This window comes from Argiope bruennichi, chromosome 1 (genome assembly GCF_947563725.1).
Source record: "Argiope bruennichi chromosome 1, qqArgBrue1.1, whole genome shotgun sequence".
Taxonomy (NCBI): Eukaryota; Metazoa; Arthropoda; class Arachnida; order Araneae; family Araneidae; genus Argiope; species Argiope bruennichi.
In genome coordinates, this window is record NC_079151.1 from 17,912,525 (window position 1) to 18,056,703 (window position 144,179).

Below are 144,179 nucleotides of genomic sequence, written 5' to 3' on the forward strand. Positions count from 1 at the left end.
AATCACAAGACATTTTGGATGTTTATCTTAAGATCAGCCTTCTCATGATATCAGAGGAAATAAATACGATATGTATTACGGTATCTTTGCAATATGAATAATAGCAGGTTTTATTTGGAAAATGTTATCTTTAGAACATGTTGATTCTTAAACTGATAATCATGCCTACATGTGGGATCCAGTAGTTAAATGATGGGATCATGAATACTTTTAAAGAACTTTTTTTTCCTCCTTATATTAGTCAACTTTTGTAAACAAAACTGCATAAGAAAGTTATCTGGCCTTTATAAAATCCCAGTAAAATCACTAACTATTATTTATACACTTAAACTTGTTTATGTATGGTATATTTTTTTGTTTATTTTCCGCGCTATTTTTTTCTTTAATTTTGAAAAAATTATATATTATAGCTATTTGTGAATATGTGGAACATATATATATGAGAATTTTTTGTCCTTCATTTTTTTTTCTTTTATTCCTATCTACAGCAGGCAAACAGGTTTCAGTGTAATTTTGATTATTTACTGCTGCATTTTTATACTTACTTTTCAACAATTTGAGCTAACATTTTTTTGTTTTTTATTTGAACGAAATCATAAATTCATTTTTCTATTATCAATTGTTGTGAATGACGAAATTTAAGAGTTACGGTATAAAAGCGTTAGATTGAATATGAAGTGTTCGTGCAGGCAGTGCTGCCATCTATTGTCAAATTTTTTAACTAAAATCGTAAAATAAATATGAAAGCTTATAAAGTTAACTGTTATTTAAAAATCTTGATATTTGAATGATAAAATATTATTTTTGTATAGTATTTTCTGAAGTTTTATTAATTTATTTTGAATATTATTACAAGAAATGATTTAAAATGCAAATGTATTTGAGGTATGGGATGGATATTATAATCTTATTAAATCTCTTATTTTTATCTCTTAAATTTCTTAAATCTCTTCTCTTTGCTATCTCTTATTTTTGCTGTTCTGAAATTTAGGAAAACTTTATCTTATAAATATTATTATTTGTATTGCTCTTTTTTCGTGGACTCCACTTTCGCAAGTACGGAAGAGGGAAGAGAGAGGAGTGTTCATGCAAAGTCAACAATATCTTGCATCATTATTTCAGTTTTTTTACGAAATTACATTTGCACCATTTTCCCATATGCTAATTCAGTCAAAAGAGTATTTACCAAATTATACTTCGATCTTTTATCATTTATTCTCATCAATAGTAAAAATTAAAATTACATTCACAAAATGTTCTACTGCTTGCAAATAATTGGAATTTCCGCTTAGTTCCGATTTTTTGGAGTAAAAATGTACATAATAAAAAAACATAAATGCAAAATACATAGCAAAGCATAAATGAAGTCCTATAGATATGAAAGCTGGTGAATATGGCTGTATGTATAACATGCACAGATATAGATTTTCCATTATGAAACAATCATTTTTTAAAAAAATTATTAACAATAATTTTATGACTGAAATATTAACTTTGCAAAACTAATTAAATTATTTTTCATATAATTTATATGAAATATTTGAAAAATGTTTTATATCATATATTGAGTCTTTATTATACCAATTTACGCAATATAATAAATAGCGAGATACAATAAAATATTAATTTGTTACATAAAATTTGTTTCATGGCTTCACAAATAAACTTTGCTCCACACCTCGCTTTTAATAGTTCAGTGTTACGCATAAAAAAAATATTTTTCTCTCATAGACATAAAACTTTATATTATAACCAGCTATCTTTGGCAAACAGTTTGAACTCCCGAGGTTATTGACCTTTAAGGCTGCTAAAGATTTAATAGCCTGTACTTATATCTATACTTATAATATTATCTGTACTTATAATAAAGCTCAATGTGTATATCCGTTTGACTCAAAGATTTTGTACAAGTATACCTTGGAGGTCGAAAATCTGCACCTCGGAGCGATTTTTTTTTAAATTTTTAATTAGAATTTTAATAAATTAAAAATTAAGCGAAATTTTGGGTGTTTTTCCACTATAACTCCCAAAAATATCATAGCACAAAATTTATTTTTACATAATAATGGAAAAATAAAAAATAATCCTTCAATAATACAAAAAATAATCTTTTCAATAATACTACTGTTTTAGACTAAATTAATTTTCTATTTATAATGAATTTTTTAAAAGAATAATTTTAACATATTTTTTTATAATTTATTTCGCACTAAATGAAAATAAAATTTAATTTGCAAGAGTACGTTGCGCGTGCATGGTAAAAAAAAAAAAAAAAAAAAAAAAAAAAAAAAAAAAAAAAACATTAGCTTTTATCTACTTGTTGCCACCCCATTGGGGAAAGCTCAAATTAGAAAATAAGTTCAGTATTAAAGCAAACCTAAAAAAATGTAATTTTCAGCGCGTGTTTTTATGAAATAAAATAAATAAGAAATATAGTATTTTCAGAAAAATAAATGCAAGGCAAAAAATTTTAGGATCTTTTACAATATCTACATTATTAATTCAATATGCCACCTTTATTAAGGCAAACATGATTTAATATATATCCTTTTAATTCTGAGCCCAACGGCTAATTTGTAAATTTTTAATAATAAAAATACAAGTGTTAAAATGGTTTAAAGGAAGTGAATAATTAACTTGAGTCCACAAATGTTCTAATAAACGAAGAATGTTTAGCTTCTATCTAGATCATTTGCTCTGTGAATAATAATTAGCAAAATATTTTTGAGATACTAATATTTAAAAAAAAGAATTGTACTACAGTCAACTTAGTCAGTCACTAAAATCGCATTGGCTATTTTGAATATCACTTATTATAAAAACAAAAACGGGCAATTTTATATCACTTTCATGGACCGTCTCAAAGATGATAATCCAATCAGCGCCCAGGATTTCTCAAGACTGATTGGCCTATGATAAAGAAAATGGTGATTATTTTAAACAATTCTATCCAGAACTTCATATATCCATCATATTTGATAACAGAAGGTATAAACGTTCATTTATTTATTAAAAAGTTGAAGTATCAAGAATATTTCGCCGAATATGATTCTTTAGGACCAAAGGATTGTGTAAAATTTATTCATGATTTTTTAAAGTATATTTATAGATTAAAAAAATATAAAATATTGTTATTTACGTCATTTAAATACTTTTGAAAGTAAAACTAAAAATTATTTATGATGAATCTGAGAAATTTTTGTTGAATAATTCTTGAGATATTACATAAATTTTGAAAGATATTCTGTAGTGCACATAAGATTTAAATGTTGATCGACTCTGTTTTCAGTATTCATATATTTAAAAAAAATGCTTGGTTTCGATAAAAGTTGTTTTTTATGTTAATTTCAGCTTAATCATTTCTACTTTAACGTAATGTAGAAAATTTACGGGAGCTGACAGAAAATTAGAGAGATATGTAGTAAATTATAACTGAAGGTCTTTATAACAGTATGAATAAATAATATGAGTATCAAAATTTGAAGCTTAAAAATATTTTAATGAAAAAGCTATTAAACGACAAGCTACATAAAATATTTATTTGAACATTTTAACGACCATTAAGATTGACGAACCGGCTGGTCGCCAAAGGCGGCTAGTTACAAAATAAAAGCGAAAGCGAAAATATTACTCAGAGTTAATGATTGAGAAAAACATTGACTAATGAATTTGAATTCCATCATAGCATTTAAAAACATTGTTAGAGACAGTCTATCAAATTGAATTTAAAATATTATTAAAACTAAGGGGAAAATTGTAGAAAAAATTAAATTGATATCATCAAAAAGGTAATTGATTGTGCCTTAAGATAATACAAATACTATTTTTGCATGATAATTGTTTTGGAATAAATGAACTATTTCATCTGAACATGTCGTAATGATTATTTATCTGACGTCGGTGAAGTCTATTTTTGCACTGGATTAAACTTTCTGTTTGATGACTAGTTTTTGATTTCTTTTATATATTCATTCTTGTCGATGAATATACTTTTTGATGACACGGTCTTTGGAACATTTCTAATAATATTTTGTATTAATTAGTTAAGAGAGGCGTTGGCTTCAGTGCAACTGCGAAATTCGTATGGTAATGCGTTTACATTTAACTGCTGTCATTCGACAATAAGTAACAAGCGCGATATCTGTGCTACGTATATTAACGTTTTATATATAGAGATATTTCCAAGCATTATGCATCCATCAATACTATCTTGATTTAATTCTGAACAGTACCATAACTTTAAGAGACTATCAGTAATGAAATATATATATCTCAGATTTTCAACTTAAATGTTACTTAATATTTTTTCTATTAAAGTATATTAATATGAAAATAAATTCACTTTATCCACTAAACCTTTAAACACTTACTGTGCTAATTTAGGAATAAGTTATTCCGAATTATTCTTTTCTGATATCGATGTGTTTATGAACTTTGTGATTATTATATTGCAAAACATTTTCGATTTGCTATTAAAAAAACGAATATTTCAAAACAAATGTTTTTATACTATTTATAATGAAAACATCACTTTTTTTCTACTTATACTATATTACTACTTATGTTACTGTATTGCTACTTATGCTGTATACTTAAGGTATAATTTTTTCCTTGGAAAAATTCCTTTTACAACAAAATTTCGCCAAGTTTTGCACCGAAAAGAAGCTTTTATTTTTAAAAAACTTATGTATAACAAGTATATAAATTATTTCTGCTTTATTTATTTTGAAATGCACAGTCTAATATCGGTATTTATGAAATATTAGAAATGTACATTACTTGATTATCGTTTTAATAAAAAAATGTATTTGATAATAAAGTTTTCGGAACAATTGGCAAGTATTTTTCCCAATTTTTATTTCAGAAAAAGCATAAAATTTATAGAGAAATGCATATTTCTTCTTTCGAAGTCATCACTTACAATAAGACTGTTATTTTTTAGTTTTTTTTATAAGAATGTAATTGTTTTTCTTTTTTATTTCATTTTTGGGTATGAATCATTTATCTTTGGTTGTAGAAGTAAAAAAAAATATGTTAATATTATTCAAAAAGATCAAGATCTTCTAAAAATTCATCCGAATTCCATAAAAAGACATATAGTTTAAAAATCAAATTTTAAGAAATATTTTTTATAATATTTTTATTTAGAAAAAAATATTTCTGAAATGTAAAGAAGATATTCAAATCAAAGTCTACTGTAATTCACATTTTTACATTAATTCGAATTGTCGAAATTGGCTATAACAATTTAGCTTTAAATTCTACATCAAAATTTCTTTTTAAAATATTCTAAGTAAAAAAAAAAAAAATGCAGATATTTTTATGTACCGAAAAAATCTTCTCAGATCGACGGATATTAAATTAAATACTTCGAAGATAATTAAAAGTATATTAAATACAGTTATTTTGCTAGAAGCATAGATCGCTGGAATTTATGTTTTTCTCAAAACTCTATATGATACTTCAATACCATAATTAATGGAAAACTGACAAGCGAATTGTAATCTCTGCGTCGAATTCATTTACCGTCATTTAATTACGGTTATTTTAATTCATTCTACGGTCTCACTACATATGCAAGTTCATGTCTTGTCTTTACATCACTTATAAAGCCACGACAGGGACAATAGCGCTATTTTAAATGCAGACAGGCATAACACTTAAAAGCAGTAAAAATGTAATGCAATAAATAGAATGAGGTTTAAAAAAATGCTTCACACTTCTTGTATCTATAATAATTTTCTCTCAGATCGACCATTCCCTATTTATCTAGATTCCCCATCTCAATGAAAATAAATATTTTTCTTGGATTTTTTTAAAAATTTTGATACTTTTCGTGCAACCTAGGGACAGATTTAGACATTTTGCTGCTCTGTGCATTCACATTATGATGCGGTCCTTCTAATAACTTTTCATTGTATCATGGGACATTCAGGTGGAAAAAAAGAGTATTATTACTCTAGTCACAGAAAAAATGACTAGAGTAATAAGAGTAATAATATTCTTGAAAATTAATCATAGCTTTTAGTTATTGAATTCATTACTTAGAAATGAAAGAATATAGCTATCCTGATAGATTGTAGTGAATTAAGCCTGAAACAAATATAGCATAAAAATTATTTTATAAAAGTTAAATGGAATTCAATGTAGACAGTTAAATGAATAATTAATAATGCTATATACCAAAGATATGTAAAAGATGATGATTTAATTATTTAGTAATGATTTTTATTAATTTAAAGAGCCCCACTCCGCACTGTAGTCCAAGTATTTTCTAATTTATAGTATTTGCATCTATTTTACAAATTTATTTATTTGGCATCAAAGCTAATAATTTTTATTTAATCAAACTATCAGCCGCTGCTCAAAACCCATTGGCTTTAGATATCTATTTTGTTTGCTTAGTAGGAAATCGAAATCGCCATTGAAAAGGTGTAGAAGTGCGTATGTTTTATCTTCACACAAATCCAAATCATTTCATTTTCCATCAAAATAACTTTCTTGACATTTTTTATTTGCTTTTTTTGTAATTTATTTATTAACTTTATGTTCGAAATTATTTGTTGTCTTATCGTGAGGCAAGGTTTTCTACAATCTCTAATCTAAAAATTTCAAAGCCCACCGTCTTTGAAAAAATGTGGCTTCAGGTTAAATGTTTATTCGAACATCTGAATAAAATTATAAAATAATGATAACAGCATCATATTGGATTATAAATTTAAGCTATAAAATTTTATCCTCTCACTTCGGACAATGTTATCAATTGATAGTTTAAAATTAATTATTTCAGAATCTTACCTTTTTCAAATTAGTATCTTCATATACTTCAGGTTCAAGATCAGCATTATTAACTTTGTATTATCTAATAACAAAATTCTTCTAGCAATAGATGCATATTGATGAAAATCCTACTCTTCAATATATATAATTCGTAGAATAAATGCAAATTATACTACGAATGTTGCAAATTAATACAAAAAATGCAAAATCTCGATTTTTCGGATTAGGCAACACACACTTTTCACCATACATTTCGTAAGTATTCTACAGTAATAAATATGCATTAGGATTATTTCTGACAGACGATTTGTTTTCCAGATATGTTGCCAGTCGTCCAATAGATTTAAGTTAGTCTTTTGCATCTGCTTTTGGAAATAAATCAGTGGAAAAAAGCAGTGAATTTATAAACAAAAACATGATTGGAATAATCTATCGTGAAAACTATCTCTTTAATCAAACAGATGTCTGCATGATGTGTTCTTTTTTTCTCCCCTTACTTTTTGAATGGGGGGGGGGGATGTACGTTGTGATCATATATATTTCAAAGATGCAGCTTTTTTTTTTTTTTTTTTTTGTACCAAATAATGTTGGACTATGAGCAATGCTCAGTGAGCATATATTTTAAAAAGGAAACTTAAGGAAGCAAAGGTCTATCTGAACAATGTTCCGTGCATTTTTGTTATCAGAAGGTTAAGTCTTCCTGTATGTTACTGCAGCTGAAAAAATTCCTACCAAATGCTCTTTTGTTCAACTCATTTAGATCCAAAAAATATTTAAAAAAACACTTTATGTAAATAATGCCACATAAATTGTAACGTTCTAATGATCAGACGATTAGTTGTCGAATATTATTTGTTCAACTAAAAGTTGCGTAACTGGCCCAGATTTTTTTTTCTTGTTTAGTAATTCATCGTAAAAAGAAAATTAGAAAATTTAATTCTAATAAATTTTATTTCTGAATTTTTATTAAACACAAAATATAATTAGATTTTCCTGAATGAAAATTTAATTTCAAGTGAGAATTCCTTTTTAATATTAGATAAGAAAGATGGGTGAGCTTAGGCTATTATTGTTACAAATGAATTAACCATAGAAACATTTGATTTTCGTCTGCTTCTCTAGTTTTAAATTCTTTCTCAATTTCCTTGTCTCCCTGGTTTAAATCGAAAGACAATGGGAAAAATTAGTCTCCCCAAAACTTTCTCGCATATTCTCTAACTAGTTTCCACGATAAATAATTGTAGACCTCTATAAAGGTCATGAATGCCTTTCAAAACATTGTCGAAGAATAGTACAAAATAGAGATCTTTGATGTGAACCTTTGTTTTTGTACCTAATCTATCCTGCACTCAGCCTTTTCTTTCTTTCTTTATAATTATTTTTTTGGCGTTTAATTCTTCTTTATACACCAGTACCCGAGTATAGATTATGTATTTTGGACGTCTTTTTCTCTGTCAATTGAAAATCACAAAATCTGAAACCAAACAAATTTTAAGAGATACTACTACAGATGAGCAGACAACATTTAAATTTATATAAACTTGCTTTCAAATTATGGTTGATAAAATCTGAAAGAAATTTCATGAAACGGATTATTTTCTCTCTTTTTCAAATTGTTTGGAAATGAATTCAGCTGAATGTGGCTTCAACCATCATCAGGATTTGCCCTTTCTCACTAGTAATAAGTCTATTTATCGCACATGTAATGGTACAGTGAAAGGAGCTCATGAAGTGTCTGTAAGGTGATTAGACATTACAAAGAATAATTACATAAGAGAATGACTTTATGATACTATAAATATGCCATCCTATAAACAGAAGGAGAGTACTCAATTGGTATAGTATTTGTATTACTTCGATGGAAATGGCTAAAAATCGTAATTTACAAAGTGCCTTTTTTTATGCCAAATGCCAAAGTGGCATTTTTTATTAAATTTATATTCCAAATGTTGCATAAATACTTTAATTATGGAATCCTCTCATGATATTTCATGATACGCGTCATTTCATCTTCATTACTGCAAATTAAATACTGCAATAATTATTAAGGTAATTCCGAAATACGATTATAATAAATATTAAATAATTATGATTGAAATGAATAATTACGAACCTCTCGCTGGCATTAATTTAATTATAAAAGAGAAATTCTCATTTTTCGCTCTCTTTGTATTTCGCTAATTTGTAGTTGTCATCATTTTTAGAAGAATAAAAAAGAGAGAGAGAGAGAGAAGAGTATTAGAAATTTCGTGACTACAATGAAAATGAAGAAGGGAAATTTAGATCCTTGGAAATAAATGGCTTTCAACGGCATGCGCTTTAATTTCATTTACTCGATTGACCCACAAAGAACTAACACACATTCCTTTTTGTTTTTACCTGCATGTATTTAAAACTTATGAATATGATCAATGAAAATATTTAAGATTTATAAACATTTTCTTTAAATTGATAATTTCTATACTGAATTTTGATTAGTATTCATATAACGAAATATCTCTTGCATGCGATGTTGACTAAGTGAACATAAAATGTTTAAAAAATAAATAGATTAAAATTCAAACATAGACAAATATTATTAGTTTAAAAAATTTGAACTATACTATTAAATTTTAAAAACTTATTTATTCATTTAACTAGTTTAAAATATTAAAATTTGTAAATATTTCTGAACATGTATTGGATATTTTCAACCAGTGTCATATAAAATGAACGAAAATATTAACCTTTATACATTCTTACCTCGATAAACAAAAATAAATCAAAGTCACGATTCTTTAAATAATATTATCAGAATAAATAGGAATATAATTAAAATTCTTTAAATTTGAAATTTCAATAAAAAAATTTTTTTATTTAAATAGAGCAAAAAAAACCTTATCAACTAAATAAAAAAAAAAAACAAGAATTGTAAAAACATATGTAGACGTAATATTATGGTTAAGAAAGAAAGCAGAACTTATGCGTATTCTTCTTAATGAATCGATGCCGTATGAGGTTTTTTTGCCCGGTAACGTTTGTTTACACTTTTCGTTACCATAAACGAACATTAGTTTTCTTTTCACCATTTATTTGTTTAATACCGTCTATATAACAGTTAATATTCAATATCTTTTTGTTGATTTGGATCCTTTACAGACATGACTTAATTCCATAATCTAGGTAAATAAGGAATTTTTCAAAATATATATGATATAACAATAAAGCATATTCAAAAATTAACCATGAAATTATATGTCTTATTTTACTGTTAAACTATCAATGTTCTGTTATCTTAGCATTTTAGAAATTAGAACTTATTAGATTTTTTTCAAAAATTAATTTTTATTAAAAATTTATCAGTTTTAATGACATTGGTTTCCTCATGCTTCCTACTAAAATCAATAACCTATTTAGGGATTAATTAGAATGTAATAATGAATTTTTTTCGAAATTTTATTCTTACGTATTTATTTGTAATGATATTTATACTTACACTACCGGTCAAAAATATTGCAAGTTTGAGAATTTTCACATTTTTTTCAACAATAAGCCCCCCAAAAGTAATATATATATATATATATATATATATTTATTTAAAGTGATATTTTCTAGTATAAATGTGGTGGAGAAGTTTGAAGCTATTGCGTCATCCATTGAGAAGCAATCTTCTGCAACAATTGCGTCGTTCCAGTAATTTATTATAAAATCGATCCGACTGTGAAAGATTTCATTTCGTTTATTACGGCATGGAAGTGCGTTCGCTGTGCATTGCTTTTCAATTTAAACTGTTCATTTCTTTTTAAAATGTGTGAATTAACTCTGAGATGTGCCAGACTGTTATTTAATTGCATCAAGAAAACATTTCAAATGTTTGGATTGCTCATCGGTGCGACAGCAGTGAGTTGACTGTTACACACCTCATTAAGAGATTCAAAACCGGAGGAACCGTAGATAAAAAAAAAAACCCTAGAAGTGGTCGTCTGAGGTTATCTTCTAAACGTGCTGATGCTACATTGACACGATTACGCTTTAAAAATAGATTTGCAAGTTCTGCTACACTTGCAAGAGAATAAAATGAGTCCACATCTGTCATTGCTCTTCCCAGAGTAGTTCGCAGGAGGCTTTGTGAAGCTGGTTACAAGGCACTAGTATCTGAGAAAAAAAACAGTACTGACGAAGGAAATGTGGAAAAAACGATTGAAGTGGGCCAAGGTGCATAAAAATTGGAGTATTTAGGAATGGAGACAAGTTATATTCAGCGACGAAAGTCGCTTTTCTTTAATGTCAAACAAGCCTGGCCACGTTTAGCGTAAAGCAAAGGACGGCATGAGGCCAGAATGCCTGATTAGTACATCAAAACACACAGATAGCTTAATGGTTTGGGGGTGCGTGTCATATCAGTCAAATGGACGACTTCATTTTGTACAGGGAACTGTGAATGATTGGTGTGCTGAAGGATCAATTGCTTCGTAGTGTTCGTGACATGTTCCTAAGACAGAGATGAATAATTTCAGTAAGATCTGGCACCCTACCACACATCGAAAAAGACAAGACAAACTTTCCAATTGATTTTAGATTTCATTTCAGTTCAGTTCTTACTTTACTTCTATATTGAAACATTCGTTATTTTAGGTTAAGGCTGCATTTGCAAAATATGGTATTAATGTTCTTGCATTGCCAGGAAACTCGGCAGATTTAAACCCCATTGAGAATTTATGGAGTATAATGGGAAATAAAATAACCGAGAATCATCCCAGAACAAAATTAGAACTTCAGGAAACAATAACTAAAGTTTATCACCATGAAATATCGAAAGAAGTGTTGCAAAACCTTATGGATTCCATGTCTAACAGAGTGCCTACTGTGATCCAAGCCAGAGGCGGCCCAACCAAATATTAAATGCTTTTCAGTTAGCTTGAACTCTTTTTTTTTATTATTATTATTATCTTTTCTGATCAAAAGAACTTGAAATTTTTTCGTTACTTCATTTTATTCCGGAGAACCAAAATGGATTCCGATATTGATAAACTGTACATTTTGTTTGTATTTTATTTATTTATATTTTGAAATTAAATATTTTTTTTTTTTTGCTCAGTAACTTACTTATATCTAACCTTTAGACTAATTTAACATACTGATATAAAAAATATCACTTTGAATGAAAATAATATTACTTTAGGAGGGGCTTATTCTTGAAAAAACGAAAAATTTCTCAAACTTGCAACATTTTTGACCAGTAGTGTATCTGTAAACATTACATCTAAACTGTAATTAAAGACATATTAACTACAGAAGATGAAAAACTACACTCGAATTAACCTTTTACATCTCAATTCTAGATTCTAGGAAAGTACCTAAATGATAGAAAGATATTGGAGAATATTTCTGATAGATCGCTGATCCCAAGAACTGCTCATATCTGGAGAGTCTAAATTTAAAATTTCGAACTTAAGTAAGTAATGGACACCATATGGAATCACCTAGAGAACGAAGATGAGATATCAACGTATAATTCAATCCTTATCATTAAGCAGGATGTTAATGTGAGACTGTTAACTGGTCTTTGTCGTCAATTATGAGTTTTAACTCTTTAGCAATGAAAAATAGTCTGAGTTTTAATCAACGTATAATTTTAAAGAGGAAAACTTTTGAGCCTTTGATAACAGCATGATAATATTTTTATGTTTATTTATTGAAGAGGTCATGGAAAGGGAACTTAATAGATGAAGTTTCCAAAGTGAGAGTTTTCAGGAATAATACAATAGCACAACCTAGTTGCTAAATTATCAAATGCATGCTCAAATGTTTCTTTTTTTTTTTTTGCATGAAACAAAGTTAATTATTGCATTTTGTTAGACTAATAAAGACTTCCCATTTCTTCATGTAACTTTTATTTTTATAATGATTCTAAAAATGAAAGTCTTATGGATAAATATAGAGGAGATAAGGTACGCAATGTTTCGTTACTGGTATGCCATAACTTACTTTCGAAACTCAAAAGTAAGGGCCTGAGTAGTTTTTTAAATGCTGAAAACTACTACCGAAGAAATTGTATAGTAATTTCATCTTATAAATAAATAATGCAAATACAGTTTCCTGTGGATTATAATGGTTTGAAAGAATTTTGCAAAGAATCTGAAGTAACATTGGAACATTTTCTTTCATGTCTTCTCTCATTGCACATATTCTGGGAAATATCTAGTGAGGCACTGAAAAGTTCACTTCAAAATTGTTGATTAGTTAAAACTCCTCTTAACAGAGCTCATTCTGTATGGATAGCGAACTCGAAGTTTCCTTCTTCTTAAGTGCTTATATTTCCAAAATTAGATATTTATTATTTTGGAAATCACTGAATAACTATGTTCAGATTGTAAGTTTCAGAATTTAAAAAGAAAGCTAAATGATGGAGATCGGATTAAACTATATTCCGTTTAGTGCGTCAAAATTTAACATTTTGCCAGATGATGGATAAAGAGCAATTGTCACCAGGAATCGATGAAGCTTATATTTTATTTAACAGAGCTTCCGTCACACGAGAAAAAAAAAAGGCTCGGTAATAATTCATACATTGATGAATTCAGAAAGAAAGGAAAAAATGTACGTGGATATAGAATAAAACGTGTCAATGTCCCGTTCCCGGGCGAATCATGAAAATTCTGGAATGTGATATGATTGCGGGCGTTGTCATGAGAGAGATTTTTCCAGAAATTAACAATCGATTCTGTGCGATAAACCCTGAAAATGTGTTGAAATTTTTAAAAGAAATTCTCGTGCTGAATTGCTTTTATGTAAAAGTGTGCCTAAATGATTCACGACTCTTTTGACTTTTTTTCAGTTTTTGAATAATGTATTCTAAAATTAAGAGATTTGTAATAAAACCTTAAACACTTGCGTGTCATTATTGTTCTTATTGATAATGCACGAGTCGAGTTTTCTCTAAAAATAAATTCAAGCTCGGTCACCTTCTAAAAGAAAACTTTTTTTTTTCTATTTTTAAATGTTTAATTACAAGTTTCCAAAATCCGTAATTTTTTAATTATTTTGTTTCTGATTTTCAAACAGCGAATATCAGATAAGAATTGCAAAGACAGTATTCCTCTTTGATATGTAAATAGTTTAAATACCTTTGATAGTAGACCAAGCTATTTGAAATAGCTTTCAAATAGACCAATCTTTATAGATCACGATGTGTTCTGAATTTGGAAATAGAAATATTACATTATAATCATTTGCGTGTCCTAAGCACTTTTAGGATTAGCGATTGACCCGAGCATGATGCAAATGGAGGCTCGAGTCCGGGTTTTTTAATTCATAGTCGATTGTCAACTTTTTTTTTCTATTTCTATTATTGTTTTGAATTGTTTATTGATCACCAACAGTTATCAGAATAGAAATGCGAAGTTTATTCATCATGGAGATATAATCAGTTAAACTCCCACTGAAATTATCCAATGCTTTTACATGGGCAAGGATTTGTCGAGTAGTATATGCATCGAATGCATCAAAAGTAACGTTACATCGGAGCCACTTGCCTATCATGATTGAAAAAATTGATTATTGAAAGAGTCAAACATACTTTGATAATAGATTTTGTTATCGACTTTTGAATTAAGAAACAAATTAGTATTTTTTTTTTTTTTTTTTAGAGGGGGAAGGGGTATTTTCAATTTTTAACAGTAGAACTTCTAGATTCACAATAATTGTATATTTTTCTTTCGAATTATATATAAAAAATCGTAAAAAGATTAAAATTTGATTACTATTTGAGCGCCTTTAATAAATAAATAGTTGAAATTCAATTGAAATTATTTAATTCCTTCCCATAAGAAAGTTTTTGTTTACAATAATTTCCATTGAATTTGTAATTACAAAATTCATTATGTCGTATTACAATTTATATTACAACTTATTATAATTATTATGTTACATTGCAACAACTTGGGTGCAAAAATTGGTCTCATGGTTGCTATATGAGCAAGTCTTTACAAATTAGGATAAGCATTGAATTATAAAATAGTAAGTGTTTGGTGCAGTCTGAGATGTGTTAAAAGATGATTTATGGTCAGGGCAAGAGCAAAGAATGCTATATTGAATATATTGGAAACCTTATTATTATTATTCGAAGTCAGCTTTGAGAATGTGTCGCAAACAACTTCAAATAGCCGTAATTACTATTTTCAAATTCTGTGCATATCTTAGATTGCTTATGCACTTGTTATAGGCAAGTGCGCAGACAAGTAGTTTTATTTTTCGGTATTTCGGTTCGGTTATTTTTCGGTAGTGCCAATTAGGACCAAAAGTACTTCTTAGCTACTCATGCGACAGAACCTTTTTCACGGGACGGATTTCATTTATACATTTCATTCGCTTATCCACAGCTCGAAATTTACACCTGAATCAGAGAACGATCATCTCAAATCCAGTACCCCCAGTGGTATTGTCTCCATTCGGAGGACTTCGTGGCTACGATAAATTTATACATGCAATAGTCACCATATACAAGGAGAGTCTTAGGCTGACTGGTTTCAACCTCACAAACAAGCTATACTTTGGATTTATAAAACAAAGCTAAATATCCTTTCTTTTTGCATTTTTTAAATTGGCAATGAAAAGGAAGATAAATCTGTAAACTTACGTTTACAATATGGCTTTCTTACAAGCTTGGATTTCGAAGAGACAATTTCTTGTTTAATATACACAGCAGAGTCGCCCTTTCATCTTATTGGCTATATTGATGTTTTCCGTCAAATGGTATGATGATAATGAAAAGAGTAAATTCGATCATAACATAATGAGAAGTATTCAGAAATTCAAATTTTGTTTTCTTAATGTGTATGAGTCCAGCTAGCTTGGAACTTGTGTAATATACATATACCTGTCTCCCTTTGATAACTTCCAGTTGTTTCGTAGTTTTCTTTAAATATGTATAATATTCCTGATATATGCAATCAATGACTTCATGGAGAGTTGTAAAAAAACTTGTATGTATGTATATATATATATATATATATATATATATATATATATATATATATATATATATATATCCTGAAAATTCGTGATTATAAACTTAAAAAATTCACAATCGCAAAAACAAGGTATTTTTAAAAAATTATTTCAATAACTCCTTTCTGCTTTCTAGTCCTGCGTGAAATTTTATGATCGATTTTAAACTAACTTCCCGATTAGCCAACAACTTGGTATGGTACCATCTATCAATAATGAAAGTTTTTAAGCGCTTACAAAGTTTGTACCGAACAGACAAAAAAAAAAAAAAAAAAGACAAGGAAGAGCGTTATATTGCATTGTTATTCAGTTTTGAATTATGTTTAAAGTTTCAAATCTCTAACTTATCGGGAAGTTAATTTAAAATCGAATGCAAAATTTGCACTAAACAGACAAACAGATAGTACTGAAAATAAAATAGACTTTTTTTTTTTACTCGGAAATTTATATGTCGAAGTAAGCTGAAATTTGTTTAATATACACGCATTTCTTTCCCATTTCATAATTTTGAGATACATTAATGTTTCCTTTAAAATGGAATGATATCTGTAAAAATTGCAGTTTCAATATCATCATTTAATATCGAAAAATGCACATCGAAACAAATCGAAATATATATATATATATATATATATTTCGTTTTCTCGTAATCTATTCGTCCAATAAAGCAGCAACTTGCTTAATGTACGTATATTGATCTCCCATTTCATACCATCAAACCGCTCGTATTTTGATTTTTTTTTTTTTTTTTTTTTTGTTCTAATTGGAATACTATTCGTGAAGATTCTCATTTCGTTCACATCAGAGCAAAATATTCCAAAAAATACATGTTCCAGTTTTTTTTGTTTTTTTTTTCAATCTATTTGTGTAAATAGACTTAATTAATGATAGAACGTAATTTTTCTATTTTTCTATTATAGTTTATTTCAGACCTCTGTATAGGAAACCAAAAAATATTAATATATATATATATATATATATATTAATCTTTCTAATATATCTCTTTCCTATATAGCTGGTAAGGTATTTCGTAAATACCTTAATGAAATTACGCAATACAGTAAGGCAAACAAGCATTTGCTGACAAGTATCTGTACTAATTTAAATAGTAATGTTACATTTTATCCACATTATATTTGGTTTATGATTAGTGCCCGAGCCAAGCATATATTGCTTCTTTTTTTTTCAACTCGAAAACTTTTTTTTTTTTTTTTTTGCATTTTGCATTTTTATTTTTGAAATTCAAGAACTTCTAACATCTCATTATTGTTTTTTCAAATTGTATATTGAAAACTTAAGAAAACTAATATATATCATTCTTTCTAAACCTCCTTTGATATTCAACTAGTTGAAATTCCATTGAAATTACTCAATGTTTTTAGATATTGAAAACTTCTTAAACTATGGTGGAAGATGTGACGTTAAGGGTTAAGGATCTACAGATTTTTCAAAAGTTGACAATTTTATTACATCAATAGGCAAACACTGAAAAAATAATTAAACGTAATCTTTAATTGTATGCATCGGGGATACTTAAAGGAGCATATTCTATTTTCTAATTCAATTTTCAAATACGCTTGCAGACGAATGCTGTTTATTATTATTATTATTACTATTAATTGTCTGTCTCAGAAATCAAACATTTTACTTTTCTTACAGTCATAAAATAATGTTAAAATTTCAACAAGAAGATAAGACGTTTTGCGTTTCTAAGAAGCTATGAGAAGTTTGCTACTAAGAAGATAACACTGTTATTTTTAAAGAGCACTTAGTGTTTTCGCTTTTTTTTTCTCTCTTTGTAGTCAAAGGGAAGGAATTCCATAAGGCTTTCTTGTATGTTTTTTTAATAAATGGGTTATCACCCCTTCCACTTTGAGCAAGGTCACGAAAGCTCAGATTGTTAAATCTTGCAAAGGATGGCAACACAAGTGAAGTGTCCAAACTATTCCTTGTGATAGGTCGGTTGCTGCAAACTGCTAGAAGAAAGAATTTAATTAACACTAATTTCAATAAATCGTATATTCAAATTATAATTGCAAGTAAGATGAAACTGAGGAATGTTTGACAAAGTAGATGGCAGTAGTGCACAAAAGTTAGATGGACGAAAAATTTATTTGATAATGTCACTAAGGATTCAAGGAAACTTTTACTTTAACCAAATTATCACTGGCCATGGTGTTTTGAAGATCATCGGATCAGAAGTCTTGGCAAAGGTGATAAGTGTTTCTGTGGAAAAGCAGTAGGTGCAATTCCACACATTTTCAAGGAGTTTTAGCATCGGAATTGTTTACATGCACAGCGTCTTTCTGGTTAGATGGAAATGGAATTGAAATCCTGATTGTTGAGAAACTATTAATTAAAGAATTGGAACTATGATTAGTCATTAATAATTATAGATATCATTACATTTTTCTCACGTTCTGAGCTATTTTTATGTTTATATTTTACTTTTTACTATTCTATTTTATTTCTATTTTCCAATTTTTTTTTCTATTTAAAAAAAATGCTTTTTTTCTTATTTTTCTACTTTTACTTTTACCATTGGTTTCTATTCTATGGCATTCTAATGGATATTAGTACAAACGACCTGGATGTCGATCATCGAATTCATTTTTTAAATGTTTTCCTACCAGATGAGATACCTCAATTCTGCTCATCTTTCCCCATTTGACGTTGACTTGAATTGAATTTAGATCTTGAGTATATCCTTTGATCCTCCCATGCAATGATAGAGTTCCACTCATCAATATTTTGTGTTCCATAGTGCAATTAAGAAAACCGAATAAGCACTTTTGATATCTTCTCTTCTTCAGGTTAAAACCAAAACTTGATGCAGATCTACAATTTTATTAACAAGATTACATACAAAGTTTCATTTATCAAAGTAATACTGTTTTTAAATGTATAGCTTTTACTTACACTCGAATATACATATTGTTACAAATCTGTGATGCTGCTTCCCAGTATGGTTGGTTCAATTACTAGAAAGACCGTTTTACGATCAGCTCTGTTGGATGCTGATCGAATATCGAATCGGTGATCTCAGGGCTTGGCGACCGTTTGGTAACTAGGCAATGAATTTGGCCACAAAATAGATAACACTGGAATCTTCCAGAATTTTAGCAATTGAGCCAATAGGAACCGAGATACGCCTGATTGGTCCATAATCTTCTCTGCTCGCCACCCGGGAACTATAAAAGCCCACAGTCTCAAGCTGCATTCAGTCGTAATCGTGAAAGATTCAACGGCGAATAGTTGGATCAGTTCAGCGAAGAGCAAGCTCTGAGTGGAATTCAAATGATTGCTGAATTGAGCTGTGTGCCGAGTCCTGGTGTTCATTGTGGAAGCAGCATCGAGTTGTTTGAGGAGTAGCCAGCCGTGTAGTTGTGAGTCGGCAGTAGGATACAGTGTGGAAGCAGCATCGAGTTGGTGTTCATTGTGGAAGCAGCATCGAGTTGTTTGAGGAGTAGCCAGCCGTGTAGTTGTGAGTCGGCAGTAGGATACAGCTAAAGCGAGAAGACAGTAGAGAATTGCAGATGTTTGGAGAAACGGTAGGGTGAAGCTACGTAGATTCCCTCCTTCTGCTGAATTCTGTCTGGCCGCTTTATGTGCTGTGATTGTTATTACTACCGGTTACTACTTGTGTCGACTACTGTTTTTTGTAGTGTGCTGCTGTTTATGGTGTGTGTACGTCTTGGTTGCGCATTTTTTTGTCTTTGTATCAGTGCCTTCGTGTTCAATAATCGTCGTCATTTGTTATTAAAAAACTGTTTATTTCATCGATCAACAAATTGGAAAGAACCCCGGATTATCCATAACAATATCAACAGACAGTCGACTCGTTGACGGATATGGTTCAAAATTTGATGCAGATTTACAAATAATAAAACTACGTATCAAAATTTTATCTACTTAATTCTTTACGTTTTTTTCAGTTGTTGCGTTCATTTCCACTCAGACAAACAATAAATTATTTGTAAAGGGATTTTGTCAAAAATTTGACTGAAATGCTCAAATTTGGTGTAAAGACAAGTGCCAAAGTTTTGAGTAGCTGTGCTCATAGACAAACACACATACAATTCCAAAATGCGTTTTTAAATTGTGAGAGGTCAGAAACATGGAAATTCATCAAAATTTCTAAGTTTAATTTTTTTACCACTACAACATATTTTTTTCTTTATATGTTTGTACGAGAGAAAATGAAAAGGGACAAAACCAGACCAGTTTTTGACTGTTGGCAATTTTTGACTGACTTTTGAAAACAATCAACTTCTGAGATATTCGAGTGAATTTGAACAATATTCAACTATAGTTTTGTTTTTAATGAAGAATGGAATCATTTTAGCTAACATAAGTCTTTCTCATTTTTCTTTCACATGATTTAAATAGAAAAAAAAACTTTCAATAGAAATAATACATTTAAATAGAAAACTTTAACACTGCGGTTTCTTCGTATCTTATCTTATCTTCGTATCTATAATTACATTAAGTTAATGTAAGAATTGTATAATAATGACAAAAAACATGAAAAAATAAATTTTTGATGTTAACCGTCAACTTTTTTTCAGATTCATTAGATATTTTTAAAAACAAGAAAATGTTTACAAACTATTCTATTTTGTTCTTTCGAAAAAAAAATGTTTTTTTTTCTTACCAATTTTGAATAATTTTTCACCCAAAATGATGCTTAAGAAACTAAAACAGATATTAAAAGTTTTCAACAACATATATTTCAAATAATAACAATCTTAGTTTATATTTCGAAAAAATTGTTGCTTTTTAAAAATTGATGACATTTGATAAGCCGTCTTTAAAGATGCTATTTCTATACAACAGAGGAACAAATTTAAGTTAGTGTGTTTTTAAAATTTAGAAATAAACATATATTTTAATTATACAGTTTCTAATATTAATTACAGCCAATTGAATAATGCTTGAAAATGTGCATATTTTAACTTTTTCTTTGTACTTATTAAATTAATGAAAGAAAAGAAGTTGATTTATTCAGATGTTCCCAACTTAAGAAGAAAAATTTTCTTCTGTAAATAATATTTTTTCAGAATAAAATTTGACAGGTAGTAAAATTCAGTGAATTAATTTAATTATTGAAAAATTTTCATTCTTGAAATTTTCAAGCATTAACCTCTAAAGTATAATTGTTGCATTACATTATGTAAATCATAAATTTCTTTAGGAATTTTAAGGACAGTCACAATATTATGATTCTAGCATGAACAAAAATCTATTTTTTGAAAAAAAGAAATCAGAACTTTCTATTTATTTTTCATATGCATTTCATATGCATTAAATATTCAGAAAAATATGTTCGTAAGAAATATTTTTAAACAAGAAAGGTTAAACATTTTTTTAGAGATTGGGTATAGTTTTTAATTTTTCTGCATTATTATTTTACTTTTTCCATGTATTTAATACTTTCAAAATATATGCCTTTCTCAGACTTTTATAAATATTCTATTTTTAAAGTTATGTTACAATTCCTCTTACAAAATAAATATGTTCAGAAACATAAAGGCCAAACCACTGAAGTAATAATATCGAATCATAATACCCGGCACAAGCTAAGAATCCGTTCAGGAGCATACGCCGGAAAACAAACCTCCTTCCTTCCTTCCTATCGAATCATATTTTATAATACCCTGGAAAAATTTACTTGTTAAACATCTTGAAAATTGTGCTTGACAATGCTTCTTCGAATTACAGCATCTGGGAAAGGATTGGAAGTAGACTGATTCTAGGAAATTATAGGCGGGAGAATGAGGTGTGTGTGTATGTGTGTTTTTCATTATAAAAGTCATTGAATTTTTTTTTTTTGGGGGGGGGGGCAAAATTTCAATTGGAAATTGATTTCATAGAAAGATTAAACAAAGGAATAGGAAAAACCAGCATATTATTTTTCTATCCAGAAACTAGCATCAAAGAATACTCCAAGTTATGTAGTGATTAATGGATAAGCGGTGTAATGATGGTAAGTAGCGTCATTATTTTTCGCTCTGTTTTGATATTTCTCTTTTGATAGAGATATAAGTGCACTGTAATTTTCCTCCATGGAATAGATTTCCTCTGAAAGTGGTGCCTGTGATATCCTTCCTGATCGCTACGTCATTTAAGACACTAGCTTCGATAGGGGTGATTTAAAGCATTACTTTTAAACGAATCTTGGTTCGAACATTTTTTTATTCTAATTCGTCGATGATTCAAATTTTGTCTAGTCCTATGAATTTCCTGTTGTTTTCATCAATTAAATATGTCCGCACTTGTCAAGCGATCCCTTTTTTTAAAAAAAACTATTTCACTGCTAAGTTAGAGCATAGTAATTCTGCTTGGAAAACTGTGCATTCTTTGCTAATGAGAAATTATTGCTCGCATATTTCTTGGCCGCCCTCGTAGACAGCAAAAGACCTCGTAGACTCCAACCTACATTGGAGTTCATTTTACTTTCATCTGTGAAATAAGTCTTCAAGAAATGATTCCAGATTTATTATTTTATTCCATCATTTGAAAGGGCTGCAGCAATGAAAGATGGAGAAACTCATATTGGGACAACTCATGTTGGGTAATTACTATTGATTAGATAGGGTAAGGGACATCAAAAAGAAACGCTGATTTGTTCTTGGGCAGGATTTCTAAATCAATAGGAACACAGATTAGAATAAAGGCAACTTCATAATTAAGTATTCTGTCCTCCTTAACTATAAGTAAAAGAATTTCTAGCCTTACCAAAATGCACAGTTTTAGGGGAATAACATCTTTATTAAAGAGTATTCGAGAAAGTGTAAGAAGGCAACTCCCATTGAATATTTTTTTATCGAATTTTCCAAAAAAACAGAAAAACAACATTGCTATTTTAAAAAAAAATTTAACTTAATCAGAAACTTGGTGATGATACAATAAATCGATGTGATTGAAGCAACACTGCATTCAAGCATCTTTACTGTTCGATGCACATAAACAAATTTAAAGTGATCTATATAATTTCGACTCACCTATTCGCTATTGCATGATTTTGACAATAAGCTTCAACATGTGGGAGTGTGTGTGTGCGTGTATGCGTGAGTATATGTGATTAGATTTTAAGAAATGTCATTTAATAGACAATTATGAGACTTATTAACCCATCAGACCAAAATCATGCTCGCTAAATATAAAATTTTTATGTTTATTTTATGGTTTAATAAATTATAAATTACTATAAAAATTTCAATTTCAGTGTCTTTCTAAATTTTAAAATGTGTTAGATTTCATACATTTTATCTTAGAAATATATCTCTTTAGTTAACGATATTAGTTCTTTTGCGTTCTGGTACGGTGTTCGAGATCTAAAAATAAGGTCTCTTCTCACAGGTCAATAGTGATGGGAAATCTCGTTCATTTGAAAGATTCGGCTCAAAATCGTTCGTTCACCAATTTGACCCGTTCGTTTCAGGTCGTTCGCGAACGATTTCGACTCTTCGAACGAATGAGTTAGGCTCTTTCGTTCGCGAACGAATGAATTAGCTCTTTCGTTCGAGAACGAAGGAACTAGGCTCTTTCGTTCGGGAACGAATGAACTAGGCTCTTTCGTTCGAGAACGAACGACTTTGTTGCTTTTCACTCATTACGTCACTGGCCAAACCGGAAATTTCCGGTTGTATTGAGTCTCGTAAAGAAAGGTGACTTCTACTGATGCGCTGTTATTTTGCCATATGCAGTTCGTTCTGAGAAGCAGAGAATGGGGGAATTCATAGAGTCTAATGATTTTTTTCCCCTCTCGCAGGTGGGAATGAAGGAACAGGCTTTGTAATTTTGATCATTTCTCAGTTATTCTACTGCCTGAGATTACAGTGTTAATTAATGGTTTTTTAAAGGCGTTTTTTTTTCCGTTTTTACTTTTTATTTAATTATGAAATATCTTTCATGATTGGTTATTTTGGCAGTACGGAGTTTCCTATTACGTTTAGATAATTCCATAAAAAATTAAGCTCTGTTTACTAAGTATAAAAGAATTTCGTTTTACGAGATATTACATCATTTTAATATTGCTCAATAAATTTTAAAGTAACATTATAAATTTATTTATTCAGCTTTTATTTTTATTTTTAAATTTTATTTATTTATTTTTACTTCCTGGAATATATGCCAATAGTCGTGTCTACCTAATTGAGGGCAGGATTCATTTAGAACTCGAGCTTTTAGAATTTTGATATTCCTGTTGTTTTATACTTGCACAAATTTCATTAGATTTTTATTGTTTAAGAGCTATACTATTACATTTATTCTTATATATGGTTACTTGCATCTTTTATGTTCACTCTTTAGTTGAAAAATATATCTTAAATTATCATTTAATAATTTATAATATGATAAGTAAAAGATTGTTCTTGCCTTACAGGGTGCGTAGTGACAATATGCTGCAAAAGTAAAGTACTTTTAAGCACCTTTGTATAAGTATGCATATGTAAACTGCATATTTTCTAATCATAGAATTTTTTTTTTAATTTTATAACAATATATAGTTTTTACTGAAAAAATCTTATTATTAAATTTTAATATTTATTTTTCTATTTGCACAATATCTTCTATTGTAAAATTATACTTTTTTGGATTTGACAAAAACATAGAAATAATTATACAAATGAAAAAAATATTAATACCAAAAAATTTAAGTAAACTTTTATAAGATTAACAATAAAGATTTATGAGCTTTTTCAACATTTCTTAAAATTAAAATAAAATATACATAAACATTTCTGAAAATGCCGATAGTGATGTAGATGCACAAATGACCACAAATGATGCATTTTCAATATGACCACAAATTTTGTGTGTGATTTTTATAGAAGCAACAACTATTGCGATCAAACATGGCTGGGATAGAAAGAGTATTAAATAATCATTCTTACTCATTCTATTGAGTAAGTAGTGCTCGTTCAATTAAGTAATTTTATTTGCAATCTTATAAAGCTAAAAACTAAAGCTTACTTATGGTTATCATCATACGACTGCCTAAACTGCCATGAAATTGATTATAGAAAAATGCCAAGTTCTAAATAAGTTTTCAAAATCCTTTTTAATAGAAATGATTAAAACAAAATTTTTACTCAAAACTACACTTATAGTCACACAATTACATACCAAATTTGATTATTTTAGTTCAAATTAGTTATTGTTGAGTTATCGCGTTTACATATATCTGAAAGTACAGACCGACATGCGGTGAATCCCTTGTTGGTTTTGGCACAAAATTTGACAGATGTTTATACAATAGATACTAAATCTGTGTACCAAACTATCTAGCTCTCTTCGTTTTGTAGTTACCATGCTAACTTATATTTGAAACAGTCAGATAGACAGATTTCCTATACACAGATGTTGCAGAAAATTTGATCGAAATCTACACGTTTGGTGTGAAGACCGCATACCAAATTTCATCCATCTAGCTCAAAGTGCTTTTGCGTATAACATAAAAGCAATTTTAACCAAATAGCAATAAGAATAAAATCCTTTTTCTTCTTTTATAATTATTTTAACAGCAGCAAAATAATACGATTCAATGATTCGAAGAAGAAATATCATTTTGAATTTCATTATAATAAAAGTATTTGTTATAAACTGTGTCCACTTATTTCTCAGAAATTATTTTTAAAAAATTACATTCAACCAAACAAAATTTTTATTATTCAAATACGACTCTTTTTTAACCTTTAAAACGGTGTTAAAATAATTTGTATGCGATAATATGCTTTGATGTTTTGATAAAAACACATTAAAATTCTATTTTTTAAAGTAAATTTTGAATTAAAAGTTTGAGAAATCCGTTTTTAGTATGCCTCTAACGTGCAAAAAATAACTTCCCAAATTTCATGTTCCTAATTTCAATGGCTTTATGCTAAGCATCGATCAGGACAAGACTTTATATAAGAAGAGAAATTTCATACAAAATTTAATAATACTTTATAGTTTTACCTAAAGATTTTCCAGACGTTCCATTTTTTTTATCGCTCTGTTTGATTATAATTTATTAATTACGGAAAGACGTGTTTGATGTTGAAATATAACATTGAAATAGTATATTTACATATTTATTAAAATCATTGCTGCATCAGAAAATTTAATCATTCGAGAGTTTTTTTTTCTTGTTTTTTTTTTTTTTCGTCTTTTTTTTCCCTGTTTATTTTAAAAGTTATTGATATAAATAACTTACTGTAAGTACTTAATTCTTATAAATTTTAATTTTGTATTACTTAATTCCCAAAGCAATTGCTTGCATTTATTTATTAGAATATAAAGAGAATAATATTCTAATGTTGAAAACTTATTAAGATATATGTAGATTCAAATCTAAGAAATAACTTCATTAACAATGTAAATTTTAAAAAATTACTAAATTTATTCATTTAAAATGATAGAATAGTAACACAGGGCAAATAATATTTTATGGAAAAAAATATTATTTTTTTGGTCGATATATACCAATTAAAATTTGCAGGTATCCTCTCAAAATTATCCAAATCAAAACCTCTTATTTCATTTCCAAACGATTCTGCATACCCACAATAATAGTTAGAAGAGAACGTTTGCTAGCATTTTTTTTAAAATTATGTTCGTTGATTTAAGCAATGCACAAAAGATATAATATCAGCCAATTTTCAAATGATTTACAAAATTCTTTAAGGAAGGAATATTTAATTTGTTATTTTATAATTAAAACTGCTTCAAGAACTGGTAGGGAGAAGATTGGGCCTCGAAAAATAATTAATACTATTTTAAAAACAGTTTTCTAAAAGAATAAGCATTTTAATTTACTTATTTTTTTTAATTTATTATTTTTACATACTTTCCGATATTTGTAAATTATGTGTTGGGCCTAAAAGTTGGTCGAATTTCGGAATGGAAATAATTTTATTTTCTATCAAATTTGATTTCTATTCAATAATCTGTCCCGAGTTATCTATTTTCAGAAACTTCAATATAGTCCTCGCTATCAGAATAATTTTCTAACAAAATTGAAATATTTTCTTCTTGAAAAGAATTTGAAATGTCAAATTCAGCATCTTCCTCATCACTTATATCAAATCAGATTCATCTAAATCTTCACAGAGTATTTTATTAATTTCTTTTTGAATTAAAACTTTCCGATAACCCGGCATTTTAGCAAGAGATTTTAGTAGCTGCAGAAAGCGTACTGTAAATTAAGCATCTACCCTCAAATAATTTTTGGAAACACCAATCAACAGTGACAGGGGGAATGGAAGCAACCACTGTTAAAAAGACAAAATCGCCCCGCACCGTTTTACCACCCTATTGAGAAGAGGGGAAGAAAATAAACAGGTGCCATTTACGCCGTTCCCGCATTTGTTTTCTTATCTGTAGGGGGTTCACGCATGAAATTAGCAAGTTCCACAACGTCGTTCGCGAACGGAAATAGCCAGGTCCACACAGTTAATGAACGGGAATAGCCGGGTCCACACAGTCGTTCGAGAACGGAAATAGCCAGGTCCACACAGTCGTTCAAGAACGGAAATAGCCAGGTCCACACAGCTAATGAACGAAAATAGCCGGGTCCACACAGTCGTTCGAGAACGAACGACTTACTCAGAAGATAGCGACCCGATTCAGGTCGTTCACTTAGAGGACCCGTTCGTTCGCGAACGACCCACCTCTACAGGTCAACAGTGGTTGCCATTGGATACCACCCGTCAGAGTTATTTATTCTGGTCCGAATGATTTACAATATGTGGGTTTTGGTTTTATGAACGTTCAAAAAGACTTCTTTACTTTTCAACTCATCTTACGTTATACTTTAAACAAGTTTTCAATGTTTTATCCTATTTTCTTTATATCTTAGAAATTTATTTTTAAATGTTATATTATGCATTGCTTTCGAGCATCCTTTCCTTTAAGGAAATTAATCATCCATGTTCAGTGCTATGTAATGAAAGGTATATTATTGCAATCATAATTTTACAAAAATATCGCGAAACTCAAAGCACATAGAAAATATAAATTATTTTCTGCATTTTGTAGATTTCATTGTTAAGTTTAATGTTTGACGAATGGAAAGGGAGAAACAATTAAAATTCCCACAGATAAGTTGCTTCCTTATAAAATGAGCTACTTTCCATTTTCTGTTTCATATGGTTGATGCAGCTTTCTCTGTTGAAGAAATAGAGGTTTCAAATGATATTAAAAGCATTAAATTTTGATCTAAAGGGTATAGTTCTATATTATGTACATTTTCATTATGCTTTTTAAATTGAAGGTCAAAGAAGACATTACTATCTATATAATTTAAAATATGCTATTGTGGCAATTCAGTTAGCTATGTACATTTATTTTTATATTTAACATTTTAATTTTTTTATTGTTGTTATTCCGAAAAATATTTTGTATTTGAAAAATGTATTTTTAACCAGTGACAATTGCTAAAACTATAATTTTTAATTATAAAATGCAATTTTAATTAGTTGATGAGTGTAGATTAATATGTAATTAGTGATGTAACTGTTGATTAACTCAAACTGCTTGCTTTAACAATCAAGAAATTTTAATAATATTGGAATATTAGAAGAATGCATGTTTTAATATATATAATTAGTTAAAATGATGTTCATTTTTTTTCAGTAAAACTCAAGTTTAAGTCTTTGAAATTATGATATACTTGTATAAAACCTGGTGGTATTTTTGGATTTGTAGCATGTAACAAAATTTTTTATGCAATTTTATCCTTGTATTTTCTATTTTGATTGCTTTTTTTATCATTTAATATATTTATTATCATTTTGTAAAGTATTTTAAACTTTATTTTTATATCTAGGCCTTACAATGTATGGTTTACATCTGTAACATAGATAAGAAATCCCCTTCATCCTGAAGAAATGATTTGTAGGGGTAATTTTATGGAAGGCCTTGCTTTGTCCTTGAAACATCATATGATAATATAATAATGGTGAGTGAATTTTTTTAATGTAAATAAAATAGTTTCTTAAAACATCAATTTAATTCATTAATTGTATTTGAAATAATTAATCAAAACAATATTTTTCTTAAAAAAATCAAACAATGTAGAATTGTTCTGAGCATTACAGTTTTGAATTTTCATTTTAAACATTATCAATAATTGCCATATTTGCTATAATCATTGAATTTTTTCTGTAGAATTCATAAAATAATGTTCTGGAAATATTAGTATTTGTAACTAATCAGGTAAAAAGTTTACAAAAAAGATGTTGATTCTCTTTATGGAATATTAATCATTATGAAGAGAAATTAATATGATAAATCTTAAGAGGAACTTATTGGTAGTTAATGTAAAATTTCTAAATGAATATCTTTATTGAGTCAGATTTCAGTGCATTTTGTCTTATATATCTCTTTATAATTCACATCAATTGTTTTAAATTTCAAAACTTATCTGTGAACATAATCTTAGAATCGGGGACTAACTAACATCTTAGGAATTTATCTTTCAATATTCCAGAAAATTGTCTAATTGTGAATAGATATCCATCCAAAATTCATTTAATTAAATTTGTTGTGCAACCAACTATCTGTAATACAATCTTATTTTATTTTTTTTTTTTTTATTCAAAAAGTATGGAGTAAGATTTCTTTCCTGCAATTTTTTGCTGAAACAAACATTTCAAGATCTGCATTTTGAGATTAATTCTTTATTCCATAAATGTGTCATAAAATTGCATGCCTTTATGTTGTCTGCAATCTTCAGTGATTTAATGAGATTAAAAAATATACTAAAGAAATTAAAGAATTATATTATTTATGGATGCCATGTACATGCTAAGCAGTTTAACTATTTACAAAGAGAATACCATAAGTTTCTTATTATTTTAATTAGGATTAAGAGTTTATTTCATTTAGCAATATTATTTTCTATATCTGCTTATTTTTTTAAAATACATTGAGTAAAATGTCAATTTTTTTTTAGAAGAATTTATATATTTTTTTATAAATGGAAGTCTATATGAATCGTTAAAAAAAAAATTTCTATAAAATATTCTCTTATTTTGCTGTGTTTTTAATTTCTCGTATATGTTATGTAAAGAAAATATAGTAATCGTCAAAAAATTCCCACTCGAGATTTTGATGAATCTACACATTTAAGAACTCCTTGAGTTCAAAAAATACATTTTTGGAAAATTTCCATCTGTCTGTGACAAGAATATAGGAAAGATAGACAGAAAGAAAGATGAAGATAACTCAAAAATGCTTTCAGCTAGATAGTTGAAATTTAATATATGGTCTTTACATCAGATTTGCAGATTTCTATCAAATGTTGTGTAAAATCTGTTCACAGGAAGCCTCTCTGTCCATCTGTTCAAATATAAGTTAACACAATTATGAATGCCAGATTAAAATGAAGAAAGCTAGATAGATAAAATTCAATACACAGATTTAATATCTATAATTTAGACCCTGCCAAATTTTGAATGAAATCCAATTGCAGATTAACTGTATCAGTTTATACTTTCTGAAGCATGTAAACACCGTAATTCAAAAATGCATTGACTTAAATAAATCAAATTTGGTATGGGAATTTGCGAGTAAAATTGCAGTTATGTCAAATGTTTGTTTCATTCGGCTGAAAAAAACATGTCTAAAACACAAATTCAATTTTTGTATATTTTTAATCTCGTGCAAGGAATTAATTGATAAATAACTTTTCAAGGATCATATGATAGATTCAGTTAAAATGCTGAAATCACACCAAAAGTTAATATTTCATAACTCTTGTATGCCAATGCCAGGTAAGGCATTCTCTGGCATGACAAGTTTATTAGAGAGTATGCAAGAAAGTTTTGAGGTGACCAATCCCTGTTATGAGTGGTTTCTTTAAATTCGTATTTTATTTCTCAACATATGTGAAATAAAATTTTGATTTGTATCAGATTAAATATTTATAGGAAATGCGATTACCCTTAATAATAGTGACAATAAATTTTAATATTTATTTTTTAAATTATTATTTTATTAAATAGAATAATATGAGCATCAAAATTGCTGTTAAAATATTATAAAAAACAAAACAATGGAGGATTTTTTTAAAAAAAAGTATCTGAAAAAATTAATATGCTGCAATAATTAAATTTTTAATGAAGTATGAGTTACAATCATCTTTAGAGATAAACAAGCATTGATGTAATTTGAATAATCTAATAAGCTCTATTTTCATTATATTATTTATTGTTATTATTCATTAATTATGATTAATAAAACATCTTGGTTTTTTTTAATTTAAAAGAATTTTTTTAAAAGAAATTCAATTTTAAAGAAATTAAAAGTACTTTGATATATAGTCACAATCCTTATACCTTTATGTGCATACTTTTATTATATTTTATATGATAAGTTATATTTTTTATACAAAGATTTTTTAATATGCATACAAATTTTATCTAATTTATGTGTCATATTATTATATTTATAAATTAATTTTTGGTGTTTGGTTTAAAAAAAGTGATTTTAAGTACATATGTTGCATGTGAAATGGTTAAAAAAAAATTATTCAAAAACTGTTCTCGTTTACCATTATTATATCTGCATGCAATTTATGAAGCTCAATACTCAATGTTGCATGTTCAGTAAGCTTTTAATATAATATTTGTGTAAAAAGCTTTAATATCTTGTATTTATAGATACAATGGCTGAAAATCGAATGGAGCTATTTATTGAAACCTTAACTGGAACTGCATTTGAGCTTAGTTGTTCACCACTGGAAACAATAGTATCCATCAAAGCTAAGATTCAATACTCAGAAGGTAGTTGTTCTGATAATCTGATTGATATTTATAGCTGTATTTCAAAAATTGTTTTCTAAGTTATTACAGTTTGAAACTGCATTATCCTAATTGCTCAGTTATTTACATCTCAGTTTTGTCCTATCAACGATGATTCAGTGCTGAAAGATAAAAATTTTAGCATATACATTCAAGCTATTTTAGCAAAGATGTTTAACAAAATTAATTGAAGGCTTTATAGATTGATTTTTATTTATTTATAATATTTTTAGCCTGTTTGCAAAGCAGTGATATTATATGATTTGTCTTTTTGTATATAAAGGAGATCAAATCTGTTTATTTTGTTTGCAAGCTGTTATTTATATGGTTATTAAAACATTTGTTTTCTTTTGAACTGTGTATATATATATATATATATATATACCCTTTACAAACATGGTGGTGACATTCAGTTATAGCTTTTTCACACTATGTTTTAAAATAATTCTTTAATAAGTATGTTTATTTACATGACACTCTCTATTCTATGCCAGAAAATAAGTATTGTGTTCAGTTTGTGATTATAATATAGAATAAAATTTTAAAAAATCATAGAAACTGGAAAAACAAAATTATTGTTGATCAAATTTCCTTTATTGTTTTGGCAATTTTTATTTTCTCGCATACAACACATATGTAGATATATCGGAAAGTTTGAGATTTTAATGAACTTCCAATATTTAGGAAAGAAAAAGCAGATTTTTGAAATTGTCTTATTTGTGTATGTGAATTTGGTTATTCAGAAATGCTACTGCTAGGTTGACAAAACATGTACACAAATGATTTCGATACTAAAAGCATCAATCAGTATCAGATTTCGAATGAATGTGTTCAGTGATATACTGTCTATCTGACTATCCTTATTTATGTGAAAACAGTAATTCAAAAACATAATGATGTTGACAAATGTAATTTGATATGTGATCCTTATTCCAAAATATTTGCCTACAAATCTAGATCAAATAAATCAATGAATGAAGAGAACTTCTTTTCCAAAATGGCTACCTGTTACTTTTCATTTTACTCTGAAATTAATTACAAAAGCTAATACTTTTTCAAAAATATTTTTAATACATCTAATTCTACTTTGCATCCTAAGAAAATATTGTTTACATCATAAAATCTTTTATCTGTTTATCTATATATTGCCATTTTTTTAAATAAAGCTTTTAAGTCCATTTATTTATGTGTATGTTATTTGCCTCTTATGAAATGCAAATTTTAAAATAATATATAAATCTGAGGAAAATAAATAATTTGATGATCCAATTAACATTTTAAATTTTAAAATTGCAGTGAATAAAGAATGATAATTTTGTTAAATACAGCAATTTTTTTAAATAATGGAAACACTACAAAACAGTTCCTAATCAACACTAGAAAAGATAATTGAGGATACTTTTTGAATATATTGAGGCTACCTGAAAATGTGTAGTTACATAACACATAAGTGTTATTATTTTTGGCAAATTGTTTTTAATGATTTTTTTTTTAATTGAAGAGTATGAGACTGTGTTTTTATTATTATTATTATTATTTGTATATTTAGTTTTCTTTGATAGTAAAGCAGTTCTTATTTAATTTTTTTAAATTCTAGGATAATATAAAAATTTGTTTTCTCAAGATATTTTAGTTTCTGATGTCTATCTAGAAAATAAAAATATTTAAGAAATCAAAGAGTAAAATTGAAGAATCTATTCTAATATAAATGAAAACATAAGAATTTTTGGATATTGATCCAGAAATTGAAGAATTTCTGGATCAATATCCAGAAATTGATATTTTGTTGTGTAATATACAATTAAAATCATTTTTGACTTGATATTATATGTGACTTTCTTGTTTGGAAGTATAAAAGAAAATCTTAAGGAGAACACTACTAAATTTTTTCATTATATGATTTTGATTTATAAAACTTATTATTCACTATAGGCATGTTTAATGTGTTTATAATTAATTTTTTCATTGTATATAATTTTTTGTTAAGAATTTATTAAAGTATCAGTTACAACATTTATTGCTATATTAAACTTATCCACGTCTATAGCCTAAATGATATGGATAATCGTTTAATACATTCATAGCTAAGGATGAATAAGATAAAAACTCCATGAAAAGACAAATATCAATTCTTCTGGCTGTTGACATTTTTTATACAAAAAAATAAATTTAAAAAGTTAAGGTATTCTTCAGATATGTATTAGAAAGTTCAACCCATCTAAATTGGCACAAGAAAAAAATTTTAGCCCACAGAAACCTGTAATTGGAAGTATCTGAAAGAGGAGATATCTTGTCAGTAGCATTGAAAGTATCAAGTGTATTTCTTCTTGACCCTTCTTCCTTTCCTTTCCTTTCAAATGAAATTTATATGTATGTTATCAATTATTATTCAGTTCCTCATATGTTATGCCTTATTTCAGGTATTCCTGTGTCTCAACAGCATTTGATTTGGAAGTCTCAGGAGCTTAATGATGATCTGTGTCTCCAGGATTACTGTATTAATGATGGGGCTACCTTAAAGCTTGTTCTTGGAATGAGAGGTGGACCCATTAACACCAGACAAGGTTTAACATTATTTTAATCAATTTTTATTTTAGGGAAATAAATTTTCATGAATTGAGATATCTCTATCGTCTTTCTATATATATATGTATATATATATATATATAATGCACACACACATGCACAATACTATTGATTGACTGATTTGTTTGTTCACTTATCAGTATCCTAAACTGTAAAATAAAAAAAGCTAGGATTTTTTTTTTTTTTTTTTTTTTGTAATAGCTTTAGCATATCTTATTGCATTAAAACTTTTTGCTCCTGCACTTTGAATTTGAAATGTTGTTTTTTTTCAGTGACACTGACTTCATTTCCATACAGCAATTTAGTTAAGTTTTCAAAATATTTTCAAATACAATTTTTAACAATGTTTTCTCTTATTAAAATAGAATTCAGATAAATTTGATTATTTTGCTAAGCTTTGTATATTTTTTCCTCTGTTAAAGTTATAATAAAATATTGCTTTTTGTTTGCATTTTCTCATCAAATATGGTCTAAAATTTATACATTATTTTTTCATTGTTATATGTTATAATATTCATAAAATAAAATTTTCTATTTTTGCATGAATGTGTTTCAGTTCAGATGTAATTTTTTTTTTTTTTTTTTTGGGAAAAATTTTAGTTTAGGCCTTGAATTTCTAATTTTTTATGAAATTACAGATAATTAGAATAGGAAAAAATACAGGCACAATGCCACAAAAATAAGTTTAGATTACATGCTTATCACAAAGTTGAGTTGCAAATTCCTTACTCTGGAACCTTTTTAAGGTTCTAAAATTAGGAAATCTTTCACTAAGTGTCATCCAAATGGGAATAAAATTTCTTATTTTAAAATTAATTTTTGTTCTGCAATCCAAACAGTAATGTTAGTGTTCCTATCGGTCACTATGCTAAAGATGACTGATGTATAAAAATATCAAATCATTTACTGGTTCATCACAAAACATCAATTCCAATTGCAATCAAGATTTGGAAATTTGGTAGTTTACTAAATACTTGAAAGTTCATTCTCTAATAATTGAACATTACCCTTTGAAAAGCTATATATACAAATATTTATATTTTATCACTGTGAAGAGGATTATTTATTTTCATTTTTGTTATGGTTATCAAGTTAAATTTTGGATTGTGAAATTAAATTTTTACATATTACAATTATAAGAACATTGTCTTCATTCTGAAAATTCATCTAAATTCCACCAAATTAACCTTTCAAATAGATAAAAGATATGTTTTGGTAGTAAATAAACAGTAGATGTGATAAGATAGAATGCTTTTTCTATGATTTTTTTGTTTGTAGTAGTTTTTTCTGGTTGCTTAATTAGCTAAAAGAAAATTACAAATGCAGTTTAAAAAGAAAAAAAAATCAATTGCTTTCATTGATATTTTTTTCTGCTTTGCAGTCTAGAAATGAAGTGAATTAAAAGATTGATTTTATTCTTCTTTACTGGGTTGCATATTGTGGGTAAACTCTCTTTTAATAACTGATCATGATTGCTACTTAATAATTGATTTCCTTTTTTACAAATAAAGGCATTCAATTATTATAATAAATTCTAAGGAAATAAATTTTCAAACAAATATAGTGCCAACTTTGTATGATCTATACTTTGTATGATCTATATACTTACTTTGTATGATCTATCAAGTGTTGTATAACAGAACCAATTAAATGAACAATTAATATTTTAATACATTATAAATAAGTAGTAAATTACATTTAAATTTATTTGATGATTTAAATTAATTAATGTAAGCACATATTGCAAATTTAATATTTTATAATTCTACGAATTGTTATTTTTTCCCAATGTATTTGATAGCTAGACTTAAGACATTTTTAATTGGCCTGACTCTGGTTCCTCTCAGCCACTACCTAATCAAAAATCTGCCACTATCTAATTTTGGATTGTTAATAATACATATATGTGTTCAACAGTCTTTTTCATTATTAACATTGAATTAAATTCTGGTTTTAACATCTGTAAAAGCAGTGATGATAAATAAAGAAAAATATTAAGTTAGTACATAGATGCTTAGTAAACTTTTAAACAAATACATTCTTTAGCTTTCTTTTTATTTTAAAATTGTTTTCATGTTTTCTTTATTTATTTAAATTATTTGTATTGTGTTCTGTTTTCAATATTAAATTGTTCCATTCCTGAAACTTTCCTTTTACTTGAAATAGTCTCTTAAACTATTTTAAATTTTTGTTTCTCTGCTTTTATTGGCTTTGCTTTTACTAAAATTCAGTCATAGGTTCAGACTACTATGTATCATTTTTAGTTTTATTAATTTATTTTAAAAAACTATATTATTAAATTTACTAGTAAAATAAATAAAATTTTGTTATGCTAAATTAGAAGAGAAATATGATTTTGCTAATTTTAACTTTTAATAAGCTGAAGAAAGAAAAGTGAGTATAAAAATGTTACTTAGTATCTTATTTAATTCTTTTGGAGTGAAATATATCTAACTCCAGAACCCTTTCTGACATGTATTCAGCAGAAATTAAAACGTATCAATAAAAATGAATAATGCCAATTTTTAGTTTAACTTTTTTGTTAATTGCCTTAAAGAATGCATACATGTGTTGCTACTCATTAAAGGATTATTAACTAGGAATGAATTTATTTGAATTATTTACTTTTTTTGTTGATTGCCTTAAAGAATGCATACATGTGTTGCTACTCATTAAAGGATTATTAACTATGAATGAATTTATTTGAATTATTTACTTTTCTGGAGCTTGGAAAGAAATAATCAATACACAATCTAATTTCCTAGCTTTTGAAATGCATAATGATATAAAAGTTTTATTTATTTTGATTAATTTTATTCTAGTTACTAATTTCCAATTTTATTATTAGTGAGCAATTTTCAAAACCGAAAACAACAATATAAAATTTTTGAAAAGTTTTTTATAATATGAAAATATTGTCTTCATCAGTAAATACATCTTTTATCTTTTTCAAGTGATCAGATTAAAAAATTATGTTCTTCATGTTTATTTGAAACGTATTAAAAATATATTTATTTATGCATTTTCTTAAAAATCTTAGGAAAAAATATTCTTTATATTACAAAAATTAAAGTACATACTATTACAAAATTCAAATTACATATGGTACAAAAAAAATCATAACAACCCTTATGGGAGCTCTTTTCTCTTAGTTGAATGTTATTGCAACAAAATAATTATCTGTTAGGATTACTTAAAGATCTTAATAATTAAGATCTTTAAGTAATTTTGATGCTTTTTTGAATAAGTAATTTTTTTGACAATTGGAAATTTGGAATGTGTAAATTCTTGATTCTTTTTAAGATTTAAAAAAAATTATTCAATTATTTTATATAATTCTCATTCAGTGCAGAAAAATAGGTATTTGTATTGTTCAGAAATAGCACTGTTTTTGCTGTTTCCCTTTTATGTATGATTTGGTCTGTTTTGATTTTATTATTAAGGCATTACAAGACAGTTTTTTCCATTTGTTTACCATTTTTAAAAACAGTGCAGTCTGTTGCCATGGTAATTATGATAAACAAATTTAATGATTATATGTAAATTTATGATTCATTTGCTAAAGAATATTTAGAATATGTCAAGAATTATTAAATTTAATATATTGTTTTATTGTGACTGCCCTTTGCTCATTTAAAGCTTTTATTTCTTCAGGAACCAAGTAGAGAGAGAGAGAGAGGCAAACAAATTTTTTCTTCATCTTAAATATAGAGCTAGTGCTTCTATTTCTAATATGATTTTTACTATTTGTGAAACAAATGTTATTAGTTTTATTTTTGTTATATCTTGTTGAAATCCTTGAATAATGTATTGCTGAAATTATTTTCAAGCACATTATTTTAAAACATATTCTTATGAAATAAGTATGCAAATTAAAAAATTATTTATCTGAAACAGCAATTGCAGAACATCATTTTAAATTTAGTTTTTCTTAAAAATAAATTTACTACATATGCAATTACATTTATTAAATTATTAATAGTGCATTTATAGCAAGTATAACTGCATAATTTAATGTGTGTTTACTTAAATGGTTTTCTTTTTTTAAATGAATGTGATCTAAATTTCTAATAGCTATAAGCGGTTTTAATACATTTACTTTTATTAAAATTTGTTAACAAATTTATAACACTTAAATTTAATTTGAAAATGTTATCCATATCAATATAAAAATTTCTTTTTTAAGTTTCAGATACAAAAAAGCTGAAAGACCTTGCAGAATATGTTGAAAGAAGCAGGTATTTTCTATATTCTATATCACATTACATTTAATCTTAACACTTTCAACGCTACTGATGAGATATTTCTTCTTTCTGATATTTCCAATTACAAGTTTCTGTGTGCTAAAATTTGTCTCTTATGCCAGTTTAGAAGGGTTAAGCTTTCTAATGCATATCTGATCTTTACTTTTTCCATTATTATTATTATTATTATTTTGTATAAAAAATGTCAACAGCCAGAAGAATTGATATTTGTCTTTGATAATTGATATCTTGTCGGTAGCGTTGAAAGTGTTAAAAGGGTATTTAAAAAATATACAACATTTTTGGAAGAACATTCATGGAAATATTTGTCTTTTGTTTTCATATTATTTGGAGTCTTAAAATATATGCTGAATTTACTATAAATTTGCTGATGAAATATCTAATATAATCTTCCATTGCAACAGATTTTTTTTTTTTTTTTTTGAAACTATGCATATTCAAAATATGAATGTTTGAAAATATGATTTTATTATAAAAACATTATAACTAGAAGTTTTTTTGTTTTTAAATGACAATTTCTTCTCCAACATCATTTTTTCAGTGAAACCGCCGGTTCTGGTGGCAGGCCATTTACTGTTTTAGTGTTTCATGATGGCGATAAAGTTCATATGTATACATTAATGGAAAGAGGAGAATGTACTGTTTCACCACTATCTGGTACCATAAGGTAGTAACATTCTATAACTTTTCTTTTACTTGGAACTTTTCTTTTACTTTTATAAAACATTTCAATGTTTTTATAAAAAAAATATAGTATATACAAACAAATGATAAGATTGGTTATTATTTTAATTATTTACAAACGCTTAGATGTTGAATATTCTTGGAATTACCACTTAATTATAATTGTTTGGTTTATAAAATATTTCCTGATGTAATTTCTTATTCTTGTTAGAATGTATGCAAGTGAATTTTAATTTATAACACATGTTTCAACTTCTAAATAACCAGTATGGTATACATATATCTGGTTATTTAAAATGTGACATAATTGTTATATATATTATATGTATAACAACATTATACATACATATAGCTACATTATATTAAATTAAAGCTGAATTTATTTTTTATAATTGCTTTATCTTTAACACGATCTACATTCTTATTATTATTCATATAGTGAAACATCATCTATTGCCTCCATTAAAAACATTGAAGAAATCGACAAGGAAATTATAAAAGAGAATGAAGTTACAAAAGAAAAAATAGCCCAGTTGCAAGAACAGTTAAGAGCTTTAAATATCAACAAGGTAATTTGTTTTAAAAAATGTTTAATTCTGTTCAATGTTAATTCTTTTTCTAATGATAAATTTTTCTATATCTGTATCTATAAAAAATATCAATAATTCATTATAAATTATAGATATTTTTATTATTGACACATCTCTGTTACAAGCAATTAATTATGAATTTTTATATTGCAGTCTAAAAAGTTTTCTGCAAGTGTTGCACATTCAAATCCTTTTTCTATTCAAGAAAAATCAATTAATCAAAAGTGCAAAGAAGATTTTTATTTACCCCCTATTGAAAAAAGGGATTCATTGAATTCACCGTCCAAACAGTATTTTACCAAGCATGCTCAAAACAAGATTAAAACTGATCAGAAATCAGATAATTCACATTTTGGATTAATGAAGGAAAGGCCAAATTCTACTTTTGCCTCATCTAGCAATACTGCAGAAAGTGATAGCAAACATCCTGAAAAAATACCTAGTTCTCACCAAAATGTATCAAGAAAAACTTCTGCTGCCTTAGATTGTATTGCCAACAGCATTTCTACTTATCTTCTTACAAGTCCTGATAAAATTTCTGCAGAAAATAATGGTCATTCCTGCTCAAATTTTTTGCCTTATATACCATCAGCACTAGGAGCTTCAAGCATTCAAAAAAAGACATTATCTCGCCAGAATCCTCAGATGGTTGCAGTTAATGTCAGAACACCATGTTTAGACTCGATTATTAAGTATGATCCGTCCCGTTTAAAGAAAGCGCACAAACAATTGCCATTTACCAGCAGTCATGCTTTATCTTCACGAAAACTCATTGACCTTGATGAATGGATACAGAACAGGCCGAAAACAAGTCCAGAAAAAATTACTTATAAAAGTATTGGAGAAAAGGTAAATAAGGAAAAGTTAGGCCGTGATGATCGGAGTAGACGTAAATTGAAACATAGCATTAAAAATCCTCTTTCTCTTAATTTATCACAAGGGAAATCCAGTTTGATGATGCAAATGTTTAATGACAATCGAGAGGTTTCATTTAGTTTAAGTCCAGCAGTTGTAACCAAAAGTAATTCAAATGCCAGTAATAAGAACCTAAAATCTTCAGGTGGATCATTAGTTACTTCCTCAATCAAAAGTGAGTTAATGTTTGTTTATTTCTAATATGTGTGAACAAATTAATTGTAATGAATTAAAGAAAGGAAGTTATAAAATTCTGATTAATTTCTGTGCTGTAAAAACAATTTCATTTCATTCCTGAGTGAATAAATTAAATTTTGTTAATTTTTAAAACACTATTGATTTTACATATTTTAAACTAGTTGACTAGAATTCACTTACATTTTATTGTTTGCTTACAAATATATATTTGAAGTAAAAATAAAATATGAGAAAGAAATTAAACAAATTATGTAGGTGTATGTAGGATTTATGATTGTATTAATGATCAGTTGAATTGTATTTTTGCAGCATTTCAACCATATATGCTCAATGATTCTGAAGTGCATCAGAATTCTGAGGTGTTTCCAAATGTAAGTATAGATTTTTTTTTTTTTTTTTTCATTTAAGGGAATCAAAGAATTGATAATCTTTAGTTTCTATAGGTTACATAATATGCATTAATTCTTTATTATTCTACAAATACTTTGGCACTAAAAAAAATAATTTAATGGCATTCTTAAATAAAGCAAGCTTTTACTCCTTTTGTTAATATAAAATAATTTAATTCTCCAACATTAATGTGATTATTATGATTCATCAGCTTAATATCAAGTAACACTATCTTCTATAATGAATATTTGGAATAACATTAAGCTTACAAAATTACATTTATTTTTATAACTGAAATGGGAAATTCTTGACTTTTTAATTTTTATCTACTTTAAACTACTACTTTTTAAATTCTTTACTACATCAACAACATGTTTATAACATTTAGAACTTGCCAATTCTTTCTTGTTCAAAATTGTTTTCATATTAATAACTAGTTAGTTTTGTTTTGAAACATTGTATTTATTAGAAGATCTTTCCTACCCTTCCTACTTATGTATCTGCTACTTTGCTTTTCCTGTTTCTAAGAGCAAAACTATAGTATTGCATCTTATTACAATAACTGTATTTTATTAAAAAGTGGAAGCTGCAAGAAACAACCATTATACTATCTGTGCAATTTCAATTTTCTTATAAGGCAACTGCCTTTGACAACTAGGCTGAATCAATAAAGAATGTTCTTCCCTGTTTCCAAATAAATTTGTAAAAAAAAAAAAAAAAAAAAAAAATCTGATTGAAAAAAAAATATTGTGTTTATGATGCATGTTTACAATGAAATATTAAAATCATTGTGAAATAAATTAAGCTATAATTAATTATTTAGAATATATTGAAATATTTATTTTTCATTTAATTGGTTGTATTATATTCCATTTTACAGCCTCAATAAAATAATATTTTTTATTTTATTGTTAATTAAGGTTGATTTTTAAAGAATTGTATTACTTAAATCAATTTTTTCATGGTATACATATTAAAATATAAATAAGCCTTAGCAAAGTTATTAAATGACAAATTAAGTTAAAATAACTCATCAAAATATTAAAATAAAAATTGTTTAAATATTAAGCTTGATCAGTTATTATAAGAGTTGTCACCTGCTTCTGCTGTCCTGCCTAGGACTACCAAATGCTATGTCTACAACATGTCTATTGCTATTAATTGTTATTTTACTTTTCTATTGTACTTATTTGCTCATGTTCTAATCTGTTTTTAGAGTATCATTTATCACTTATTTCTGTTTAAATAATTTAATGTACGTTATTTTTTTGTTGAATGCAAGTGTTGGCAACTAATAAAAATATATGCAAAAATTCAGTCATTTATGATTGACACTGTTTTGTTTGCTTTAATTCTCTTCACATATGGAACAACTGGCATTTCCAATTGTGCATACTCTTGTGTACTATTAGTATGCTGTTTAACAGGCTCAAAATATGAATAATATTTCTGTGTGTTAGCCTATGTGCTGTTTTTAATTCATAGTTATCACAATCTAAGACAAAGTAAATGAGCTTATATCGTTAGATTAAAAGGGTTTGTAAAGATCTGACATTATTTATAAGAAATAAAAAAGAATGCTTTTGTAATATAAGCTGCTGTAGATTAAATCTTTTTATTCTATAAAAGATACCTGGACACTTAGTTTTCATTCATTAAACTGAGGAGGGTCTTTCACATCCATGTCAATACAATATTAATGTTCTTGTCATAGTAAAATTGATTGAAATCTATTAAAAAGTAAATTTTTATTGCAATAAATCCATAAACCTCCTACTTATAATTTTGTTTGCCATCCTATTTCTTATATTTAAAATTAGAATTGAAAAAGACATGCACAACTGATTTGTTTTTAGAATTAACTATTTTTATTATTTGAATATCTAGGTTAATAGTACAAAGGCGATACCTAAGCAGCAAAATGAAGAAATCAATAGACCTCAATCGGGGAAAAAATTACCTCTTATTAAAGGAAAAAAGAAATCGAAACGATGTTCATTGTGCTCAAAAAAGACTGGCTTAGCTACAAGTTACATTTGCAGGTAATGATATTGATTGTTATGATCTTTCAGACTTTATTAAATGTTTTATATTTCTCGTACTTATTGCTATTTATGAATATTATATTTGTTTTCAGTATAATATAAAAGATTAATGGTTCCCCCAACTTTTTTTTTCAAATGACACAAATCTATACAATCATACTTTTTTTTAAATTAGGAACTTTCAAAAAATCTTAATACATTGACTGTCTTGATGTTTGACAAGGAATGAGAAAAGATGCTTCTGGAGTATAAGATGTTGAAAATCCTCTAATTACTCCCAAAAATATTTGTGACACAAAAGTATTTAGAGTTGCATGTCAAATATTGATAGCAGACAAACAGCTGACTGTGTTGCTGAAGTCTGAAAGATTCTTCAGGTGGAAGCATGAAATAAAAAAAAAAATGATTGTATAGACTTCAGAATTCAGAAATGGAAAATATTTTTCTTTTTATCTTCTCTTTCTAAAAACTTTTTCTAGTCTTTCTATAGCGATGAGGTATTTTCTGACTTGGTTATTGTTAATAGATGACCAAATAGAAACTACATAGAAAACTATACTGAAAACCACTTGTATCTCTCTGACCAGACCAATTTTAGAATATGGTTTCCTAATATATTTTTGTTCCTCAAAAGCTAACTTAAACAAACTTGAAAGAGTGCAATTAAGTGCTTCAAGAATTATTACTGGCCATCATAATAGCTGCCCTAATGATATTGTCTTGTACGAATGTGATTTATCACCTCTTTCTCTGAGAAGAAATCTCTGCCTTTCAAAATATTACAACAAGCTCTGTAGCTACAATGATCAGTACAGAACTTCTGCTTACCTTCATTCATGGGATAATATTAAGCGTTTAAAGAAAAACAGTCCTTTTACCTTCGCAAAAGTGATGGGTCTACCTTCTAGAGATGTGGAACTGCATTCCTTAAAGCCCTATTGAAATTTTAAATTTGACCCTGATCGAATTCATTTCCAGACTGATCTCTTGTCCAAAGAAAGCAAAAAGTCAGAGTTACCTGAATTTACTAGACAAATGTCTCTGGAAACAATTCATAGCATTCCATCTTCGGCTCTGAAAATGTACACAGATGGCAATAAAGGAGATGGAAGCGTTTCTGGTAGTGGCATGCATATATAGACCCCTGAAGGAACTGATATAGGCTGATATTTTGATTAGAAATCCTGACAACTGTTCTGTTTTCTGGTCCAAGCTTATTGAAATCTATAAGGACCTTCTATATATCGACATATCCACTGAACTTGTCTTCAGGGACATTTGGATTTTATCTGACAATCGTACCTCTATACAGTGCCTTTCTCATTGGATGAAAGTGGAGGACAAGACTAGCATGAATATCTTAGACCTTATTGCTAGACTCTCTGCAGAAAACTCTGTACACTTTCAGTGGGTCCCTTCACATGTTTTTTTTTTTTTTTTTAAATGGTAAAGAGATAGCTGATGACTTAGCTAAGACAGCCTCAGCTGACATATTTTATGGTGACCCAACACTGACTTATTTTGAAATCTCCTCTATCAAAAAGATGGAGTCGGGTGCACTTCGGAGGGTCCCACATGCTCACCCTTGGTACTTTGGTAAAAGTCCATGGTTGGTGTCACTATCTGGATATCTGTAGAAAATAGCAAATGGCCTTCTGTCGTGTTTTGAGTGAATAAACCAAATCCTCGCCTTCCAACATGCAGGGGTGTTTGTGCTCCGGGGAAACCCCGGAATTCCGGGGATTTTGAACTTCGCTACCCGGAAATTCCGGGGATCGTCGTTCAAAAGGAAGTAGGAATAATAATGAATTATTTATTTTGATCTGGATAATTTTGTTTGCTTTGAAAGCAGAAAACGCAAGGTCAGTGTGTGTGGTGAAAACTTTTCCTTTCTTTCTCCAAAGGCAGTGATAATGCGTGAAAAGGGGGAAAAAAACTTCTTTTTTGTTGTTTCCTTATTGCGAGTTATGACTCATTCCCCCGGTTCTCGGACATTCTCTTCTGGATTCTTTTCGGCAAGTGGGTGCGGCAGAATAAAAAGGGAGAGACTTCGTTCGACCAGATGTGCGATAACGTGACTCTGGGTTCAAAGGTCTTATCTGTCCTGGCGTGGCGCCAATAAGTAGAGAAGGGGGATTTTTCGCCGTATTAGCTATTTGTCATTGATTGCTTCGCAACTTTTTTTTCTCCGCTGTGTAAAATTTTCGTTTCATTTATTGATGCACATGTAAATTTTTCGTTTCGCTTATTGAAATATTTTTTTATTTATGTACGCAAGAGAATTTCACTTTGAAATTTGAGCATATGTAACAGAAATTACCCCTTGAAAATTCATATCTAATTAGTTTTACAGCATTAGATCCAGAGCTAAGAGGTAAAACCAGTACAATATTAGCTTTTGAAAAATTATCATCTTTTATGTCCCATATTTTTAGTGATAATGAGAAGTCAAAAGTAGAAGCTGAAATAAGGTTATACCAGAGTGATATTGATATCACCAAAGAAATGCTCTACACATCTGATGAAAGTGGAAATCAAGTCAAGTGTACAATTGATAAATATTGGTCTAAAGTTTTTAATTTAAAAGATGATTTCACAAATGATTATAAGTATCCTACATTGGCTAAATTGGTCAAAGCCTGCCTTAGCTGCTTCCATGGCCCATTAGTGGAAAGTGCATTCAACTTAATGGATACACTTGTCATTGACTATAGAACCTCTCTTAAGATTGATTCCCTAGATGCAGTGCAGACTATTAAATATGATTTAATGGCTTCTAAAGAAACCTCATGTGAAAAATATGGCTCAAAAAATCCAATGACTGATCCAATTCACAAAGATCTCTTACTGAATGTGAACAGAAGTTGGAAAACTTATCAAGAGGACTTAAAAGCATGTATTTCAGATGAGTCACCTATAAAAGTCTCTGAAAAACCTTCTACATTAGCAGAAAAGCAAACTGCTTCTACCTCTGCATGTGCAGTTCTCGAGGAAATTTCTTCAACTGTAAATGAGGAAAATAAAAGTCAACCTTCCTGCAATTATGAAGTTCACCACAAAAGAAAGACAAGCCCACAAACATCAGAAAATAAAAAAAAGCAGCAGAAATTAGATATTTTTTTAAAAGAATTAATTCAGGTAATTTAAAATATTTGCATAAAATGTAGTAGTTTATATGTTTGAAAATTTATGGTTATTAATTTTGAAAAAAAAGTAATTCATTGAACTTTTATAATTAGGTCATTCAATACTTCATAATTGTAATTTTTCATTTCTCCCCCCCCCCCCCCCTTCTCGAAATTCCAAAATGCCGCTAGTAAGTCCGTAAAAGTTTCAGGGGATTTTTTGGGGTCCCACAAACACCCCTGAACATGACTGGAAGATCTTTGTTGAATGTCCTTGATGCAAGACAGATTAAGTCCCCCCCCCCCAATCATATTCTTAAATGTTTAAATTTTACTATTTTTGAGATTTTAAGGCATCTGTTTTTGTTTTTAGACTTTTTAAAGATCTTTGGTTTCATGGAGGTAGTATAGTGCAGCTATAGCACCTGAGATCAGAAACAATAACAACAACACATAAAAGAATAAAGGGTTTAAAGGAAAGAAATAATTTCTTAAAGTTTTGCTTTGTCTAAAGGGGAATTAAGATTATTTTGTGTATTATTAACTGAAAGGAATTTCTTAATATATTAAATGCAACTTTTAAAAAATAGTTCCACATTATTTATAATAATAATTAAAGCAAAAGTTATACCAAGTTGTTGCAAAGTACTGTATATACTTACTTGAGATATTTTGTTTCAAGGCATGTTCTACTTTTTGTTAGGAAATAACTAATATCAATGTATATCTTTAACTATATATATATAATTCAATGCTATGTAAATATTGCTTTAAATTATAAATTATTGCTTCATTTTTCTTCTCTTTGCAGATGTGGTAAAAACTTTTGTGCAACTCATAGGTATGCAGAAGTTCATCATTGCTCATATGATTACAAAACAGAGGGACGTCGATTGCTTCAGTTGAATAATCCTGTAGTGGCTGCTTCAAAATTACCCAAGATATGACAGTATTTGTGGTTAATTCAAAAGAACGTGTTTTTGTATATTTTAATAATAAATAAAATATGTTTTGTATCATAAAAATGGGATTTTTTTTCTTAGCTTTCTTATGAGAAATAAAAATGCTTTTTACTGAATTTTCAGTGAACCATTTGAAAAATTTTTTCTTACTGTTTGATATAATTCCTTATGTATTAAATTTTTCTTATTGATTGAAATTGAGTGACATAGTTTCTTCTCCTCCTTCTGCTTAGGAAGAGCAGTCAGATATGACATCAAAGAGCCGATGAATGAGGAGCTCGAAAAAATGGAAAAACAGTTAACCTTTAAACAGTGCATATTTACTTTTATAATAGAACTGATGTCAAAAGGCTAGTACTATTAGAAAAGTTCATGCAAGTAATGAGTAAAAAATACTTAAAACTATCAAAGCAAAGTGGCTTTAATGTCTGGCAATTTAATAGAATTATGATAATGAAATTATGTTTAAGCGATTTAACTAAAATTAAATGTAACCAATATTCCCGGTGAACCGGCTTATCACCAAAAACGGTTAATTTTAAATATGGATACCATCATTTGCAACAAAGTTTTCTAATTTCCTTGTTTCGCTCACTTTTTAAAAAATATCTCCATTTCCGATTATTTATTTCGATTTTAATCGTCATTCATTCACCAAACAACCGTCATCAGGAACCAAAAAAAAAAAAAAAAAAAAAACACTTTAACATACAACATAATTTTTAATAAAAATAATGATAACCTAAAAACAATATTTAAAATGTAATTTTTTTAAAATTATTAGTTCGTTTCAACTTTGCTTTTCTTGTTTTTACATCAATAATATTCATGTCACGGGCATCGCCTAGCTAATATATTTATGTTATGCACTTCAGCTTATTTATACCGATAAATTTACAGAAAATAAATCACTTATTTTGATCAGATATATGCATAAAATCCATTGGTTTTAAGAAAACGTCAAAACATCTTTAAAATTTGAGTTAATTAATAACTCTCTAATAATAAGGTGAATGTATGCTTGTGTTAGCCGTCTTTAGGACAGATCATTAGATCTAGATCTAGCGAATTTTGTATAATGTGGAAAGTAGAAATGTGCACCGCGGGGCGATCATTTTAAAATTTTAATTAATTAAAATTATGCTAAATTTTGACATCTTTTCAGTATAACTCCACACGTTATAATAGCAGAGAAATACGTTTTGTAATATTCATTTTAAGATGGAAAAAATTAATTTCATTCAGTACAGTTTTAAATCAATTTTAAAAATATTTGAATCATAATATATTTCACTGTTGAAAAGAAATTCAAATCGTTTTTATTGTAGCTTCAAATATTTCATTTTGGATTCTTCTTCCATTGAAGAAGGTAGGAAGCTTCGGCTTATTTTTTTTTAATAATCGACTCTGGCGATGATTTGATCTACCGGAAATATTGGTTATATTTAATTTTAGGCAAATCATTTAAATATAACTTCACGTGCATGATTCCTCCAAACTGACAAGCACTGAAGAAGTAAGAACCAATGAAAAGGTTAGAAGATCTATAACCGATAAGAATGAAAACTATAGTATTTGTCTGGCTCAACTCGTTTCTAACTTTTGCAACAATGTAACTTCACTTTTCGTTCATCCTATAAACAACACAAATATTGAACAGACTTTTTTTTTTTTTTCTTCTTCTTCTTCTTCTTTACCTTGCAAGAACGAAAGAAAACCCCACAATTAAATATTTGAAAACGCTTTGAACTTCAGGTCAACAGTTTAATCTAACATTGGTCTTTGGCAACTAATTGATTTCCCGGAGATATTGTTCATATTTGATTTGTTAAGATCCAGATCCAGATTTGGTCTGGAGAATACCAATTTGACTGCTGCGCAGCTTTTAATCATCAGCTGATGTTTAACTGCGGTTGGTGTATACGGCCGTAAATCTTATAGATATAACATCATGTCTATGATACCGTCAAATTGTTTGACATAAAAATTGTATTATTTTAAATGTCTTACATATATTTTAATAATTGTGTTCATGAACCTTTCTAAAATAGAAATTCTATATTTTTGCATAATCTGGCAGTTTTTGGTCAACCGGTCTGGCCTTTTGAGCGAAATGAAAATACCGATTTGTCTTTATTATTAGTAGATGTAAAGATATGTATACAGGTATATGGGTATAAATTGACGAACAATTAAAGTTTCAATCTTAGGTTAAAAATATATATATATATAATTTTACAATGTTAATGAGCTGTACGATTTGTGGACTATAAAAAAAGTTCTTTCCAATTAATGGCAAACATTTTTTTACTTTCTCAAATAGGTAGTATAGAGGAAGTATTGCCATCGATAAAAAGTTAGAACTTGAGATTATGACGAATATCCACATCTTAGATGTCCCTGAATCAGAAAAAAGTATTTTAATACACCATGTTTGTCTGCCTATTTATCTATCTGTGACAAAGATAACTCAAAAACGCCTTGAGCGAGAAATATGAAATTTCATATACTGCCTTTACTACAAATTTGTAGATTTCTATCAAATTTGGAGTAAAATCCCTTCAGAGAAAGTCTGTCCAGCTGTTCGAATATAACTACAAAACGATGAGAGCTAGAGGGATGAAATTAGGCACACAGATTTAATATCTGTAGTATAGACATCTGTCAAATTTTGAATTAAATCCAACAATGGGTTGCTAGTACTGTACAAGGCGTGCGTCAGGATTAAACCTTTATTAGGGAGTATGTGAGAATGTTTAGGGGACACCATCCCCCTTCCCCCCCGCTTATTTTCCTATGCATTCATAAGCTTTTTCAATAACAAGAGTGATTTATGCAGCGATGTCAAGAGGACTCTGTCTCATTATTGCCTGCGCTACAGTATTCCTCTAGCACGACAGCAGAATTGTCAGGTCACATGCTTGTTTAATTTCCTGAAAATCTTTGGCAACTTCTAGTAATTCTTTGTGTAGTAAATATTTTTGTGCTATATTTTCTTGAGAATCGTTAACCGGAGGACGCTTGAACCCCCATTTGAAGTTGAAAGGGGGGAGCAGTGGGGGGAAGCAGCACTGGAGGACGGATTTCATTCCGGTAGTGATGGAAATGGGGGAATCGATGTATGGTTGCTTACGGAAAAGCTTTTTTCGCCAAAATTTGAAAATTTATTTAGCCGCCAAGAATGAAGCGCATTTTTGGAATGTATAGGGTGGAGTGTGGACGAATGTCTTTTGGATCTATGATGAAGGCAGACCTTATTTATGCACGATCTTTTTTAATAAAAGAATAATACCGTGTTATAATATATTTATTTTTGCTCATAATTACGTTTTATGAATCTAATTTTTGACTAGAAATTAATATTGACTGTGGCTGAGAACAATGGGAAAGCTGAATTTTCTACAGGCGTCTTCTATTTATAATTAATTAAATGGCAAGAAACTAATATGTTAACTCATAATTAAATTCTAACTTCTATTGGTTTGTTAAAGGAAATTTAAAGTTTTCACAAAGTAATGAAATGAATTTACAAGTTTCATTTAAATTCTTAATGGAAGCTAAAAATGATGCTTTATTCGGAATACAAATTCGATGTAGTTTTAATTTTATTTCTTGCAATTTGGTTGTGTTCATTGAAAGTATTTTAGTTTTTTTATACTATTAATTTTAATGCTCATATTTTGTTTGTTTGTTGTTGTACAAAACTAAATGTTTTTTTAAAAATTAGCTAAAAATTTTTTTAAATGATGTTTTTAAAAAATTATATATATATTTTTAAATAATTAAGTAATAAATTAGTGTTATAGAACATTTAAAACATTTTTTATAACTGCAGGCATGCTTTGATTTTGTTATTTGCTAGTATTTATAGTAGCAATAAAGCATTTATATTTTGTGGTCTAAAAATTGCAATAATAAAAATCTGTAATCTCTTTCTTGCAGTTTTGTCCATTCTTTTTTTTTTTTTTTAATGTTGATAATGTGCATGATGAACTCTTTAAAATTGGTTTTCAAATTGAATAATTCGTACTTGTAAAAATATGCATTGTAAAGATATATATAATTTTAGCTAAGTTTTTGATAAAATATGGCTTATTCTCTGTTAAGAAAGTATGATAACCAAAAATCCTTAAAGGAATCATTAAAATATTCAATATTTTCTATTTAATAAAAACTAATTTTTGTTTTGTTAAAATAAGATTTATATTGAATTAAAAATTATATGCATAAGCTAATTAATATTACATGATTTTAAAAAGTACTTTTTCAATACATATATTTCTTATTCTAATTTATTAATTCTTTTTCATAAATGCTTAATACATTTATTTATGCATACAGCAATTTAATTCTTCTTTTAATGCTAAAAATCAGAATTTTGATTGAAAGTAGCCAAACTAAATTTGAAAAGGTAATAGAATCAATTATTTCTAATTATACGATTGGTGTAATAATATTTTTAAAAGAAAATTTGTATTAAAAATTCTAATATTGTGGATAAATTTGTTCTAAATGTTGAATTTTCTACTTTTATAATAATGCACAGAAGTTAAAACTTTTAAAGAAAATTTGGAATGTAATTTTTAATTTCAAAATATAAAAATTGTTTTTTAATTTAATATAAAAATATTAGTGTATTCTAAATTAGTCAATAGAATTTTCAATTAAATTGTAAAATATCATTTGTTAATTTTTGTATAATATTTAAGTCATATTTTATTCAACACTCACATTTTCTCAAGAAATGTTTCTTTTTCTTAGTTTTTTGAAGCTTAATTTGTTCTCATTTTGATTTTCAATAATAATTCATGAAATAAAAATGATTTGCTTCACAAGCATTCATTATTGTAATATACAAATGTATATTAGTTAACCAAACCATTCACAAAATAAAGATTTACTCCACCTTAAAAAATGCTATACTAATATTGTTTTAACTGATTCAAATGAGTGGATAAATACCAAGTGATGAATAGTTCTGAGATATTGTGTAAAAAAAATTATAAAGGATGATGAAAATCCTTAAAACCTATAAAACTTATATAGTTTATATACCTACTTTATCTTTTAGAATTAAGGTTTTGACTAAATTATTAAAAAAGACAATTTCTATGAGGATATAGAAAAAAAATGTTTTAGGAAAATAAAATGGGAAAATAATTTTTTTTGTTTAAAAGTAATGAATAATTACAATGGAATAATGAATTTTAACACTGTTTATGTTAAATTGAAAAAAATTATTTACAATTTAGAATCAATAATAAAAATAATCATAAATCTCTGCATCAAATTATCTGCAAATTCATTTGTTCAATAGGAATTTAATAACTTGGAGAATATGACTTTAGTCACTTGGAGACTTTAAATCAACTTCCATTGTCCCCATTACAAAAACGTAAAGAAAGGCTAATTTCCAAAAATAATTTAGTATTGATTCAATTCACCTTCAGTAAAAATTTTAAACTACTGACACAAGTAGGTTAAAACTGTCTGAGTGGTTTAACTTACATATATCAATTGGATCAATAAAAGAAAAGAGATGGCAATCAACTGAAGACAGATTTTATTCATTACAGAAAAAAGGATGGACAGAGAATGAATAATATCAGAAGGATCACAAAATATGTTCTGATCATTGTTTTGATGAAGGAGTTTGTATGAAACCAGTATTTTAAAAATCAAAGTAGTTTTGTACATTTTAAATGCAACTGAAAGAACTTCCTGGGCCATTGTTTCACAAAAGAAGAAAAAAGAAATCTTTTAGCATATGAAAGAGCAGTTGAACTTGGATATGTATCATATAATTGGGAACTTCTAAAGAGATAAAGAGAACTTGACAGGAAAAAAAAATAAACTTAATGAACAAAGAGAAAGCACAATCATTTACAACTGGAATATATCATATAATATATTCTCAAGATATTGTATCAAAGCTGAAAATCTATGCAACTCCTCTCAAAATTCAAATTCTACCTCTAAATCATGATTCTTATTAATGCTTAAACCACAGCCTGAAAATTGGAAGGAAAAAAACTGTAAACAGTATCTTTCACTTTTGTTTCCAATATCATTTTAAATAAATAAAAAAAAAATCTTTCTTTTTTATTTAGTTAAAATTACTTTTTAAAAAATCGTCTACCTCATTATTATTCATTGTAACTAAAAAGAATTTAAATTAAGTATGTTAAATGTATGATGTGTTATTCTTTGTTTTTTTATTAATTTTTTAAAAATTTTATGAAATAAAAAAATTATATGCTTCCCTCCATTTCTCTCTTTTATCTTTATACTTTTTCTGCCTCTTTATAACATTAGCATATAAGATCATACAGTTTTTTTTTTATATGAATACAATTAATTGAAAAATAGATATCCATTCTGGATATTTATCCTTAAAATTAGATACCTGAATGCCATCACTAATCAACTCACACTTAAATTTCTTTACAGCATTTTTTTAAAAGAAAATTTTACTTTTGAAGAAAAATAATTATTTTGCGAATAAAAGAAACCTTTGTTAATGTTTCAGAAGAAAATTTCATAATTTCCAAATGTATTTTTTGAAGTTTTAAATACTAAATCTGAATGATAAAATGGTATTTTAACAAAATTTCGAATATGGCTGTGTTAATTTACCTAAGCATTTTTATTGAACAAATAAAATATCTTGAAGGGTACGAGAAATTGTGTTGTTTCAAGATGTCATACTGAATTGTTTACCTCGTTTGTAGATTTTTCAGCTACTACTGCAAACATAATATTCCATTTTTTTTTCAAAGATTATTGTTATCAAATAATATTATTGCTGTCATACTTTTTTTTTTTGTAGTCACTATATTGCATACAAACAAACGCGTAATGTTGAGTGATAGAAAAAACAAGTTTAAATTAATGACAAAAGAATAAATTCATCTTTACTTGATTAGTTAAATTTTGACAGTCTTGGGAATGAAATGAATTTTATTACAATAATAAAAATTATTGTAGAAATACATTCTAAAATATTTTTTTAGTTTATTTATATTAAAAAGACAATTGTATGATAATGAAATTGATATCAATAAAAGGATTTTGATATTAAGTTTGGAAAATGGTGTTAGTATCATTTTTGTACAATAATATATTTGGGAATTATAAGAGGAAAACATCAACATTTTGTTTAGTTAAAATTATAACTGGAAATTTTGATGCATTGCATCAAAGCACACGCTTTCATCTTTTAAAGCATGTTTGATAGATTTTCAGTTTCTGGAGTCAGCAGTCTGTCTTATAACTCATGTTAAAGTATAGATAAATATATGAACAACTATATATTTCTTCAGTAAGATTCAAATTACAATTGCATATCTGTATATTGACCTAATGTTATTCTTTGATTTGATATCCACCGGAATGCAGCATCTTGTAAAATTTTTATTCATCTACTATTCTATTTAAAAATGAAGGGTTTTTTTTATCAATTAATTTTCATAAACATTATTTTGATATTTTTCTTTAGCATTTTAATCATCAAAATAAAATTGCTTAAATGTAGTTTCTCAAAGAAAGCTTATTTGAAGAAAAGTATTTCTTAGATAGCGCAGTAACCGATGCTTTTATGAGCATAAAGAAATAAAAATAGATACTTATGACAGTTCTGTAATTGATTTTTCCACTTCCATCTACTTATCTATCTCTGCTGCTTTTGAAAAGCTACCCCAATTTGCTTACGGCAACAAAACCACCGGGTGGTGGTAAGCAGATGCGCTCTTATCTAGTATCATATGTGCTAAAGTTGTAGGATTAACGGAATTTAACTACCTTTTAGAGAAAACTTGGTAAACAGTTAGAAAAGCTGTAGGGAATGCATATTTCTCATTCTTATGATCAGAGTGATTGATGGATAATGATTCTTTTTTATGGGATAATCAACATTTTTCCCACGCGAAACTTGATAATTACACTTTAACCCATGCCTGGAGATGGGAAAATTCAGTGAACTCATGATCTAATTTCCTTCAAACAAATGCCTTCATTTTATAAAGGCAAAAGAATAAATTTTTATTGAATTAAAAAAAAGACAAATTAAGGAATAATTAAACCGACAGTTATTTGTTTACACAAATGATATAACAAAGTATTTGACATTCGCATTGGTCTGTGAATATCCATTTTGAACGGATGATTTTTAAGTAAAGGTGATTAAACTGAATCTATTTTTCCCTTGTAGCATATAAATATTACAAACACTTAATAAAGAATATTGGAATTATTATTACGATTTATTTCTTATTTAATACTTTTTTATCGATGTATTTTAGTCAGTTTTTGAGTTCGCTGTTTTGAGCTGCATTTTAATATAGTTAATGTTTTGATAGCAATAATGGACAAAACCATTTTTTATACAACCATGTCGAATGAGTTTTATTTCATTATATAGTATGTATAAATATATATATATAGAGAGAGAGATTAATTAAAATTATAGTTGTAAATTTTGATAAATTGCCTAAAAGTACACATTTTTATCCTCTAAATCACGTTTGCTAAATGTTAAGCTTTGGGGCGGCAGTCTGTCTTTTAACTCATGTTAACATATAGATAAACACATTAATAATTATATTATTCTTCAGTAAGACTGAAATTACGAACGGGTATCAGCATCTTACTCTAACGTTATTCTGTTGATTTAATATTCATTAAAAAGGACCGAGAAGAGCTATTTGGAAGGCAGCATATAGCAAAATTTTTATTATTTTTATTAATCTGCTTAATGATGAAGATTTTTAACCAGAAAATTTTAATAACATGAGTTTTATATTTTCCCCTTTCTTGTTTAGTATTGTATTCATCAAAGAAAGAAATCGCTTAAAAGTAGCTTCTCAAATAAAGGCAATCGTTTGCAAAAATAAATTCAAGTTAAAATATCGATTTTTATTTATTCTTTTATTATTTTTTTATATTGGGCTCAATTTTTCATTCGGTTGATATGTCTAATTTTTCTGAAAAGGATGTTGCATTATTTACAAAAATTTTAACATGATTAAATTTATAGATTGGATGTTGTCTCTGAATTAAGTTAGAACATTTATAAGGCAAAAACATATTCAAGATTTCTGAAGGCTAGACCGTTCGACCGAAAGTTGGTTCGTAATTTGAATAATAAATGTTCACTAAGAAAAGTTTTTAAAATTGCAAATAGGTTTTTTTCTTCAAAAATTTATTGACGTTTTAACCCTTCCGTTCAGGAGCATACGCCGGAAAGCAAACCTCATTCCTTCCTTCGGAGCGTATTGTTGCATAGAAGTCATTCTTATGCCATTTTAAAATTCAAAATATTAATTATTCAGTGATATCAATTTTATTTCTGTGTAATTTCTTTTCATATTTTAATTAAATATTTTAAAGAATATTTTATAATAATACTTTCTAGTACCTTTGTTACAGGGTTGGTCTTAGAAAACGCGAGGCCCAATCTGTAACTATTTTCTATAATACTTATTTCTAGACAATTTTTACCAGTTATATAAAATAACTTTTGTAAAAAAAAAAAAAAAAAAACACTTTTTAAACGATATTCTAATTAGTGAATTAAAAGTAGATTTTTAAAAATTTTAATCGATTTTTTTAAAATTTTTAAATTATTGTTACTATTCCCCTTTGGCAACTAACTGGTTTGCCTAGAATTAACATTTGCTTTTCAATTAAATATTTTATGTAACTTTCTCTCTGAATAGATTTTCAAGCAAAATGTTTTTAAGCTTCAAATTTTTATAAACATATCACCGATACTATTATAGAAGCCTTTCCTTATTCTGATCGTTCTTCGATGCCTTTCTCTAATTTTCTATGAGCTCCCGTAAAATGTAAACTTGAAATTGAAGCCGTAATTGATAAAACTTTAATAAATACATTTTTTAAAAACCAAACACGTCTTTAAAAAATATATGAGTTCAGAATTAATATCTAATTTGTATTACAGAATATTTACATATTTTATGAATTAAATAAAAACATAATTCAATAATATTTTCTTTGGCCTCGCCATAAAATTTTATTTTTAATTTTGCTTTCTAAAAGATTTAAATGACGTAATATTTTATTTTATTTCAATTAAAAAAGTACTTCTGTAAACGATTATGAAGTCTAAATTTTATACGATCCTTCAGACCTAGGAATCCTATTCAGTAAAATAATCTTGACCATCTAACGTTTCCATCTTTGCGGCAAATCTGACCGAGTTATAAAGCCTTGAATATCCTTATTTTAGGACAATCAAAATTGTAATTATTTTAGATTGATCAATCTTGGGGAAACTCGGGGCACTGATTTTGTATCTTCGAGGTAGTCAATGGAGTTCCGCGTTTTTATAAAACAGTGACATTCAAATTATCATAATTCACTCAGTTTTGGTCACAAAAGGGCGAACTTTTTTTTATATAATATAACAAAATATATATAGAAAAATTATTAAAAGCATGCCTCATATTTAAGTCAACTCAACATGGGAAAATAAACCAAACCTTCATATCTTGGTCATATCAGTGGGAAAAAGCTAATTTGAGGTATTAGGAGCAACAATGTAAATGGTTTCAGTTTCTCTTCAGTAATAAAATACAATGTTGTAAAATAAACTTAAAAACTTTTAAAAAATAAAAAAAAATTATATGGTAAAAAATTTTTCATCATTAAAAAGATAATGTTTTGAATTTTAAGATGCTGTACAAATTGTTTTTCTGCTATAATATTTTCAGAAATCATTGCAAAAACACCAAAATTTCACAAATTTTAATTAACTAAAAATTCAAAAAATCCCATCGAAATTTCAAATTTCCGCACTCAATATATGGGCAAAATTTGGTTGTTATAGATCAAACGATTTTCCCTGTACAGCACCAATACAAACACACACAAATTTATCTTTATAATTAGTGCAGATTATATGCATTATGTAATTTAAACATAAATTGTTTTTTTTTTCTCATATTCAGTACCGGATGACACTACTCATGTGAAATTAAAAATAAAGTAAATTGACAAGTTCATTTCTAGCAAAATTAAGTATAGTCATAGAGAATACAAACGTGTAGTGCAATTTTGAACTGTGTCATTTGAGAGGGTGAATAAAAATTCCATAACAAAACTTCATCTTTACAAACATGAAATGCATTATCTACTAATAATAAAGCGTATTATTAGTAGAGCGATCTCTACTAATAATAAAGATGAATATGTGTTTGTGCGTCTGTATATCTGGGTGTTGACGCTCTATTAATCAAACCGTAAGACATATAGGTATCAAACTTAGTACGCACTTACTATGTTGGACGGTTAAAATGTGCACTTCGGAGCAATTTTTTAAATTTTCATTTAGAATTTTAATTAGTTAAAAATTAAGCAAGTTCTTGATGTTTTTTCCCCTCCATAACTTTCGAAAATATTACAGTATAAATGTTATTTTTATATATTCAGAAATTTTTTTTTTCAATGATTGTAATTTTTTACAGTATAAATATTTTTTTCATATTTAATCAATTTTCTAAAAATATTTTAGGCACATTTTCCAGCAAAAATCTTAAGAATTCTGAGCAAATATTAAGCGTATCAAGAATAATTATACAAAAGCATAAGAATTCTTGATGAACACCAAAGTTATTATTAAATTTGCAAAAAAATGTTCAGTTTTCGTTTTACTGTGCGAATTATTATTCTGTCCTTTAAAAAAATTATGACTGGCAAAGCTGATCTCAGGAAAGTAAGCAATATAATTATCTAATTCTGCAAAAAAAAAAAAAAAAAAAAAAAAACTGAAAAATTTACATTTAAAATATTTTTAATATGAAGAAAAATGCCAATTTTTGTTTTGCTCTAGGTTAGAAATTAGATTGTATTGTTAAAAGACTAAAAATATCAAAGTGCATCCAAATGGTTAGTGGCGTTGGCAGAAAATAAGGAAAATGCATAGTAAAATGAATAGAATCATAGAAGTCTTCTAATATAATATTTATTATAGACTATCTATCAAAATTTGAAGCTTATTAATAATTTGCTTAAGAAGCTATTAAGACCCAGTTACGTAAAGTATTTAATTGGAAATTTTAGCGGCCATTAACGTTGGCTAGCCAGTTATTCGGTGACTAGTATTAAATAAAATGTTGCTATAGATATAACTCAGCAATAGAATGGAAATCACAAATAGAAATTAATGCTAAATAGAAAATGATTAAAACGTGTTTTTCACACGGATTAATAAACCAAACATACTCGTAAATTTATATATACTTTAAAACATATGCTTTAATTTTTAATTCATGAATGCACATAAACTAGCCAACAAATGGACAAAAATTTGTATACTATTTGTAATAAGTAAATAGGTCACTATACTATTTATTTCAGTGACTTAACAAAGATTTATGAAAATTCTTTATTTGGTACAAAAAGAAAATTGAAATGCAAGAACATTGTCAGAAATAAATAATTTTTAGGACTTACATAAAAAATAATTGAAAATTCATAGATCATTATTGTCATTTATTATTAGGGAGCAATTTTTCTTGTTTTTATTTCTTTTTGCGAACTTTTTATATAAATCCGAAATCCGGCTGATTTCAGATCCAATCGATATAACTGCCCAACAATTTAAGCGTCCTTGCTGAATTAATAATCGTAAGTTTGTTTTATAATTAATGATTTAATGATCGTAAGTATGTTTTATAATTAATGATTTAATGATCGTAAGTATGTTTTATAATTAATGATTTAATGATCGTAATTAATTTCAAGTTGGAAAATTTTCTTTCTACAAATGCTAAAGAAACTGAAACTGTCAAGAGAATCCGTAGATGAATATATAAATTTGAAATGCGTTTTATCTGTTTATCACAAGCCAGAAATTCAAAATTTTCATGGTTTTATTTTTATTTTTAATTTTATTTTATTTCCAAAGGCATTCTTCAATTTCCTCACAAAGCATTCAACTATCATATTTTCATTCAAAAAAGAAATCGGAATGGGATTTTTTCCCCCTTCTGCAAATTATTTCACGAAAAAAACTATATTATTCCAAATGTTCCCATTAATGACATATGGATAAATGCGTCTTGTTAAAATGGTGATTAATAAATAAAAATGTTGATAGAATATCCATATCTACTATAATGGAAAAAAGTTTTAAAAATTAAAAAAAAAAAAAAAAAAAAAAAAAAAACTTATTTTTGTGAGCATTTGAGCTCGCAAAAGTTAAAATAAAATTCTTAAAAATAACCTTTCAGGATTACAGGAGAATTCGAATTAAGAACAAATATCTTGTTTTTGAATAAATTCAGTGCAGAATAATAATTTCATAAATTCACATTTCCTAGTTAAAAGGCTTTTATTTAAAAAATCCTTTATTCAAATTTTATAGAAAACATCACTTTTATAATGAACCAGAATCCAATGCATAAAATGCTAATTATTTTTTAAAGAAGAAATACCTTGAAATTTTTATTTTCTGCTCATGAAAAGTTTCGCCACAGATCCATTAGTAGATAGCATGTTAAGTGGACTAGAAGTTAATAATTTCCGTTGCTGAAGAGTTTTAACTTTCCGAATTCTTCTAAATTGTAAATTCTAAAAAAAGATAGAAACAATGATAGACAAAAAACTGGTAACAATAATGGAAACAGAAAAAAAAAGGGGAAAAAAAAAAGCTGATACAAAATTAGTAGTAACATTGAAAACGGCTTTGAGCTTTTTTTTTCAACAGTGAAATATATATTGTTGCAAAATACGTTTAAAATATATTTCAAAAAATTTATTAAATATTGTAAGAAAAATTGTATGGTAAACAAATTTGGTATCATTAAAAGATATATATATATATATATTAATTTTATAATGCTATAAAAACTATTTTTCTACTGTAAACTTTTAAAAAGTTATCCCGAATAAAAACCAATATTTCGCTTAATTTTTAATTAATTAAAAAAATTTTTAATCACTCTGAAAAGCACATTTTTACCTACCAAACTATATATTTGCCAAATTTGATTGATACATGTCAAAAAGGCTGGTTTGTAAAGTCAGCACATGTACAAACAGACAGAAGCTTTTTCCTTATGTTTAAATATCAAAATTTAGTTAAAATACCAATACATTTTCTCACTAAACATTCTTGCCAGCAGGCTTATGCGTTTTTAGCAAAGACTAATCACTCCCTAGCCTCTTTTTTCAATAAGCTAAGAATGATTTATTGGACGTTTAACTCGTACGGAAATGTCTGGTCCCAATACCCTTCTCGTGCCCCCCCCCCTTTTCCCCCCTACTAAATAGACAGAGTAGCTGTAAATTTTATGTTACGAACATACAATACCCTTCGTAAAAAAACTACTAGGATTCTTTTATGTTTGTTAAGGTCCATGGCAAGGCGGAAGAAAAATTAACCCTGTATGCAGGAAATATGAAAGAGACCTTATGAACGTCGCCCAATTGGAAGCAATCGACTAAAGACCGATCCTGCTTAATTCTTGGTCTTATACTCAAGAATGTGTTTGATATTGTCGATATTAAACACCATTTTTATTTACTTTATTGCTGTTGTAATTAAGGAAAAAGAACAATATAAAGATAGATTAAAATGAAACTTAAAATATTATTATACGACGATATTTCGAATTAAAGGTTCGAATCACCTTAATATTTATTTTTTGTATAATTTCTGTGATAAACTTGAAAAGAGAATATAAGTAGTCTATAGAAAATATAAGGATCTTTTTATCTGCCGTCAAAGACATTTTTTTCCCTTAATCTGTTCTCTCCTAGCAGATAACAAATGGTCAAGATCAATTACATGATGTTATTGATACCGGATAAGATTAATGTATTAATCATTGGAAGGAGTAATAGGATTTAACTGAATAAAATTAAAACACAATGCCTGAAAATTTGTCATTGTAGGATGCCCCCTTTCCGAAAACTAAGAGAACTGCTCCACTTCGGGCTCCTTCATGGTTTTTTTCTATCATTTTTTCTGATAGGTTTTCCAATATCCTTCTATTGATAGCGTTTGAAAAAGTCATAACAATAGTTTTTGATGAAAATTTAATTGAATTTTTTATTTCTTAAGATTTGAAGTCTGATTGGAAGAATTTACTTGATAAAATCAAATATCATAAATCCCATTATGGGTTTGAAGGGGTTTATACATTCCAGCTTATTTTCATCAAATAATCTACAAACAAGTTCATTACATTTTCAGATAATAAATGTAGATTATTCAAAGAATAGTAGTTGATTAGAAAAGATATATAGAAATTTATAGAACAATTAAAGGTCCATGCTACACATTCAACATTAATATAACAATATAAGCGCATACCCGGCAGCTGAACATAAATGCTAAATAGAGAATCAGTCAATAAATATTAATTTTGGATTTTAAGAGGAGTCGGTGCATAACTAAGCAGGTATTCCATGTATGACATGGCTAGAGACGAAGAAGAAACATGAGCTCTAATGTTAGCTAACTATTTAATATATAGACACCGCGTTTCCCAATGATATAAGTAGACGGTTTTGTTTCACATTGAAAACACATTTACATTATAAGGATGATTATTGTTAGATGTATACTTTGGAAACGAAATCGAAATAATTAGGGATGTACCAGCTGCTTTCGGTGACCAGCTGGTCTGTCCATCATTCATTTGGTATTACTTTAATTATGTCAATTAAAGTATTTGCAATAAATTTAATTTTAGTTAAATTAATGAATGAATTGCAAAAAATAACAAGTTACATATAATTGTAAATTATTATAAAAAATACTGTTTCTGAGATTTTTTTAATACTTAATTTTAGTTTAATTCATCTTTAATTCTTAGTTTTTTATGTGAATTACTGTTTAAGCAAACTATAATATATAAATAATTAACATAACCTTCGAAAAGAATTATCTTGCAGTTGATAGAGGACTTATTTAATGATTGAGCTAAGAAGTAAATATATTAAAACTAATAGAAAGTTAATTTTTAAAATTGCTTTTTATTAAATGATAGAAAAAAGCCATAAAAAGCTGGTCAAATAAAAAAATCAACTGTATTTTATTAGGAAAAAAAAAAAAGAAAAAAAGATGATAATACAGTTATATCTAATTTTTAATTTTATGTTAACCTAAAATAAATGAAATAAAATAAATAAAAAATAAATAATAGAAATGAAAATTATAAAGTAGATTTGAATCTTCATCCAAAATATTATAGAAAGCCAAGATTGTAGATTTTAACTGTTTAGTTTTATATTATCTTTAAAAAATTAAAATGACAATAATATGCGCATAAAATTGTATTGAATATCACTGCAATGTGCTCATATAGAAGTATAGTTTACTAAACCAATGAAAAATATTTTTGAAAAATATGTTTAAAAGTATTTTGAAAAATACTAAAATCAAAGAAGAAAAATATTAATGGAATTAAAAAAAAAAAAAAAGATAACTAAAAAATTAATTTTTTTAAAATTTAAAATGTTTTTGGTCAATGATATATTTCGAAGTTGTAAAGAAAATGCTGGAATTTTGTTAATTTTTTTATTAAAATTTTAATTTAATTTTTGAAACAAGATTTCTTAATATTACTATCTAAGAAATAGCTAATTGCCAGCCAAATTTGGAAGCTCTAAGTCGAACAACCTGCTTCGAAAGATGCAATTTATTGATAGCATGCCAGCCTATAAATTTTATTATATTAAAAGTATGAATAATTTTATCTCATATTTTTTAAAAAAGAAAAATCGTTCAGCTTTGATTGAAAAATGAAAATGATTTGTCTTTCATTTACAATATTGCTGAAAATCAAAATTTAAAAATTTGTTAAAATAAAGAATATTATAAGATTTTATAATTAAAAAGATATATGTCTAAATATACTTTTATTTTAAAGATGAATTAAAATCTTTTTTTAATTTGGAAACATTTTCGAAAGTTATTGCAAAAAAACTTCAAATTTTTTCGCTGTTTTTAAATAATAAAAATTAAAAAATTGCTCTACCAAACATTACACTTTCCTACATATTTATTCTTCTCTGCATACACACGCGCACGTTCTCCTTTATTAGAAAAAAAATTTGTATTTAGTAAAAAATTTATATATATATTATATGGAGAGTCCTTGCAGCCAAATGTTATTTCGAATCGCAATAACATAAAAGCATTTATTTATTCAAATTTCGCATGAAAATATTTCTATTATTATCGACTGTTGGAGACGTTTTCTTTCAAATGAAAAATAATTATACAATAATAAAATAAATAAAAAAATAATAAATAAATACATTTATATTTTCAATAAGTTATTTAATAAATAATAATTTTTAACAAATGACTTAAAAAATTCTTAATAAATAAATACATTTTAATAATAATAAAGAATTTATTTACATCAAAATCAATTAAAAAAAATTATCAGATGAATTTCTGAAAGAGTGTAAAAGAAACGAGTGAAGTTTCTGAAAGAGTAAAAGAAACGAATCAGTTTGACGATTCCACGTTTTGGCGGAATAAAATAAAAAACAAAATCGCGTAATAGGAAATGAAAAAGATTGGCATAATTCGCCAGAAATGTGCTTATTTGCTAAATCTTACAACCCCTGTTATAGCTAATCCTGCAATTGGGATAGTTCTTGTTAGCGCCTATAGATGGCCGTAGACTGCTGGCGCCGTCTACAGGCACTAATTGGAACCTAGCTTGATCCTCCAATACGTCCTCCGGTTAACTCTACCCTATTTTCTTTACTGAAAACTGACATTTTAAAGTGAGTCTTTTTAAAATTTTAACGCTGCTTTATTAAAAGATAGTAGTATTTTTATAAAAAGAAATTCTTTTCCCAATGAAAGCTAGAAGCATTTTTTTCTTCACATTTTACGTGTTGTGAAAATTTTTTATGATAACTTTGTCATTAAATTTCTGCCATATAAAATTTTAAATATTTGTTTTGAAATTTATATATATGATGGATTAAAATCATTGGTAACTACTCATTATCTTTTTAAACTAAAGTTATTTTATCGTTTTTGAGTAACGCAATTTTAGCCGTAATGTAATTTGGATTACTATTATATTTATGATTTCGAAAGCAAAACATACAGGAACATTTCTGCAATATATCGTCATATTATAATATTATTTATGATATCGAAACCAAAGAATATAGGAACATTTCTGCAATATATCATCATATTATAATATTATTTATGATATCGAAACCAAAGCATATAGTAACATTTCTGCAATATCTGTTCATATCTGTTGCATTCATTCTTATTGTAGATTGGTATCTGCAATGTGAAGTACTTTATTCTTCTACTATTTTACAGTAATATAGATCACATTTTATAACAGTTTTATGTAGGGAACTGTAAATTTGGTCATAAATTTATCATTGATGTAATTAAAAATCATGTTAGACTTGTATAGTAATGAGTTTTTTAAAAATAATATTTGGCAAAGTGCTTTATCGAACATTAAAAAAAATATAATAATTTTAACATACGGCATTTAAATGGTAAAAACATAGCCATATTGTAGTGAGTTTTTTTTAATTGATATATTTTAGCAGAAATCTTTGAATGTATACTGGAAATAGATTATAAAAAGTTGGTAAACAAAAAAATGAACTAAAAATCCCTTCAAAGGTCCTTGTTGCTTATAGATTACTAGCCGCCTTTGGCGACCAGCCGGTTCGCCAATTTTAATGTTCGTTAAAATTTTAATTATTTTATGCAATTTCTACTTTAATAGCTTCTTCATCAAAATATTTTAAAACTTCAAATTTTGATATATAATTCACTCATAATATTATAAACGTATCTCTCTAATTTTCTGTTAGTTCCCGTAGAATTTATACTATAAATTAAAGTGGAAAGGATTAATCTGCAATTAATATAATAATATTTTTTACTGAAAAAAAGTATTTTTTTGTAATATGATTAATGAAAACAGTCACTGAGCGTTTAAACTTTATGGGCACTAAAGAATATCTTTCCTAATTTATGTAATATTTCAAGAATTTGTCAACAAAATATTCTCAGATTCATCATAACCAGAACGATTCATTAACAATATTTAATTTTTAATGCATCAAACACTAAGAAAATAAAACAAATCGTTTAAAATAATCGGTTGAAAACAGGTTAAAAAAAACTACTTAAAAAACGATGTACTTAAAACTATAAGCGTATACAAAAAATATATAACTAACATTAATACAATTTAATTACAAAAACATACAACTAACCTAAAAATAATTTAAATCATCCGTTGATAATGGTTGTCATGTCAACAATCAGAACACAATGCGCATGCGTGAATTTTCAATGCCTGTTATGGTAACGCAAATGCGAGAGTTTTTCTACGCCAGTTGGGGTAACGCTATGCAGATTATATATTTTTAATTTCCTTTATTCTGTTTTATTTTAATTCAAAAGTACTTAAGAATGAATCTGAAAGATCGATTCATTAACAATGTTTAATTTTAAATGCATCAAACATTAAGAAAATGAATAGAATCGTTTCAAATAATCATCCGAAAAATCTTAAGCCTAGCCTCATAACTGTTGGAAAAAAAAAAAAAAAAAAACTGAAGCCGTACTCATTTGGCGATGGGGAAAATAAAAAGATTTTTTTGGCGGGAAAGTTAGTTTTTAATTAATAATTCAAATTCTAATTAAAAATTCAAAAAAAAGGGCTATCCTATCTTTTAAGTTAGATGAAACTGCACACGGTGTGCAAATTTGATTAAAATCGGTTAAGTAGTTTAGGAGTCCATCGCGGACAAACAACGTGACACGTAATTTATATATATTAAGATTAATTATTGAAATCTTAATTAGTACAATATTATGTGTCTTTAAAATTATGTATAATATTTGTGAACATGATGATAAATACTAAAACTTTTTCTTTATTTAAATTAGATAATTTTTATGTCAGAAAGTGCTTTGACATAAACTTATCCTTTAAGTTTTACTGTATAACTTTGCTTTAAAGAAAATTATATCTAAACATTATATAGTAGTTTGTTAAAGTATTATTGAATAAATTTTCATCAGAAGAAATTAGAAAGTTTAAAAAAGTTGTAATAACTGATGTGAAAATGAATGAAGATAAAAATTGAAAGTGAATTAATCTTAATACCTCATGTAGATTCATGTCAACCTCTTATCAGAAACACTGAATGTAAAATAACTCAGCTTCACTTTTACAAAAGTTATTATTTGTATACTAATATTAGTGCTTTTTTTTTTTTTTTTTTTTTTTTGTAAATTCAGCAATTTTTTTTTGTTATTATACCAGTATTAATTTACTTCTACAGGTGCTAAAAATTCACAGAGTAGATATGTCATCAATGATTCTCAAGGATAATTTTTTAATGCATAATAGGGAATTTATATTAATGTCTTGACATTCTGAGATCCGCAGTTAAAATTTTATTTAAGTTATTAGGCAACATTGAACACCCTACAACTAAAACTCCATCTTGAAAGAAGGGTTGTGACGTGTGTGTGGCTAGTGTTCTCTTGGCCCTAGATGGCACTACTGAAAAAAGAAATGTACCCTTGACTTAAAACCACAAGTGACTTCTTAAAATCAGTGGGCTTGTCTAGACAAGAGCCATTAGAAACAACAACAACAGTATTTAAAATTTAATTTTATATCTTTAAAACATTTTATTTGTTAGTGTTTTGTGTATGTATATATAAAATTTTCTAAAAAAGTTTTGAATAATTTTTTTAGAAAAATCTTTTATGGGCATATATGTTTTTTTTATGGCCTTTTCCATTGTTTTTGTATCTAGAAAGTTAATTTAGCATACATTTACTGTGCTAAATAAATAATATTATAAATATTATTCTTTCTTTAGATATTCTAAAGAAAGATTTGATTTATGGTATAAAACCTTGAATGGATTAGCTGAGGTTCATTATACATGTGTTTCAAATATAAATTAGCAACAATTTGTTTGCACTGGTTTAATATAAATTTTACATACTTTTTCAGATGCTGCATAAAATTGTTTTACAAAAGTTTAAGTTACATAAAAACGATCTTTGTTTTTGGAGAACAGGCTTGAGTGTTAAATTCATTACAGTATAGGTAATAAGTTCGTACTAAGTTTTTTTTATTTTTTTATATTATGTGTTCTTGACCAGTTGATTGTAGACATAATATGCATGTAATTATATATATATACAGGCATGTGTAAATTATTTTTATTGATAGTTAAAAAATTTACATTTAAAAAAATATATTTGTAATTCCTTGTGTTTAGTTTTTTTGAGATAAATTTATCTTTTTGTTTTCTTTGAAAGCATAGATACCATTCAATTTCATAAATGTATATAGTAAAAATTGAAAAGATTTTTTTAAATTTTTATTTTGGTATTTTAAAAAGTTGATATCAATTAAACATTATGACCATGCCCTCTGACAGCCACAGGAGTAAGGTGAAAACTACAGAATTATAGATGAAATATATATATATAATTAAAGAATATGTATATATCGAGAACTATAGAACCCTTTCCCCTACAGATGTATGTAAAGATATTTCTTAATCTAATTTAAATCCTAATTAATTTTCTAATTTTTATCTTAAATTAATCCATGTTAACTTCATTCTAAATGTTTGTTCATTTCCTTATCCAAATTCTACTCTTTTATTTAATTATTTTTAACTTGCACTTAATAAAATTTCTGTCTGTGTTATTTCTGCACCATAGGCAAAAAATAATAAATAAATAAATAAAAATCCTTAACATTTATGCATCTTTTTCAAAGATATTCTTAAGATTGCCTTGCCTAAGTCACTCCATATCTAAGAAATCCCTATTTAGAATCTCAATAAAATCACTGAAGAGGAAAATTTATTTATTCATTTTTTTTGCTCTTGTGTCACAGTGTAGACTGACAAGTCATCTTATTGTTTCTTCTCTGTACATAATATGTCTCCAGTGTAAAAATATGATGAAAATTCTCTTTACCTGAATTTTTGCTCATAGCAATGTGGATAGTGAAAGTATTTTTAGCATAATTAGAAGGAAAAAAAAAAAAATTGTTACAGCATGAATACAAAAACATTGGAATCGCCCCTCTTACAAAAAGGAATATAATAGTTTGTTATGTTAAACTGAGTAATGATGACTTAAGAAAAAGTAAAAGTGCTTATCATGTGATGAAACAAAATTCTGAATGTCTATAATGTCTTAATACATTTGATCAATAAAATTTTATTATGTAATTTTTTAAAAAAATTCCTCTATATATTTAATCAGTAATAAATATCTTAAATAATGTTGAAAATATTTATTTTAACTAGTTAAATTTCTTTGGAATTATGTGGTTTCAGTAATTTGTTAATACAGTAGACTCCCGATTATCCGCGCCTGCCGCACAAAGTTTTTTTTTTCTTCGACTGATTTCTTCAAAAAGGTGCAGTTTTACAGTTATGCTTTTGTAATTACTTAATACATTACAGTATTAAAACAGTACATGTGTATTCATTTTTCTGTGTATCTTTGAAGCCTCTCGTAAGTACAAAGCACTTTTCTGTTTTCACTAACAAAATGCATTTTAGGTTAGTTTTGAGTGATATACTAAAATATTAAGCGTTAGTTAAACATTTCCTACTGTTTATTTTACGTTTTATTGTACATAAAACGATTTTTCAAAGTTGGAATGACTGTTTTCTCTTTTGCTATACCCGTTTTTAGCTTTTTTCGGATTATCCGCGATTTTTGTTATCCACGGCGACCGCGCCACCCAATTCCGCGGATAATCGGGAGTGTACTGTATTAAGTTATACAGTGGTGGCCAAAATTGTGGACACTTTTGAAAATTTTTATGTTTTTTAACTTTGTATGCTTATAGAAAATTTTACATTTCACAAAAAGCAAAATTCAAATGTTTGCAATACTAAAAGTTGAGCGACAATAATTATCGTGATACATTAGATGCTGATGATTGCAATGAGTTATTTGTACTTAGTAGGGCAGCCATTATTTTTTATTACAGTTTCACACTTCATTGAGTTTCATTGAGCTAAAGGGAGTTCTAAGCTTTTCCTTCGTTATTGCATGATACCAGGAAGCAATTATAGTCTCAATTAAATCTCTTTTGTTTGATGTGTGCTTCATATGTACAAGAGCGGTGCCATAAGTTCTCAATAGTTTTGAGGTCATGATTATTTCCTGACCATGATAACAATTTAATGCTCTTTGTACTGAACAACTCTTTCGATATTTTTGCTTTGTGACAAGGAGATGAATCCTGCTAAAAAATAAATGATGATTTGTTGGAAAAGAGAACATTGGTGGAAGGTGCAAGGTTTGGCTCTAGAATTGTGTTATTGTATTTTCTTGCATTTAATATCCCATCGATAATAAGAAGTAGATCAATACCGTCTACTGACATGCTTGATCAAATCATAAAACTAATTGAGTTCTTCATAGTTGTCTGAATGCAGTCAGAATGTAGCTCTTCGCCAATTCCATTTCTTGCATATTTTGGTCATCACTACCAAATAACAATATCTTTGTTTCATCACAGCATATCCTTTGCCCACTGTAATCTCTTTATTCGCTGCTGTAAATTGAGATAAGGCTTTTTTCATTGAATTCTACCTCTTAGTCCAATATCTAAAAATCTTCTCCTGATTGTTCTTGAACTGACATGAATGCCAGCATCATTCAATTGACTTCTGATGGAAACTGATGATATTTTTCTATCTTGTAAGCATAGCCTTTTCATTCTTCTGTCATCAACAGAAGTGGTGCACCTTTTTTAGCCATTTCTTGCTTTGTTTTTTATTGAATTTGTCCCCTAATATCGAAAACAAAACTTTCTGATTTCAGATGTAGTCACGGAATCACCCACTTGTCTTACAATTTCATCATAGGAAAGATCACATTCATGCAACACAATAATTTTAGTCCTCTTTCTAGGTGCCCAATCTATTCTTTTATTTGATGTTATTGTTTCATGACTAAACATTAGAAATACTTACAAAAACTCCAACTAAATATTAAAAAGTTTAATAAAATTTCTAATTGATTAATTTGAATTTATGTTTAACTTGATTGCACAGAAAAACAGTTTTCTTTCTACAGAAAAAAAGCATAATAATGACTTGTTCCAACTTTAAACATGATGGCAGCTTCTGCTAGCAGTTATTAGCATTTGATTGGTTCCCAGAACAAGAACAATGATTTGTCAAGAAAGTTACAAATTACAATACACTTCATCACTGTGTTTGTTATTCAGCTTAAAGTAAAAGTAACATTTTTTTTGGGTTACAAATATTTCAATTTTGCTTTTTGTATTGAAATCAACATTACATTCTCTATAAAATGATATGTAACACTTTCTGCAAGCATACAAAGTTAGAAAACATAAAGATTTTCTAAAGTGTCCACAATTTTGGCCATCACTGTCTATTAGTAAGAAACACTACTGATGACTGGGCAACCAATGTTGGAGAATGTGATTTTGATTGTGATGAAAAAGAATGTCAAATTGGAGTTCTGAAATAAAGATATATATGATGTGATGCACTGAAAAAATAATATAACTTAATTACAACATTCTAAATAAAGACATTTTCGACACAGGATTGTTTTACAATCTTCTTGATAAGACTTTTTCAGTAAATGGGGAAAGTTGGATGATGGGAAATTATTGAAACTGCAGTTGACAGTTTTGCTATGCACCATTTCAGATGGAAGTGAAAAGTTAACTTCATTAATTGTTAGGAAATCCAAAAATTCAGCATCGTTAATTGTTGACAAAATCAAAAAATTCATGTTTCAAGAATATGAAAAGTTTTTTTTACTGAATATGTCTCAAACCAAAAAATTGTGGATGAGAGGACAATTTTTGAAAAGTACCTTGCAAGTGGAATGGATAAAAGCACTCACAATGAAAGACTATTTTATTTATTGATCACTGCACAATCCATTTTGTGAATTTAAAGTTACAGAATATAAGAGTAGAATTTTTCTCTGTCAATTGCATAAGCAAAGCTCAACCATGTGATATGAGAATTATAGGATCTTTTAAAAGTTTTTTTTTTTTTTTTTTTTTTAATAAAATGTGACTTTCTGATGATCAGAGATGAGGAATTTGTGATTGAAAATTCTCATAGAAAGTAAGATTTTTCTCCTATTTCAGATGACTGAAAATTATGTGAACTTGTGATTTAAATGTTCTTACACAGGCGATTCCAACTCTAAGTGATTTGAGTTAAAATATCAGATAGTACAAGCAATGATTATCATGGTAATGAAGAACATGGAATTCATTATGTGACGGCAGCTATTAAATCTTTGAAAATAGTGTGGATCAGGGAAAAGTCAGGAAATTTTATCAGGAATTATTATTTGAAAAAGGCAGGGAAATTATGGACAAGTATTTCTGTGCCAGACATGCATGTGATTGGTGATTTCATGCTATCATCTCTGTATATTCAAAGCCTAATGTTGCTGAAATGATTAAAGGAACAGTAACCAAGGGCAGCTTTATTTCAAGGGTATGGTGACTTTTTGTAATTTCATAGCAATAAGAAGAGTAATAAGCTGATGGATATTGCTACCGGCAACCCTATTGAAATTTTGGAAAGGTCGGTTTGCACTTTTCAAAGAACTGAGAAAATTAATAAAATTTAGTTCAACCTGTTTTCAGTTCAAAACCTTGCAATGATGACATATCTTTTTTGAAGATGATAATGGTTCTTTTACATGATAGCAGTAATGTGGAGAGAAAATTTTCAATCTATAATACTTGTTTATGGGAGAATGTGAAAGAAAAAAGTTATAAAAACAACTGAGTTTAAGTGTGAGGAATTTTTGAATCAACTATGAAGAGCATAAAGAGAAGAAACGAAAGAAATAAGAGAATTAAGCAAAGTTTTAGAAAAAAAGGGAAGGAGGAAAATGGAATGAAAAAAATCTTGTAGAAACTGAGAAAGAGAGTTAAGAATTGAGGGAAAAATTGATAGCATCAAGGTTTTGCAAAAAGTTGATTTTAATTTTTTTAAATTCACATAAAGCAGGACTGGTTGTTTTAAATAATTTATTATTTGTACTTTAATAATTAATATTTCAATTTTGTAATTAAAATAATTATTTACACAATTAATATTATAAATTTTTGCATTATAATTGTGATAAGCAAGCATCTGTTAATTGAATTATTAATTAAATTAATTATTATTAAATTAGTGTTTTGCATTTTAGTGTGATTTTTAATAATAAATGTATTAAAAACTTATTCATTTATAAAATTATAAATTTTTAATTAAAGGAAGTAATTTTTTGATTCATTGAAGGAAAAAGGTTTGAAGTAAAATTCAGTCATTTCTTTTGTTTAAATTCTTGCTAAAATATATATTATTGGGTGCATATAATCACAATATTTTTATATTTATGTTGCAACATGTAATTCTGGTACTTTTGCAAAGAACACTAATTAATTATTAAACTATTTTGATTTGAATGAAGATCATTAAAATGTTTACTGTTAACAATTTAACTTGTATTTTGTTTTAATATTTCTTGGAATTCTTATGCAGTTTTAAAAACAGAATATTTTGTTAAAATTTCCAGTATTTTTTTTCCATGTAAGAAATGCAATATGCTGTTTTAATAGTTTTTTTAGAATGTTCCTTCCATTTTTTACAAATTATATTTTTTATATTAAATAATTTGCAAAAGTATTTGATAATGTTTACTGTACTCATACAGTGATTCTGAGTAGAAAAAATGCCAGGAAATTAATATAATTAGTTGTCATAAATCAGAAAAATGTTGCAGATGTTTATTAACCAGAGAAATTTTTTTTTACTGTTTCTCTAGGCGCTTTGTTTAATTTTTTTTGTATTTATATTTTTATGGTTTGCTAACTATGGATATTAAGAATTCTCATTCCAATTTTTCCTATTAGCTAATATTTATTGTAATATACTAAGTATTTCTGATGCATTGAACAATTGCTATTTAATCATTATTTTAGATGTTTGTGAAGGAATTTACTATTCATTACCTGAATTGAACTGCTTATTAGTAAAACTTTGTACATACATGCCTGTGTTCTATCTCTATTAATTTCATGTAGATTTTACTTGTATTGTATTATATTTTTAGAGGTGATAAACATTTATTTAATTTTGTTAAATTGAGAGTATTTCATTCTTTAAGTTCATTAATCATACATTATATATAATTGTAATGATCAAAATCTTGTGTGCTGAGCTGATTATAGAATGAGTGTTATTTTCATTGTGCTCTTATTTTAGTTTACATATTGTTAATCATACATTTTTTTCAGCATCATGAGAAATAAGTACATGTTTGTCTAAATATTATGCCATATTTAATTGCAAAGTAATTTTTTTAGATAACAAATATATATATAATTTGTTATTTATTATTTTCTTCAGAAATGGCAGATGATAATGAAGCGGCTCCTCTCCTGCTAAAAATACCTTGGGTTGATGTTCTTTTTTGTCACGTGTTTACCAGACTGAGCCCTCGAGACTTGTTTAACTTGAGAGCTGTCAATAAGGAAATGAAATTCCTGGTCTCTGAATATTTCAAAGTAAATAGAATTCTAGATTTTTCACAGGTTTCACGTTGTATGACCTTACAGGCTTTCAGAATTTATACCAAAGATTCTCACTGCTTGAGGATTATTGACTTGAGCTATTGCAAATGGCTGAATAGCAGCACTTTGAATCCTGTTTTGGAATCTAACAAAAATCTTTTTCATTTGAATATCAGCAGTTGCATTTCAGTCTCTAATAGCTCACTGCAAGTATTAGCAAATAATGCATCTGAACTGAAAGTATTGGATTTGAGCAACTGTCACTGGCTTAGTTCTGGAGCTGTAGTTTCTATAGCCCTTAACTGTCATAATCTTGAATTCATTGACTTAACTAGCTGTTGGGAGGTGACTGATGAAGCAGTTTGTGAACTGGTGCTCAATTGTCCAAGGTAAATATTTTTTTTTTATAGGACACTAATTTTTAAGCATGAGCTACATTAAGCTCATATGCATATAAGAGAAAATGAACATAGACTGTCATTTTTATAGCAATTTAAGTTAGTATTTATTATTTGAAGTTTGAGTATCTTTGATTGAAATATGTCATTAATACATTTCATTGTGTTGTGCATATTGTTTTTGAGTCTATATAGAGGAAAAATCATTTGCATTACATATTGAAAATACTCAACTCTATTATAGTACTTTCGTATTTTCTTGTTTGTTTTGAATTTCTTTTTGTTAAATTTTAAACATATATATATATATATATATATATATTTAAAAAAAATATGAAAGTAGCGCATTCATAAATATTCCCCCTATTACTAAAAATTTAGTATTTATCTGAAAATTAATATTTAATTGATCGTATTATTTAGTTCCAAAAATAAGATCAAAATTAATTCCATCAATAGTTTGTATTTTTAATTACATTTTGGTTGTTATTAGACTATATTTTAATAATATTAAATAATTTCGACTGAACACATCTTGTATCATGCATTTGCAGTTTTTATTATTCTAACTTTTCATATCCGTTTGAAATAATCTAACAATTCTATTTTTAACTATACAAGATTACTGATCTTGATATTTTCCCTCATTTTTTAGAAATTAATATATTGACTACAACAAATGCAAATGCTATTAAATATTTGTAACTATATGAATTTGAAAAATAATCCCTGTTATTTTTATTTTTCTTTAAAAAAAATGCTGATTTTTCCTTTGCTCTATCTAATTTGCTGTAAATTTTACGGACAGTACCGTGGTAATATGCTAGTATTTTGAAAATCAAAGAATTGTTATTAGAAAATATGTCCATTCCAAATTATGCTTTATTTCTGTCACTCACACAAGTACTTTTTCCTCAATTTTTATGAGGAAAAAGCATGAATTTTAACATGAATTCTCACAAAAGCCAACCTCAGAAGTTGTCATAATTTTTGTAGCACATGTTTGTACTGTGGTTTTTGATTTGTCACAAATTTTTAGTGAGAAGCTATTAAAAGGGTAAATACATGCTAGAATTTTATTCTATAGATTTTTAAACTTTATGGAAATCTGGTTAAATCAGAAATGTAATTTTAGGTCTTATTCATCTAGGCTGGTCTAGATTTGAATTTTTTTTAGACTGAGAATTATTTGATTAAAACTTCAAATAAAATATATAAATTAATTCTTTTGATAAAAATGTGTATTAAAATATCAATTTAATCTAACAAACAAAGATGCTAGATGATTTAAGTAAAAAAAATCAAAATAAAATTTTGTTGTTCATTTTATGTTACATATTTTTAATAAAAATTAAATGATAATGAAATATTTGCTGTTTGTACATAGTAAGTAAAAAGGTAATAATTATTAATCATGACTTATTAATATACAAAATATTAATTTTGGATTATAGTATATTATTAATAACAGTTTATGGTTTTAATCAGTATTTAGTATAGTTACTTCAGTAATTAGTACTGTAATATAAGTTAATAGTAACAGTTACGATAATATATAATATAATATATGTAAAAATTTAGTTGGTAAATCAATAATTTATTAGTTATATAAATGTAAATGTCTGCAGAACAAATCTACTTGGTCTCTGTATCTCTCTCTCACTTTTTTTTTTTACCCCTTTAGTGTTTTTTCGCTTACTTTTCTATTCAGAAATATGTTTTCTTACAAATTCAATTTAGAATCTATCAAATACTGGAAGTTTTTGGATTAGGTTGATTTTTTTTGTATTGAATTATAGCATTTCTGAATGATTTAATGTAATCTTGTAAGTTTGAAAAGTTATAATTTGATAATATGATACATGGCCATGATATTAAAGAGTTAAAATAGTCCATCATTATTCATAGTTTAAAGCACATTATTTAAATTTTATTCATGTTCTTGCAAATTAACTTGTATATTATAGTCACAAAAATGAAACAGTATTACCTTTTTAACACCTGAAAGGTAAGAATAAAAGGCAGAATTAACATTTATAAAGTGTGTAAAAGCCTAAATGTAATATTCTATTTCTTTAAACCATTGTTATTAAGACCTGTTTGAACAAGAGAAAACATTTTTTTTTTTTTATTGAATTTAGCTGTAGAATTATTTTCTATCCAACTATTGTTGATTTTAAAACTAAAGCAATAAGGAAGATGGATATCATTTAAAATATGATTAAACAGTTACATTTAATGGAAGAATTTATCACATATATGTAAAATATTTTTTTTTTTTTTGTCATTTTAGTAATATTTGGTTCCTATAATTATTTATTAAATTTCTAAATTATTGCTAAAACTTTCTAAAGTTTATAGAAAAGTAGTTTTTCATCAAAATTTTAAATATTCATGGATATATATTTAAATAATAGTGCATACTTTACACATAAGTATATTTAAAATATATTAAAAAATTTTCTAAAACAGTTAATTTTTTTTTCTTTTCATAAAAAATGAAAAAAAAAAATTATAAGGTGAAGCTTTTAAATTTTTTTTTCCTGCATGCATTTTTTATGATATAATTAATAAAATTTTACAATTTTCTAAAAAAATTCTAATTTTCTGTTCAGTTGATTTTCTTTCCCTAAATCTATTTTGTTGCAGACAGTTTATTTTTTAATATATACATCCTGAAGGCATTTTTGTAGAATTTTTTATATGTTAAGTTTTTATTTATGTTTTTTGCAGGTTTCTTAATGGCAAAATGTAAATTGCAAGGAGTTAGTATTTGCTTTAATGTATACAGCTCAAAATTATGGTAAAATCTATTATTAAGGGAATATTTAGCTTTTGATAATATGGCATATTTTTGCTTATTTTGGTGGGTAGAATTTGTTTTCAAGTTCTTAGTTTATTTTGCTGTGTTCATTTTTTTTCCTTATTGCTGATTTTGATATATATAATTTTAACTTTATTGCATTTTTTAATGATTATAATGAGGTTAATTGATTAAAAATATTGTTTTTACTATAACTATTTTTTTTCTTGCAGATTAAAAAGCTTATCAGTATCTCGTATTTATGGAATCACGGATAAGAGCCTAGTGGTTATTGCTCATAAACTAAATTGTCTTGAAAATCTGAATTTGGCAGGTTGTTGGAGAATAACTGATTATGGCATCAGGTATGTTTATATTAAGAAATAGTCTATATGAAAGCTTTTTATTTTATAATTAATATATAAACTTCTGTTTCTTATTTGAGTATTTTCTGTTAAATGACTTTTGTGCTATATTAAATTCTGTAGCCAACAATAAAAGTTTTATTGTACTCTTGAATCACATTAAAATGCGTAGCTCAAAGGAAATGATTTTAAATAAATGCATCATGATGTATAATATTCAGGAAGCGATGAAAACTTTTGTTATTTATTGCTATCAAATTTTATTTTGCTACAAGTCTATGTTTTTACTTGTAATAAAGATGAATGTGTGTGTTGGGACCCTACAGGCTTACCATTTGATCTGAAGCTACCAAACTTCGTACATATATACTTTTGAGTATAGAGTTGTGTATATTGGAGTGATTTTTTTTTTTTTGAAATTTAAATTTATTAAAATTAAGCAAAATATTTGCACTTTTCCCTTATAACATCAGAAAATATTATAGTACAAAAATAATTTTTGAATTTATCTTAAAATTCAATAAATAAATAAATCTTTTCATTCAATTTTTTAATGTATAAATTAAGTTTCTATTTTTAATTAATTTTTAAAAAATATATTCCAACAATTCATTTCAGCACATTATTTATGCATGTGAAAAATTAGTTCTTATCAATATGTTTGTTGCCAATATTGACAGAAGTTCAAATCAAAAGATTAAGTTAATTCTTACTGCAAACTAAATCTAGAAAAATGCAATTTTTAATACATGTCTGTAAGAATTGAAATAAAAATGAAACATGATATTTTTTAGAAAAATAAATGTAAGAAAAAGGGTTTTATGAACTTTTAAAATATCTTAATAGTCCTATGGTATTTCTGGCAAATATGATTTATATTTTTACGAATCTGTTACGTTGTTTCCCAGTGCAGTCAGTTCCATCGTAGGAGGACCGTTTTACGAATAGCTCTATTGAATGCTGATCTGATATCTGATTAATGACTCCTGGGTTTGGCGACAAACTTGGCAGTTTGGTGATGTATTTGAAGTTTTGGCAATAAAATGGGTGATGTTGGAATCTTCAGGAATTTTGGCGATAGCACCTCTAGGAAGCAAATTATGCTTGATTGTTTGAGAATCTTTTGTGCCCTGCTCCAGAAACTATAAAAGACTGGCAGTCCAAGCTGAAGTCAATGTTATTATGAATCGTGCAGTGAGTCAACAACGAATTAGTTGCATCAGTTCAATGAAGCACAAACATTGAGAAAGTTCAAGTGATTAGTGGATTGTGAATTTAACTGTGTACCGAATCTTGGAGTGTAGTGTTGATTAGCCAGGAGATAGCTTGGAGAATCGTGTATGTATTAGCCAGTCTATGGTAGCGAGTTGGCAGTCGAATACAGCTGAAGCAAGGGGCAGTGGAGAGTAGCAGGCGTTTGAAGAAACCTTAGTGAACAGGTACATGGATTCCCTCCTGCTGAGTTCTGTTTGGCTTCTTTTTGTACTGTTGGGCTTGTTTACTACCGATTACTATTTATGGGCTGCTGTTTGTTGTAAGTGGTGTTGTGTGTTGCTTGTGTATGTCTGAGCTTTGTATTTGTCATTTGTGTATTCGTGTCTTTGTACTGATAAACATCCTTATTTGTTATTGAGGCCCATTAAAAGTATCACCATACACCTGCTAAGCAAATCTGTTGACTTTATAGATTTTGTAGAGGAAGTTCCGTAGCAGTATATACAGGATGCCTTCTCTAATCAAGTCCCAGCAACTAATTTCTAAGCAGTTTATATTAAGTATACAGCTAATAGGAAAAAATATTTAAGTGAATTAAGGAATATTATTTTATGCAGTTTGAGTCATTAAATGCTCTGCTGAATTTTATATTTTTATAAGGACCGAGGGTCTACTCATATTTAGTAAAATATTTTTCAGACATTTAATTTTTTTTAATTTAAAAAAATGTTCACTCTGTTGAGACTAAAACTCTGTGAATTATGAAAATTTAAATATTACTATTTTATAAAAATGATATATATGAAAATAAATGATAATATATAAAAATGAAATGATTCCACAACAATCAGATCACAAAATGATGCAACAATCAGCATCTTAAGTTTCCTTAAGAGTGATTAGCCAAAAATTAAGAAATTGTTGCCAGCCCAAAAACAGTGATATACAGAACTTCATAACTTTGTCAGATTTGGTGCCAGAAGACAGACACTTTTTTTTTTAATTTTAAATTATTTATTTATTTTAATTTTTTTTTTTTCAAATATGATTCTCAAGACTAAAGAACTGTATAAAATTTAATTCTTTTTAGAAGTACATGTGTTGACTAAAATAAAATAAAATATTGTTTACATAATCTAAATCTATTTAAAGTGAAACTCAAAACTGAATATTATGATGAGTCAAATGAATTTTTATTTAAAAATTCTTTGAGGTATAATATAAATTATATTTAAAAAAATTCAGTATTGCACTTATGATTTCATGCGGAAAGATTCTGTTTTTTTTTTGTATTGGGTTGTTCGGAAAGTAATTTCGTTTTTTTTGGGGGGGGGGGGGAGGGAAAATGAAAGACAATTTTCGTATAATGAATAAATATTTTATTAAATTATATATTGGCCATATTCTGGTCCAACACTTTTTGCCGTCTTTCAGGTAGTAGAATGATTCCACACTCATAAAATTTTTGGTCTTTGCTGACAAAAACTGATCCAGGTGATTTTTGACCTCTTCATTTGAAGTAAAGGTTTTACCGTCCAAAAATTTTGCAATGATCGTAACAGATAATAATGCGAAGGCGCCAGATCTGGAGAATATGGTGGGTGTGTCAGTGTATCCCATTCAAGCTGTAAAAGCTTTTGACAAGTGACCAAACTTGTATGAGGTCTCGCATTATCTTGGTGGAACACTACACCTTTTTTGTTGATTAATTCTGGCCTTTTATGTTGAAGTGCATCATTCACTTTGTCCAGCTGATGACTTCTGAATTAATTGTTGTGTTATCCAGTAAAAGCTTTAAAAAAAAAAAAAACGATTTCTTTAAAATCCCACCAGACAGACAACATCACCTTTTTTTTATGGATATTGGCTTTCGAAATGCTTTGAGCCGGTTCATCTTTTTTGCTCTATATTCTCTTGCGTTTGACATTGTTATATACAACCCATTTTTTGTTCCCAGTAATGATGCGCTTCAAAAATGGATAATTTTTGTGACGTTTCGAGAAGCGAATCACAGACGTCAATGTGACAACACAAATTTCTCTCCGTGAGAACATGGGGAAACCATATATCGAGCTTCGAGGTTAAACCCAGGCCTTTCAAGTGGTCATAAACAGTTCAGTTCGATAAATTTAATTTCTCACCGATCTCACGTGTTCTTATTCGCCGATTTGCATCAACTAATGCCTTTATCGTGTCTTTATCAACTTCCTCCGGCCTTCCAGAACGTGAGGCATCTTCGACATCAAAATTGCCAGATCGAAATTTTGCAAACCAGTTCTGGCACTGGCATACTGTCAACACATCTTCTCCATACACATTGGTTAATTTCTTTTTGGCATGAACAGCATTTTTACCTTTTCTATAGTAAAAAAGTACAATATGACAAAAATGCTGCCCATTGTTCTCCATATTTAAAAGGGCACCAACCAAAAACTACTGCATAGAATTAATTGAACTTTTTGACACACAAGCCTTGCTGTATCAACTCTCAAAACATATAATGATAATGCGGCTTAAATGTGCATATATTAAAGTACATATATTAAAAAAAAAAAAAAAAAACAGTATTGGTTTCAGCAAGAATAGTTGAAATTTAATCACTTCCACTTCAATTTAAAATTCAAATGTTATGGGAGCTGACAGGAAATTAGAAAAATTTATAGCACACAGAACAGAGTGGTGTAAGGTTTTAATACTAATTTAAGTTATGTGACTATGAAAATTTAAACTTTTAAAGTATTTTGTGAAAGAGTTATTAAGAGACCATGTTACATAAAATACTGAATTGAACATTTTAATGAGCATTGGTCTCTGTAAACCAGTTGGGATTAGACAAATTACTTTTAAATACAATTCCTTTTTTGAAAAAATTAAATTGGAGAAAAAAATAGAATAAATGGTAATAAAAAGAGATATGCAACAAAGGTCACGGTAATAGAAGAAATTTTGCTGTTGCTTTAATGCCATTGTTTTACTTTTACTCTTAATGTATCATTTATCAAGTTAAAATTTAACTTGTTTATGTAATATTTTAAAAATTTTATTGCAAAAAACACAAATTTATTTTTTAACATAGGATTCATTCACTTGGGATACATAGATAATTAAAATAAAAAATTGCAGAATACACAAAAGAGACATATTGCTATAATTCTTGTAAGTGGATATCATTTTAATTTGAACAGGCTTTGTTATCTATTTTTTAAATGAAATATTCCTTAATAGTAGCTAAATTAATTCTAAAAAAATGTCTCAATTTAAAATGTTAATGAAAAATTTATATTATATGAATTTTCATGTATTTTTTAATCATTTGAAATTAATGTAAAGAATATTACATTATTGGCAAAGTATGAGCTTTCATTTATTATATCTATCAAGTTAATTTGTTCTTGAACTTCAATTTTTTTTTTTTTTATTTTGAAAAACATTTCTTGATTATTTTTTATAGGCTTGTTGGAGAATACTGCAGACAGCTTAAAGCCTTGAAAGTTGAAGACTGTAGAGGTGTAACGGAATTTAGTCTCATTAATTTGCGTTCTCGAATGTACATTGACAGAATAAGTAGCAGTTTATGTGTTCGATTGCCTAGGCTGCCTTTGCAGATTTAATTTGGAGAAGAAACAATGCTTTCTGATGTGATAAATATTTTCTTTTCTATTTAAAACTGAATTGGATAATTATATTTGTTAGAGGAAAGTTCAGTATCTGTGATATTTTGTTGATTCTGAAAGACTTTTATTTGATGTTTTCTAGTTTTGTTTGAATTTTGTTTAAGTTATTAAGAATGTTTTGATGGAAAAATGAGTTTTATGTGTCTTGATATATATATATATTTGTTGAGCTCTTTGTTAATTATATGTATATTTTGATTTTTATTGCATTCTTTAGCTTTAATTAATTGCAGTATTTTGCATTTTGTATCCTAAACTATGAAATTTATTCTTTAGTTGGTTGTACTTAATAAATGTGTTAATTTTGCTGTAAAGTATCAATATAATACTATTTCTTCAAATATATTTATATTTTTCACTTTTTCTTTGAGATAATATTTAGTCTCTTTCTCTATCAATATCACAGATATTGTTTAGTATAATTACATTCTAAATTATTGTTTTGTGCTCTAAGACTTAATGAATATTCTATATTTAATAATGAATGATGTAATAAGATATTAATTATTTTAAAACTTAGTAGTAGTATTCAGCATTTTATATTTGAAACTGTGAAATTTAGTCTTTAATTGCTTTTACTTCATATATATATAAAGCGTTCACTGAAACATATGCTACATTTAAGTATATTTTTTCTTGTAAAATTACAATGGAATATAATTTATGCAAAAATTTTGTGATGTTATTTTATTGCCTTTTATCCTAAGTAATATTTAGTATATTTGACTCTCATTTATTGCAGATAATGTAATTGCATTCTAAATTGTTGTTGTTTAGTACTTTTAAGGTTTTTTTTAAATTCCATATTTTTATAATGAATGATGTAAAATATTAGACTTGTTTTTTTCCATAAAATTTTATATTTGTATTTATCTTGTTAAAAATAAAATTTTCCCATTTTTATTTTAGCTTCATGTTTTAAAAACTTATTTAAATTATAGAAACAATAATGGAACTTTAATTTATATTTTACAGTTTTTAAATGATTAATGGTAATTTTTATTTCATATTCTTCATAATGTATAAAAATTTTAATTTATGTATGTGTCCATAAATTAAGGAGCAGCAAAATTTTGAAAGAAAAAAAAAACCTATAGTAGATTTATGTAAATAAAGGCATAAATATAACATTAACTAACTAAAAAAATATGTAGCTAAAAAATACTAAATTATGAGATTGTACAGAAAAGAAAATATACCAAATTATGGTTTTAAGAGAGATGGGCAAAAAGATCTTAAGAATTTTATTACGTTTTTTTTTTTTTACACCTATTTAACATTAGACCTTTACAGACTGGATACTACTACCTTTGTAATGATCTGTTTCCAAAAAAGTTGATGAAGGATACGCTTTTCAGAATTTTTGCTGAATACACTGAAATCTCGAATCTGACTGCAAACAAAATTTGTTCTCCCCACATACAGCATATTCATTCACTATTGATCAGCCCATTTAACATGCATATTGCATAAATCATTTCTTTTTATTGGAAACTTTTAATGGAATTCATCTAAATGATTTACAGATAAACAAACTTAGCTGAATCTCTTAGCCACTATTCTGATGTAATATTCCAGATCCATGCTTTCCTTCAACTCATGTGTCAGATATTTGACAAATTCTTTTGTCTGTTACATGTATATAATGATCCTCATTTGCAATAGTTTGTGGTCTGTTTGAACTATTAATTTCTCTTAACTGTTCTATGTTTATGAAATATTTTTCACAGTTATGATGTAATACTTTCTTAATTCCCTACATCTACATCATATTTAAAACATCTCTGATTTTAAAACTCTTTTACTAATTTACCTATTATTCTTCTAGTAGTAACGTTCACTTATTCTATGATTCACATCATTTACTAAACCAAGAGACTAAGAAAACAAAAGTAATTTTTCTTTTTTTCCCAATTGACCCATTTCAGTTTTTATCTCCTTGTTTGACTTGTATATATATCTGTTATGTAATATGCTTATATATCAGAAAACATGCATATTTATTAACTAATCAGCAAATCTTTTTCTTATATATGATAAGTATTTTCTTTCAATCACTTACAATTTACTTTTGTGTACAAAATTAGCATTTTGTGTTTATCTTTTAATTCATGGACACCAGCATAATTAAATGAATTTGGATGTATTTATATATTATTCAACTTACATCTGGTTTCAACTTTTTGAAATTAAATATAAAATAGACAAAGTATGTAATTTTATTTCTCTCTAATATTAAATATAATGAAATGGTGCAAGCATTTTTCAAGTTAATGATTTTAATTCTTTTGTAATTATAAATTTTGTTTTTAATTACTGCAAGTTATCTGCAGATATAAAACACATATATCACATTTTTAGTGTTCTCTCAAAGATATAAATCTGAGGTGATCTTTATGTGCATTTTCTTCAGTTCAAGTTTAAAAAAGAAGAAATAATTTAATTCTAAGTTGTGTTTATCTGAAAATTTCACAAGTTTGATTTTTGAAATCTTTACTGAATATACCATATTTAGTATATATATTATGGAAATCTATATCTACAATATATATATTAAATCTACATATGTATATATATGCTGCATTGTATAAAAGTATATATATACATCTAAAGTTACAAGTTCACACTAACATAGAGTAGTTCCGTCAGTAATATAGTAACAGCAGCAGATTTGTTTGCAAGCCTTTCCATTAATCATTGGTTAGTTTAATCTAAACTGACTAGCAGAATGCAATAACAAACCTGATAAAAGAACAGTTTTGACCTAGATGTAAAATTAAATGGCATTAATATTATAAATTATTAAATGCCATTCTGATTCCTGCTTTATATTATGATATTTATGTTTTTTATTTAAAAACAAATTCATCTCTTCTGTATTTATGCCAGAAAAGTCTGATGTTTATAATTCTTGTTTAATAGATAGGAAAATTATACTGGCATTGTTGAATCAATATAATGCTAAATTGTCTAAAATTGGATAGACTATGTCTAGAATTCTCTTCAAGCTGCTTGAAGAACCATGCAGAATTATCAAATTACTAAATGCTTTTTTCTTTATTTTAAGTTTTGTTTCCAGTGTGAATTAGGACATATTGCATTCACATAGATATTGTTTGTGATTTTCAGTTGCACCACAAACATATCTAACAGTTTGTCTCCCAGTAAGTGTACTAGGATTCAAGACTGAAAGGGGCTTGTTAATTATATAACACAAGAATAGCCTGTAATGAGTTTTAAACCATACTGTGGAGTAATAAATATGCTAAGTAATATGCTATGGAGTAATAAATGTGCTAATGTACATATTTATTATTTTACATTATTAGCAGTAACATGTAGCATAGGGATAGCTGTTCAGCCATTAAGATCCAGTTTTCTTTCCATGAGACTATATTTTTGAAATTACATACCTCATGAAGACTGCTGAATTTGCAATAAATAATTTTATGCTGATATCATTTGGCTCTCCTTGAGTATTGGTGCTTTAATCTTCTACCACTTTTCAGCTACTTTTACAACTTTAGTGCTAGTCAAATTTTGCCGAGTTGCTTGTTATTATAAATGCTAGTGCTTCTTTTTATTGGAATATTGTTTATGTTACATCCAGAATTTCCTATGCAAGATTTTCACCATGGTAACAAATAATCACTCCTGTTTCAAAATCACTAAGTTGATGTTTCCTGCTCATGATTTTTTCATGCATCGTATCAATATATCTTAATTTATTTTTATTCTTTGGAATTCATGCGGCATCTGTAAATGAGTTCATTATTCATTAGCTATCAAAATCCTTTCTCCCACATAGTGCATGCAATAAAATAAAGAATAGTATGCATTATGCATTTAAAAAAAAAAAATCTCTCATCTCAGTATGAAACATGTTTATTACTAGTACCAAATATAGAATACTTGTTTAAAATTCTGGCTTTTTTTTCTTCTTTTTATCAGTGTTCTCTTTAATTACTGAAATATATATATATATATTTCAATAACTTTTATATAATAGTAAAAAATGTTAATTTTTTAATGCTTAATCTTGTGATTCATTAGTCGAAGGATAATACAAAAAGGTATACCAAAATTAAATTCAATTTTTTATTAATTTCTCTGGCAAATAAAGTTAATTTGTTATAATGCATATACCAAAGTATTATTGTGTTTTTCTTCAGTAGCAATTTAGCTTCTTCAAGTTGGACCATACCCTGTAGAAGTTGACATATTTTTGTATATAAGATGCAATTATTTTGTTGTTATTTTTAATTTATTCATATATTGTAAATAATTTATATATTTTTAGAATTTATGTAAGTTTTAAAATGTAAATATAGTTTTATTATGTTATGTTTGTTGATTTATTAAACGCTTTTGCTTTCATGAGAATACTATGGGGTATAAAATTTTAAATGATAAAATCAGTATTTTCCCTATCAGTACAAGATTTTATATGACATCACTGAAATGTTGTTCGATATTCTAAATACTGTGCAATATCAAGAAGCTATCATAGTAATGTTATGGGCCATTTTGAACTAATAGGATTATTCTGAGAAGAAAAAAAAATCTATATTTTCTTTAAGACATTGAATGTTTCTGCACTTGAAAAGATTCATATTTACTGTAAAATCTGAAATATACGTCTCATATTTGAATCTTTAAGGAAGTTTTATTTTTGACAGATCATTGATACTTTATCAAAATATTATATTCCTTTTTAAAATTATTAACTATATTGTGCAGTTTCTTTTTTAACGTAATTTCTATTTTAAGTTTCAAGTTCATAATATGTTCAGAAATGTACATTGAAAAACCATTATAACAAACATAACAATATGCTTCTAATTTAAAGCAAGTTTAATTTTCTTAATCTTGTGCTAAATCAGAAATTTTTATTGTTAGAAAATATTTGTTTCATTTTCTCATATCATCAGGCTTCTCATATCATTTAACGATTTTTCAAAGAAAATATTATTTTGCATTGAAAATTTATGCATGTATCTGTGGTTAATTACATTATTAATTTGAAAATTTTTAAAAATGATTGTAGAATATTGTTTTGGAGCAAAATAATTTTTTTTGAGTCATCAACTCGTAATGATGTTGAAGTATTAGCTTTTCTTGTAGACAAATATACTCATATTTGTCGTACTCATGTTAGCTTGTCGTACTCATATTAGTTGTAGTACTCATATTAGCTTTTCTTGTAGACAAAGCAGATTTAGAGACAACAAAATCTCTCATTGACTAAATTATTCCTATTAATTAATTTAGTCGGAAGTATGTTTTGTCTTTTTAACATCTGTTTCTTCTCATTTCTCTCAAGTACCTTGAATGCTGTAGCTGTAATGTTATAGCATTCAAGTATATCCAGTTAAAGCTCGGAATTTTAGATTCTTTTAAGTTAAAATTTAAAAAAAAATATCAAGTTAATAAAACATCTGTATACTGTAATATCTAAAATAAGTTATATTTCCTTGATAATAGTTTTTAAAATGAGATTGATATGTCATTGATATGTATTTGTTCAAAATTTTGGGTTCTTACTTAAATGTCTTGCAAATATTTCTTCATACATGAAAAATTATCATTTCCTTCTTCATATATTGAACCCTTTTATAAGTAAACTTAAGTAACTGTTTGTTTTTTAACTTTGATTTATGGAAATAAAATTCTGTAAGAGTATCAAGTTTGAATGTTAATTTATATACAGATTGCCTCACATTGATTTTGAGGAATTATCAACTTCATTTATAACTAAAAAAAAAAGAGTAAGAGATGAAATAATTATTGCTTATTTTAATGTGTTTTATATGATTTTAATATTGGCCATTTTGTATTCCTATTTTCAATAACAATTTGTGATTATCATTATGCACTAAGAACTTTCTATTATCGTGATAACTTTATTGATTTTTGAGGAATTAGAAATCTAAATATCACCTGAAGCATTCCACAATTATCTTATGCATCTTTGTGGTTTAGTGTACATTTTCATTTGTAACTATAATTGCATATTGTAATTAAATATTTGTGAATAAAATTGAATAAATGTTTACTTCTCAGAAAATAATTTGTATACGTTTTTCTCCAAGAGAAAGAGAAGGGAGAGAGACTAATGTGCTGCCAAAGTTGAATAACATTTTTTAATGTCTAGTGATTTTTTTTAGTCAGAAATCTCATGAAATTCTAAAATGTAGCTACTAATAAGTTAAAAAAAATAACATCAACAACAACAACAAAAAATCTTGAATTCACATATTTCACAGTGGTTTCAGTATTAACGAAGAAAATGATCCAAGTACAATCAGGCCCTGCAGTTAACTCTACAGTTTTGTGGTGTTATAAAATATGTAAATATTCTATAAGTTTTGTTTCTCTTGGATTGGCAATGAATTACCGTAAAGAAATATTTTTTATTTTAGTAATAGTGACAGCTTTTTTTTTTCTACTATAATTTAACTCTATTCTTTGTTTATTTACTACTTACTTTAATTTTTAATAGCAGTATATGAAATATTTTTATGTCACTCTCTATATAGTATACCTACACTATGTTATCCTTTAAAATAGAAATCGATAAGTTTCTGTGAAATATATTATTTTTAAAAATATAGGGAGAAGTTTTAAAATCATTGAGATAGCATTCTTGGAAGTTGAGATGTAGGCATTTGTTATTAAAATTCTCAATGACAACAATTAAAAAAAACAAAAACAACAACCAGTGTTTCTTTTCTTTATGAAACCTGAAAAGCCAACATTGTTTCCTCTTTTAAATTTAACTTTATTTAAAACCTTAATTTCCCACTTTTCTTTTTGAATAAAAATTCAGTGGCTTATTTTAATCCTCATGTGCTTGCAAATGAATTCAATATTTTGGCAATAACAAGAATTGCTATTTATATATTTCACTGTAATAACGCTGCTCTATAAACTGAGTGGAATAATTGTAACCTGATTTTTACATTGGCGAGACAAGCAGTTAAATGCGACACTTCTGCAATACTGTATGCAAACACAACCTGAATGCTTGTGTACTTTATCTTGTTCAATAGATACTTGAACATCACATAAATGATTTTATTTTTCATATTTCTTTATGTTTTTATTCTGTTAAAAAAGTAGAATTTGTAAATATTGTAATTTTTTTTATTGAGTTCGAACATTGGGTAAACAAATGTTGAATGCTATTTGTTAGAAATATGACCACATTTTAAAAGTTCTTTTAATTCATTTATACAAATCAACACATAAATTTAATACACTGCATGAAATACAAATGTTTCAGAGAAAGCTCTTTAAGACTTGTACAATCAGGTAAGAAATAATGTTTACTAACAAAATATATACAATGATACTAAATGCAGTCTTTTGCCCTTTACCTACATGCACATTTTTCCACAATCATATTTGGATAGTTCTTGAGGACGAGACTGTTGTGTTCATCAAAGTACAATAAAGTGAGGGGTTTTGTTTCTGATGGAACACAGCAAGGGGCTGGTATATTGGGACCCAGCCGCATGGCATGGACGAGACTTTGGATTGCAGCATGGTTGGATGGATTAGCGTCCTGAAAGATATAAGGCACAGTTTATATTCATTTTTATAAATACTAAGCAGTGCTTTTGTAAGGACAGTGGCACCCAGGTTATTTGCATTGATGGTTTTGTCACTCGCAGACTAATATACATTAAGTGCGAAGATTTTGTATTCAAAGCAAGTATTTTTTTTTTTATCCACCTCTCACTATATCAACATAGGAAACATAAGGAATGAGAGGTCAATATAAGGAACATAAAAAACACGACATTTTAGTTCCTTTCATGCTCAGATACTTTTTTCGGCCATTTTATGGGCGTCATGTAATATCAGTATCTAAATTTCTATCACTTTCTGACAATATCTATCTCAAGATGTTAAGGTTATATTCTGATACAGAAATTACATTTAAAGTTACGCTGATAAAAAGTATGTCTTCTCTTTCAAGTGTTGTTCATAGAATTCTTGTATCCTTTGAAAAGTGATCCATCCATCATACAGGTAATGATACAAAACAGAGAATCTTTACAGGATAATTATTTGAGTGGTACTTTCTTTTCTTTAAGAAAGTAAGAGCTTTAATTAACGTTAAAGAACTCTATGTTTTTAAAAAAGATATGAACAATGATAGTGAATGTTACTTTTTACCCTTAATGTATATGCATGTTTCTCCATATTGTTTGGATAATTGCTGATGACGAGAGTATTGCATTCATATTTTGGCTGCAGGGTTTTTATTTTATTTTGCTTCTTATCTTATTTCATAAATGTGTATGGGGGGGGGGAAGAAAATTTGCATATCATCGCTTATATTCTTAAAAAAATATTTCACTGCAAAGGAATTTTTAGTTTTCATCGCTCGGCACAAATACAGAAATAAAAAATGAAGCAAGTTGTTTTTGGAACTACCATATTTTTGGTGTTAGCCAATGCCAGTTGCCATAATAAAGTTGATACAAGTGAAAAATATAACGTGGAAATATAATTGCAACATAGTAACTAATATTTAACTGCTGCATTATGATACACAGTGACAGTGGAAATTCAGCAAATGCTATTTTTCTTTTCTTCATATTAAGACCTAATAATTATTGAAGATTTTCAACCTGGGAAACAAAGTGTCCAATACATTCCAAGTGTTATGACCTCCCCTACACATGAAATTCAGGGAAACGGACTCCAGGGCAAGGTGCATGGATGACAACACGGGCAGAGTATCTCCCCTCCCTTGCAACTCTTCGCCTAGAATTTTTAGTTGTATAGTGAAGAAAGATAGTATGCATTTTAAATGTCTTCTTTTCGATTGACTGAAATCAAAATTTAATATAGAATCACAATTTTAATAACAAGATCACTTACCAAATATCATGTATCTAAGTTACTGCGGTTTTAAATTATTGCATTAGAATAGAATATTTATAATCCATTGACGGATTTGGTTCAAAATTTGATACGAATCTACAGTTTAGATTTTGAAACTATGTTTCAAATTTGATCCAGTCTAGCTCTTTACATTTTGTAATAATGATTTCACTTGTGTTTGGACAGACAATAATACTGCAGCATATCTCTGCCTATAACCATTAGGGCAGATAAGACGGACAAACTTTCTGTGGATAGAGTTGCCCAATACTTAATAAACTTACAAACTTGATGTAAACATCAAATGTAACACATTTTATGTAAACATATACCAAATTTCATTGAACTCAAAGCGTTTTTGAGTTTTCACTTTTACAGACAGAATTATACATAAGAAATGTATTTATTCGAAATCGAAGAGTTTTGCAATATGAAAATTCATCGAAATCTCGAGGCTGAATTTTTTTATTGTTACAATACTCCGCATGCAACGAAATAAGAGAAGAAAAACCATAGCTTACCTTTATGATAGGGAATGAGCATCCCCCCGAACAATAATATGCATTGAAGGATTTTGGGGACATAATCCAGTCACCCCAGCCTAGCTTTTCGAAGTCCACTACTAAGCTCTTCTTCTGACACATTTTGTGAAAGTCCTGGGAGTGAAGATTCTTGTCATGTCTCGTCCACCAAAAAGGAAGTTTACGATTACCTTTCTTTCTCTTCTTCTTGCGTTTTTTGCCGTTCCTTCTCCGATTTTGGCGTCGTGGCAAAGCTGAAACACCAGAATTGAGTCCCCGTGCATACTTATCACTGATGATTTGAAATGCATTAGCTCCAGCATCTTCCTCTTTAGAATTATGTGAAATTGCTGACAAACCCAAACTGGTGGAAACACTGCGTTTCCTAAGTCGATGCTTCCTATAAATGCCCGATTCCATTGTACCATTATAGCTGAAGCGCTTTGGAAGTCTGTATATATTCTTAAATAATACTTTTGGTAACACATTAGTACTTGCATTTAAAAGTCTTTCAGACATTGAATCTCCCAGTTCATTAGTTAATAATTTGTGAGAAAGGAACTTAGGATAGCCATGCAAGGGAATCCATTTTGTACTGTTTGGAAAAGAGTTTTTAATTTCATGATTAAAAATACCATGGGAAGAATTTATATTGTCAAATATTACATCATAAATCTCATGATGAGGATTTGTAAAATTAATAGTTTTTGGATTTTCATATGAGGTATTGGATATGAAACGCTTCCTTCTCAATATAAGTTCGCTGGAAGTAACCTGCTCGCTAGAATAATCACTAATTGGCAGTGTTTCGGGACCCACTTTCGCACTTATTAAGTCATGGATCCTGATTTTTGAACCCTTCCTTTTAGTTTTTGGTAATCTACGAGTTTGATTCGTGTTATCTTCAGAGAAAATCAAAACAAAAGGTTGGGAATTATGCTTTAATAATCGTCTAAAAGGAACCAGACGGTATGACCCTTTAGGACGCTTGACCTCGAGTGTGACGCCTAGTAGATGGTCTTGCTTTTTCGACTGGCGACACAGCACCACAGATTCTGTTATATCATAGGCGTGCCATTCGGATTTCTGATGTGTCAAAGATATGTTAATATAGCGATGTGACGTCATCTGAGGTAGAGTTCCAATTTTAATTCTGAAATTGGAAAGGTCTTTCTTTCTGCCAGATTTGGCCTTTCTCCTTTTTAGAAGATAGAGCTTGCTTTGTAAGATCTGTTCATTGGAGTTGATACTGGTCAAGTTGAAAATGAGCACTTCTCCATCGCCCATGGGATCTGAAATGAAGAAAACAAAAAAAGTTTGGTACTTTATCTGCAATAGTCTGCAACATAGACAAATATACTTAAATAACTGACAAATTAAATGTGGCTTTATTTTATTTGCTGAAATATTTTTTGTTAATTATATTTGCACATAAGCAGTAATTTGTAAAATATAAAAGTAATAATGTGAAATTTTAAAAAGATAATTCTATTCGAAAATTGATTTAATTTTTTTTCCTGGCATAGTCATCATTTAATCCACATCTGACTTGAACACTATAAAAAATAAACCCTGCCAAAAGGATTATTTTGAAAATTGGTTTGCCAAAATGGAATTATTTAAAGCTTGTAGACTTAAAGTTTTTTTTTTAAATACCAATTAACCAATACCAATTAACAAGCATATGATTTATCAAAATTAATATGAATTCTTACTCTACTCCATCTCAGCTAAAGTTTTACCCCCCCCCCCCCCGATAAACTGATATATTTATAAAAAATGTTGTGTTTTTTTTTCTACATACGACAACTTTACCGTTGCTTCTGATATTAAAATAAATTCATCTTTTAAAAAAAATTTCATTAGAAATCTTCAGATATAATGATCTTTAACATGCTTTTTATATTGACAACTCTTAGAAAAACTGGTAAATTCTAGTTTACATCAGAAATAAAATTAGTTATAATAAACACCAAACAGAAATTAAAATAAGAAGTAATACAATAACGAATTCAATCAAGCATTTATAAATATTTTTGCTAAATTTGATATCCTTTAGCACCAGTATACAATAGATTTTTGATTTTTTTTGTTGAATAAGTGCACTTTATTATATTACAATAATTTACTTCGTATTTATTCGATGCCAAATATATCGAGATAATTTTTTTTGTAAATGTGTGAATATATTCTATATTTAGCAATAATTGATATTTGGATATTTTATGAATAGTTTTTAATTTTGCCTGCTTATTTGGCTTTCGCGTGATATGCGAAACTACTATCACTTCGGAATTTAAGAAATCTTCAAAAACAATGCATTGTTCGCAACCCTATCAAAAATTTAATCGAAAAGTTCCTGGGACAACTTTAGCTTAACTCATTGAGTGCTGTGACAACAAGAGTTCTAATTCGGTGTAGAACTTAATGTAGGTAGAACATGCCTATTCCAACTAGCACATTCATATTGTACAATATTGTATGACATTAATCAATATTCGCAATATTGTATAATATTGTGGAATATTATTAATATCATATGATATCGCACAATATTGTACAATATTATGCAACAGGCTGTGCTATCTGGGATATTTAATTTATATCCCCTTGTTTTATCCCATTATTCACTGTGTGAGTTGCCAGTGATTCACACATACTATATAATTAGATATTATCTTCTATACTGCAATAAAAAGACAGAAAAGAAAGCATTTTATTAGTTAGTGGTCCGAAACATAGACATGATTCCTGGCACCGAATGTGTTAAAGTATGACAACGGACCTTGCTAATCCTGATATTAGAGACAGGTATTAATCAGTATAAAGAAAGAGTTGCTGACATACAGTCAGAAGGGTATGAGAAAACACAGGTTGATGAAGAGGTAATTTTTCAAAATGCTAGATATCTAGAATGCATATTGTACTCTGAGCAAACAACAAATCATCACTTTGATAGATAAAACGCAATAAATTAAAACAATACGTGGATGAGTTACACGTTATGCGGACTGATTAAATAGTTGTATTGATTGCTGTAGATTGAACAAGTGACTATCATAACTTAGATGATTGAAACAAAGTAATCTAAACTTCTATGTGAATGAGGCATGCGCTGTTTGGAATAATTAGATGACAACAATTTATTTATATATATATAATTGTTTTATTAATGACATTTGCTTATTTAAATTAGTTTTAAGTTAATTGTAGTATAATTAGATGAAAGACAAAGACAAAGATGAAATCCAAATGCTACACATTATGAAATTAATACTTTATTATTTGTATTTTTAAAGAAATTATATTTTGCTTATTTTATTTCCTATAAAATAAACCATTTGACACCGATGAACTCAATATTAGGAGTTCAACGATATTAGTAACTCTGTTGGGACAAGAGTAATTGTTATTTTGGCCACTAGATGGCTGCACCTGTCAAGCTGTTGTCTGCAAATCGGCTGAATCATGTTTGACATGGTCATAATGAAATCGCATAAATTCTATTTCATAAAGTAACAAATGTCACATTTATTTTATTTAAAAGCAATTAATTATTGTTAATTTTTATAATGATTTTCATAATTTATATTTCAGTTTTTGTATTTTTACTTTATATCTTTTTAACTGTGATGCAAGGTTAACTGTAAACCAAACGGTGTTTGTAAAAAACGTGGGTTTTTTTGAACCACTTGCAGTCGCTGTACGAGTGTGCGAGGTGTTGGTAGCTGAATAAAGATCCAGGAGATGCTGAGAAAGTTTTGTTGATTTATTTAAACAAATCACGCAACCTAATCAATGAATTAATATTTAATTGAGTGCTAGTAATTGAGCACCTAATAACTGGTGACCCTGGATTAATTTCTACCTCCTGGATAATTCAAAATGCCCGACACAGAAGTTTTGGAAGCAAGCGGCGTGAGCATAAAAATACCTCCGTTTTGGTTTGACAAACCTGAAATATGGTTTTACCAGGTCGAAGCTCAGTTCAAGATTTGCAGGATTACATCGGAAGAGACTATGTTTAGCCATCTCGTCGCCCAATTGGAGCCAAAAGTTCTAGATGATATTTGGGACATTGTGAAAGACCCTTCCCCGAACAAATATACGGCGGCAAAGGAACGGCTATTACAAATATTCGTCGAGAGTGAGAATAAAAAAATCAAACGTCTTCTCACAGGACTTGAGTTAGGTGACATGCTGCCAAGTCAACTTCTTAGAAAAATGCGTGCTCTTGCTGGTACGGACGTTTCGGAGAAAGCGTTGCGCACCCTGTGGCTGGATAAGATGCCCGATTCAGTCAAGGGTGTTGTCATCGTCAGAGAAGAGAAGCTCGATAAATTAGCTACTATGGCCGACAAGATCGTAGAGATGGCACCGAGGACAACAGATGTTGCAGCGGTGCAGAAGGAGTCACCAGGAGTAGACCAACTCCTGGCTAAAATCGCGGCACTTGAAGGCCAAATTGCCTCAATGAGGTTACAGCAAAAGTCCCGGAACCGTAGCCCTCATCACCATCAGAGGAGTAGAAGTCGCAGCAAATCGAGGCGCCGCTACAATCCACAAGGGAAATTCTGCTTCTACCATTTCAAATTCGGGAAGAAGTGCCTCCCTGGCAAATGTGTACAGCCGTGCAGTTGGGATTAGTCGGGAAACCAGTCCCAGCAGTAGACGCTGCGGCGAGTCCTGCTGCCGAAATTTTAGGCCGCAAATCCCGGTTATTCGTCAGGGATAGAAAAACTGGTTGCCAATTCCTCGTGGATAGTGGAGCTGACGTTTCCATTCTTCCTTGGACTAGAACAAAAGGTGAGTGCCAAGCCTCTAAATATAAATTGTATGCTGCAAATGGCACAGAGATTCTAACATTTGGTGTCAAAATGCTAACACTAGACCTAGGCCTAAGACGCCCATTTCAGTGGCCATTCCTTATTGCCAAAGTTAACCGAGGAATCATAGGTGCTGATTTTCTTCAAAAGTTTCAATTATTGATAGATCTACACAAGAAGAGATTAATTGATGGTGTAACAAACCTTTCAATAAAAGGGGAAGTTGCTACTATTCAAGGAAATTATGATCTCAGCACCGTCAGTAAAACCTCCAAATATTTCAATCTGCTTAATTCATATCCTGATCTAACCAAGCCTAACTTGGTAAACAGAATTGTCAAGCATGGAGTGGAGCACCACATCCTAACAACTGGCCAACCTGTTTATTCAAAGGCAAGACAGCTAGCCCCCCGATAAATTGAAGCTGGCGAAGCAGGAATTTCAGTTTATGCTGGACAACGACATTATCAGACCCTTCAAATCTCAATGGGCAAGTCCACTGCACCTAGTAAATAAAAAGGATGGCACATTAAGACCATGTGGTGACTATCGACGCCTAAATGCACAGACAGTGCCAGATCGGTACCCAATACCTAGAATTGAGGACTTCCACTACATTCTAAAAGACAAAATAATTTTTTCAAAGTTAGATTTAGTGAAAGCATATTATCAAATACCCATTGCTGAAAAAGACAAAGAAAAAACGGCCATAACCACACCATTCGGTCTCTATGAGTTCAATGTTATGAGTTTTGGATTGAGGAATGCCCCTTCAACCTTCCAACGGTTCATTACTGAAGTACTATTTGGACTGGATTTTGTCTTTCCCTACCTTGATGATGTACTTGTTGCCTCATCTTCAGAAGAAGAACACAAGGAACATCTGAAAGTTGTGTTTGACAGATTCCAGCAATATGGGCTTAGAATTAATATTTCCAAATCAGTGATGGGAGCTGACCAAATAGAATACTTGGGATACCTAATCACTGCAGAAGGTTCTCGTCCATTGCCGGATAAAATTGAAGAAATTACCAAGTACAAACTACCATCAACTATTCATGACCTGCGGACATTTCTTGGTATGGTAAATTTTTATCGAAGATACCTGAAGGATGCAGCAAAGACCCAAGCACCTCTACATGAACTACTGAAGGGGGCGAAAAAGAAAGACCGCAGGAAAGTGCCCTGGACTGATGACACCATAAAGAGTTTTGAAAAATGCAAGGCAGATCTTGCTGAAGCTGCTCTTCTATCTTATCCAAAATCTGGACTGCCTTTATCACTTTGTACTGATGCTTCAGATTTTGCAGTAGGCTCAGTACTTCAACAATATGAAAATCAGAGCTGGAAGCCAATAGCTTTCTACTCCAAAAAGCTAAACGATACTCAAAGAAGGTATAGTACCTACGACAGAGAACTGTTGGGAATATACCTTTCTATAAAACACTTCAAACATCTGTTAGAAGGCAATGATTTCACCATCTACACTGATCACAAGCCTCTGACATTTGCATTTCAACAGAAAAACGAAAAAGCATCCCCAAGACAGCTACGGCAACTACAATACATTTCTGAATTTTCAACCAACATCCAACATATTCAGGGCAAAGATAATGTAGTTGCTGATGCTTTATCTAGAATTGAAACTGTCTCCATCATTGATTATGATGCGATAGCAGAGAAGCAAGTGCACAATAAAGAATTGCAGCAATTAATGCAGGAAAGTCCCTCTTTGCAATTTAAGCCCTCGACTTTACCATCAGGAAAGATACTCTGGTGTGATACCTCCACTTCAAATATAAGACCTTACATCCCAGAGGAATTTCGGATGCAGATGTTTCAACAACTACATGGTTTATCTCATCCTGGAGTTAAAAGTACTATCAAACAGATGACAGAAAAATTCATTTGGCCAGGCATGAAGAAGCAAGTAGGAGAATGGGCAAAGACATGCATCAGATGCCAGAAATGTAAAGTCAACAGACATACCAGGTCTAAATTTGGAGAATACCAAGCTCCAGATTCAAGATTTAGTGTGGTACACATAGATCTGATTGGCCCACTACCACCTTCAGAAGGTATGGAATACTGCCTGACTTGCATTGACCGGTATTCTTCGTGGATAGAAGCAATCCCCTTACCCGACATAACTGCTGAAATAGTTAGTAAGGCTTTCTACAACAACTGGATTAGTAGGTTTGGTGTCCCTGCTCAAATTATAACAGATCAAGGAAGACAATTTGAATCTCAATTATTCAGATGTCTTGCTGCTATATGTGGTGCTAAAGTATCGCATACTACCTCATACCACCCCCAATGTAATGGTAAAATAGAGAGACAGCATAGGACCCTGAAAGGTGCTATAAAAGCACATAACAATATAAGGTGGACTGAATCTCTTCCAACAGTATTACTTGGTTTGAGAGCTGCCATCAGACCAGACACAAACCATTCAATTGCCCAAATGGTGTATGGTTCTAACATCAAGTTGCCAGGAGAATTCTTCGACCCACCTACCATCAAAATGGACCAAGAAACCTTTGTCTCACAGTTACAGAGGTATATGGATCATCTGAAACCAGTACCATCAAGTAGTGTGAAGCACCAAAGAATATTTGTGCCTCAAGATCTCAAATCTTGCTCTCATGTTTTTGTTAGAATAGACAGAGTGAAAAAAGTCCTCGAACCATCTTATCAAGGACCATATAGAGTAGTTGAACGCTCTGACAAATTTTTCACTTTGTCAATGAAAGAGAAAAATGTAAATATCTCAATTGACCGTCTAAAACCTGCCTATTTGTTGGTCACGGACAAAGATGACAAGCCGACACAAGCTAAACAAACAGATAGGAATTCAGATCATAGAGACTCCCACCTTCCATCTGATACTCAAACAACTTCCAGATGTGGACGAAAAATAAAACAACCAGTAAGGTTTAGAGATTAAAGATTTTATATGTATGTGCCTTTTGCTCAATTATATTCTGTACTAAAAATCATTAAGTGTTTAATTATGTTGTGAATATATAAATACATGAATAATTTCACCACATATATTGCTTACCTTTTAAATTTTGCCAATATAATATGATTTTGCATAATATAGTTAGTTCTTGCTCTTATTCATTCTATTGAATGTAGTGTTAAGACATACTGAGTATTGCATTATATTGTATAGACAAGCAAATCAAATATTGCACTTAAAGAAGTTTGGGTATTCAGGTATATATATTTATGTATATGTGTGTGTGTGTGTGTGTATGTATTTACAATGATTCTTTTCCTTACTATGCTACCTGTAACATTTGTTTCATTTCTTGTAAACAATTTTTTCATTATAGTACATGAATATGTATTTTTGATAGTTTGAATTTTATTGTATTGTATTGTTTTACATCAGTATACCCATTTTCATGATTTGTCCTGCATCAACATATACATTGCCTTATATATTAAGTGTACCTTCATAACATTCTTTGTCACAAATCATTCTTATATATTTCTGCAACTAGGAAGTATCTTTTATTGTGTGATTTGACATTCAATTATTAGCATCAGATATTAAAAACATTCATCCAATTTTATTACATGAATATATTGCTGTTATGAATTATAGATTTCATCACATTACTGTTTACAAAATTTCTTGTGTTCCTTATTTCATGTCATTGAAAGCATAACACATTGACTATGTAAATATAAGCTAGAAAATGTTATATGTATGAATTTGTGGTATATTGTGCAGTATAGTATTTTGGTTGTAGATAGAGATAGTTATTTTTTTTTCAGCATCATCAAAATTAATGGATATTTTGAAAATTCCTTGTGTGTTAGAAATTCTCTGGTATGAGAATATGATCCAGTAATGTCATTTTATATAAAAGTTCTTAAATATATATAGGAAATTTTGATTTAATCCTTATTACTAAATTTATCATATCTTATTTATGGAATTTATCATTTTAAGACATATTATTATGGTTAATATGAAATATCTAAGTTAGCATTGAATTTTGTATGTATTTATGTCAAACTTCTCCTACCATGGTATCTGATTATCGTAACTCAGTTACTGGTGAGGGAGTGATGTTGGGACAAGAGTAATTGTTATTTTGGCCACTAGATGGCTGCACCTGTCAAGCTGTTGTCTGCAAATCGGCTGAATCATGTTTGACATGGTCATAATGAAATCGCATAAATTCTATTTCATAAAGTAACAAATGTCACATTTATTTTATTTAAAAGCAATTAATTATTGTTAATTTTTATAATGATTTTCATAATTTATATTTCAGTTTTTGTATTTTTACTTCATATCTTTTTAACTGTGATGCAAGGTTAACTGTAAACCAAACGGTGTTTGTAAAAAACGTGGGTTTTTTTGAACCACTTGCAGTCGCTGTACGAGTGTGCGAGGTGTTGGTAGCTGAATAAAGATCCAGGAGATGCAGAGAAAGTTTTGTTGATTTATTTAAACAAATCACGCAACCTAATCAATGAATTAATATTTAATTGAGTGCTAGTAATTGAGCACCTAATAGCTCTGAAAAAATAATAAAAAAGAGCGAACTCCTTTGCTATCTTTGTTTACGGAATCGGAAGTAAACACTTAAAGCTGATTCCTCTCATAAAATACCATTATCAGCTCCTCACCAGGGGTGTTTGTGCTCCGGGGAAACCCCGGAATTCCGGGGATTTTGAACTTCGATCCCCGGAATTTCCGGGGATCGTCGTTCAAAAGGAAGTAGGAATAATAATGAATTATTTATTTTGATCTGGGTAATTTTGTTTGCTTTTAAAGCAGAAAACGCAAGGTCAGTGTGTGTGGTGAAAACTTTTCCTTTCTTTCTCCAAAGGCAGTGATAATGCGTGAAAAGGGGGGAAAAACTTCTTTTTTGTTCTTTCCTTATTGCGAGTTATGACTCATTCCCCCGGTTCTCGGACATTCTCTTCTGGATTCTTTTCGGCAAGTAGGCGCAGCAGAAAAAAAAGGGGGAGACTTCGTTCGACCAGATGTGCGATAACGTGACTCTGGGTTCAAAGGTCTTATCTCTACTGGCGTGGCGCCAATAAGTAGAGAAGGGGGATTTTTCGCCGCATTAGTAGCGTATTTGTCATTGATCGCTTCGCAACTTTTTTTTCTCCGCTGTGTAAAATTTTCGTTTCATTTATTGATGCACGTGTAAATGTTTCGTTTCGCTTATTGAAATATTTTTTTATTTATGTACGCAAGAGAATTTCATTTAGAAATTTCAGCATATGAAACAGAAATTACCCCTTAAAAATTCATATCTAATTAGTTTTACAGCATTAGATCCAGAGCTAAGAGGTAAAACCAGTACAATATTAGCTTTTGAAAAATTATCATCTTTTATGTCCCATATTTTTAGTGATAATGAAAAGTCAAAAGTAGAAGCTGAAATAAGGTTATACCAGAGTGATATTGATATCACCAAAGAAATGCTCTACACATCTGATGAAAGTGGAAATCAAGTCAAGTGTACAATTGATAAATATTGGTCTAAAGTTTTTAATTTAAAAGATGATTTCACAAATGATTATAAGTATCCTACATTGGCTAAATTGGTCAAAGCCTGCCTTAGCTGCTTCCATGGCCCATTAGTGGAAAGTGCATTCAACTTAATGGATACACTTGTCACTGACTATAGAACCTCTCTTAAGATTGATTCCCTAGATGCAGTGCAGACTATTAAATATGATTTAAGGGCTTCTAAAGAAACCTCATGTGAAAAATATGGCTCAAAAAATCCAATGACTGATCCAATTCACAAAGATCTCTTACTGAATATGAACAGAAGTTGGAAAACATATCAAGATGACTTAAAAACATGTATTTCAGATGAGTCACCTATAAAAGTCTCTGAAAAACCTTCTACATTAGCAGAAAAGCAAACTGCTTCTACCTCTGCATGTGCAGTTCTCGAGGAAATTTCTTCAACTGTAAATGAGGAAAATAAAAGTCAACCTTCCTGCAATTATGAAGTTCACCACAAAAGAAAGACAAGCCCACAAATATCAGAAAATAAAAAAAAAAAGCAGCAGAAATTGGATAATTTTTTTTAAAAGAATTAATTCAGGTAATTTAAAATATTTGCATAAAATGTAGTAGTTTATATGTTTGAAAATTTATGGTTATTAATTTTGCAAAAAAAGTAATTCATTGAACTTTTATAATTAGGTCATTCAATACTTCATAATTGTAATTTTTCATTTCTCCCCCCCCCCCCCCCTTCTCGAAACTCCAAAATGCCGGTAGTAAGTCCGTAAAAGTTTCAGGGGATTTTTTGGGGTCCCACAAACACCCCTGCCTCACTATTATGCATTTAAATTTATTTCAAATTTTGTTATTAAAACGTGAAGTAACAGAGAAGATTTGAAATGAAAAAATATAACAGTTTCCTTTTGCTTTTGAAGGAAAAGTTTAATTCTAGGCATCTTTTTTTTAATCATACAAAATTTTGTATGATTTGAATATCACTGTTTGATTATATTATGAAACTTGCCGCCTTTGGAAACCAGCTGATTCGAATGGATTAGTAAAATCTAATCTGCTAAATTTCAACATTTTATATTATTTGGTTGTATTAATAGCTTCTTCTGCAAAACATTTCAAGCTTTAAATTTTAATAGCCATATAATTCGTATTATTATGGAATCCTTATGCCATAATGTTCATTGTCTCTTTTTAATTTTTTGTCAGCTTTCATAAAATTTGAAATTTAAATTGAAGCCAGAATTATTAAACTTCAGTACACACAAAAACTTTTTTTTACTGAAATCAATCCTGTTTAAAAAAAATTAAGTACAAAAAAAAAAAAAATTCAGAATTATTTAGCATTGAAATCCTATGTGTACTACAGAATATTTTTATAATTTATGCAATATCTCTCGAAGAAGGATTCAATAAAAATTTATCTGATTCATCATAAAATTCAGTATTCATTCAGTTTTATTTTTAAAAAGATTTAAATGATGTAATTGATAATAGTTTATTTCGTCTCAATTAATCAATGCATTTTTGAAAATATAATTAATTTAAATTTTATACAGTCTTTTAGCCCTAAGAAATCACATTCATTGAAATATTCTTGGCACAAAGCCAAATTTTTCCTTGGAAGTGTCAGAAGTTGTAAACTCTCGCAGAACATAAATTAAATTTTTTAATATAAAAATATATATAAACAGCTATGGAAAAGTAACTAAAAATTAAAGATAATAGAATTAAAAAAATAATAATAACATTTGCTTCAAATTTTATTTTAATAGTTTATTTTTAAAATTTAACAAGTAGGTTAGAAATTTGCATTATCAAATAAAATTTTTGGGGAGAATTCGACACCAGAAAATTATTTGCATTTGTTTCTGTTTTGAAGCAATTACATGAAAAATAACTTAAACTATCGAATTTCATTCCTTTCTTTGGAAACTGAAAGATTCTGAAGTAAATTATTTTGCCAATCACAAATCTTTATTTTGAATACTAAGTTGGTGATCTGAAAATAATAATAATAATAATAATGTTATTGTTAATCAAAGATAAATGTTGTTTCTTTAGTAAAATACCTTTATAAATCTCGATATAATTTTTATCCTAATACTGTAACTATGAAAAATGAATTAAATCTTGATTCATAATAAATTTCTTCTCTTATTGTTAAAAAAGTTTTGAAAAATATTCTTTCTTGTTGAATGATATTTTTTTGCTATGTTAAAATGAAAAGTTATCATAATCCAGATATAAATTCACTTTAGATTTCACACATACTTCGATTTTTTTTAATTGATTGATTTCTTTAAAGAAGAACTGATTTTCCATATAAGAAAGTCATGACTATTGCTATCCGAAGTCTGAAGTTTTAAAAGATCTTTCCTGATTAATTTGTGACTTCTGAATAACTCTATGTAAACATCAATGATAGCAAAAGTTTATATTCAACGGAATTTAATAATATTAAAAAAAATGAAGCGTTAAAATAAATTTAATAATTAAGAAATAGTCGTTTTCATAATGCATAGGAACAAGATGCCCACACGGTAGATTTAAATAGATAAAAAGAAACACTGATAAAAAATTGCATGATTTAGTTCATAACTGAAAATAATAAAGAATATAAATATGTCTTAAATTGTAGTAAAAAAACTTGACTGCTGAAAGCAGATTTTAATGGAAAGAGAGAGAGAGAGAGAGACCTTAAATTTTATGCCGGGTTTACACTCGACCAGTTAAGATGCGGCCATTAAGCAGCGCACGCGCAGAAAGGGACTTAATTAAATTTATGTTTGCCAGTTTCATAAGATGGATTCAGATACTCCATGCTTGGCTATAAATTGCCGTTTTGGCGTCTCTGAATTTTTTTTCACTGCTTATTGTATTAAAATGATGGATATTTACACGAAGAAACATGGTAAAATAAAAAAAAAGAAGGGCGACATTATTAAATTTGGAAAACTATAACAAAGAAATGGCAAATAAAATAAAATAAAAAAAACCGCACAACTTCGCATCAGAAAGAACAAAGAGCAAAAAAAAAAAAAAAAAAAAAAAAAAAGAATTGATCTATAATAAATGATCAATTTTTTTCTCTCTAAAAAAAAAAAAAAAAAAACCCGCCAAATTCTATTAACGCATGCGCAGCAAGAAAAAATACAGTGCAGCGGCATGTTGTTTTCCCGTCGGGACAATTATGTGACATTCGACCGAACAGCATTTTTCAGCTTTTCTACGCATGCGCTGCCTACTGGCCGAGTGTAAACGCGGCATTATGAAGAAATGAAAGCGACGAATTTATTGTAAACAGCCTTTGTCAATAGTTCTGTGAATAAATGCAGTATAGGCGTCAGTATTGCAATTTTGTTTTGTTTGTGGAATATGAATTTAAAAATATTTTCTGCCCCCGCCAATCAAATAAAGCTGCAACAATTAAAGTTCCAAGAAGGTAAGCACACATTTTTGTTGAATAATATGTACTTAAAGTATACAAATTTCAGTGAAGAAGTTAAAGGCAGTTGCTTTAGAAAGTAAAATAACATTTTCGGGAATTATGCTTTTAGATAATATTCCACAGTTAGAGCCGAAATTGAAAAAAATATTAGTTTATATTTCTTCACTTTAGTTCTGAATAAAATCTAACATGTTTTACTGACATGAGTCATCTTTAGAAACATGTGAATATTTTTTTTTCCTCTAAAAACTAATATAAATAAGAAAGAAAAAAAAATATAACTTAAAAGTGATTTTTGTTGTGCTTAGAAGTGATTTGAATTCATCACCTGTTGTTTCCCTTTTTGATTTTTATGCAAACGTGATATTTTAAATATTGTTTGACTATTGTTTATCTCTACTTATATATTTCGAAAAAAATATCCTATTTATCTAAAAATGATACTCTAGTGTCAAGAAACAATGAAAGGCATTAGGAATCTGTTTTACACTATAAAAGTAAAAAAAGATTGTTAAACTATCAAATTTATTTCATTTGAATGACTGGTCTGCGTTAAAATCTGCTTTCAAAAGAAATACATTGGGTTGGCAACTAAGTAATTGCGAATTTTAAATGATAAGGAAAATTCAAAATTTTTGCTTAAAAATGTAACTTTATTCAGTTAGGCATTGTCCGTCTTTGTCGATTACCTTTTGCCGCTTTTCAGGCAGTGTCATAATTCCATGTTCACAAAATTTCTGATATTTGCTATAAAAAAACTGAATTAAGTGTGATTTGACATCATTAGCGTCATTAATTTTTTTTTACCTTTTAAGGAGCTCTGCATGGAACGAAATAAATTGTAATCTGAAGGCCCAAGGCTTCAGATGGGCTATATGGTAGATGTGACAACACATCCCAACATGGTTCCAATAATGTTTGGCGAGTGACCAAAGATGTGTGGCTTTGCATTATCATACTTTAAAACAACATCTTTAAGATTTGCCAATTCTACCCCCTTTTCTTGAACTGCATCGCTCAGTTTGGTGATATGTTGAATGTAACTTTTGAATTAATCGTTTGGTTTCTTGATAAAAGTTCAAGGTGCAAAATTCCTTTATAATCCCATCAAACTGATAGCATAATCTTTTTTAATGAATCTCAGCTTTTGGTATTGTCTGAGTTGGTTCATCTTCGATCCATGATCTTTTCTGATTTATGTTGCTATAGACTATCCACTTTTCGTCACCAGTAATTAGTCGTTTCAAAAATAAATAAAATTCGTTGTGCTTCAGAAGCGAATCGCAGATGCTATTGCCTTGCATTAAATGAATTTTCTTAAGCTTATGAAGGATCCATAAATCGAGTTTCTTGACGTAATTAAGCTGTTTTAATATTTTTTATAAATGCATATGTGCAATCCATCGAACTTTTCTGCAATTTCACGTGTTGTGCTATGACGATATGAATCGATAATAGGCTTGAAATGGGTCTCATAAACTTCAACTGAGAGGCCAAATCGTTGATCATTTTTCAGTGAAGAATCACCGGAACGGAATTTTTCAAACCAGTTTTGACACTGCCTCTCTTTCAAGTCTTCATTCTCATATACGGCATAAAACTTCTAGTGTGCTTATGATGGGTTCTTGCCTTTTCGGAAATACAATAAAATATGTCTGAAATGAGCGTCTTGTTTTTTTATCTTTTAAGTGGGATAAAACGAAACTAAATAACTAATCAATACATTTTTTTAATAAATTAAAGGTGAAAGCCCAAACAATAAGGGAAATATAAATTAAGTGCATGAAACACGTTGGCAAAACAGAAGAATGTGTTAAAACTATCTATTGACAAAATCCGCAATGTCTTAGTTGCCAACCCAATAGAATTTGAAATGAGACAAGAAGTAGTCGCCCGACAATGTTAACGTAACGTGACCAGATATTTAATCTGAGAAATACTGCAAAATGAATACTGTAAAAGTTTCTGCATAATTTGTGGAAAAATTTTGATTTCAGTTTCGAGTGAAACTGTGCAATAAGTTCTGAGAGTAGCTGACGTACTCAGATATTCATTCAGAAAGAAATTTTTGGTGAGCGCAAAGAATAGAAAGATCAAACTTTGTTCTGAGAAATCAATGATGAATATGCCTATATATCACCGGAATAAGCATGTTAATATTTTTCATTGCAAAAGGCGATGTAAAAAAGTTGAATGTATAAAGGCTATGAAAAAAGAGAGAAAAGGAAGAAAAATTTTATCCTAAAATTTAGTCGAAACAATAAAGCATGAAGGAGATATTCTTGTGTTAGGGCGCAGCTCAGCACCAGTAGAAGTTAATTTGATGCTTTTCGATGGTATAATGGATTCATTGTTTTTATATAAATATTTTAAAAGGGAATTTAAAATAATCAATATAAAATTTAGGTATCAGAAACAATATTTAAAAAAAAATCAATATATGACCCTAAGCATATAACTTGTAACATTCTTCTCTGGTATGTCTAAACTGTCCGTAACTTTCAAAAATACTATGTTAATCAACGAATTAAACCCATTCGAGGTCTAACAACTCAGAAATCATTTAAAAATGATTTCTAATTATCTTAATTTCACAGCCACTGAAAACTCCTTCATCAACAACTCCTGAACTTCCTGACATAGATGTTGCTCTAAATACTGAAGAATTTATCTCTTTCTCACCGGAAAAAACTGCCGAAAGAACAATTTCTAATAGTTCAGACAAATGCTTTCGTTTTGGAGAGAACAATCAGAAAATGGGATCAACCTAAATAAATCGAAACTTATGGTCGTTTCCGGAAATGTTAATAAGGGCAGTCTTTTAGTGATTTTGTAAACCTATCAATTACATTATTTTAAATATAAGTTTGGAATTGAGAATTACATCTGAAAAATCTTGCAAGCAGTGTCGAGCGAAAAGCATTTATTTAACGAAGGAAATCTAATACTTCTTTGTAGCTTCATTTTCAGATTTCTGTAACGGTTTAATTGGAAAAGGCCCTCTTCATACATTTTTACTGCAGTAAAATGTATACAGATGAATAACTTCTACATTTTTTTCGAGTTAAGGGAAGTAAGCTGTTTCTGAGACATGTTGTTTTTAACAGTTACGTCTCGTAACCACGCGTGCGATTTAAGTGCCAAGTCACGGTCGTTTTAGTTCAAAGTGCAGCTTGACAGCAATCTTCATCTTAACACGAATAAACACGAAGATAACTAAAGGTCAAGCAAAAGGATGATAAATGATAGGGAGGGAGCTACTGCGATAATCAAATTATTGGGCCCTTAGCAATTAAAACGAGGAGCTAGAACGAAGCATGTTAACTATCGAAGATTTTAGAAATGGGTCGGAGAAATGTTCCAGCATTTAAAAGAAATTCGAACTAAATTTTGGCGAGTATCTTATTAATGAGCCTGTAAAGAAGAATTTTGTTTGAAAAGTTAAAAATTCACCGTAACCGTGCCTTTTAATTTTTTTTTTTTTTCAATTTCTGACTCCATGTAGGCTTTGCGAGAGACAGAGTAAATCATCGGGAATGATCTCTAATAAAGATGTCATCCCCTACTGCTTTATCCAAGGCCCTGCAAAAAATTGTGGACCTTGGATAAGGCAGAGAACGCCTTGCTTGGCATTGGCGTACAATAGATACGAAATATCAACCTTTGGCTTGAATTAAGCACTTTTATCGAATCTATTGTATGATTGGCGATTAACTTCAGATATGCGGTTAATAGTACACGAAAATAGAATTTATATTTTAGATGCGTTTTTACAAACCGGTCAAAACTGAAATTTGACTCAGATCTACAAGTATAGTCGCAAAAATCACATGCCAGATTAGATATATATAAATCATTGCGTTTTTATGTTAAGTTATTGTGCGTGCTTTGTGTCACCGATTTACATGCTTCTGAAAATACAGATGGACAAGCGTTAAATTCCTTGTTGGATTTGGCTAAAAATTTGATGGTATCTATAATACAATTGCTAAATCTGTATACCGAATTTTATCCATCTAGCTCTCTCCGTTTTGTAGTTATTATGTTAACTTATATTCAAACATTCGAACAGACAGACTTCCTCTGAACGGATTTTGCACAAAATTTGTTATAAATCTACTAATTAGATGTCAAGATCTATACCAAATTTCATCAGTTAAGGTGAAAGCAATTTTAGTTATCCTTATCACATACAGGCAGATGGATGGATGGACAGACAAATAGACATAATACCGAAAATATGTTTGTTAATTGAACTCAGAAAAGTCTTAAACGAGAAAACTCACCAAAATCTCGAGTTCGAACATTTTTTTTAACGATTACAAAATTTTTTATATACTACGTACACGAGCAAATAAAAATGAAAAATGAAAATATAGAAGTGTGACACAGAAGAGAATTTTTAGCCATAAAATACAAATAAGCACAAAAATAACAGCTTCTTCAGTTTGTCAAAAATTATAATTTTGGATTCATTACAACATTATAAAGTGGACAAAAATGACATAAATTTGTATTTAAATGATTAAAAATCGATAAAAAAGTACTAAAACTATAGAAGGAGCTAAAATGATTTATAATGTGAAAAATGATTCTCTTAGATCGTCCCGCTGATGAAGCATTTTTAAGTTTTTATGGTTTTAATTATTTTATCCAATTTTATCTTCCTAGAATGTTAAATTAATGATAAACAAAAGCCATAATTCATTTTTGGCCATAAGCGATAGTTAATTTGTACAGAAATATCCACTCGCTTGAAATCGTTACACTTTTTCATATGCTGCTCATATAATTTGTTATCAACTGTGTTTTCTGTAATATATTAATATTTAATATATTTATAATTAATATTATATATTAATAATTAATATATTACACTTTTATATAAAATTATTATGTTATATAAAAGTGTTTTTTTCCTTAAAACATATATGTTTTTCAAAAACTCTCTACTTAACGCTTTCACGGAAACTATTATAGAATATATTTTTTATTCTCCATTTTGTCGTTTACACCACGTTGCCAACAGCTGTTGATTTGATATGATAACTGTAGTTTTTATTCCGTTATAAGTAGTTGCCTTGCAACGAATATTTAATTTTGATCTCAAATACAGAGCTCAAGAATAATTTTTGCGAAAGTTTATTTAATTTTTATTAAAAAAGACACGGGAATGTTTTTTTCATAAGCAATGTCGTGTGCATCAGCTAGTTTGAAATACACAATTAAAAAATAAAAATAAAAATTCTATGTTTCTTTTTTAACTACACAGTTTTCAAATGTCAGCTTTATTGAAAATTTATTTAAAATTAATTTAAAATAATAGATAACAGCAAAAATAATTTGAAAATTAATATAATCTGATTGTGGTATCTATAATTTTAATGGCAATTTTTTATTCTGATAGAATACAAATTCTAAGTGATAATATATTTCTGTGATCTTTTGAAAATGAGTTATAATAAATATTTTTCTGTTATAAAATTATAACATGAGTTATAAAATTTATTTGCATAATCAACTTAAATTATTTATTGTCGTTTCCCACGTAATAACTTCTTCTCATATTATATTTATATATTTACTTATTATGTTTGAATGAAATAATGATACGAACATTCAATATTTAGTGCTAAATAATGTGAAATAACCGAGCAAAAGAAAATACTATTTCCTTGATTGAGTTAGTAATATATAAACTTAAAACGCCGGGAAAAGACAATTTCATGTACTGAAATATTAATTATCATGAATTGGAATATGAAATATTTTATATCATATTATTTGACATATACAAAATCAAAATATAAATTCATATTATATACTGAGAAAATAATGAATTCCAACCATCGTTAAAAGAATAATATTTAACAGTAATCCGCACCTTATGGAATACATTTATCCATTATCGGGGTTATGTTAAAATATTCGATTTCTAGAATTCCGATTCAAAAGCTACAGAATATATTCTTAAGACGTTCAAAACTTAGTGTTTTATTTATTACTAACCGCCTTCAGCGACCAGCTGGTTCGCTGGGATTAATGTTCGCTAAAATTATGAATTAAATATTTTTTGTAACTTGGTTTCTTATAGCTTTTTAAACAAACTATTTTTAAGCTTTACAATTTGATAGTCATATATATTATTATGGATGATATACACAGTTCTTTTTATTTACTGTATTATGTATCTTTCTCATTTTCTGTCAGCTCTCTTAAAATTTGAGTTTTAAATTGCAGCGGGAGAGATTAAAGTTTAACTATTACAAAAACTTTTTTATTGAAACAAAATATGTTTAAAAAAATATATGAGTAGAACAGAAACGTATGACCGAGTTATGAAGTTTTGGATATCCCGACTTTAAGACAATAAACAATTATCATTATTTTAAGCCAATCCGCCTTGATGAAACTCCGGTGTTGATTGGCGTATCTTCTGTTAGACGGTCAATGAAGTGGTCTCAAATCAAGGTAGTCATATTCAAATTTTCATAACTCATGCCATTATATTCGCAATGGAGTGGATCATTCTTTCATTCTTTTTATTTAAAATGTTAACTCCTAAATAATAATTAATTAAATACAAGAATAATTTAATTATAAAATTCGTAATTTATAAGAACATATACTGGCTTAAATATCAGAAAATAAAATTCTTTACCTCATTTAGACCATTTTGACTGTTAGATGCATATGTCTAATATCAACTGTATAGAACTTATGTGTCGGAACCCGATTATAGTGGATATATATATAGCCTTAAAGAGTTATTGAATTGATTAATAATATGGATATTTTAATAGTTCACGGGATGCTATTTCTTATTCTTATCTTAGTAGGAAATATCACATTTTATATTTATTTCATTTCTTACAGAACTGAAATATGTACAGAAAATTACGCGTTTCTATGTTTTTGTTTGGAAATTCAAAACTTTATCTCTTAATCACTTGATGATAACACGTTGACGATAGATAATTTTTCTCTTGCAATCGTAACGTGCTTGGTTAGTTAATTTTTTTTATTTAAAAATTGATTAAAAATAAAAGGTTAGTTTATATGTTGAAAAAATTGTTATCATTAAAAAGATAATTTTTTGAATTTTAAGATGTTGTAAAAAATCGTTCTTGTGCTTAATATTTTGGGAAGTTATAGCAGAAAAATGCCAAAATTTCTCTTAATTCTTATTTAATTAAATAGAAGTTTTGGGGAATTTTCTTCACGTAAAACTATTTAAATATAGTTTTAAATCTGTGTCAGATTCTTCCCGATTTAAGTAAATGTATTGCTTGCTTTTCCGAAATATACTTGGTTTGTGTTAAGAAAAGATAACAAATCGGATAGTTAAACAAAAACGAAAATATATCTGCATGGTGACTTTTATCAACAACTTTGATCTCTTTCCAGAATTCTTATTTTCTTCTTTATATTATCATTCGTGATAAGTTTATTATTTGTTCTACGATTCTCATTGAAAAAATATGCTTCGAATATTTTTTAAAGATTGATTAAATATTGAAAAAAAAAAATATTTATGCAATAAAAATATTGCTGTCGTTAAAAAGAAAACTTTTTGAATTTTAAGATGATTTGAATATTATTTTTATACTGTAATATTTTCGAAAATCATCAAGGAAAAAGGACAAATTTTATTTAAATTTTACTTAAAATTCTAATAAAAAATTCCAAAAATTAGCTACGAGATCCACATTCCCATCCTTCAGATTATACATGAGACAAGTATAGTAGCACTAGATCAAACGTCTCATCTGTACAGCTCCAACACACACACACACACGCACGCACACACACACACACACACACACGCACGCACACACACACACACACAGCAATTGTTGCTTTGGCTTAAAAGTTATGCTGCAACAAAAATCATAAAATAGTTCATTTTTAAATGCATTGTTATTTTATCCAATTTACTATCTTAATAGCTCACGTATGCACATTTTTCCACACAACTTTCTAGACAACAACTCAGAACGCGTTTGCGATAATAAGAGCTAATAAACAAACAAATGCAGCAGAATATTGTTGTTTGGAGCTTTAGACAAACTAGAAGTCATTAAAAATTAGATTATTATATAATAATTACTTTATTTTTAAATTTCAAAATTGCATTTAAATATAATGAGAAAGACTGGCAAATAAATAAAATTTTATCTTTTTAGTTCTGTAAATTTAATTGAAAAATTTTAAATTTATAATATCCATTTCTTTTGTTGTCTTGTAGTTTTTCAAAGGCAATATTAAATGTACTTAAAATAGCTACTTGATATAAATGGCATTTTAAGCTATATAAACAAAACAAGTAACCACGACGTATTTATTTCGAAAAACAATTTCCTTCAATTGAATTTATATTCTTTAAATATACGATTATTTTTATAAAACTAAAAATAATATTTCGATTTCACTGCAAATTCAAATTTCTGATACATAGCTCGTTATAATAAACTAAAAAAAGTCTCATCCACAAGTAATTATCAGAATTTACATCACGAACTTTTCCTTATTAAAGTAAGAATTTTTAGGTTATAAACGGAATTGAAATTTCATTCTGAGAATCAAGCAGCAGATGTAGAGAACAAAAATGCTGTACTTTGCAATTTTTGCTAAAATTTCTGTTCTCAGCTTTTGCTTATCATTTACTGCAAACATTTTTGCGTATATATTGATAAAAAAAAACTTATACTTTGTCTGCTGCCTGCACCGGGCTTTAAAAACTTTTTAGTATAAAGTATTGCAAAGAGAAAGTATAAGAATCATCAGAAAATCCCAACTCGAGATTTTGTCGAGTCCCTACGTTTTAGACCACCTGAGTTCAAAAAACACATTTTTGAGAAAAGTCTGTGTCTCTGTGACAAAGATAATTCAAAAACACTCTGAGTTAGATAGATAAAACTTGGTTCTTGGATTTTTTACGCCAAATCTGTCAATTTTGAGCCAACTCTATTTATGGAAAGTCTGTCTATCCGGCTGTTCGACTGTTAATTAATAATAATAATATACATATTAGTTAATAATAATGATAACTACAAAAGGAAAAGAGCTAAATAGATAAAATTCCGTACACAGATTTAACATCCACAGCATAAACACCTAATCTTAAACCAAATCCAATATGGGGTTGAATGTCTGTCAGTTTGTACTTTCAGAAGCATATAAACGCGATAATCGAAAAACGTTATGACTTAAATATATCAAATTTGGTATGTGAGTTTTATGACTACAATTATACTGTGTCAAATTTTTGTTTTAATTGTTTGAAAAAACGCGTCTAAAATTCAAATTTATCTTTATTAGAAAATAAAGATACACACACTTTATTAAAATAAGATAATTTTACTTTATTAAAATAAGACACACACACACACACACACGCACACACACACACGCACACACACACACGCACACACACACACACACACACACACAGAGAGAGAGAGAGAGAGAGAGAGAGAGATGCATTTTTTTTTAGTAAAATCGTAACAATATATGCCCAATCCCTCTATTAAGGTATAAAATATTTTGTATAATGACTGCACGACACATAAATAACTATTTTTTTTTTCATTTGATAGTCTAAAATAATGAAACCAAGTTAAATGAGGTGATCAAATGGTTAGAACAGTACCAGTTGCATCTGTTATTTTCTCTACAGTACTATTTTAAATACCATAGAATAGTAAATAAAATGATTAGTAAAAATTATAGTAAAAAAATTACAAAATTTTTTCCGTAACCAGAATGATAAATTAAAGCTTTATTTGAAAAATATTGCATAGATTGAAAAGTGCATGCTGAATTTTGAAATAAAATGTCTGATTAATATTTTTGCATACATCGACCATTTTGATTTTTTCTTTTCTTAATTTGTATTGCTATCATTAGGAATAATTGAGGGCTCATTGAGTGCTACGATAGATTGATGTTAAAGAGTTCCGGGACTGGAAGGCAGTCAGTGCGAGACACAATTCCATCACATATCCTTCAAGAACATGTGATTATAGATCGTTCCTTCCGTTGAGATTGAATTCCCACCAGTTGGGATAATAAAGAATGCCATGGAATGTCAGAATAAATGCTGTCCTGGCTCGAAATAAGCCTCTAACAGTTTCAAAAACGAAGTTAATATAATTGAATTAATCTATAGAAATTTGCTAAAAAATGAAAATTTTCGGTTAAAACAAAAGATTTTGTTCTTTTTTTTTTTGAAGTCAGGAACATTAAATACTCTAATAAGCGAAGGAAATTATACAAACTCTGAATAGTCAATTTGATGCTATTCATCAAATGTTACATAAAATTTAATCATTGACGAATTTTTATACTACACAGTTAAGTGGTAAAAATAAGAGAAACGAAAAAATATTTTTTTCAAACATGATTTCCCAATAAACGATGTTAGTTATTAATTTTAATATTGTTTAAATTTTTTTCTTTGTTTGTTTTATTCTATCTAGAGTAATTTTTCTTACGGAAAAGATACAATATAATTCTTTCATTACAAATAAAACCATTTCTTTATTATCACATATTACTACTTTATACGACAGAGTATTTGTTTGTTATTATTCAATATAAACTTTATCATATTCATTTTCAAGTTTTCTCAGAATCATTTTTGAAATTATCTTTACTTATAATAAGGATGCATATGTATTTGTGCATGTGTTGGCGCTCTACCAGCCAGATCATTTGACCTAGAGCAATTAAACTTGGCAAATGCATACTTCGGAGAAAGGAACTGTGTACCTCGGGGCTATTTTGAAAAGTTTTAATTAGAATTGTAATTAATTAAAAATTAAACTAAATTTTGTCATCTTTCAACGATAACTTTCGAAAATATTACTGCACAAAAATTGATTTTATATCATCTTAACGTTTAAAAAATTATCTTTTCAATGATATCAATTTTTAACCTATAATTTAAGTTTCTATTTCTAATTCATAAAAATATTTTAACAATATTGTCCAACAATTTATTTCGCAAAAAATAAAAATAAAATTTAACGTACACCATATGCATGGGTAAAAATTATCTTTTATAAACATGCTGCCATCACATTGACAATAGCTCAAATTAAAAAATAAGTTAACTATTATTGAAAATGAAACATACAAAAGTCTAACTTTCTGTACGTGTCTGTATAAAATGAAATAAATATGAAATGTGATATTTTCTTAAAAGTAAATGCACAAGAAAGTTTTCAATGATCTTTTACAATATCAATATTATCAATTCAATAAATCAGTTTTATTTAAGATAAACATGGTTTAATATATGCAGGACATCCACTCTACTAAGGGCCCAACAGCTAATTTGTAAACCTTTAATAAGACGTACATCTAATATTTAAATACTAATATTTTAAATAAAAAGAATTGTACTTTCATAAATCAATCACTAAAATTGATTGATATACGAAAATTTGAATATCACTATTCTAGAAAAACTGTCGATTTTAGACCACTTCATCGAATGTCTCAAAGAGGAAGGATACACCAATCAGCGCCCAAGGTTTCTCAAGTTTAATTGGCGTCAGATTGTGAAAATGTCGATTGTTCTAAAATTATAATTTTCAAAACTTCATAAATAGGTCATATTTGAAACATTTATTTATTTATTTAAAAATAGCAGTGTCAAGAATATTTTGCAGAATATGATTCCTTAAGAATAAAGGACTGCATAAAATTTAGTCTTCATAATTTTTGAAGTATTTATAGACCGAAATGAAAGAAAATATTATTATTCACGTCATTTAAATCTTTTCGAAAGTAAAACTAAAAACTGAATTTTATAATGAACCAGAGAAATTTTTGTTGAATAATTTTTTTGAGATATTACAAACGTATATTATGAAAATTATTCAGTAGGGCACACAAGACTTCAATGCTGAACGACTTTGTTTTCAGTACTCATATTTAAAAAAAATGCTTGGTTTCAACGAAAATTGTTTTTATATTAATTGCAGTTTAATCATTTCCACTTCAATTTAAAGTGGAAATGATTTAGTTGAAGTTTTGAAAAATATTGAAATTTTACGGGAGTGGACAGAAAATTAGAGAGAGATACATAGCGTATTGAAAAGATTTCTTAAGGTCTCTATAAAATATAAGTTATTCTAAAATAGTTTATTAGGATTATCAAAAATATGACTTAAAATATTTTGCTGAAGAAGATTTGAAGAAACCAAGTTACATAAAATATTAGAATAGAAAATTTTAGAGAGCATTAATAGTGGCGAACGGCAGTCACTAAAGAAGGCTAGTATGTTTACATAATCTAAAAGTGACATTTCATTTAATAATCATTTAATTTCTCGAATTTACGATGTATCATATGAATTTTGTGATTGCTAGTTTTAGCTATTTGCAATTATTAAAATACCTCCTCCTCCCGATTTTCTTCATTAAAGCACTTCATATATTTTCCAGTTTCTCTGAAGAAATGCACTATTTTGAAATTTAAAATAACGTTTCTTTTTAGTCGTGTTGCCAACAGCTAACTTTGGGTGAAATATTTCTATATAATCAAATGAGAAGTTAATATGATTTGATCGAAACTAATACTGCTTTTACATATGTTTTGGCTTTAAGGCAATTTTATACTTCAGTTTTGGCAACTGAGTATGCGAAGCGTATTTTAAAATTTTGATTTATTTCTCATAATTAACACCAAGAGGGAATGACAGCTTTTATTGATAAAAATCCGAATTTATCTATTTCACTTATAACTTAACACCAGGAACTCAATAATTTATGCAATTATTACAATTTACCTCAGATAGAAATATATAAATTGAAATTCTTCATATTTGTATTACTTCATTTAAAATATTGAAAAAAATCAAGTACGCATGCAAGTGTTGAAGTGATCATTAACATGAATACTAATCGGAAACAAGAATTAGAATTTTATTTATGGCATTTTGCTATCTTAAGTGAATGGTTTGAATAAAAACATTCAGAAAGAAATTTGCGTTCAAAGAATTGATTAATTTCTCTCGGATAGAAAGTAAATTAATTGAAAATTTTCATATTTGTATTATTTTTATGCATATAGTAGCTGAAGGGATCTCTAACATTTTAACATGCATACTATTTGGGAACAGGAATTAGAAACTTATTTATGATATTTTACTATTCTTAATTGAATGGTCTAAATAAAAACTGAACAAGAAAGAAATTTTAGTTCAAAGAATTGATTAAAGTTTCTAATAATATTTACGATTACTCCAATAACCTGGAATTGATTATTGCAACTATATAGTCAAAATAATCAATCATCTATTGTATCAAAATACATTTATTTACATGAATTTAATTATATTTCCTTATCACAATGAAAGAGAGTGTACTCACCTCTCATGGGCAAGATACTCCTCACTGTATTTCCTTGCATGGGCGTATGTCCTGATCTGTATTTTTCGTATAAATCCATCAAATACTGAGGGGGCAAGGTTGTATTTTTGCCAGGCACAACAGATCTCTCGGAACCAGGTTTCACTCCCAATAACCTTCGCACCGAGTCTTGAATGAGGTCCTCTCTGTTACTGACTGCTTTAGTTGTCAGCAAAAAGATACAAATGACTAGAAGATTGAATCCGAGCACCAATCGAGTCTTTCCCATTATTGTTTGCACAATTAGTCCTGTATGTTAGGAATGTTGTTTTGTTGCAGCCAATATCGGCAACCATCTTTGGGAAAGTTTGATATCTTGTACTTGAAATGAGCTCCTAAAGGGCATTGAAATCTCATGGAATTCATGATGGCACAAATAGAATTTTGGGATGGAACGCAGTGAATTTGAGATGTAACTGCCTTGATTATTACTTACTATTTGTGATAATCATTTGATTACCATGGATCAGTTACATTTTGTCAAACCATATACAAATGACATTTGATTTTCGAACAGGATTAAACTTTAATAAATATCAAAGATTTTTTTTTTATTTCATGTAATCAGCCTTTGCTACCATTTAAAAATATTATAGCCACTGGTTTTCATTATAATTTTACACAGACCAGCTTCTAAAAAGAATTTGCTTAGTTGAATACTGCATGCCTAAATAATGGTAACAATCTCAATAATTTTTAACATGTAAAGATGACACCTATAAAATTCATATATTCGTAACTTCATTAATTTGTCACTAATTTTTATCAATTTCTAAAAATTTAAAATCAATTTAAATAAAAAAAGCAATAATTTCGACGAATGTTTTTTGAGATGATAACTCAGTTCTTGCAAAGACATTCATCAATTACATTTTCAGCACACATAATTCTTGTTATTCTATACCAATTGCCTTGAAATCAATTGCAGAAAGGTTCATATATCTCACAGAAAAATCCTAATACTAGAATCCTTATCTTGGAAGCAATGGTCAAATTTCATACACCTTACACAAAAATCCTTCAAATATTATTATCCTTAATCAAAAACCATGTAACACTATCTTAAGCTGAAGGCCATTTCTGATTTTCCGAACCGCATCTTTTTTCTTCGTAATATCCTTCTAATCGGACGTACGTTTGTCATGTGTACATGTGGCCTATTAAAAAGGAAGAACTATAGCACTTCTTTCCTCAAAAACGGACCTCGCCAAGTTGGCGTGCATCAAACCTGTTGACCACGCCAAACCTTCTCCCTAAAATCACGCGTCATAATCCAACTATTACGATGGGAGAATCCATTCGAGAGATTCGACAATGCACTTTAAAAAGTTTAAATAATCGGGCAAAGGCCAATTTCCGAAACGGAAGGTCAAATTGCAAAACCCTTGACCTCCTTCTGTTCTATTTTGATTAGGTAGCCCAAAGGATAAAAGACGGAAAGAAAAATTAGCGGCAAGTGTGTGAGAGAGAAAGGATAAGAGTGATTAAAGGTTTCCAGTTGAATTTGTGTGGTCTGAAGCCTGATATCAGCCTGTTTGCATCGGCGTAGCAATTAAGGTGTCGAAACGATACGATAGCCGATGGCTGGAAGTAACGCGTAAAATTTCTGAAAACAGTTCGATTGCAAATTGATTAAGGAAAAAAATAAGTGTAGGATGTTTAACGAGTGAAATATTTGTTTTCGTGGATTTTAATTAAAGCACTTCTGATTCTCATCTGTTTAAATCTTGTGGGCCATATAAACCATTTATTCGAAATATTTCAATGAAATTTCAAAATGGAAATGTTATGAAATGAATAGTGATATCAGGAGGGAGTTTAAGTAATAAAACTACGATACATTATTTTTTTAGTTTTGAAGATGCACTTGATAGTTTAGAATTGATAAAAATCGTTTTATTTCACAATTTTAACTAAAATTTTGAATGATGAATCAAAAAAGATTTTATAGAATTCGAAGTTTCTCTTGATAATTTATTTTATTTAAAAAAGAAGCCAACATTTATTTGAAGAGGATAAAGTAGTTTAAATTCATAAAATATATAAATTTGTAGAAATATTTCGTACAATGCTCCATTTGTATCTTCCATGAATGCATTTGAAATGAAGAAATTCATAGAAATCTCGAACAGCAACTTTCATTGCAATGCTTTTTTGTACTCTAAATAAAAGAAGAATAAGAAGAAAAATCGGATGAAATTTAAGAAATTTTGTACGGTTACATGAAAAAAAAAGCGTTTAAAAAATACGTTTCAGTAAAAAACAAAACAAGCAATCTGATACACAGTAAGAATTTCACTATAATAGAAAAGTACTAAATAAAAGGAAGAATCAAAATATTTATTACACGAATTTAAATTTATTCTGGTTTAGTTAGTAAATTTTTGATTAGAGTATTTGCTACGAGTAAGAATGTAAGTGTCGATTGATGGTGTATTTCACCATCCAAAGCATTTGCGTCTCAAAATGGCGGGATTTAATTGTTTTAAAGTAATGCTAGTTAAGGAGTATACGGCTCCCGAGTATACGGCCTAACGGGGCGAATGGGTAGGCCGGATAACAAAAAGGCCGGAATTCTATGAACTCAGTTCATTGCCCATCAACACAGAAGACAAAGTTTCGATTCCAAAACTCACTGTAATAATACAGATTCTCTCACTTCTTATTGAATACTAAGCCCCCCATTTATCTCAAGACACGTATAATGTGAATGCGGCCGCGGTCCAATGAATCATGCCGGTAACGTGTCGAGTTAAAAAATAGAAGGCTCTGTACTGGCAGTTTATATATATTTATTTACTGCATTGCACGTTTCAAGAATTTATTTGAGAAAAAGTAAGTTAATGGATATAAACTGTTCACATTTTAACAAAAATCTGTAATGTCTAACTCAAATGCAGGAAACATAACCAATGTTGTCAATGCAACGCCTTGCCTTCCTCATTTAATTACGATAAAAGAAAACGAGGCCAGATAGTAGGGAAGCCGGATAGTCGCGAACCGGATACTCGAGAGTGTACTGTATTTCAATTATAGGTACAGAAGAAATTATTGTATATCATTAATTTTATAACTTTTAAAGTTAAAATAATTAACGTTCCGTTGAACAAGGTGCTATTGATACATAGAATTATCGCATGTTTTTGTATTATAATCACAGACATTTTAAGTTTATTTTATTAATAAGCAACATTTCTTGAAATTTCATTTTACTTACATTAATGGGTATTTAGGGGAAATTTCCATATCCATATCACATACATCCTAGCACATTTAGTGGAATACAATTTGTTTCCCATGGCTAAAAAGATAAAATTTCATTGTTTTCCGTTTTTTTTTTTTTTTGCTTCATTTAACAAGTCAATATGAAGTCACAAATTTCTAATCATTCCAGCTGCTCATTAACTATATTTTGAAATTCTTATTTCTTTCCTGTGATTTATTTCCTAGCTAATACTAGAAAGTAGGAAGTAATTTTAATTTTTTGATATTTTGTTATATTTTAAATATATCTTAATCTGCATATAAAAAAAGTCTAAAACGATTTTTTATTGATTTTCTGATTCTTTATATTCTTAGGAATGGTATTTTATAATATTCTTATTGTTAATATTTCAGCATGGTTTAAATTAATTTTACTGAATTGTATGCTTTAAATTAACGGGTTAAATGTAATCATTCACCAAATATTTAAACTATAGTCAACAGTCAGAGGAAATATACTTACATATAATGGAATGATTTAAAGAAAAGTCACAGTTACAAGATAAATGTAAAATGTAATTATAATTTACAGTGCATTTAACTCAGCACATTAACTTACAAGTTCATAAATTGACTTCTTACCTATTTTAAATCTATTGCAATTTCTAACCCTCTTATTCCTAAGATTATTTAGTTCAATTTCAATTAATTTCGAAACGCTCTTTCAAATATCAGAAAAATTCCCCACCTTTCTCAAAAATCGCATTGATAGCCTGTGTTCTTAAAAGGTTGTTGCATAAGTAGTGTTTGATTAGCTCATAGATATTAAGTAAATGTATGATCGGACATTCTTTAAGTGGTCTTATAAAACTTTCCTGACCCCAAGATCTATCTGAGCGAACGTCTTTAATGAATAAAGTTCTGGTTAAGGGCATTCAATAAATTACACTTAACTACATGGCGGGGGGGGGGGTTACTAGAGATATTCAGGCGATTCGGGCGAATTCCATAGCTTCGTTGAACGGGTATTTGAAGCCTTCCTGTCTTGTTAAATTTATACTGATACCGGCGTATTTTAATATAGTTTAGAGTAATTCATGAACTTTATTCAAAGCTAAATATTTTCTCTGCACTATGCAACATTCAAATTTCATCTTAGTAATGGAGGAAATTTGGATAGGAAAAGAAAACTCTTAATAATGATGAGATTAGAAATTCTAGATGAGACTAGAAATGTTTTAATATAAATATTTACATATCGAAGCTAATTTTATATGTAAATAATTTAATGTGAAAACTACATATATTTATACTTATAAAATGAAATGTTTGGATGCGTATACGAGTCTGTAGTGTTCAGACAAATCTATAGCTATTAAAGTTGGCCCATAGATAGTCGTAATAGTCATATGCTCCTTGAAATGCGATATTTAAAATTTAATGTAGAAACCTTTTATTTAATATCTTTTGTTGTTTAGAGAGATGTTTTCATCATTTTTGGTAGTATTCTTTCCAGTAACTATAGAGAGAAAATTAATGCACCAACGAAGAGATTAATACCATTGTCTTTCATAAAATTATTTTACATTTTTTGAAAAATTATAGAATAATGAAATATCATTATAGAATAATTAATATAATAATTAAAAGTTATTTTATAATTTTATGTCTTCTAAGATAATTTACTAAACTTTAAAATTTTTTAAAAATAGTAACAGAAATTTTTTTACAGTGAAAGTTCAAGAATTAAAAAGAAAATTTCTGCATCCAGTATTTTTATTTTCTTATATATTTGAAACTATTTGAGTTTATTAGTCGAATGCATTTACTCAATACATTCGACTAATAAATTCAAAATAATAACCAACTAATAACCTAAAACTAATAACCAACCGCCTTGGCGAGCAAATTCCTCGCCAAGGCGGTTGGTAAATAATAATAATAAAAAAATATCTTTTAGAAAGTTAATAATTTCTGACGCCAGTTTTGTTAAAAATAAAATCACTGAACTTTCATGTAACATTAGCCAATAGAGACATTCTTCAATTACATTCAAGTCAAATTTCTTTAAATACATAAATTGAATTCCTTTTATTTGGAGATAAAGTATAATTAATTAATTAGTATTAAATTGGTTTGCTTAATTCATGGCAAAACAAATTGATAAAAATCACTTATTTATGCTCTTTGATATGCTAAAACGCAACGAAAAGTATAGTAAATAAAAAAGAATGTATAATTTTATTGTAATTATTTCTTTACACAAAACTAGCCGATTTGACGATCAGCTTGTCCGTCCAGATTATTGACTTTTTAGGCGATTAAATGATCAAGACTGAAATGAGTTTTTTTTAAAAAAAATATCATCATGTTATTTCCTGCGATTGAATAACATGAATTCAACTGAATCATGATACTCAGTGGCATAATTTAACTTCCGCATTTATTACGAATTAAAAGCGGAAATGATGATTCTACTACGGACGGAATTAAAAATTAGCAAAAGCTCGCGGATGAAAATTTTGATGAATAAATTTGAATTCCATAACAGCATTTCAAAACCGATTATTTATGAAATTGAATTAAAAAAATCTCATTAAAATTGAGGGTGAGAATTATACGGAAATAAAACTGATATCACTAAAAAGATAATGTTTTGAGTCTTTGAGTCTAGAATAATTAATTGGGAAGATATAGACATCCATTTCCATAGGCAAGTCTGCCTACTTTTAAGCCTATTGTTTCGTTCTGATATGACTTTATCAACTTTTATTCTACGTTATATATTAAAAACAAGTGACTTTACATTATTGACTCTCTATGTGATATATTATCTTTCTTTAGTATAACATTTTTTTATTTGCGTAAATAGTATTTAGTTTTCTTGCATGGTTTCAGTTTGGAATTCAAGTATTTTGAATAAAAGGACAGACGATACTTCATGTGTTGTGAGATCATCATATCTTGTGTGCATATTAATATTATCGAACTTTATTTTCTGATATAAAAGTAAAATATAAGACGCGAGCACGCAACACCTATTTTTGTGCTCAATTAAACTTTGTGTTTGATTTATTTCTTAATTTCTATAATAAATTCTTTCCTCTGAAACAACGAACACAACGAATCCCTTTCAGAGCACATCTAATAATATTTTACAGCTCCATTAACTAAGCGAAGCGGTGGATTCAACGCAGCTTAAAAATGTGGAATGAAGCATTCTGAAATTCGTATGATAATTTTCTTCACATTTGATTGCTGCCATTCGATAATAAGAAATAACTTCTTCCACATACGTCAGCGTTTTATAGATATACGTAGAATCCCAAGTTTTTTTTGTTACCATAGAGATATTTATATAAACTGTTGGACTATGCGATTATGTAGAATAGAATTATAAAATTGTTATGAGAAAAAGCTGACATAATAAATTAAGAAGTGATAATTTTAAGAAATATTAAAAAAAAGAATTTATAATTAATTCTTGACTTTTTTTAAAAAAAGAGTTTGAATGTCCTTATGTTATCATATGAATTTTTGAAGTTATAAGTTACAGAAGTAAGTGATTAAATCCTTTTAAAATTTCAAGTAAGAGACGAAGCAAGAAATTAAATTCATTTTAAATGGATAAATAGTAATTCAAGAAACTATTTAATATTTTGTTAATTTTATTTAGTGCATAATAAACGAAACTTAAAATCGTCTATCGCTGCAATAACCATTAAAAATTTAAATGTACTCAATTAATAATAAGTAATTGTGATAATATTTTTTATTGCAACTCTAAAAGCTGTTTGTTACCATTTCTGTAGCCGGTAAAGATGGCTGATTTTTGACGAGTTCTTGAACGATTGGCACGATTCGGATGTGCTTAGCTAGAAAGCGTTGATTAATCTTAAGTCTTATTGATTTTGGACTGTTTGCATGATTTTGTCATATTTGGTGAGAAATCGGACACTAATCTTTAGTTTCATCGTTATTTGAATACCAAAAATACTTTCAAGCCTATGGGTGTTTTTTTTTCTATATATAAATTTATTATTAGAAAGATATATTCATATATAAAAGCATTCCATTTCGATAAATTATGAGATTGATATCTACTTCTATGTTACCCTTGAATTCGTCGCCAGTATAACAGCTGGAATAATTCCTCAAAAATCTTTCGATCATAGTTATAACCTTTTAGCAATCAATAGATAATAGCCTTTATTCTTTACTATGGTTACATTTAAGGCAATCCTTTCATAATTTTTTTTGCTATTGAGATTCACTTACTTTGAGACAAAAATTAAGCAAATGATGGTACAATTCGGTTGATGATTGCTTAACAATGATGATACAATACAAAACGGCGACCAAAAAACGTCAAGAAAAATTTCGCCAAATTATAAAAATATACTCAAGTATATTATTATTTATTATGAAAAATTTTGAATGTGCGAATCACATACTGTATCGATTGAAATCGCCAAATTGGCGAAATTTTTTGGCGACTTTACAACCGACAAGCAACAACTGATTATTGATTCAAAAATTAAATGAAAATATGAATCTAATTTCTAATAAAATGTGAATCCAAAAATTATTTTGAATGATAATAACATTTTATATTTTGAATACTAATAATATTTTAGCTCTATTTTAAAAACGAATTTTAAAAAGACTATTTCTTTTTCATTTGTAAACGACTCCTATTTTAATGAATTTATTTCGAATATTTTCTTTGTATTTTAGGTAAATCCGCTATAAACACATTTAACAATTTAAGGGGATTTTTATTACTTTAAAACTGTTCAGTGCATGAATTAGACTATTCGATTTTTCATTCAAAAGATTCAAATACGAACTAGAAAAAATGTACGTGATAAGTCGATGGAAATGACCTACTAAAATCATCGGCCAATCAAAAAGTGATGATATTATTTGGCGCTTAAGTGAACTGGATAAAAGCAGATGAAGTTGCTCAGGAATTTGAAGCTGCTAAAAACTGTTCGAATGCTAGCGATAAAGAGATTGTTGGATTTTGATAAGCGAAAGCTGAATGTGAATAAGAATAATTTATCTACTAAATGACATGTTTTATGCGATATTTAATAAAGCTAATTCGCTATTTGCGAAACATTCTTATTCTTAGAGCTATTTAAACATGTCTGAAATATATAAAATTAAATTTTATTTCATTAGCCCTGATTTGTGTGTTTAAGAAAAAGAATAGAAAAAGAAATAATAATTTCTTTTAGGTTAAGAGAAGTTGGTGGTACTTCTAGTCTATCAACCTTGTTAAAAAAATTACTTTCATTTCTTGAGGAAATTTATTTTATTTTGAACGACTAGTACTTCAGTATACTTATACTTAAGGATTGTACATAGCTCTCATATAATTACTAAGCCTGAAAAAAAAAACAATAGAAAAAGAAATATTAATAATTTTTAAACTAAAGATTAAATGAGTGAATTTCTTGTTAGTTGTCCTGAAAAATTCACTTATTTTTTTTCATGTTTTTAGAAAAAAAAATTTTAAGGTCATCCTTGTACATGAAATATGCAAAGAAAAAGCACTGTAATCGAATAGTTCAAAATTGTGTTGTACTAAATCACTGTATTGCGTATACTATATAATTGTCTCTATCAAAGTGTAATTGTGAAGATCGTATTACAGCGTGCATGTACGGTTATAGATTCCAAGGGAGATCTTACAAAATATTATTTTGATACTTTGAACCATTAGTTATGGATAAATGAAGTATACATTCTTATTTAGATTTTTGTGCCTATAAAATATTGAGTTTTTTTTTTTTACAATTTCGTTGAATTTCAACGAATATTTTAAAAACATTTTATTTAATGGATATCAGTTAAAGTTTTAAAAATTTTCTAAAACAAGCAATTATTTTTTCAAAATATTAGTTTTGTGTTAGACCGGTTTTGATTGGTGTATATAGACTTTTGTGCCTGACTGTATACGTAAATTAATTTGTTTCCATTTGCAAAATATTAATAAGCAGTGTACTAGATAATATATATGTTTAGTATATTATTTCGATTCACTTGCAATACTATTTTTTTATAATATGAATGTATGCATTATGTAATTTGCAATGAATATATTAGACTGCAGGTTTTAATAAAACATAAAATGCAAATAACCAAATAAAAAATTATTCATATCATTTTTATGTCAATGAAACTTTATTTCAAGTGTTAACCACACGCCATTTCCCCCTAATTTAACCACTGCATGAAAGTGTTTATTAGACATTTGTCAACACAGCACGAATCGTTTTTTTAGTATCTTATCCTTTCTCGCTTAATTTGTACTTGGAAAATCTCTCATGAAACATCTTTTCAGTTTTTATAAAGTTATAGAATTTTAATTACTATATTTAGATCTGTTTTTAATTTTTTCCATCGTCATTTTAAAAAATATTCCTACTTGAAGTATTTATGTAAGTATCCTGATTTCCCAACTATTGCTCCTTTTCTGCCTTCCTTAAATATATTTTTTAATATCATACAAATTCACTCTCCATTGCAGTTTTAATTTTTTAGTTTTTCAATTCTGTTATACATTCCTCTTTTAATTTTGCTGCCAAAATTGACTTGCGCCTTAAAAATACCAAACTTAGCCAACCAATTATAGAAGAAAAAAAATTATGGTGTTTAGAAAAAAAAGAAAAAAAAAAAAGGAAAAAGAAAAAGAAAGAAAAAGAAAAGAAAACGACAGAATTTTTTCTCTTTTTCTTAACGAGCCTGAAATAGCTCTCCTAAACCTTGCTAAAACTTGGAAAGAAAGAAATATCGACTTTTATTTTCTTTTTCTAGAAAACAACATTAAATTCATGTTTATCTCAGTTGTTTACTCATTTCCTCACCTAACTAGCCGGATGCAGTGATCCGATGTTTTTTTTTCGAGAAAGTTCAACAACAGAGGTAAAGAGGCTCGTTCTCACAGACATCTCTTTGTTCAATCCCAGCCTGTTGTTGACAGGTAGTGTGAATCATCAGGCAGTTAAAATGAGCATTATCAAGAGGGTGTTTCCATCTCTTTAGTCTTTTAATTGTTCAAGCATAAACAGTGTCCAAACCTTGTTTGGATTATTCCTTATCGATCTCGTAGGTATAAAAAGAACTCTTACTAAGTTATATTCTTCGAAAGTACTTCCAGCTAAATCTCACACATTATCTAATCTCTGAAATGCCCCAACGAACTTTATTTCTGGAAGAAGAAACGGAGCACAAAACTATTTTTGAGAAATGGCTGTTGTTATACAGTTTTTCCTTTCTTGGCAGGATATTACCAAAATTATGAAAATATTTTTTGGTAAGACACAACAAACACCGATGCTGAATATTCTACGCATTCTTGTAAATTTTATGATCAATTTTGTATACATTATTAAGTTAATTAAAGTTTAATTATTTCTAATTTTAAATTAAAGTTAATCTTTTAGGCGACATAAGAGACAGAGAGAAAGGAGCACGTGAATATTAGAATGACTATAATAGATATAAGGCTTCTAAAATTGTTATGAAAGTTAATAAGAGTTAATACATATGAGAATTAAAAAAAAATATTTTGCTGTGGAAAACATTAAGATAAAAATTATGAATAAAGGATTTTATAGATTTTTTTTCGCACGCAATAACAAACTCGAATCTGTTTATTGACAAATGAGAGATTATAAGAAAACAAGACATTTAGAAAGTCTTTTAAAGTATTGCATTATGAATCTATGCTTCAAAATAGGCGGAAGATGTATGTATTTCTTTATTCAGATTCTAAGAGTAATTGGATTTTGATATTACTTTTTCATTTGTATTAACTAAAAAAATTCTTTTCTTATCTTTTTTCGTAATAACCCTCTTCGGCTGTAAGTACTAATAACGCTAATATAATATTACCATTCCATAATTTGCACAATACAAAGGCTCCATTCCATTTTTTTTAATACAAAGGTTTTGTATAAAAAAAGTCATTTGGAGGGGAAGCGTAACAAGAGTTCATGTCGGCAGTGAGAGAATTACATATTCCTCAGATCACGCAAGGGGAAAATCGATGGTAAATTCTGAATCTTGTCGAGGCGGTCACATTCTGAGGAACTTATTGCTGCTCCCCAATCTTTTTCGACGGAATGAAATCGAAGGAATGCAATCGAAAGTCATTCTAAGATTAGGGATTATACCATTTTTGGTAAGTTTCTATTGATATTTAATGTAGTTTTCAATAGCTTAAATGAAAGAAAACCATGAAAAATGCTAGCATAATATTTATTAATTACATGGAACAGCTTTAATTTTTCGATACCTTTATAATCTATTTCTTTCATTTTCTTTCTTTTTTTGTGTGTGTAGGATTTTTAAGAAAGTTTTTAAATTTTATTTTTTAATTGTTTTTTTCTATTTGGAAATAATTTTTTAATACTTAATGAAAGTAAATAAGTGTTATTATGAGAACTAGAAACAATGATATGACATACAAATGTGCACAAAATTTTTGCTGTTGATGTTTGGATTTCATATTCTACAGATGTAAATTCTATTGATCTGCTTAGTATTTTAGGCAAATCTTTGTAATAGTTGGGATATCAAAATATAATAAATTTACAAAAAATTCTGAAAGTTAGCATTGCGATGATTATTGTGAATCCGTATTTAAAATCTAATGTTCAAAATAAATATACCTGTTCTTGTCACTGCCTTCTGAAACAACTTTTTGCCTGCCATTTTTAACTGAATAAATAAGATTTTGGAAGAATATTGGCGAAAAATACTAGAGTCTCAATGAGTTAATCAGTCAGTCACAATCTTTATTTTTTAATTAAAACCTATCCGATTGCAAGTTTAAGTTTCTGAAATTTCTGAGAAATTGCAGAATTTCTTCTTTCTGGAGAATACCAATTGTCTTTCTCTTTGTTTTTGATAGGATGAAATTTTCTTGCCGCTTGAGAAATGCATAAAGAATTAGTTTTTTTTTTTACCAATATCTTACCAGTTTCTTCATTTATTTAAAATGATTTATTCTACACTGTAAGAAAATGTCACCGTGGATAATAGAGTCTGTGAACCAGAAATTTAACATTTCTTTTGATTAATAAATTTCAAAACTCATTTCATCGCAACTGTTTTTGAAGAATTAGTGATTATTTTTCTTGCAGGTGAACCTATTTAAACAGAATAATGGGCAAAGGCATAGCTCTAAAAGACGCTTTAAAGAAATGGTCTGAAAAAACTGGCGAGAATGCTGCTGAAGCAACTGTAGTAAAACTCAACGGTTGGATCCCCTCAATCGATAAATTGGATGTCTCTTTGGCTACCTTAACAAACTGCGAAAAGCTCTCTCTTTCAACCAACATGATCGACAAACTAACCAACCTCAATGCCCTGAGTAAAGTGAAGATTTTCTCGGTGGGAAGAAACAATTTAAAGAGTCTGAATGGCATCGAAGCCCTCGCCGAAACTTTGGAGGAACTCTGGGCTTCTTATAACAATGTCGACAAGCTGAAGCCTGTTGGAAGTTTGAAGAAATTGCGAGTTCTCTATTTGTCCAACAACAATGTGAAAGACATAAACGAGCTGAAGCATTTAGCGGAGTTGCCTAACCTGGAAGATCTGGTTCTGAAGGGATGCCCGGTGGAGTCCAATCTCGGCGAAAATTATCGATCGAAAGTTGCGGAGATTCTTCCACAGTTAAAGAAACTTGATGGAACTTCTCTCATATCATCTGAGCCGACGCCAGAGTAATGGAACGTTGGAAATATCTTAATAGTCTCGTTTTGTTATATTTTAAGCACAAATACTCAGTTACATTTCTGAAGAAAGTTGATATTTTATATCATTATTCAGATTTAGAATTTAACTGTATTAGGATTCATGCTATGACTTTTCTTTTCGATAGACTCAAATTCTCATTATGTGTTTGAAATGATGTTGTTTGTTTCTTTGAAGGAAATAACTTGCATAATTCATTGTGCAACATTCAGTATCTTGAAAGTGAGGAATTATTTATTATTTGAGTAATGTGCTTAAAACAATTATGAACAGTTTATCAGCTTTAAATTAAATCTTTGAAACAGAAGTTTTATAAGCCTTTGAGGGATATTTATATCAAAAAACTTTATAAAACGAGAAACGAACTCCATGGCTCGATTCTATAATATGTAAATAGTGAAATACCAAAAATGCGAAATAAAAATGGTAAAGAATGAAAATGTTTAGATATTGAAATTGTATTAAAATGGTGTTTCTTCTACTTTTTCCATCTGTTTTTTTTATTATTGTTCTTTTCGTTATCTTTTGTGTTCCTCAAATGCTTTCAAATGTATTTAGACTTTGAAACTAATTGTCATGCAAATGCCTAAAATTAACATTTTTATTTTGAGGAAAATCGAAATATATTTATCCAAAATAATGCTGATGTTGAAAGTATTTTCTTCAGTGTATCTATATGCACAAGATCCAGTAAACATTATAAAGTTTAATGTTTACGCGTTATTTCTTGATTATGCATACTGAATTTTTCCATTATTTTAAAAACAAACTATAACGTCAAGGTTTTTTTTACAAAAATAAAATTTTTTATGGTTGATTAATTAGCTGTACTTTTAATTATGAAGAAAAAAACTAAGAATTAGCATTAAGATTTTTAGAAATACTTTGATGGCACTATAAAATTAGATATATTAGAATTTCAATATATAAAAGCAACCTTATATTACAAATCATTTCGGAAACAACTTATTTTTATCTATAAGAATTGATTTCGTTAAATTTGAAATTAATTCATTAAAATTTAAAATGATATAAAAACTTTTTAATTAATATTATAATCCGAATTCATAGTGGAAAAACGCACGAATTTTTACCCCCCGTTTCACCTCCGTTAGAAAGACGTGGAAATTTATCTTAGCACAGTTAATCCATCCAGTTTCCAAGGAGCGTGTGTGCTAAATTTCGTTTAAATCTGCCAAGGGAGTCTGGAATTGTATTAGGTTGAAACTATCAGGCATTCAGTTTTATACATTTAAATTAGGTTTGAGCATATTATTTTTAATAAAAAAATGAAATCAGGAATGAGGTAAAACATAGTTAGAAATAAGTATTTTATAAGATTGATATATTTAATTGAAAAATACTATCATTACGTTACCTGAATCTTTTGGGTATGGCTATGGGAAAGCATCCTAAAACGACCGATTTATTGTTAAAATGGGATGGGTTTGTACATATGAATTATAAAAGTTCTAAATTTCCTTACATTTTATTGATATTCCATACTAAATCTTGAATTTTTCGCAAATAAATTATAAAAAATGTAGAATGAAAAACTTTCTTTTAAAAATCAGGCTAACTAATTAACCCATCATATCAAATAATATATGAGAGATTGATCAAAAGCATATGATGTGATTTGGAATGTTTTCACTTTCTCAGGATACTTATACATTCAAAACTCTTAATTATTTGACAGCTGTTATAAGTAGTAATATTCAACTGCGTTTAAAGCGTCTGGATAATGTCAGTCAAGCAACCATACGGCTAGAATCTTATATCAATTCTTACTGTTTATTCTTAGTTCTTTGTGAAACGTAAGCCATCATTTATATGGTTTTTCAGGCCAAAGCTATAAATTGTATCAGAAATGACAGCAGACGTTCGAGTCATTTCTAACAGCTGGCGACTTTGTATTGACGAGTGCAAGTTGAATATAAAGGCATCTTTGTCGCAGTTAACCATTGGCAGACAATTACACGCCTATCTGCTCCTTTTCAAAATGTCTATGTCAAACTTTTTTGACATGTGCGCATTTTTTTGTCTTAAGAAAGTGTTCTAAAAATAAAGGGAGAAAAAAGAATAAAAGATATCGACAGTTATAAAAAGAATGCAATATTACATTTCATTCACTCATAAGCCCATCTGTCTTTGCAAGTAACGTCTGAAGTCAATTGACCCCAAATTCAACTTGGGAGAAGAACAAACGAGTCTTTTGCTTTATTTTCAGACGCTGTTGCTATAATTAGGGCCCAATATAAACAGGCCATATCAAAGTTTCATCTCATTTAATGTGATTTCATAAATTTCAAATGATTAATCTTTGCCTTACAATAACTTCTTTTGAAACTAATTTGGAGATTAATTCTTGTTTTTACTTTCTAGCATACATAATACAGAGACAGTATTGTAATTGGAAAGAATTCGAATTGGAGATTTCGACGAATCTCCATGTTTGGGACCTCCCAAATTACTCAAAAATGCTTTGATCTAGAAGGATGTAATTTGGTATACTGTCTTAATACTAATTTGTAGATTTCTGTCAAATTTTGAGCAAAAATCGTTCAGAGGAAGTATGCCTGTCCTGCTGTTCGAATATAAATTAACTCAATAATTACAAAGCGAAGTGAGCTAGATGGATGAAATTCTGTACACATATTTAATATCTATATGGTAGATATCTATCAAATTTTAAGCCGAATCCAACGTAGGATTAACCGTCTTCCGGTCCGTACTTTCAGGACCATATAAATGCGATAACTTATGTATATCAAATTTGATATGGGTTTTTGTGACAGAAACTTTAGTTTTATATCAAACTTTTGTTTCAATTCATTGGGAAAAACGCGTCTAAAGCACAAATATGATTTTCGGATATTATTAAATGTATGCAGAATATTAATCGCCAAAAAAAAAAAAAAAAAAAAAAAAAAAACTCGCAAAGGATGACACGATAGATTTAGTAAAAATAATGAATTCATGTCAAAAGTTCATATTTCTTAACTATTGTACACCAATGCCATGCAAGCCGTTCTCTAGGATGACACGTTGATGTTGCCGCCGCGTTACTACGGAAAGGGGATGCAGTAGCTTCTGAGGGTAAAAACCCCTGAGCACCCGAGGGCAGAAATCTGACTTCTAGCTCATATGAAGATGAAACTTCACAATCCCTTTTTATAGGGGGTACATTCACACACCTCACAGATAGAACACAGATGAAGAACAACCATGCCCGAACCGGGATTCGAACCCGGGACGCCCAGATCACGGGGAAGATGCGCTACTCCTATGCAAGGACGCCGGCGGAGGGCACGTTTTTAGAGAGTAATGCGAGAAAGTTTTGAGGAGACCTCTCTTGCTGGTTGTTTGATATCAGAGATACTAAAGTAGTAAAATAAAACTATTTGGAGCCGATAGATTGCATTTCAAAATGCTCAAAAAAATGTTGAAAATATTACATGAAAAATAATTTTTCCATAGTCAAACATAGCTAAATGAAATTAATGGAAGAAATGAGATTACATTTTTTGAAGGCAAAAAATGCCCCCCTTTTTTTTTCTGAAGAAGGAGAGAGGGGGGGGGGTGGACTAATATCAAAAGTCCCCAATAGGGAAAATTTGGCTCTATGGAAGTGGAAATATTACATTCAATTCAAGTGAAACGGGCTATTTAAATTATTGGAACTCATAAGAATTTGTTATATCTCTTTCAAATCATCTTTTTGACTCACAGATAGAAAAGTTCTTTCTTCCATAGTTGCATTATGAATAGAATGAACCTGAATATTTCCAGTATTTTCTTATGATATTCCAAAATTAAACCATAATTCGAGACATTACAATGTTAATACATTTTAGGATAATTCATTATAAGGTAAGTTGGTGACCAAATATTTAATGTTCACTCAGGGTTAAAGTATAAGTAATGAATATCTTCTTTAAAGATGATCTTCAGTGCTAGAGTAAAATTATTTGTGGTAGGTAGCGAAGAAGTAAGTAAAATAAAAACAAAGCGGTTAGTGTAAAATGTGCAATAAAATTCAAGAAAAAAATATATTAATTGTTGTAATTATAAATTTGTGACTATAATCCTCAATTGTAAATTCCCTGTATTATATATTTTGTATGGCAACAGTTAATTTTCTATTGGGCATTGGCATTATATATTCATTTTTATTATCGTTCTTAGACTTTATTTTTCCTTCGCTTTTTCTTTCCAAACGATGTATAATAGAATAATTATCATTTTTCTTCATTGACATCATTTTATTTATATTATTCTAAGCTTTATTAATTCTGTTTAGTAAATATCATCATTGATCCTAATGATGTGGTATTTAACATAAAATTTGGCATATTGTAAGAAGCAGAAAAAAAGTAATTTTCTGTGTAAACGATCATTATGTAATTTTGCAAATGAAGCATTATAGTAAAATGCATTAATTGGAATAGATGTATTTAAGTTTTCAGCAGAAAAAAAGGGATAGGAGAAACCCTTAGAATCTATTTCTTTCATTTTTTTTTTTGTGTGTAGAATTTTTAAGAAAATTCTTAAATTCTATTTAAATAAATTTAAAAAAAAATTTTTGATTTAAAAATATTTGAAAAGCGTTTTTTAATACTTTTTAGATCTAATGATGGATCCTAAAAGCGAGTTGGATAAAGCCGTGAATGCTTTCATGACGTATGAAGATTATTTGGATTCAATGCTCACAAAGGACGATCTTATGTTTTTGGAAGTATGTGCATTTTATAAATTTACTTATGTAATGAACATTTATATACTAAACACCAGATTTTTTTAAGATTAGATTTTTTAGATAAGATATATAGTAAAATTTAGATTCCTTTTCTTTCCTCTTTTTTACGTTTTCTTTTTTACAAAATAACTTCTTGACTTTTAGACTACCTTTAAATTTTCCGATTTTTACGAGATTTTTCTTTAATTATTTAAGCATTTTATCGATCAGATCCAACCGACTAAATCCTAAAAATCCTGCATCGTTTCTTCTTGACAGCTACGAAACTCATGTAACTATTATTGCCATTGTGGGGACCAAAAATAATTGTGGAATTATCATGAATTTTCGAACATACAATAATCATAGAATGCATCTGTTTCACAGGGAAGCATTTTCCCCATTCAAAACGACTAACTGGATCTAATACCAAGTAATAAATTCACACTATTTATAATGTGGTCAAATTAGATTATTAAATCTGATTTCAAACAGTGTCATGGACGGCTTCGAAGTTTTAAGTTGTAGATTTTAATCCCTCTAATAAGAATATTTTTATTAATAATGTGATTTTTCTTTCATTTGCAACTGATTGACCAATGATGCATCCACATCTCAAACATGATTCAGCCATTGTGAAATGGTCAACACAGACTCCAACCCTAACTCTTGCTGGTCTATATATCACATTGACCTCCACAGTGATATCCTCTGAACATGTGAATTCTTTTACTAAGGCTCAGCAAAGAATAAAAACAAGTAAAGAAAACCAAAAATTAAATCTAAGACTATCATTGATAGTCTTAAAATACTCACCTTAGAAGCACTGACCCCAAAATTATATATATACACATATAATAATTGCTGCTAAAAAGTTGAGAAAAAATGAATTCAGGAAATAGTGATTCTTTTTCTAAATTATAAAGTTCAGTAAAGATTCTTCTGATTCATTAAATAGTACCATAATGAAACTATTTTAAAAAGAACGGACTTTTTATAAACTAAAGTAAATTGTAACTCTTGTAAATTCTTTTTATGAATACAAATTTGATGTATAATTAAAAATAACATTCTTAACGTATTTATTATAAGAAAAAAATTCTTTTTTTTCATTCATGTTTTTTAATGATAAGTGTAGATCAATGACACAAAAGGTACAACCTTAAGCTGTACGTTTAACCAACGTAAAAGATTAAAAAAAAAAATCGTTAAAAATGTTAAAATTGAAATGTTTGTTTTTTAAAATATGTAATAAATGAAAACTAAACAGAGTTATAGGATTTGTAACAAAATTATTTACTTACATACGAAATTAGTAAAAAATAATGTACAAAGGATGCAACACTCTGTCCTATTCTTGTAAGGATACCGTGAATGGACTTTGATGTGCATCTCATTGTAAATAATTTTTCAACCAGTTGTGATGCATTGAGTAACGAACTACTTCGAATATGATAATTAATTGTATGACAAAGTAGTGTTAGAATTTAATCCTCGATATTCTGTTATCAAAATTATCAATGTTATCAAATCCTATATCAAAATTTGATGTTGTGGAAGTGTTTTAAATTGTACCGCTGCATCCAATATTCAACCCGAAATCGGCGAAATGGAAGTTGATTCTTGTTTCTATATTTGTATCAAGATTGTACTTTGCATATTAAAAGTTCAGATTATTGCTATGATTCAAGTTGTGTTTGAGTACAAAATGTTGATTTCTTAGAGGAATTTTTGATTAGGAATTTTTTTTTAACTAAGTAGATTCTTTGTAACTAGAGTATTTGCTGTTGTACGTAAAAGAGGCTTTAATACCTGTAAATTTAACATGAATTCATGTTTTGTTCAGTTTAGTCAACGTTTTGTTTTAAAGATATGCTAGGACTATGGCATATGGAAATCGTCATTTAGAACCCTGGTCGATGGAAAGGATGACATTTATGTCAAAATTTCCCATAATTTCTATTTTCAAATTTCTGCGTGAATTATTTAAAGCTATTTTTATACAGCTTTAAAATATAAACAGCAACTCTATCGATAAAATTTAGCAAAGTATTATAGATGTTATCTGTTTACTACTATAATATTTTTTTCTCAAATTCCAAATAGTCTTTTTAATCAGCATTGCTTTGTATACGCATATTAGAATTTTTTTAAGTTCAGAGTCTTGACATTTCGTGCTTCTTTCATTCAATATGTGTGGGGTCTTTCAGAGAACAACTCTATTGTATCTTTCCATTACGAAACACACGATATTCTGGAGGGAAAAAAATAAGATACAGGAAGAAAATTCTTTCCTTTCCCCTCTTAAGGAATTCATTTGGCCCCTGGGCAATCTAACCACCTGCACGGAACTTGAAAGCATTTTGCTACTTTCCCCACTTCACATTTTTTTTTTTTTTCTTTTTTCACTTCTTAATCTCCTACTCTGCAAATAGTTTTGAAGATTTTCTTTTCTGAGAAGCGCCGCTTCTCATCCAGCTGCAGTGTCATTATGTCAATGTTTCTGTTTGGATAAGTGTTTCTTTTATTATTGCTTCGTGCTTCTTCTTTCAGCCGTGGGAGGGATCTGTGGTCACATTCGCCTTGCTTTTCATTATCGCAAAAATACAAAAACGTGACGCATTAGCTCTTCAGGTAGGTAGATATTAGATGCCAGATATTAGCGGCATGTTGCAGTATGTGACTGCTCCGACCTCGGTTGTCCCTTAAGTTGTTTGTTTTCGCCGTAGGTTCTTATCCAACATGGCATAACTTTTCCTTCAGGTATGAAAATTTCTTCCACACTTAATGCTGGACTTGAGAACGATTTCGCATCCTGGAATATTCTGAATAAATATTTTTCAGGATATACAAAGTGACAAAGAAATATTGATTAATATTTTTTGTCCTCTGACATTTTGGAGAGTGAATAAGGCTAAAATAGAATAAGAGGGCCTGTTTTTGCTTTCTCATATGCGAAGTATTTATAAGGAGCTGCAATGATAACATGTATATAAAACCCTATCTTCAGGTTTTGATGAATTTTCAGGTTTTAAATATTTGTAGAAAAATCAGGTGCAGTGGTCTCCCAGAACTTTCCCGCATCGCCCTAATAAATTTATCTGAGAAAATGCCTTGCATGAAATTGGCGTACAATAGAAAGCTTTAGGTTGAATTTAGCATCTTTACTGAATCTATTGCATGATACTTGACGATTAGTACCTGGCATGTGGTTAATAGTATCCAAAAATCGAACTTGCATTTTAGACGCGTTTTTTCCAACCGATTAAAATCAAAATCTGACTTAAAATTACACTTTTAGCAACAAAACTCCATACCAAATTTAATATATTTAAGCCATTCCGTTTACATTTTTTGAAAATACAGATCGACAGATGGTCAATCTCTTATTCGATTTGACTCGAAATTTGATAGGAGTCAACACTATAGATGTTAAATATGTGTTTCGAATTTTATCTATTTAACTCTCTTTGTTTTGTAGTTATTGTGTTAACTTACAATTGACAGACTTCGTCAGAAGTATTTTATTCAAAATTGGATAGAAATTTACAAATTTGATGCTAAGATAGTATACCAAATTTCATCCGCCTAACTGAAAGCATTTTTGAGTTATCTTCGTCACAAATAGACAGATGGACTTTTTCAAAAGTGTGTTTTCCGAACTCACGGAGGTTTAAAACATGGAGATTCACAATTCTATACTCGAATTCGAATCTTGCTATACTTTCTCTCTACTACGTATACGAAAGTAATAACAGCAAAGGTAAATTGGTAAAAAAATCATACGGATAATCTTTAAACCAAAATAATAGATGTATCTCGCCATCGATGAAATTATTTTAAATGAAGTCTGTCCCTTCATGTTCATGCTATTACAATAACTTAATAACGCAGTCAATGAGAAGGGTGAAAATCGGTGTATGATTTTATTACTAGAACCTTAGATTTGTAGGAAATGTTGGGCTAAATCCATCAACGGATTGACTGTCTGTCTAATTGCCTCATATGTTCGCACTTGTCTCAGCTCGATAATTCGAAAATGCCACAGGATTAGATGGGCAAATTATATCTTTGAACCAAAATTGTAATTTTTCGTCTACTTTTAGACCAGATATGTCAGTAGATAGAATGTCTGCTTGTTTGACTATCTGTTACGTTTACTCAAAATCGCCGTAAGCAACTCAAATAATCATTTAGCACATAATCTTGATATCACAATTATAGATCTGTATCAGATTTTGGATCTAATGGGGCGATTTCGAGAAGTACCAAATGCACCTGTTGATTCTCTCTCTCTACTGCGGTCTGAAGATTCTAGCCCCCCCTCCCGGAACTATAAAAGACGGGCATCTGAAGCTGCAGTGAAGGTGTGTGTATCGTCAGAAATCGTGTGAGAGTAGTCGGAGTCGCCGACGCGTAGAGAAACTGAAGGATTAGACAGAAAGGAAGCTGCTGAACTAGCAATTAAATGGGCTGCGTCATTGTGATTGATCGGCGGTATTTTGTTGTAGAAAAAGTTTTGTAACAATATGTGTAATTTTTAAGAAATTTTATCTGGTATCAGAACATTGTAACTGATTATATTAGGAATCTTTATATATCGTTCTAATATGAAAAAGGTTACGAAATACCATTTTATTTTCTAATCTTATTTCATTCGTAGCTCCAGCTGTTTGGCATGAAAGATGCCTGATTCATTTTGCCATTTTCTTTTTTTTTTAATTTTACATTTGTCATTTTTTTTTTTTAGTATACAAAGAGAAAGTATTGTAATCGCCAAAATATTTTCGAAATTTCGACGAAACTCCACGTTTCAGGCCTCCTTGAATCCAGAAAAAAATTTTTTTTTTTGTTATTATGTCCGTTTGTGGGCACAATAACTAAAAAAAAATTTTTTTTTAGAACTACAGATGAAATTTGGTATATAGTCTTCACATAAACTGTTTAGGTATCTGTCAAATCTTGAACGAAATCTATTCTCATAAAGCCTGTCTGTCAGACTGCCAGATTATAGATGAACACGATAATGACTACAAAATGTTAAGAGCTAGAAAGATAAAATTTAGTTTACAGGATTAGCCTAAAATGTAAATTCTTATCAAATTTATGAAAGGGTTGATCATCTATCTATCCTTCTGTACTTTCTCAAGCATGTAAATACGATAACTTAAAAACGGTGGACGTATAAATAAAAATTGGCGTGTGATTTTGTGACCGCAATTGTAGTTCTATGTCAAATTTTGGCCGGAAAAAAGTTCAAAAAATACATATTCTACTACATGGCACTTGCGTGTTAATCGTATATCAGTGACAAATCACCAAAATTGAATGCTAGTTTCAATTTAAAAAAAAAATATTCTAGATTCGCTTTAAAAATCGGAATTTTATGTGTGAAAATAAACATTTGAGCACTTGTGGCGTTTAGGACATTAAGATCCGCAGTTTTATGTGAACTGAGATAAGACATTTATTAGACAGCATGCGAGAAAGATTCGAGGAGACCACTCTTGCTGTTTAATAAATGCATCAAAGACCTTACGCTGAATTTCGACAGGAAAAAAGTTCATCGTCAGTGAGAGAGGTTGAATTTTTTAAATGTTTTTTTAATTAATAAAAGCTAATAATGCGACATTTATCTCTTTAGTATTTCCTGTGATACATCAAAGTATAGGACGCATTGTACACTCATGTCCAAAATTAAGGTCACAAAAATGTTTTTCAAAGTAATTCTAAATCGCTACCAGTAAAATGTAAACAAATTATATTTTATGTATTGTGAAGGACCGGCAACACGATATTAACCTTTGTTGTGGGAAAAAATGTTGTTTAGCATTAGTTTTTGAGGATCTACTGAAATTAGACCGTTTAGGAATTTGGGATTTTTACCTGCAATTTTGTGAAAATTGCATTAAAACAAAAAATTTAACCTGTTTCCAGTTAGAATGAATTTTTATAATCGTTTAGACGATTCCTTGAGACGGAGAGACGTTGGCAGGCTAGAAGCTGGGCAGTCTCAAGCGGAGGTGGATCGATGGTTACAAGTGGCTCCAAAAGTGGTATCCAGGTTGTGGAATAAATTCCAAACAAGTGGTACTGTAACCAGGAAGGCCGGCCAAGGCCGTCACAGAGCAACGACGCCTGCACAGGATCGCTATTTGGCATTAAACGCACGACGGCATAGGCTGACAACGGCTCCTAAACTTGCTCGTGACCTTGCTGCTGCGTCTGGAATAAGAATTTCCAGACAAACAGTATACAGACGTCTAGCAGAGAGGACCCTTTATGCTCAGCGAGCAGTTGAGTGCGTCCCTTTGACTGCATCCAACAGAAAAGCCCGGTTGTTGTGGTGCCAAACACATCAGTCTTGAGCACAGCAAGAATGGGGACGTGTTCTTTTCAGTGAGGAGTCGATATTTACCAGACAGAGTGACACTGGTCGAATCTTCAT

General features: G+C 28.4%; 4 protein-coding genes across 10 annotated transcripts in view; 3 read left to right on the forward strand and 1 right to left on the reverse strand.

Moving 5' to 3' along the window:
- The first annotated feature begins 22,722 nt into the window (after positions 1 to 22,722).
- LOC129976033 (AN1-type zinc finger protein 4-like) lies at positions 22,723 to 47,359 on the forward strand. 4 transcript variants are annotated; one of them, XM_056089399.1, is made up of 12 exons: positions 23,112 to 23,130; positions 27,434 to 27,502; positions 28,583 to 28,714; positions 31,419 to 31,541; positions 33,980 to 34,123; positions 38,338 to 38,383; positions 38,952 to 39,077; positions 39,534 to 39,663; positions 39,838 to 40,774; positions 41,107 to 41,168; positions 43,075 to 43,229; positions 47,169 to 47,359. In XM_056089399.1, exons 4-12 carry the CDS (start codon positions 31,424 to 31,426, stop codon positions 47,302 to 47,304), a joined length of 1,854 nt encoding a protein of 617 aa, XP_055945374.1. In that variant the 5' UTR covers positions 23,112 to 23,130; positions 27,434 to 27,502; positions 28,583 to 28,714; positions 31,419 to 31,423; the 3' UTR covers positions 47,305 to 47,359. The 4 variants fall into 4 exon arrangements, with proteins under 4 accessions (XP_055945367.1, XP_055945374.1, XP_055945350.1 ...); XM_056089375.1 differs by having other exon boundaries at positions 38,332 to 38,383; positions 47,169 to 47,358; XM_056089392.1 differs by lacking the exons at positions 23,112 to 23,130; positions 27,434 to 27,502 and adding an exon at positions 22,723 to 22,838 and having other exon boundaries at positions 38,332 to 38,383; positions 47,169 to 47,358.
- A 2,916-nt stretch (positions 47,360 to 50,275) lies between these two features.
- LOC129976298 (F-box/LRR-repeat protein 15-like) lies at positions 50,276 to 83,770 on the forward strand. Of its 2 annotated transcripts, XM_056089793.1 has the most exons (6): positions 50,295 to 50,308; positions 65,061 to 65,091; positions 68,337 to 68,432; positions 74,770 to 75,322; positions 78,368 to 78,499; positions 83,166 to 83,770. In XM_056089793.1, the coding sequence occupies exons 4-6, from the start codon at positions 74,772 to 74,774 to the stop codon at positions 83,323 to 83,325; spliced, it is 843 nt and encodes a 280-aa protein (XP_055945768.1). In that variant the 5' UTR covers positions 50,295 to 50,308; positions 65,061 to 65,091; positions 68,337 to 68,432; positions 74,770 to 74,771; the 3' UTR covers positions 83,326 to 83,770. The 2 variants fall into 2 exon arrangements, with proteins under 2 accessions (XP_055945777.1, XP_055945768.1); XM_056089802.1 differs by lacking the exon at positions 68,337 to 68,432 and having other exon boundaries at positions 50,276 to 50,308.
- A 6,848-nt stretch (positions 83,771 to 90,618) lies between these two features.
- Positions 90,619 to 121,399, reverse strand: LOC129970038 (uncharacterized). The gene is made up of 3 exons (XM_056084430.1): positions 119,980 to 121,399; positions 92,808 to 94,099; positions 90,619 to 90,955 (listed from the first exon to the last, which is right to left on the reverse strand). Exons 1-3 carry the CDS (start codon positions 120,245 to 120,247, stop codon positions 90,764 to 90,766), a joined length of 1,752 nt encoding a protein of 583 aa, XP_055940405.1. The 5' UTR covers positions 120,248 to 121,399; the 3' UTR covers positions 90,619 to 90,763.
- The window catches only part of LOC129970054 (cilia- and flagella-associated protein 299-like), a 46,474-nt gene continuing 8,743 nt past the window's right edge, over positions 106,449 to 144,179 (forward strand). Inside the window, exons 1-3 of one of the 3 annotated variants that reach the window (XM_056084433.1) lie at positions 135,143 to 135,286; positions 135,379 to 135,501; positions 137,622 to 137,731. In XM_056084433.1, coding sequence (XP_055940408.1) covers positions 137,627 to 137,731 — 105 coding nt within the window. In that variant the 5' untranslated portion in view covers positions 135,143 to 135,286; positions 135,379 to 135,501; positions 137,622 to 137,626. Of the gene's footprint in view, positions 106,591 to 135,142; positions 135,287 to 135,378; positions 135,502 to 137,621; positions 137,732 to 144,179 lie in introns of those variants that run through there. The other 2 variants (XM_056084431.1, XM_056084432.1) reach the window with 2 other exon arrangements.

Bases quoted from the DNA above. Each gene is read 5' to 3' on its own strand.
- LOC129976033 (XM_056089392.1), top strand. From the start codon at position 31,424: ATGGCTGAAAATCGAATGGAGCTATTTATTGAAACCTTAACTGGAACT. The intron at 31,542-33,979 runs GTAGTTGTTCTG...GCCTTATTTCAG, and splicing joins TAAGATTCAATACTCAGAAG to GTATTCCTGTGTCTCAACAG. The intron at 39,664-39,837 runs GTAATTTGTTTT...TTTATATTGCAG, and splicing joins GAGCTTTAAATATCAACAAG to TCTAAAAAGTTTTCTGCAAG.
- LOC129976298 (XM_056089802.1), top strand. From the start codon at position 74,772: ATGGCAGATGATAATGAAGCGGCTCCTCTCCTGCTAAAAATACCTTGG. The intron at 75,323-78,367 runs GTAAATATTTTT...TTTTTCTTGCAG, and splicing joins CTGGTGCTCAATTGTCCAAG to ATTAAAAAGCTTATCAGTAT. The intron at 78,500-83,165 runs GTATGTTTATAT...TATTTTTTATAG, and splicing joins ATAACTGATTATGGCATCAG to GCTTGTTGGAGAATACTGCA.
- LOC129970038 (XM_056084430.1), bottom strand. From the start codon at position 120,247: ATGGGAAAGACTCGATTGGTGCTCGGATTCAATCTTCTAGTCATTTGT. The intron at 94,100-119,979 runs GTGAGTACACTC...TCTTCATTTCAG, and splicing joins GAGTATCTTGCCCATGAGAG to ATCCCATGGGCGATGGAGAA. The intron at 90,956-92,807 runs GTAAGCTATGGT...TATATCTTTCAG, and splicing joins GCTCATTCCCTATCATAAAG to GACGCTAATCCATCCAACCA.